Genomic DNA, 138,679 nt, shown 5'->3' with positions numbered 1-138,679 from the left:
CCAGGGTTCCAGCAGCGATTCAACCTCTGCCCACAGGTCTGGCTGGGTCTGGAATGCTGCACAGTGGATTGGGGTGAGTGCTGGGTCCCAGGACAGAGGCTCACCTCTGCCTGTGCCTGCCATCCCCAGGACCCGACCCAGACTCACCTACTGCCGCCTCCGTCATCGCTGGGCTCAGCAAGAGACCTGCAGAGACGGAAACTGTGAGGCCCCTATTCCTATCGCTCCTGCTCCCTCCCGCCCCAAGGGACCCTGGCCCCAGCAACCTCACCCCAGAGCATGAGGAAGGCCCAGAGAGTGGACATGATGGCCAGCTTTGCTCCAGCCAGTGAGTGCCTGGGGTGATAAAGCCCAAGCAAGGGGGCGGTGGCAGCAAGGGACACTGACCCTATTGTTTGTCCTTCCCAGAGGAGTGGGGTGGGGGGCCTGCATGGGGTGGAGACAAAGGACAAAAGTCCAGAGCCTTGGGAGCCTCATCAATAAGGATAATCAATAATTATACATAATTAATAAACTAATAAATAATAAAAGTGGTAATTAAATATATATAATAAAAAACATATAATTAAAAAAAAAACCCTCCCTGGGTTCCATAAGATTAAAGTCATATGGCCTGGGCCTCGCACATATGAAAAACATTAGACAAAGTCTGTAATTTTCTGGAATGTCCTCCATCATGACAATTTATAGCTGTTTATGTAAAAGACATAAAAATGTGCACCAATGTTCCTTCCTGGAGCATGCTCTTCTTTGTGAAGACTATGTACCCTGGGCACCAACTTGGGCTGCATAAAATTCTTTTCCTTTCTCTTGAAAAAAAATTTTAGGGGGTGCCTGGGTGGCTCGGTCAGTTAAGCATCCAACTTCTGCTTGGGTCACGATCTCTGGGCAGAGGGCTCAGAGCCTGGAGCCTGCTTTGGATTCTGTGTCTCCCTCTGTCTCTGCCCCTCCGCTGCTCACACTCTATGTGTCTCTCTCTCAGAAATAAAATAAACGTTAAAAAAATTTTTAATTTGTTCATTTGCATCAACCTAACAAAAAAATGTAAATGAATAAATAAATAAAATGAAAAATAAAATAAATAATAGAATGGAATAATAAAATTACTAATAATTAAAATGATTAAGGTGAAAATAATGAAATGATTTATAATAAAACAATAAGTGATAAAATAAAACTAAATAATAAAAACTGAGGTACCTATTGTTGTTCTCAGTGTTCTGTGCGCTCAGACTTAGGCAGTATTGGGATAACTATCACGCCTGTGTTCGATGTGAAGGAAAGGAGGCCAGGCAGGGTCCTGTCCTCCCGCTGACTTCCTGTCTGCACAGTCTCTCATCTCTGAACAGCTGAGGAGTACAGGGATCCTTTTCTCTGTAGGGACGCTGAGCTCTGCCCTTCAGGGCCCAGCCTAGCCCCCTCCCCATCATATTCCACCCCAGGTGTGAGGGTGAGGGTCCACATGGGGTTTGCCTGTCTCTGGGTTGTTGTTGTGTTTTTTTTTGGAGAGAGAGAGATGGCACAAGTGAGGGGCAGAGAGAGAGAGAGAGAGAGAGAGAGAGAGAGAGAGAAGCTGGGCTCACCTGAACCGGGGCCTGCGTTACTCAAAGTGGGCTCAAGCTCACCAGAGGCTGGGTTCGAACTCAAGAACTGTGACATCATGATCTGAGGCGAAGTCAGATGCTTAACCAACTGAGTCACCAAGGTGCCCCTGTGTCTGAATATTCTACAATGGAGGTTATGTGGTCTTCCTGGAGGTGCGTCCTGGCTCTTTCCAGGAGCTGTTAGTTGGTTCTCCTTTGTTGATTAATTCTGTGCTGTGTGATCCACCATGGATTTGGAGTCCGATCTGCAACAAGGACCTTGGGTTCAGATCGGTGCTTCTGCCCACCTCTCAACTCCAAACCTGTGCTCGGGTTGTGGACAGTTGTCCGAGCTGCCTGTGGTCACTTGTGTCGCTGTAGCCCACTGTCCAGAGGCCAGGCCTCCCCCTCTTTCTGTGGCCTCCCCTTCTCCCTATCTCCTCATGACCTCCCCTTCTCCCTAGGCACAGCCTGATGGGATAGAATGGGAGGAGTAAGAACATGGTGTTCTCACACTGGACCTCTGAGGAAGTCCTGCCATCCCTGGAAACCTAGTCTGCACCCTGGGTGTCCAGCCCCAGCTCTCTCCCTAGGTTGAGGGCCCACGTAAGCCTCCTAAGTCTCACATCACACCTGACCTGGCTTCCTCTGCCCTTGTTCATTCCATAAGCATTTATTGAGCATCTCCTGTGTTCCAGACACAAAAAAGACAGTGGGAAAACATCGACCCACACTCTGCCTGCATGGAGCCCAGCTGGTCAGGGAGATGGAGAATGCAGAGGGTGGGTGCTGGGAAGAACATAAACCCTGAGGATGTGGTGGAATATGGGGTGCAGAGGAGCCACGTGACATTGGAAGGTCAGGGAAGGCTTCCTGGGGAGCAGAGATCTGAACAAGGCCAGCAGGTTGAGTCCTGCAGGTAACTCCTGGGGGAGGAGTATTCTGGGCAGGGGGAACAGCCAATGTAAAGGCTGTGAGGCAGGATGAGCCATGAGGAGGCTAGGTGGTAGGGGTGGATAGGCAAAGGGCAGAGGGCTGGTGGGAGAGCTCAGAGCCCTTATGGAGACCAGCCATGCTGAGCTGTGGGAAAGAAGTTTAAAAATTCTCTATGCCTATACCAAGGGGTTAACAAAGCATAGGGCTTCCTCAGGGTGAAAGCACCCAAGGCTAGTCACTAAGTAGAACAAAGCATAGAGCTGAAAGCCCCCCACCCCCCCGCAACAGGACAAAAGTGTCCCAAGTGTCTGAGAACAGCTAATGATAATACAGGTTTTAACGGAATCTTGAGGAACTTATTATTCTCAGGATAGCATGGTCCATTTATCTTAGTCCTTAGAAAAGTTAGATAAACAGATGCGGTGCCTGCAGGAAACGGCCATCTGCTTGGTGCTGGGATGTTGACTTGTCTTTACCCTAACCTCTAATGCCTCATACCTTCGAAACCCTTTTCCTCTCATATGAGTTAACGATTACTGTTTTGTTTCTTTCTCCACATCTGCCACATATGTAAACCCTCTGATCCTAATAAATATGAAGAAGGGACCTTTACTTAGGGCTCTTGTCTCCTCATAGACATTAGTCTCTCTCGTATTCATTTCTGCATCCCTTCTCTTGCTGGACAAGGGAGAACTCCAGACTCATAGTCTGCGACACTGGGCCTGATGGGCAATGCAGGGTCTTTGGCTTCTGCTGAGTAGGAGGGGGAACAGGGAGACTCTCCATGTCTGGTTTCCCTTCCACATTTGCTGAGCATCCCCTGAACGCTCGCTGCCCTGGCTCCAAGCCCAGGCTTAGAAGGCTGCATGTTGCAGCTGGAGCAGGTGGGGGAGGCATTCCATGCAGAGGGGCCAAGGGTCATTCCACTGAGAGCCAAGACCAATAGGTGTTACCAGGCCTCTGGCACCCAGACGAGGGCCTGTGGCCAGGTAGAGCGGCAGAGCAGAAACCACCAAACACTGCCTTCAGTCCATTTGCCACAGGGCTGCGCAAAGGCAGGCAGGAGCATGATCAGGTCAAGGGTCTGTAGAGATGAAGCTGGCAGCCTGCGACAGGGGATCCTGCGAATTTCTTCTGTCGGTCCTAATACCACTTTGCTACACCTGCCTAGAAGGTCTCCATTCTCTCCAACCACCCCTTACTGTCCCCCTAGACCTCCAACTCAAGTCTAGCATGCTCTAGGTGGACAAGTGTAAAATCTGATGCCGCTTATACTTTAAAAGAATTGCAAGGCTTTGCTCATGTAATTGGCATGAACCTGGATAATAAACACGGGAACAGCATCTAAGAGTATCTGACCAAGGAGGATGGGATACAACACTGGACCAGATCAAATTTACCTATACGGGCCAATTTGCAAAGACTGGATTTAAGGTGTTAGACTGAGTAGCTTGAGGGAGATTTTATTTGGTAGGTTGACTGAGACCTGGACTCACAGTGCCCTAAATTCAGTGAGGTTCAATAGCCAGAACTCCCCTGGTATAATGTAGAGGAAGGAATCCAAAGGCTTGGGGGTATAGGAATGTGGAAATAGGTTTATCGTGTGCAATATGGTATATGAACGCACACACACTCAGAGTAAAGAGGAGGACACCCTTGTTTTAAGACATTGAGAAACAGATTACTTAGAAGGGTACCTGCATCCCTGAAAAGTGGCAGTGCCCTCTAGGCTACTACGGCATTGGGAGATGCTGCCGTCAGGTCTGATTTCAATGGAGATGAAAGACCAGCTTAACAGAGCTCAAGTGACAGGGCCCACCAGAGATGTGCACAGTACCCATCACTGGCAGCAGTGATGAGGCGGTAATCAGGATGTTTTAACCCCCAGAGGGGTTGCTTCTGCAGGGAAAGGTTTAGGATGACTTCAGGGGCTTAAAGAGTCTCACCTTCATGAATATTGGCCTTGCAAGTGCTTTTTCTCTACCAGGACTACCTCATTTTCGCGGGACAACAGCACACCTTCACGGCTTGCCTCAGGGCTGTTCACTCAACTTTCTTATTGTCTGCCACAATCTCTGTTGAGATCTGGATCAACCCAACTTCCCACAGAACATCACACCCACACGCCATTGCCACTATATGGATGACACTGGCTGACTGGACCTAATAAACATGAAGCAGCAGATCAATTAGCCCAATAAGTGAATTAAATGCACGCCAGGGTCTCACCTCCTCTGGCAAGTGCCTAGGGATCTGGAGCATGTTAGGATACCTCCTTCTAAGAAACGGGCAACTGACGTCAGTTGCTGCAACGTACACTGACCGCCACTAAAAATGAGGAATAAGGGAGGCCTCTGAATTTGGACACAACGTATACACCTCACTGTGCTGTCCCAATCTGTTTACAACTGCAGTTTTGTGTGGGGCCCCTGCGGCAGGTCCCGGATACGAAGCAGGCTGCTCTGCCACTTGGGCCCTATTACCCAGAAGATCCAATGGTGCCAATGGACGGTTTCGACGTGTCAGGCAAGTAAGGATGCTATGTCGAGCCTCTGGCAGCCCAAACAGAATACAATGCTGGTTTCAAAGAGGTCTCTCCTGCACACCCTCAAAGTTCCAGCAATAACTATGCTCCAGCCTTCTCAGAGACGCCCCCGCCCAGCCCCAGGCCGCCAGGAGCCCATCCCTTCTCTTTTGCACCACCAGCCCTGGAGGTAGTAGCTGCTCTACAGTTATGAATCTCTGGGTTCTTTCAGCCTCACAGAGCTAAATAAACAATTCCCTCAAGATACCTAGGGAGGGTGCTTTCTTTGCCTGCCTCCTCCCCGAGACAGCCCTCTCTGCCCCACATCTCACCCATCACACGGGCCAGATGCACATCCCCACCCTGTTGCAGTGAGACATTAGTGGGCAGGCTGGAGTTCCCTGCGCCAGCTCTCTCCCATCGCTCGGGGCTGGCATGAAGCCTCCCAACGCGGCAATCAGGTTGCAGGTGGAGGAGTCCCTGCAAAGTGCCGGATATGGCACAGTGGTGCTCAGCAACCCTTGTGACTAGATGCTGCTACTCTGGCAGACGGCCAAGTAGGATCCTCGTCAGCTGGGAGTCCTCAGGCCAGTCTGGGTCCTCCCTGGGGCTCCACTCTGGAGACATGAGAAGGAATTTTCCAAACTAGGAAGGTAGCCCCACACACTCCCTCTCCCTGCTTCTCTCATGAGCCTATGTTGGAGTCTGCTATCCCAGCCAAGGAGACCCAGGAGCAGGAGGAAGTACAGCACATCCAGGGGCAGCCAAGGTCAGAAAGAGGCGTCCAAAATGGTGGTGGAGGTGGCAAGACTGACAAGCACTGACTCCAGGGGAGACCCCAGTGCACACAGCCGTTCAGATCAGGGTGAATCTGGCATGGGGAGACGAGGCGGTGGTAGCTAGGCCAGAGAAGGGTGTTAGTCGTGGCTGGAAACAGTGAACGCCGCCCCCCCCCCCGTGCTTTGTGGGTGGTCTTCTCCGACCCCCCCCTCCACCCCACCCCACCAGTCTCCCACTGAGCCCAACTGCTCTGCCCTAGCACCCCACAGTGACCAGGCTGGCTTCTTCTCGCATTTCCTTTCCCTTCCCTTCCAGTGGCCTTCCTGCTCACCACCACTCCACCCCTCCCCCAGCTGGTTTTCCCTCGCTCTAGCTTCCAGAATCTGGTCAGTTGTGCCAGGAAATGGGTCTGAGACCTGCTCACTCAATGAAGGCAGGGCGTGGGGGCTGTGCCACCACCCCCGGGTGTGTGGGCCTGATACTGGGTCCATAACCAGCCAGAAGTGTTTCAAGCTGCTCAGGTTTATCTTTTTAAACTGGACTCCCAGCTTTAACCATGGAGAGAACAGGAGCAAGGGGTAGGGGTGGGAGGGAAGCAGCTGAGAGCGACCACCCCCACTCTTCCCCTTAGGTCTCCTGATGCTCACCAGGGGCTCCAGAGCAAGGCCTCTGACCTTCTGGCCCCCGGCCCTTGGGCCCTTGGCTTAAGAGAAAAAATTCTGTGCAACCTCAGATCCAGCTGAGGGGAGGGGAGGCAGGGAAGGGGGCTCATCTAACCCTTGCTCCTGGGCAGCCAACTGGGCCCTGAGTCTCAGTCCCACAGGGTTCTGAGACAAGACCACCACACCTGTGGGAGCCTCTGATTCTCACTGGCCTCTACACAGATACACCCCTCCCGGCATCAAAATCCACCGCCTGCACCTGGTGAATTACCTCCCCGCCACCTGTGTGCAGCCAGACCCCAGGGGTCACCAGTGAAACTGCCATTGTCATCGTAGGGGCTGTTTCAACGGCCTGACACTCTGCCTGCATCGTCGCCATCCCTGTGCTGCAGCACACCGAGCCCATGACGGTGGGGCACGCGGATGGCGATTTTACACACACTGTCCACGGATGGCAGCATCGGGTGCATCGCGCCCGGCCGAGTTGACTCAGACTCACTATCTAGCAGGGGCATCCCAGAGTCAGGATGTGGAGCCACCCGTGTGCTGCTCCCGGTGCTCGTTGAGGTTGGAGCGGTGGCCGAAGGACCTGCTGCGCACATGGCACGTGTAAGGCCGCTCACCTGTCTGCCTGCACCTGTGCTCGGTCAGGCTGGAGCCCACGACGAAGGCCTGGCTGCACTGGGTGCACTCAAAGGGCCTCTTGCCAATGTGTGCGCTGGTGCTGCCGCAGGCCGGCCACGTGCAGGAAGGCCTTGACCCAGTCGGGACAGGCGTGCAGCTGCGCGACCCCATGTATCTTCAGGGGCTCGGCCAGGTCGAAGTTCTGGCTGAAGGCCTTGCCCCAGGCCGGGCAGGTGTGGGGCCGTGCGCCTGCGTGCATGCTGGTGCTCCAGGAAGTTGGAGTTCCAGTTGAAGGCTCTGTGGCAGACCGGCCATTCACAGGGCCTCCCGCCCATGTGCACTCGCTGGTGCTGCAGCAGGTAGGAACTCTAGCTGAACGTCTTGTTGCACTTACTGCACCGGCAGGCAGGCTCCCTGTGGAGAGGCAAGGGGCCGGGCACCAGGCCCTCTTGGATGCTTCTGGGCCTGCCCCAGTCCCTCCTACAGTCTGCAGGCTCCAGCTTCCCTCTGGGGGCCCCCTGGTCCTTTGCCTCCACCGGAGGAGCTTCTCTGGGGTCCTCCCAGGCCCCCAGGCCTCCAGATGCAGCCCCCTCAGAGTGGCCTGGAGTGTCAGTCTTCAGCGCAATCCAGGGAATGTCACCTTTTCCTGGAGCCACCTGTTGGGCCACTGTGCTGGCGACTCCACCTTGCCTCAGTAGTCTGAAACAGGAGGAAGAGAAAGCAAATGCCTAAGAGCCCAAAGCACCCTGGGGGATGGGGCAGAGGGGCCTAGCAGATCTCAGGAACGATGTGATTGTGACAGATCTAGAGTGGGGGCAAAGCTTGGGGCTGGCTGGATCCAGCATGGCCATCACACCCACCTTTCTTGAGCTGGTGCCCCTGGCCCCTCTTCAGCCTGGAACAGGAAAACAGGGGCCGCAGATGCTGCAACTCTCCCCATAGAGACAGCATCCAAGGCCAACTCTTGGAGTCAAGCTGTTGCCCTGTTGAGTTCTGGCAGCCCTGGCTATGATGGGAGCATGCCAGGAGACCACTGTGCCTGCCTAGATGGTGTCACATCCCACATGTCCCCACACCTGCCCGGGCAGCAGGATGCTGGGGGGGGGGGGTGCTGTGGGAACCAGAATGGTGGAAAGGTTCAAAATCCACCTGTCTCACTTGCACTTGGTCTCTAACTCTGCACAAGGTAGCTCCAGGGCCTGGCTCCCATCCCCTTGCTCCACACTGGGGTCACTAAGCACCAGAGAAGTGAGGACACCTGTTTTTGAGGATAAAGATGGACCTGGTCACCTATAGAAACATTAGAAGTGAACTACCCTCATTCCAGGAGGCTTAAGGTGACTACCTGACCCAAACCCTGGCTGTGTCTGTCTTCCTTGCCCACCTCATCTCTGCCCTGACACCTCAGCAGTCCCCTCCACCCGATAGGCAGCCTGGCCAGGGATGGAGGAACTCCAGTGGCTGCCAGGCACTGTTAGATCACATCAGGCTCCTGTCTCAGCCCAACCAGACTGGTCCAGCTACCTAAACCTAGGACTTGGGGTGGCTGTGCAGCCAGATCCCTGGGGGAGAAATGCCAAAGGCAGGAGGCTTCATTGGCCCTGAGGCCACACTTGCATCTTTGGCTGCTCCTTCCTGCAGTGATGCATCCACAGCAAACAAAGCCCATCCACACTCGCCCCTGACCACCCTTACTGTCCTTTATAGAGTCCATAGCCCAGCTGATGCCCTCATTGTGCATGCACTGGAATTGTCAATGATACCAGGTGCTCCAATTCACCCACTCCAGAGTGAGGTAAACCCCAGAGGCATCTGTCATCCCCAGGCCACTAGCAAGGTGGCCCCAGGGTCAGCTGTCAGGATGAGGTAGGAGCGAGTGCATGGATAGGTGCTGTACCGGGAACTAGGGCTTGGAGAGGGGAACCTCCTGCTCATATTGCTCCTATGGCTTGGGGACCAGCACCTCTTGGGAACTGGGGGCTGGGACCTGGGGACAGGAAAGCAGGCAGGCCAGGCAGATCCAGAGAAAACAAGGGGCATGTATTGGTACGCTCCATCTTTCTTGGCGTCCCCCACGTCCCCACATTCTGAGGACACAATGCTGAGAACAATCACATGTGTGATCTTGAGGGCATCCATCTTACTCTGGGGTCTGAGCAAAGACCAAGCTCTCACCATCATTCTCCCACAGTGCCCCAACCCTACCAGCCCCAGCTGGGGACCATAAGCCAGGTTCAGAAGGAAGCAGACCCAGCCCCCACCCAGCCTGCCCTCACCTGGAGTCTTGTCCTGGCCAGCTCCTGCTGCAGCCCCTCCACCAGAGCAAAAGCCTCCCCGGGGCTGCATGGCTGCTGCCCCCCGAACGTGGGCCTGGATCTCAGGTGGCAGCACGCCCAGAAACTGCTCCAGTACCAAGAGCTCCAGCATCTGCTCCTCGGAGCATGCCTCTGGCTAAAACCACTGACGGCACAGCTCTGAGCTGGGCCAGTGCCTCATGAAGCCCCTCTTCCTCCTTGTAGCAGAACCCCAGAAGCACCTGCCATAGATTTCAGAGCTAGGCTCACCCACCATTGGGGCTGGTGTGCTCTGAAGGACCCCGGGGGCCAGGGCTGATGCCTTGTTCTTCTGGGCAGCCATCATACCCCTTCCCAGACAGGGTAGCCACAGGGCCTAGGGCGCTTCCTCTGGACCTGCAGACATAAAGGTGAGCCTGTGAGCACAGCCAGGCCGTGAAGGCCCCTCCCCAAGACCCTCTGAGAGTAACTCTGGGTGCTTGTGCCTGTTGGTAAGACAGGAAGTGAGTGTCCCTGCCTCTGTGTCCAAGTGTTTGAAGGATATACCGAGGTGCCCAGTCTGTGGTCTTCTGTACCATCCCCTCCTCTCCCTGCTTTTCTCAGGGCCCTCTGACCTGGCTTCCTCAACTCCTTGGCTCCATTGATCCCCCACACAGCATGCCAAAGGCTGCAAACTGGATAGCCAGTCTTGCTTGACTGCTCCCTTCCAAAATGTTTTGTAAAAATTTAAATTAGTTACCAATGAATGTTAAAAAGTAATCAGATACTGATGGGAATGTCAACTGGTGTGGCCTGGCGGTGGCGGGGTGGGGGTGGGGGGACACTCTGGCAGTTCCTCAAATGGTTAAACCCAGAGTTCCACGTGACTCAGCAATTCTACTAGTAGGGTATCAATGCAAGAGAAATGAAAGTGTGAGGCACCTGGGTGGCTCAGTCAGTTGAGCGTCTGACTTCGGCTCAAGTCATGATCTCGCGGTCTGTGAGTTTGAGCCTCACGTCGGGCTCTGTGCTGACAGCTCAGGGCCTGGAACCTGTTTCAGATTCTGTGTCTCCCTCTCTTTCTGACCCTCCCCTGTTCATGCTCTGTCTCTCTCTCTGTCAACAATAAATAAACATTAAAAAAAAAAATTTTTTTTTTTTTAAAGAGAAATGAAAGTGTGTCCAGGCAGCTCTTTTAAACACACACACAAAGAGCTACATGACCCACCTTGGGGCATCCTTTTTCCATTTTTTTCCTCCTTAATCTTGTGTGTGTTTTCAAATTTTTTAAAAAATAGAGATCTGTGGCAGCGCTGTGTGTGAGGAAACTGTTGCTAAGGGAATTTGAGCTTTCCCCCATTTCTTTTCCTGTCTCTTTTCCTCTTTCTTTCTCCTGGTCAAGGTTTTAAATGTAACCAAGAAGCAGAGAAGCAAAAAAAAAAAAAAAAAAAAAAAAAAAAAAGTATCCATGCAAAAGCTTGCACATGAATGTCATAGCAGTAGTACAGATAATACAGTAATACAGATAATATATAATATATATAATTACTATAGCAGCCAAAAAATGGTAACAGGCCAATGTCCATCAACTGATCAATGGATAAACAAAATGTGGCTGATACTTACAATCAAATATCATTCTGCCGTAAAAAGGAATGAAATATGGTTACATCCTATAGGATACATGAACCTTGAAAACACTATGCTAGGTGAGAGAATCCAGACACAAAAGACTTCACATTGAATAGTTCTATTTATCTGAAATGTCCAGGATAGGCAAATCTGTAAGAAACAGAAAGTAGATTAGTGACTGCCAGGAACTGGGAAGGAAGGAATGGATAATTTGATTAATTGGGTATGAAATTTATTTTAGGGTGATAAAAATGTCCTGGAATTAGATCATGGTGATGATTGCACAAAAATGTGAATATACTAAAAAACAACTGTACATATTAAAAGTGTTAATTTTTTTTAGAAAGTCATCAGCCAAGGGGCACCTGTGTGGCTCAGTTGGTTGAGCATCCAACTCTTGATTTTGGCTCAGGTCATGATCTCATGATTTGTGGGATCAAGGCCTGTGTCAGGCTCTGTGCTGGCGGCATAGAGCTTGTTTGGGATTCTCTCTCTCCCTCTCTCTCTGTCCCTCCCCCCTGCTCATGCTCTCACTCTCACTCTCTCTCTCTCTCTCTCTCAAAAATAAGTAAATAAACTTTCAAAAAAAAGACTTTCCAAAAAAAAAAGTCATCAGCCAATTTCAAAAGGTTGTTACATGATTTCATGTATATAACATTCTTGAAATGACATAATTGTAGAAATAGAAAACAGAAAGCCAAGCCTTAAGGAGGGGATGGAGGCAGGAGAGAAGTAGGTGTGGCTATAAGGGCAACTTAAAGAATCAGGTGATGGAAATATTCCTTATCCTTACTATCTATTTGATATGGTTATACTGTACTGTAGTTTTGCAAAAAGCTACCATTGGACAAAACTGGGTAAAAGCTACATAAGATCTCTGTATTATTTCTTACAGATGGGAATTTATAATTATGTCAAACAACTTTTTTTTTAATCATCAGAATTTAAAAAAAAAAAAAAAAAAAAGTCCGTTTTTGTTTCTTGAAGGACCAGAAGACCTGGCTTCAGGAGTCCCATGTTTCTGAGGATAGAGTCTGGCAGGGCTATCCCTCCAGGCAGGACTTATGCTTCAGAGCTGCCCAGCCCTCTGTCCCCTCTAACCGGGCCTTCCTGTCTGGGAGTCTGCCCATCTTGGGATAGTATCCAAATCCCTGAAGGTCGTCCCGATTGCCTTCATTGCTCCAGCCTCCCACCGTCCTCATACTCACCTTGCGTGCTCTTTTTCCACCTGAAAGCCTTTTCCTCCACTTTTCCCCCCAGAATGCCTAATCACCATGGTCTGTGGCCACCTCCCCAGTAAGGTCCCGTCTCCCACGCCAATGGGCTCTCATCCGACGGGTCTCAAGTGACTATTTGTGTCTACTCCCAACCCCCAATGCCCAGGCTCTCACCTACTGGGGACTGGGTGAAAAAATACAAAGTGGGAGAAGGGGAGGGACACTGAGCAGGAGACGTCCAAAGGGGGTTTTGGTCTCAGGAAGCTCTGGGCTTGGATCACACCGGGCAAGTGAGAGTGGAGGTTGGATGCTGGCGTGCAGAAGGCACATGCAAAGGCTCGGAAGCGGGAACCAGGAGCGCCGGGAGGAGGTCTGAACGAATGAATGAATAAACGGAGTTAGGAATGTTGGCGGGCCTAGGGAACGAGAGCAGGAGTAACGAATGGAAGGGTGAATAGACGGACAGTAAATGACCTACGTGGCTCACGGAAGAGCGAGCAGAGCCCACTGACTCTCGGGCTACCGCACTTCCGTCCCGACCCCACTTGGCCGAGCCACTTCCGGGCTGCTCTGGGCGGCGTGGAGACCTTAGTCTCAGTGGTCCCAGAGCGCGCCTGCGAGGCCAGGCCGTGGGAGCCGGGGGCGCGGGTCCGATAACACGTCCGAGCTGGGATCGTTCTTTTCTGTGTAAAAGTCTCTCAGTTGCCCCCACTCAATTTGGGTTTGGGCAAGTGTGAATGCATCCAATTCCCCTTGGCCCTCAGGATTGACTCAGGATCCACAGATGACCTACTTGGACCTATGGGTTTCACAGGGCAGGGATTCTTTCTGAACTATTAGGGCTTGTATTTCCTGTGGAACTTTAAACCCTGAATACCTGTCAGCAGGTACAGGTGCAGCCTTCGTGTCTCCATGAAGGGAGAACCTGTCAAGAGAATGGAGCCCACACAGAGAGGCAGAAATGAAGGACAGTGTATTAGTTTCCTGTGGCTGCTATAACATATTACCACAAACCTGATGGCTTAAAATACCGGAAATGCATTCTTTCACAGTTCTGGGTGCCTGAAGTCTGAAATCAGTATCACTGAGCTGAAATTGGAGTGGCAGGAAGGCTACCCTCTTTCTGGAGGTTCTAGGGGAGAAGTCATATCCTTGCCTTTTCAACATTTAAACTGCATTCCTAGTATTCCTTGCTTATGGTCCCTTCTTCCACCCTCAAAAAACTGGCTGTAACACCTTATTAAGAAACAAAATCTTTGACACATGTTCATTTTATACTTGCATGAGAGTCACAATTTTAGTTCTTTTTTTCTTAAGTAGGCTCCATGCCCAACTTAGGGCTTGAATTCATGACCCCAAGATCAAGGGTCACGTGCTCTACTGACTGAGCCAGCCAGGAGCTCTATGATTTTAGTTTTTTAAAAAGATGTATTCACTAACAGCACATAACAGTGACTACACAAACAATCCCAGGATCTCAGTAGCTCAACACAATACAGACTTCCTTTTTGCTCATGTCACAGTCTCAAGTGGGGTCAAGTGACCTTCCTAGAAGATTGTCCTTGATTTAGGTACCCAAGCTCCTTCTATCCTGGGTCTCTGCTGTTCTTTATGTCCTTCTCAGGATTTTCTGCTGAATCTCCTCTGTCCAGCTGACTGATGAAACAAGTGAAAAAGATGATGTAGGCCATTTTATGTTATCCATCACTCCTGTCCACATTCCATTAGCCAGAACTCATTCACGTGGCTCTGGGTAACTTCAGGGAGCCTGAAAAACATAGGTTTGTGGATGCAGGAAGAGAAAAGGGGATTGTTGGATATTTTAGTCCATCTGTACCATAGGACACACAATGTCTCCCAGGAAGTCCCTGGTTTTGACTGGACTCAAAGGCTACCATACTCCTAGCCATCCCAGTAGCCATTCAACTCCTTGCTCATATGGACTTTCTGATGCTTGATGAAGTTGGACTACCAGCAAAAGCTTTTCCTTATGCTTCTCACTTAGATGGTATAGTAACCAGCATTCAAGAGGACTGCCAACAATCCTCACCTTCTGATAGTCACACCTTTGTTGGTATGGTTTTCTCCTACATTGAATCAGGGATGGTCTGTGTCACCGGTAGAATATGGCATAAGTGACAGTGTGTGACTTGGACTCTTGAATCGCTTGCTCTGGGGGGCGAGGGGAGTCAACTCCCATGTCATGAGGACACTCAAGCAGCTCTACGGAGAAGCCCTTTAGACAGGAACCACTTGCCAACCATATAAGTGAGCCATCTTAGTAGTGGACCCTTGAACCCATCATGCTTCAGAGGACTACAGCCTCATGAGAGACCCTGTCATGTGATTCATTCTGGCCAATAAGCGGTGAGAAGAAGTACCCTGTAGCTGTTGGGCTACACTTTCAATTAAGAGGTGTGAGACCCCGAGAATTCCTTTTCTATCTTTCATATTAGTGTCCAGCTATGTTGGAGATAGTGGCTGTTCCGTTGTCAGGGACCCTGATGAGTGACAGTGAATGTAATGAGTAGTGCCCTAGCCAACCTGTGAAGCATGGTTTGGGCAGGAGTTAGTTTTAGTGTTTTCAGTCAGTAAGGCAGTAAGCTGAGTCACTGAAGTGGAACTGAGCCCACCTGGTCACATTCCTAGGTTCTCCCCAAAAAGAATTCTCTTGTGTTGAGGCTTGATGGGAAATTTTATTACATATATCATACCAATGGGTTTTTCTTTGGTTTGAATGTTTTCAGATCAAAACCTGTTGATGGTTACAGGTCATTCATGGCATAGTGACCAGTGGTAGAGTTTACCTCCTTCATAAATCCTCTTATGTCTACCAAGGATTGATTTTTCAATAATAGAATGTCTCTCCAGAATACATGTTCTAGGTTTCTGTAAAAGATTGAGTTGTCTTTGGGTATACCCACAAAACGGGTATGGTAAATGTAAATGCAAACAGCTGAATGGAGGGGCCCTGCTCACTCCAGCAACAACCAACTCGAAGAAGGCCTGATGCCTGCTATGACTATTTCCAAATGCCACTGTGGCTGTTAGTTTTCCATTGCTGCTATAACAAATCACCACAAATTTAGTGGCTTAAAACAATGCAAATTTATTATCTCACATAAAGCAAGGTTTCAGCAGCGTTGCTTCCTTCTGGAGGCTCAAAGGCAGGATCTGTTTGCTTGCCTTTTCTAGATTCTAGATCCCACCTACTTTCCTTGTCTTGTGGCCCTGTCTTCCATCTTCAGAGCCAGCAGTGAAACATCAGATTCTGCCCCTCCTGCCTCTTCTTATACAAAGATGTTGTGATTACATTGGGCCCATCATAAATAAGCCAGGATAATCTCCCGCATCAAGATCCATTATCACACCTTATAGTCCCTTTTGTTGTATGAAATAACATATTCATAGGTTCTAGGGACTAGGACACATACATCTTTGAGGAAGGTGGGGTGCATTATTCTCCCTACAACAGTGGCTTTTTCTGAGCTCTTCATATGGTTTACTGGGAAAACACAGTATGTGCATCAAGATGCCATTCAGATTAAACAAAACTATGAAAGTTTAGCCTGGAATCTAATACACATGCAGCTCAGAACAGTCCCATCTGGGTAGGGGTTCACTTGGCGGGCCATAACTAAAATATGCAGAGCGGGGGGAGTGAATCTGATGTGCAGCAAACATACATGGAAGGGTCAGACAGAGAAGGCCCACCTGATGGGTGGAATATGGAAAGGAGGAAGAAGAGGACTTGCATGTTGATTAGGTTGCTGATCAATGACAGTCACTAAGAGAGGATTGACCTGTTAAAGAGTTCATGGTAGGGGTACCTTGGTGGCTCAGTTGGTTAAACCTCCGACTTTGTCTCAGGTCATGATTTCCTGGTTCACAAGTCTGAGACCTGCATCAGGCTCTGTGCTGACAGCTCAGGGCCTGGAGCCTGCTTCAGATTCTGTGTCTCCTTCTTTCTCTGCCCCTCTCCCACTTACGTTCTGTCTCTCTCTCACAAAAATAAACTTGAAAAAACTTTTTATTTAAAAAAAAAAAAAAAAGAGTCCATGGTAAGAATGAGAATTCTTCCTAAGTTCTTGCTACTTCCAGAACAAATATGGACTTGCCCAGCACAGCCTCTGGAGTTTGAGTATGTAAGTGCACTAAATCAACACTTCACTGAGCACGAGAGCTCAGGCTCTTGTTCTTTCATTCTGTTCCCTTTTCTGTGGAAGGCAGATAGATATTCCTTTATCAAAAGTTCCAGAAATTTGAGTCTATTTGATGAAACTGTTTTCACCAACGCTTCCTTGACCGACTGTTGCTTTTCTGTCATTTTTGCTAATTTCTAAAAAGCAGGTGCCCAGGGGCACCAGTGACCTGAAATAAATTGGCTTGGAACTAAAAAGAATCAGGAAGCATTTAACCATATCTCTCTACACGTTTTCAGCCAAGGACACATCAGAGTAACCAGATGTGGTTCTTTTCAGGATGCTGCTCCCAACAGTCTCTGGTGGATTATTTTGCCCTTGGACATCACAACCACAATGGGAAAGATTTGTTGACAGTCAGTGATCCGGAGGAAAATGTTTTGGAGTGAAAATTATGTACATAAAAGGTGAAAATACAGAGTTTGACACGTTCCACAGATCTTGAGGGGTCATAGAAGCAGCTGGGCCATCAATGGAGCATGGGAAGTGGAAGGGCCCATATTAAGGGTGGTTTGTATGGTCACATGTTCAGCAAGTCAATGGTCTGGTGCATTCTCCAAAGAAACAAAGATGGCAATAAGGACAGTCCTCACTCGGGTCACATGTGATAACTGCCAAACCTCCTGTAGCCTCCAGGCCTGTGTGAGACTGGCCTTAGACCCAGGACAGATGAGGCTACCTTTCTCCATCTGAATCTCAAAGCCACTTAGCATCTGGGTTGACTAAGGTTTCATGGGGCCACATTCAGGCCCATAAGGATATTGATCCTTGCTGGTTCCCTCTCCCATGGGTGGTACTGATCAGGGCTAATACCTTGGAAATCCAACACCTTCCCCATTGTGTCAACTACCACTTTGTGCCTTGGTTTCTCCAACTGACAATTTAACCACCTGGAGATTGAGACCCAAGCAGAAGTGCTCAGAGCCCCAAAATGAGGGACTTCAAGCAAGTTTGAGGACCTCTGGGTGCCACTGGGCAAGCATGTTGTGCCCCAGTGCCAGACTGTCCATGGGGCCCTAACAGAGTGATCTGTCACCATGGGAGCCAGTGGGAGGCTGAGAGAGAAACATCTCTTTCCCAAGCACCTATGGATTTGAGTCCACAGATATTCTTTCCAGGTGGGAAGTGGCTGCTATCCCACCCTGTTACTGGGTTTCTGCCTGTCTGCAGCTCTCCAAGAACAGCAGTTGTGGGTTCCTTCTGCCCTCCAGTGCTGACCATCCCAACAACAGATGGATATGAATCTAACCTGCAACAGACACCATGCCCAGGGCTGATGGAGCCAGGCTCAGTGGCCATGACTCCTGCAGGGTCCTGATGGCCTGCTTGGGGAAGGTCAAGGGAGGAGCTTTCTCTAGAATGAGTGGCTTGCTGTGCAAGTAAAATAGACACATTGGGGGTCCAGGTTTCAAAAAGTATCACTTGTACACTGGGATTGACAAAACTGTTGGGTTGTGTGGACCCAGTGTGGGTGGACTGATCAGCCTCTTCCAGCTAACTCACCACACTCAGACTTTGTCCTAATGAGGACAGATAGGCAGAAAGAGCTGGAAGAAAAAAAAGGCAATTGCACAATGTACTCCCACACAGCTGGTGGGAATGGAAAATGATGGAGCTAGCTACTGTAGAAAACAGCCTGGCAATTCCCCAAAAGGTTAAACATGGAGTTAGCACATGACACAGCAATCCCACTCCTAAATATTTATCCAAGAGAAGTGAAAACCACTATTCAAGCAAAAATTTGTACACAAATGTTCACTACAGCATTTTTTATATAATAGCCCAAAGGTAGTAATAACTCAAATGTCCATCACCTGAAGAATGGATAAACAAGATGTGGTCTGTTCATACAAGGAAGTATTACTCAGCAATAAAATGGAATGAAATACTAATACGTGATTGGACCTCAGAAAACAGTAAGCTCAGTGAAAGAAGCCAGACACAAAAAGACCACACCGCACAATTCCATTTATGTGAAAAATCCAGAATAGGCAAATCCAGAGACAAAGACTGTATTGGTAATTGCCAAGGGCTGAGGGAAGGAAGTATGGGGGTAACTGCTTAATGAGTATGCAATTTCATTTTGGGGTGCTGGAAATGTTCAGGAATTAGACAATGGTGATTGTTGCACAACATAGCAAATATATTAAAAACTAAAAATTATACTAAAAACCAAAGTGAATTGTACACTTCAAAATGGTTCATTTATATTATATGAACTATACTTCAAAAACAAAACAAAACAACAGAATATACCCGAGCATAAATATTCCTGCCTTTGGTGTGCCCAGGTGTCTGCCTGGGTGAGTCCATTCTGCAGCATCCAGGATGTCATCTGAGCTCGGGCCACAGGCACAGTAATGCATGGGACAGAGGTACGTGTTTGTGTGTTTTAAACAATGCTTTTGTAATGAGAAAAGCAAGGTCTTCAAAAGTGTTAGGTAAAAATGAAATATACGGACTTCAAGCTGTATTACAAAGCTGTAGTCATCAAGACAGTATGGTACTGGCACAAAAACAGACACTCAGATCAATGGAACAGAATAGAGAACCCAGAAATGGACCCACAAACGGATGGCCAACTAATCTTTGACAAAGCAGGAAAGAATATCCAATGGAGTAAGACAGTCTCTTCAGCAAATGGCCCTGGGAAAACCGGACAGCGACATGCAGAAGAATGAACATGGACCACTTTTTTACACCATACAGACAAATAAACTCAAAATGGGTGAAAGACCTAAACATAAGACAGGAAGCCATCAAAATCCTAGAGAAGAAAACAGACAACAACCTTTGTGACCTCAGCCACAGGAACTTCTTACTGAACACATCTCCAGGGGCAAGGGAAACAAAAGCAAAAATGAATTATTGGGACCTCATCAAAATAAAAAGCTTCTGCACAATGAAGGAAAAAGAGCAAAACGAAAAGGCAACCAACAGAATGGGAGAAGATATTTGCAAATGACATCAGATAAAGGGTTAGTATCCAAAATCTATAAAGAACTTATCAAACTCAACACCCAAAAAACAAATAATCTAGTGAAGAAATGGGCAAAAGACATGAATGGACACTTCTCCAAAGAAGACCCCCAGATGGCCAACTGACACGTGAAAAAATGCTCAACATCACTCATCATCAGGGAAATACAAAGCAAAACCACAATGAGATACCATCTTACACCTGTCAGAATGGCTAGCATTAACAACTTAGGCAACAACAGATGTTGGCGAGGATGCGGAGAAAGAGGATCTCTTTTGCATTGTTGGTGGCAATGCAAGCTGGTGCAGCCACTCTGGAAAACAGTATGGAGGTCCCTCAGGAAATTGAAAATAGAACTCTCCTACAACCCAGCAATTGCACTACTATGTATTTATCCAATATATAGATGTGCTGTTTCAAAGGGGCACATGCACCCCAATGTTTATAGCAGCAATATCAACAATAGCCAAAGTATGGAAAGGGCCCAAATGTCCATCGACTGATGAATGGATAAAGATGTGGTATACATATACAATGGAGTATTATTTGGCAATCACAAAGCATGAAATTTTGCCATTTGCAACTACGTGGATTAGTCAGTCAGAGAAAGACAAATATATGACTTCACTCATATGAGGACTTTAAGACACAATACAGATGAACATAAGGGAAGGAAAGCAAAAATAATACAAAAACAGGGAGGGAGACATAACATAAGAGACTCTTAAATATGGAGAACAGAGGGTTACTGGAGAGGTTGTGGGAGGGGAGGTGGGCTAGGGGCATTAAGGAATCTACTCCTGAAATCATCGCTGCACTATATGCTAAGTAACTTGAATGTAAATTTTAAAATTAAATTAAATGGTAAAAAACATATATACAGGATGCATGGTTAAATTTGAAAATAGATAGATAGATAGATAGATAGATAGATAGATAGATAAAATAAAAACTTCTCCCACCTGGCCACGCTGACTGCACACCAAGCAGTTTTCACATCAGAGGCTGAACCTCTGCATTCTCCCCAGGCCCATACTTTTCTTCAGCCAAGGGTCTCTTAATCCACTCATTTCAAGAAAACTCTTGATGGGAAGCTAGACACATCTGCTGTACGTGATGGGCCACAAGCTGGAGCACGGGGTGATGCTTTATGGTGTCTCAAGCCCCCGGGCACTGCCAGCACTGATTTACAGGTGGGAAGCTGTGACTTGGCAAGGGCAGGACACAGGGTGTGCCCCGCTCTGTCTGACCATGGAGCCGTGTCCTCCACACTCAGTTTAACCACTGGCTCCCACTGCCACGCACAGCATTCAGCTTCTGCCTCTTACAGGCATGGGCTTCGCCCTCTGGTGGGTGAATGCCAGTCACAGAGAGCTGTGAAAAGCAGGCCCATCCCACCCACCTCCCCAGCGTCCTCTGCACCCCCTCAGCCTCTGCCTCTAGGCACCAAAAGTTCTGCAGAGTTCCCTGGTCAGCCTCCCAAAGATCAGGCTGACCTTGCAGGGGGCCAACTACAGAATTGTGGGGGAAGCCATAAGCACGGATGTGGGGACTATCACTCCTCTCTTCCTCATACAGCTGTCACTCCAGAGCGAACTCTGGCCCCTCACAGAGAGGAGGGGGGCCCCACAGTGAGCGCCATGCAGCAGGAGGGAAGGCACTCAGGTTTCTGTGTATCATCCCTGAGGAGGAACCAGGGCTTCCACAAATGTACATCCCGGAAGCCTCTTAGCCAGGATCCAGGTCTCTCTGACAGGACACCAGGTCACTGCATTCCAGGTGTGAAGGACAGTGAGTGGGACCTGGGTGCCTGCCATGCCTCTGCCCCAGGGCTTCCAGTAAATGCTTCCCTACAGGGTCATGGCTGCTGGCCTCATACCCTGGTTTGCACAATAGCTGGCAGCCAGAGCAGGTCTCCAGGCCAGCATTCTACATGACCTCCTGGAACCTTAGGGACCCAGAGGCCAAGGACCCACCAGGGTTGAAGAACACATCTGGGACAGCCTGGCCAACTGGAGACAGCCAATCACCAAGGAATCAGTGGACAGGCCACGGGATGGGTGGTCTGGAGTGCCAGGTCACTCAGGACTGAACAGATGCCACCGAAGAAAGCTGTAGTGGACTGAATGGTCCCCCCACCCCCAAAAGATACATCCATACCCTAACCCCCAGAACCTGTGAAAGTACCTTAGCTGGGAAAGGAGTTTTGCACATGTAGTTAAGGATCTTGAGATGAGATCATCCTGAACTCCCTGGGTGGGTCCTAAATCCAAAAATAAGAATCCTTATAAGAGAGAGACAGAGAGAAGAGAAGGCCAAGATTGAGTGTTGGCGCCATGACCCAAGTTACAAATGGACCCACCAGGTGCCAGGACAGTTGCATGGGATGGTTTCCACCTCAGAGCCTTAAGAGTGGAGCCCTGCTGACATCTTTATTTCAGACTTCTGGCCTCCAAAACTGAGAATAAATTTCTCTTGTTTTTGGCCACCTAACTGGTAATAATTTATTATAACAGCCACAGAATATTAATATGGAGACTGGTCCAGCACCCTTCATAGGATGAGTGGGTTATGTGTGGAAGCTCTCCTGATCCGTGGTGATGCAGAGGATCAGGTAAGACTGGGTGGTCCCAGGAAAAAGGAGCAGCTCCCACCTAGCAGGAAGGCACCCCAAACTTACAGGATGTGGGGACCGAGGGTCAACCATTAGCCATGTACCCAGGGCATCTCCAGAACTGTCCCCAGACACCCTGCTCCCATAGGTATCTTCCTCTGTTCATCTACGGTGACAGAAACCTGCCTCCCAGCACTAGACAGCAGATGGAAGCTGCAAACCAGGGAAGAGTCTCCCTGCCTCTCTTGCCCTGCTCCCAATCTACACCTTTAAACTGCCCTACTTGTCCCTGGATGACCTTCCTTCCAGTCACAGACCTGAGAACTGAGGCTGAGCTCGGCAAGGGCTCCCGGGAGCCTGTCCCCAACCCTGCACTGCAGCTGTCCCAGTGACATCCCATCTGCCCTGGATGAGCATGCCCTGCACCCTGAGTGCTCACCCAGTCTTTCTATGGGTTTCCGGGGCTGCTGGTGGATGGGACCAGGGCACAAAGCAGCCACCTTGGGGCAAACAGGGGGCTGAGAGATGAACGTGTCCCAGGCTGAGCCCTGAAGAACATGACAACAGCACACTGGAAAAAGGTTAGTGGGGCTGACCTTCCTCAGAGCTTGGGCACAGCCCACTGAGGCTGATAACCATCTGCCCTATTCTACACTGTACACGCAGTGCATGACCCCATAGGGCAGGAGTGCCCCGAGTGCGGACAAAACTCCGTTCTGTGCCTGTCCTCCCCACGGTGCCTCCATCTTCCTGGCCCTGGCCCTGGAGGACACGGAAGTTTCCGCACTCTCAGGCCATCTACTGTGTCTGGGTCGGTGGATGCGGCGGAGCCAACCGGGGGATCCTTACAGGGCGTGAATGAACAGGAGGAAAATTAAATTAGTGAGGTGAAAAAGAACAAACGCGGGGTAGCGCCAGCACGTAGGAAAGAATGGCTTCTTAGGTCTTTTTGAGGAAGGGACACTTAACTGGGACTGAAGGAGGAAGAGGAGCCGCTGTGTCTGGGGACAAGTAAAGGGAAACGGCAAGCGCAAAGGCCGGGAGGCGGGACCGGAGGCAGTCGGGAGGCCGCGTCGGCCAAGCGGAGGATATGGGCTTGATTTTGAGAGTCGCGACGACGGGTCCTGGGCCTGGTGCCTCTCACGTGGGCCTCAGTCTCCACACTCAAGATTGGGCACGCGGGAGCCAGAACTAGGGCCGCCCCGCCGCCGGAACTGACGGCCGCACCTGCAGTGGCCAGCCCGGACCCTGGGCTAGCGGACCGGAAACGCGCGGCCTCTGCCGGGAGACCTACACGCCAGGGTGTGGAGGGAGCAGGGGGCGGCGGCCGCGCTGAGCGCCTGGAGGAGCCCGCCTCGCAAGCTGGGGTCGCGGGTACGCGCCGAACGCCACGTACCAGCTTGGGGGTCGGCCCGCACGGGTGCCCCGGTCCCCGCCTCGCACGCAGCACGAAGCCTTCTTCCCTCTTCCTACGGGCCGTCGCGACACTGTGCCTCCGCCGGAGAGCCGGAGCCCTCGCGGGGGCTGTAGGGAAACGTAGTCCCGCCGCCCCGGCTGTCCAACCCCAGGACTCCCAGCTGTCATGGCAACCGCGGCCATCCACACCCAGTAGGCGAGGCGTGAACTTGCGTGGTCGCCCAGGAAACGGCGGCCCAGACAAACGAGCAGTGCCGCCTGTCCGAGCCAAGCGGGTGTTTGATAGCCCTTGCTTCCAGTCAGACTTCTGGGAGTTCGGGACCCAGAAACGATCTGCCATTTGCAGCCTCGCTAGGGGAACAAGAGTTGGGGGTGGGAGACACGTGGGTAGCTCTGAAAAGCCTGGGTGAGCGGGCTATCTCTAGACCAATGAAATCGCTGGAACCTCTGGGTTGGGGCTCGAGCATGTGTGTCAAAACTCCACAGTTGATTCTAATATGTGCCCCATTTGAGAACCCCCAGCTCCAAAAAAGGTGACGCTAACCCTGCTTGCTCAGGATGGGCTAGTGAGGCCTCCCCACCCATTTATGTCACCCTCATCTTCTGCTCGTTATCTCGTGGCTCCTGCCTCACATAAACACATCTAATTTTATTGAGCTGATTCACCTCATGTATGGCATCCAGCAACCCATCCTGACTGCCCCAACTTTCTGCTCATGCTGTGTGTGTGTGTGTCTCAGGGGGCACTGGGCCTATCCCACTCCCTTTCTTGATGCTCTGGGTATCTGGACATTGAATGCTCTGCTCAGGGTCTTCTGTCTCCCTGTCCAGGGACAAAGTCAGGGCTCGGTATGGAGTCCTGTGTGGAACCTACCATGCTGAAGGATGATGGATGGAGCAGTCACTGAGGAGCACTTGGAGGGCCGCTGCCCATGTGCCTACCCAGGTACACACGAAGGACTTGCCCACAGTTGCCGCACACAAAGGAGTGCAACTGCTGGCTATGTGGGTGCCCCAGTGAGTGAGCCATTTCCACCAATGGCCGAAGGCCCCGTGCACTCCCTGGGGCTTCTCACTGCCGGGTCCTCTGGTGCTCGATGAGGATTACAAAATTGGGACTTCTCGTGCCCATGGGTGCACTGTTGTTGAAGGAGCTTCAAGCTCCTGCAAAAAAGTTCTGCTCTGGCTCCACAGAAAGGGCCTCTCCTCAGAATGAATTATCCGGTTTCTGCCCACCACACAAAGGCCTTATTGCTGTTGAGGCAGGCATGAGTCTGCTTGCACTCAGGGGGTTGGAGCTCCAATTGAAGGTGGGTACTGGCATTGGGGGTGTGTTTAGATGGGGGCTAGCTACAGGGTCTGTGGAAGATCTGCATGCCCTCCCCGTTTTTATAGAACCCTGCTGCCTAAGTGCACTGCCCCACACACCAGGGCTAATGCTGGGAGCAGCACCAGGAAAGCACCTCACTACATTCACTGGCCACATACACAGAGCTTCAGGAGTGAGAACCCTGGTCATGCAGGTTACTAGAGAGGAAGTGGGAGTCCCACAAGAGGAACCCAACTCCCTCAAATTGTCAGGTCAGTGGACTGGGGCTTGTGCCAAAGTCACAGACCTGGGAGCCTGCATCCTAGGAAAGTTGTCTGGCCACCTGCCACGCCCTTTACACAGGCCCCTTACCTGAGAGAGGATAGCACATCTCTGTCCTCTGCCAGGAGTCTTGGCTCCACCTTGGGTCTCTCCTAAAGGCCCAATGCAGTTCACTGGAGTCAGTCTCAGGGACTCTTGTGAATTTTACCTATGCAAGGTGACCATCCCCCCTGCTATTTCCCACCCCATGGGGTTTTATGGCAAGACCTCCCTCCTGCTCTCCAATGCACAGCAGGCCACTCTTTCAAGTTCTATACAGACATCCATTATCAAGTAACCACCAGCAGCCCAGGGCACAGGATCCAAACTGGCCTTGTCTGATTCTGTTCTCATTTCTATGCTGAAGGGGGAAACTGAGGTTTAGGGGGTGGTGCCTTCTCAGCTTCTGAGGAGAAAGGGGCAGGGTTGGGAGCCTCCCTCTGGATCCTGCTGAGTGCAAGGGTAACTGGTGCCTCTGCCTCTCAGCTTCCCTGTTTTCCCCAGCTAGCACCTCCCCAGAAACCCTAACCGCAGGATGAGGTAGGGCCCCTAAGGATCACAAAGTATTCTGCCAGGACCAGGTAGGAGTTCACTTATCCCCTCCTCATCCCCCACAGACCCCAGTGGTAGGCCCAAGGCTGCTGTTTGCACGCACCAGGACAGGGAAGCGACAAGGGCCAGAGGCTGCAGGGGCTCGGGATATTGGTGCCCCCTTGCAGCCTGGGATCTAACCCCCTGCTTAGGCCACTTTCAGGGTATGTCCTTCTGAACAATGGCATGAACTGTGACTGGCAACAGTCCAAGGAGGCCCAGAGTCTCTGGTCTAAAACACTCCCGAAATTGGGGTAGGGGCAGGGGCAGAGCCCTTACAATCGGTAAACAAACAGCTACTGAGCCCATACTATAAGCTTGCTCACAGGGTGGTGGGCAAGTGGGTCACTGGAGATCTATCTATGCAGGACCCCTTCGGTCAAGTGGCTGGGCCCTTTGGGGTCTGGCTAGAGGTAACATCCCCTTGGAGGCAGAGACCTCATCAGGAGGTAAGGAGCTCCATGCTGCCCCATTATCCTCCCACCAGCCAGCTTGGGTGAGCAACCACAGTGTTCGCTGCCTCTGGCAAGCCAACCAAAACAAGTCCACGTCCCAGCTAGACTCCAGGGTCTAGGTTTAGGAGGCGACAAACAGGAGGGGGATGTGTAGGGCCGGCACAAGATCTTCGAGTTGGCCATATGGTCAAGGGTGGGGCACCCACTACCCGTGCCGACCCCCCTGCACCCGTCCATTGATCTCGCATCAACGCATGGCCGAGATGCATCAAACAGTGGGGTTTGCCCCCCAAGCCACCTGCTGGGCACTGCACCTGGTCCCACGTCCGGAGCTCCTCCCCTACCCTCAAGCTATGAAGAGGCGGCTGGAGCTGCAGGGGTCGAAGACAAATGATGGGGGTACCCTGGCATGGGGTGAAGAGAGGTCAAACCGGAAAGGGTCTCCTCTGGGAGGCTCAGGCCCGCAGCAACCCCGGGCGTGCAAGCGTGGGGGAGGCCGACCTGGGAGAGGGGCTCGCGCATGCACGTGGGGGGAGCAGGACCAGCGGAGGGCAATCGTGACCACCAGGCTCACTCTTCCTTCCCGAGCCTACAGCGAGCGCGTGCCTGTGAAGCGACTGTAACCTGGACGAGGAGCGAGAGGGGTACCGAACTGGATGCCCTACTCAAAACCGGCGACAGGTGGGGCGTGGAACCCGCGGCGGAACACAGTGGAGAGCGCGAGCCTGACTTCCGCCGTCACTAGACATGGCGGCTTGGCCTCAGAGAATTCTCTGAGCTTGTGCAAGCCCCTCCTCCCCCCGCCACCCCGCCCCAAGAGGGAAAGTACTGAAGGTTAGAACAGCCGCCAGGCACGCTTATGGGGCCGCTTCTGCAAGTGCGCGTGCGCAAAGGATTTACGGCTTTCCCTTGGCCCAGCAGGCGCCTTCACATTCTTGTTCCGGATTGGCCGTTGAACAAACCGTGTCATTTTGCGCACGCATTGTCCCCGCTGACCCGGAAGTTTTCACCTTAGTTAAAAGCGTCGGCCCGCGACTCGCGGTCTCTTCCTGTCTGTGCCAGGGCAGCGCGTGGTGCACGCCGAGCGATTGTGACTCCCCGGCTGCGCCCCCAGGTGAGGCGGCCGCGGGGTTGGGGGTCCGAGGGACGATTCAGGATCTTTTGGGGAGTCCTCATCGATCCACGAGGCCCAGGGCTTCCCTGGGGGGTGGGCTCTTTCCTTTCTCTGGAAAATGTGCTGAGAAAACGCGGAGGCGAAGGAAAGTTATTCTTTCTTTGGCGTTCCGCTACCTCCGTAGCTTACCCTGCAGCAGGGCTCGGATGTAGTGGTTTGGCCCCTGCAGGCAACAGGACGTTGCTGTTATTTTTATATGCGTGATGCACTTTGTGGCATATACACGGTTTTCTCTTCAGTAGCAGCCCCTTGGTGCTTGCCAAATGCCCCCTTGGTGTCGGACACGAGCGGTAGCCTTTGCTTTGATTATGCACGGAATTCGTGTAGTGATCTTGATGACAGATAAACGGTTCTATTTTATGGAAGAGGGAGCAGAGTCTAAATTAGTTTGACACTCCTAGCGTGGCAGAGCTCGTTAATGACGTGGCTGGGATTTGAACTTGAGCGGGTGCAATGTTACGGTATTTGGCTTCTACTGTCTCGATAGGGCCCGCGCAGCAGCTGTTGACCCAGGCCTGCCACCAGCTCTCCTTGGTGAGAGACAGCTGTTTCTTGCTGACAGCTAACTGGTTCTCCTAAGACTCAGAAAGATGGACCCGGATGTTTACAGCCTTTCTTGGTTCCACATAACTTCCCAACTTACAGGTTGTGGGTTAGTCTCACAGTGGTGGGTGTGCTTGGGCTCTGACAGTCTGTTCCTAGGATGACGGAGTGGGAGACAGCTGCACCTGCAGTGGCAGAGACCCCTGACATCAAGCTCTTTGGGAAATGGAGCACCGATGATGTGCAGATCAATGACATTTCCTTGCAGGTGAGGGGGCTGTGTGGTGGTTGTGCTACCCAGTTGGGTTTTGGGGCACACACGGATTCTTTCAGGAGGGGTCCCTCGAAACTTGTAGCTGTAAAGTTGAAAATCTGACAGGTAAAGGAGGGCTCCCTGGACCATCACACCTACATGTCCATTTTTTCCTTGTGTTCTTTTCATCTGTACACAAGATGGTTCCTTTCTCAGAGGTCACATCACATCCCACAGGGTTTTTGTGTGGGTGTTTTGGGGTTTTTTGTTGTTTGTTTTTGGATCATTATTTTGCATGTGAAAATCCAGTTGTCCCAACACTATTTGGTTTTTGTTTTTAGAGTTTTGTGCATTTTACTTAGCAAATTTAGGCTATAAGTTGTCTTAAGTTAAATCTTTTATACATTATAATAAGTTTGTCTGAATGCCACCATATGTTGAAAAGAATATTTCCCTTATTGAATGGTTTTAGTATCGTTGAAAATAAGTTGAGCCTAGCTATATATGGGTTTATTTTTGGACTCAATTCTTTTCTGTTCTGTAAATCTATCCTTAAGCCAGTACCACACTGTCTTGATCATTGTATTTTTGTAGTAGGTTTTGAAATCAGGAAATCAGTGGGAGTCCTCCCAGTTTCTTAACCCCTATATTGTTTTACGCTGGGCCTCATTAGGACTTTTGTGGGCCTTTCGCTAAAAAGAAATTATATTTTGTAATTTCATTGGTATAAAGGCAAATACGGTTTGGATTGTTTTTATTCCTTTTTCATTTTAAAAGAAACGAAAACATTTTTTGTTGTTTCTATACATCATGGGATCTAGGCACTGTGCCTCATGGAGGATTCGGTCCTGTTTTTCACCCCGGATGTTTTGTAGTTCTGTTTTCCTTCATTTCTTTGTTCTGTGAGGGCTAGATAGCAAATATTTTAGTTTTTGTGGGTCATATGTGGTAGATATGTGTTGTGAGTATAAGTGATGGAATGATCTTTGGGTGTATTTCATAGCGGAACAATTGACAATAGTCGTGTTCACGTACATGTATTTCCTCTGATTCCAACACCCCTGAACGTTTTGGTGTTTTCTAGACATTTTCTTTAGAAATGATACATGTGTATATAGGAGAGATTGACGAATAATTGTGTGTGTGTGTGTGTGTGTGTGTGTGTGTGTGTGTGTGTGTGTGTGTGTTTAGAGAGAGTGGGGAAGGTGGTAGAGAGAGGGAGACACAGAATCCAAAGCAGACTCCAGGCTCTGAGCTGTCAGCACAGAGCCCGACACGGGCTCCAACTGGTGAACCATGAGTTCGTGACCTGAGCTGGTGTCAGACGCTTAACTGACTGAGCCACCCAGGTGCCCCAAATAACTGTTTTGAAACAGTAGTTCTCTGGAGTGATTTCCCCCCACCTCCTTTAGGGGACAGATGGCAATGTTGGCTTACATTTTTGGGTGTTGAAACTGAGAAGGGTGTTACTAGCATACTGGATGCTGCTAAACATCCTGCAGTGTGTGGGGCAGCCCTTATACAAAGAATGTTCTGATTTAAAATGTCTATGCTGCAAAGTTTGCAGAGCACTTTATTTAATGTTTACTTTTATATTTGGGAGAGACAGAGTGCAAGTGGGGCAGGGGCTGAGAGAGAGGGAGACACAGAATTCGAAGTGGTCTCCAGGCTCCGAGCTGTCAGCACAGAGCCCAGCATGGGACTCAAACTCATGAACCATGAGATCATGACCTGAGCTGAAATCAGAAGCTTAACCGACCGAGTCACCCAGGCACCCCAAGGAGCACCTTAAAATGAGATCATGAGGGGCACCTGGATAGCTCAGTCTGTTAAGTGTCTGACTTCAGCTCAGGTCATGATCTCACAGTTTGTGAGTTCGAGCCCCGCATTGGGCTCTGTGCTGTCAATTCAGAGCCTGGAGCCTGCTTCAGGTTCTGTGTCTCCTTCTCTCTCTGCTCCTCCCCCACTCGTGCTCTGTCTCAAAAATTAATAAATGTAAAAAAAAATTTTTTTTTAATGTGATCATGAGCTGTAATCTTGGTTTTCCATCTTCCTTCCTCCTATTATAAGGGAAACACTCTTTTTAGTGACTTGGTAAAGTTACTTTTTGGGGATTTATTGTTTTGTGGCACACGGGCCTCACAGTCAAGCCCCCACAGGTGGACAGGGGCTATCCAGAGGTGGTGCTCAGTCCTTCTGGTTCCTGGCCATCCTGCTCCTGACCATGATCCCTCCATCCTCTCTCCCTGCTGCCCTAGGATTACATTGCGGTGAAGGAGAAGTATGCCAAGTACCTGCCCCACAGTGCAGGACGCTACGCGGCCAAGCGCTTCCGCAAGGCACAGTGCCCCATTGTGGAGCGCCTCACCAACTCAATGATGATGCATGGCCGTAACAATGGCAAGAAGCTCATGACCGTGCGCATTGTTAAGCATGCCTTCGAGATCATCCATCTGCTCACTGGTGAGGTAGGGCTCTGAGGCCTGATGAGGCAGAGAGTGCCCTTAGTACACCATAAACCCAACAGCTACCCCGTGACAAGCATGCCGGGGTCTGCCAAGTTTTAGGAGTGAGGACACCGGGGAGGGATGTAGGTTGGGTGTCAGGTTCATGGCTGCCTTCTCTTAGAACCCCCTGCAGGTCTTGGTGAATGCGATTATTAACAGCGGTCCCAGGGAGGACTCAACCCGCATTGGACGAGCTGGAACAGTGAGGCGTCAGGCTGTCGACGTGTCCCCCCTGCGCCGTGTGAATCAGGTGGGCCTGGGGCTTTAAGCACATATGGATTGACGGGAACACCACTGGGCTCCGGTGTGGTTCTGCCTGGGGCAGATTGGCAAGTGGGAAGGTTTGTCCTGCCTGTGTGTTTTACTCAAAGTGGCCTTTCCTCCAGGAAGCTTTCCTGCATTTCCATTCCTCTGATGGCAGATTCTGGCTCTGGCCCCTTCCCTGAGCAACAGTTGCCTGAGGCACAGTTTCATTTGAGTGTATTTTTACATACCATGTATGGGTATATATTTTTTCACAGACCATTTGAGAATCAGTTGCAGGCATTGTAAGCATTTTCCCCTTAACACTTCAGTGGATGTCTCCTAGGAACAAGGATATTCTGTCCCCACCATCATCCTCAAGGAGTTTAACAGTGGTAGAATTATCTGATCATCCAGTCACTGCAGCTGTCCCTAGCATATCTTACAGTTGTCTGTTTACTTTCTTTTTTTAAATGTTTATTTTAGAGCATGCACGAGTCAGCGGCGGGGGAAGGGTGGGGGGAGCAGGGGGCAGTGCAGACAGAGGAGACAGAATCTGAAGCAGGCTCCAGGCTCTGAGCTGTCAGTACAGAGCCCTTTGTGGAGCTTTAACTCACAAACTGTGAGGTCATGACCTGAGCCAAAGTCGGATGCCTGAGCCACCCAGGTGACTCTAATGTTTATTTTAGAGAGAGCTTGGGGGGGGGGGGCAGAGAGGGTACAGAGGGTTGGAAACTGGCTCTGTGCTGACAGCAGAGAGCCTGATGCAGGGCTCTAATTCACAAACTGTGACAACATAGCCTGAGCTGAAGTTGGACGCTTACCCAACTGAGCCACCCAGGTGCCTGTCTTAATGTTTCTTTGTTTTTGTGAGAGTGCATGCATGAGTGGGGGAGGAGCAGAGAAGGGGAGACAGGATCCCAAGCTGGGCTCTGCGCTGATAGCAGAAAGCCCATTGTGGGGCTTGTATTCATGAACTGTGAGCCGAAGTCAGATGCTTTTCCAGCTGAGCTACCCAGGTGCCCCTATAATAACTGTCCATTTTTAATCGGAGGTCCAGGTCAAGAGCACACACTGCATTGCATTTCCCTGGGGTGGTGGGTTTCAAATCTCCTGTAATCAGGAGCTTTTGTGTCTACGCTTGTTTTTGTGGCCCTTGGTCTGATCCCAGATAGGCAGCATGCCACCTGGGCAGCCTGTGGGCTCCTGCTGTGTCTTGACTCAGTGGGCCAGTGGATGGCAACATGGTAACTGACATTTGTTAGGATCACAGAGTACTGGAGGACAGTGGTCCTATCTGCTTTGGGGGCACCCCTGCCCCCAGGCTTAACTGACCCCTGTGCTCCCTAGGCCATCTGGCTGCTGTGCACAGGTGCCCGTGAGGCCGCCTTCCGGAACATCAAGACCATTGCTGAGTGCCTAGCAGATGAGCTCATCAATGCAGCCAAGGTGAGTGAGGACACTGGGGTGGGGGTCAGTTCAAGAAAAGGCTCTTCCAACATTCCAAACTAACCATCTACTTCCTTGCAGGGCTCTTCCAATTCCTATGCTATCAAGAAGAAGGATGAGCTGGAACGTGTGGCCAAGTCCAACCGTTGATCTCCTGGCTATGGCTCCAATAAATCTGTCTGCTCTTGGGGCAGCCTCACCCACCTGTGCCAATGTCTGTCCTTGTGTGGCTCCAGGAACTGGAGTGGGGATGGCAGTGTCCTGAGGAGCTGCCCACACTTCTGGCATGTGTTTTGGTCTGTGGGGACCTGGGATCACCAGGGAAATATTCTGTCCAGGAAGCACCACTGACTCAGGACCATGGCACCCCGGGGTGCAAGCCTGGCCACCTGGAGTGTTCCGTGGATGTTGGAAATGAGACGGGTGGGGTTGTCCTGGCAGAGATGTCACTCTAGTCTGGGGAGGGGCTTGGTGGTTGTCCATGATAGCTGGGTGGCTGCCCACCATCCTGAGAGGCATGTTCCCTGGAAGGAGCTCCAGGGAGAAGAATCCAAGGCCACAACACTTTCCAGCCCCCTGTCTGCTTGTTTGAAAGGGGCCAGCTCTGTCCAGTCCACTGTTGTGTCTGCCCACCTTCCACCCCGGGACTCCAGAGGTTCCTTGGTTCTGGCCAGGTTCCCCCAGGGGTTCCAGGCTGCCTCCCCAGTCATTTTGGGTGGTCAACACTGCAACCCAATCCTGGGCATCCTGTAGAGCCACTGCCACACTTGGCTTCTGATTGTACTAGGTGGCTGGGAAGTGGGTTCCTGAGGTGTTGAAGGCTTGGTTGCAGGGGTGTGGGATGTTAGGGGGGAGATTATTGCCCACCCACGAGGCCAGACTCTCCCTGCCCTGTCAGTCTGCCATCCCTCACCTGCCGCCCCCAACATCCGGCCAAGGTCAGGCTTGGTGTTCATGCTGGAGGGACCTGTCTGGGGGGGCGGGGCAGGCAGTCAAACAGGTCTGGTGGGTACCTTGGGAACCTGGGATCTGGAGGGAGTGGTACCAAGGCAGCACCCTCCTGCAGGGAGGGGCACCTAGTATGCAGTTGCTGGTAGGCAGAGGACTGGGGTCAGAATTGGAAGGGACGTGCCAGCCAAAGGGAGGAGGCATCCACAGGTAGGAAGAGCCCAAAGGTCAGCTGGGGTCTGTCATTGTCTAGTTGGGACCCTCTGTCACCTGTTGGGCTTCCAACATTGCTCTGTGCTGCTGGGCTCCAATCCTGAAGTTTGGGTGTCCTCTTCCCTCATCTTCCTCTCCTGGAGTCTGTGGACTCCCCAGAGTCAGTTCTTTTGGTGGGTGGGGGCATCCCCTTCTTTGCTCCTCTTGGTGTTGGATCCTCCTCATTGCCTAGGGTCCTGCCTGGTGACTCAGGTCCTCTCTGCTATCCTCTCTGGGGCCTTTTGAGTCTGTAGCTTAGGATCTACTGGGGCCCCTGAGTCCATCCCAGTGTCTGTCCCTGTCCCCAATCCTCCGTCGTCTCATCTGTCCTGCCCCCCTCCTTCCCTGGTCCTGATCTTCTACTTCTGATCTACTTCCTGCTTCGGACACCCTTTTCCTCTGCTCCAACCCAGAGAGTCGCTAACTTTTCCCATCCTCTGCTCCTTGGCTCTGGCAACCACCCTTTCTCTGAATGCCCCTGCTCTAGGTTGGGCCAGCCCCTGACCTTCGTTCTTCCACCACCTCCTTCCCTGGCTGACCGCCTCTCCCCTCAGGCCTCGTCCGGATGCCCTGCCCTCGGCCACCCTGGCTCCGCCGCCCCCGGGCCGCTCAAGGCTCAGGCCCCTGCTCTCCGGGCTCACTCTCTGTGCCACGCTCCCCGGGCAGGGGGGAGGGTGAAGACGACGGCGAGGAGGAGGAGGAGGAAGAAGGGGACGGCAGCCCGAGCTCGGGCCCCATCCTGTCCCCCGCGTCTCCCGTGGAGTGCCTCATTTGCGTGTCCCCCTTCAACGGCGAGTTCAAGCTGCCCAAGCGCCTGGACTGTGGCCACGTCTTCTGCCTCGAGTGCCTGGCCCGCTTGTCCCTGGCCACGGCGGGCGGCGGGGACGCGGTGGCGTGCCCCGTGTGCCGAGCGCCCACGCGCCTGGCCCCGCGCCGGGGGCTGCCCGCTCTGCCCACGCAGCCTGGCCTGCTGCCCCGCGAGGCGCGCGCGCCGACCCCGCGCCGGGGCTCCGTGCGCTTCGACCGCCGCCGCGGCCTGCTCTACCTGCGGCCGCCGCCGCCCCCCCCCGGGCCGCGCAAGTCCCGCGCCGCCCGCCCGCCGCCGCTGCCGCCGCCGCTGCGCCTCGGCCGCCCGCTGTCCCGCCGCCTCTCTCTGAGCAGCCCGGCCTGGGCCTTCAACGCGGCGGTGGCGCTGGCCGTGCTGGTGGCCGCGGGCCTGGTGGTGTCGGGCGTATACATCTTCTTCCTCATCCCGCACGCCGCCTCCTCCGGCCCCGCGCGGCCCCAGCTGGTGGCGCTCGCCCCCGCGCCTGGCTTCTCTTGGTTCCCGCCGCGGCCCGCGCCCGGGGCGCCCTGGACCCCCGCCTGGACGCCGCACCCCACGGGCCGTGACCTGGACACTGCTCTGCCGGAGGCTGCGGAGGACGCGCCGCAGCCCGAAGGGGGCTCCGAGGACACGGCGGAGGGCGAAGGGACGCCGGCCAGGGCCCCGAGCCGCACGTGGAGGGCAGGGGCTGGGCCCGGCTGGGCCCCGCGGGGACGGGGCGCGAGGAGGGTGTGGGGGCCGCAGTAAACGCATCTGTGCTCCGGGGCCTATCTTCAGGCCTGGGGACCTCCGTGTCACTCTGGTGGGGCCCTGCCAGGACCCCTTGCCATGATTCTCGTGGAGGCCTTGGTAAGGTGCATCCCTTACCGATTGCCCACTTCTCCAGAAGGAGGCCTGGTGGGATCATTCCAGACAGCATCACCACAAAACAGGGACCCTCTCAAGGACTACCCCCTGCCTTCATTCCCACAAGGGGCCCTCAGAGAGCACCCATGACACCAATCCCTGTGGACATCCGGCAGCTGAGGCTGCCCTGATCCCCATCTTTATAAAGGTCCTGCTGGGAGCCACTCCAAAGCCTGGTCTCCATTAGGATCCAGTGGCAAGTACCCTTGATCCTCATCCCTCGTGGCAGTCCACCTGGAGAGCCCCTCTGACCAGAATGGTGCAGGTACCCTGCTAGGGACACCATCAGCCCTGATCACAGGGCTCGACTAAGTGTACCCCCAGTCATCAGACCCCTGGGGGAGCACCTTCAGCAAGCAGCTGGGGCTGAAGGCTCTGATTTACCCACCCTTGGGACTCACTGGAGGTTGCTGGGGCCCCCCATCTTTGGAGGCAAAGCTGCTGCTGCTGTTAGTCTCTGGCCATGGTCTGGCCCAGCCCATTGTAGTCCTCCCCCTCCCCCCTCCTCCCTCCCCCACCAATCCCTACTGAGGCTGTGGAGTTTTCCACTCTGCTGCATACAGGCTGGGTCTGGGTGGCATCCAGCTGTTTCCATGCTGGTCCTGTGTTGCCTCTCTGTAGACATAGCTGGGACTTGAGCTTGGAGGGGCAGCAGGGGCCTGGCCAGGATTTAGGAGGGACAGATAGACCCTGAGCCTCAAAGACTAGCTCCCACTTAGTCCTGAGTACCAATTTGCAATGGGAGCCTCCACAACTCCAATGGGTCATGGCTTCTGGGACCCTCCTGAAATGCTGTAGGGGCAGCTCTGGTCACCTAGGCTTAAAGAGGCTAAGGTTGCCCTCTAGGTCAATGTCACATGATTTTGGGGGTGGGTGTTCCTGGATCTCCCTGGCCTGCTGGCAGGTATCCTGGCCACCTTAGGTTCTAGAACCTCCATCACCCCCATCTGCACTCAGTTATTGCACCTCTTCCTCCAGGGCTCTATCAACCTTTTTTGGCATCCTTGCCATTCCCCTAGGTGAAGCTTCAGCCCTCCCTGTGGACGGCAGCCTGCAGGGTTCCTGTCCTCCTCCTCTCAGAAACCTTCCCTGCTAATGTCACTGCAGGGTAGATGGCAGCCTCATGCTACACAAACTGAACACGGGCCTTCTGTTCCCCCGGGTCCTGGAGCCCACATCCTGTCTCACTTTGCCCAGGGTTGGGGTTCTGTGTTTTGTGGGTGGGAATCCAGCATTTTCCAGAGAGCAAAATGACTGCTACGGGGCTGGAGGCTCCTGTTTGACTTGTTTACATCTGTGTCCTCAGTGCCTGGCATACGGAGGGGGGCCAAATAGTATTCTGGGGAGTGACAGCATTGCAGGTGACAAAGAGGCAGCCCAGGAATGCCTATGGGCACTCCAGGCCCAACTGTCTCCCAGTCACCCCGATCTAGGCATGTCGGCAGAGCTCCTTTTGATACAAGCTGCTCCTTCCAGGTGGAAAGCCAGAGGGGGAACATCAGGACATTGAAGGGAGTGTCTTCCCAGACCAGTTCTTGTTGCACACCCAGGTGTCAACGTCACCCACAGGGGCTGGGGGCAGTGTGCTGGGTCACTGGGCAGTCATAGCCCAGCCCACTCAGGGAAGGAGGGGACTTGGTCAGGCAAGAACAGGTTGGTGGTCTGTATTAGTTTTCTCTGGCTGTTGCAACAAATTACCACCAACTGAGTTCCTTATAGTTCTGCAGGCCTGGAGTCTTGAAATCAATTTTGCCTCGATAAAATTAAGTGTCCTCAGGGCTAACTTCTCTGGAGGCTCCAAGAGAGAATGTCCCTAGCTTTTCCATCTTCTTGAGCTGCATTCCTTGGCTTCTTCCTCTATCTTCATATTTTATTTTATTTTATTTTATTTTTTAAGTAACTACGTCTCACGTGGGGCTTAAAATCACAAACCCAAAATCAAGAGTCCTGCGCTCTACTGACTGAACCAGCACACTCTATCTTCAAAGGCAGCAGCCTAGCAGCTTCAGATCTCTCTCTGATCTGCCTCCCTCTTTCACTTATAAGGATACTGTGATTGTATTGAGCCCACCCAGATAATCCCAATTTCCTCAGCTCAACATCCGCATCTGCAAAGTCCATTTTGCCATGTAAGTAACAGATTCACAGATTCTGGGATTAGGATGTGGCTATCTTTGGGGGACATTATTCAGCTTAGCATAGGGTCTCAGATATCCCTCTTCTCATTCCTTCCCTCCTCCACCCCAGGCTGGGAAAGTGGAGAGGGTCAGGAGTTGGGCCCAGCTGGGGGTGTCAGAAAGGGGCCCTTAGCTGGTGGTGCACAGAAGGGGGAGAGACAATGCTGTCTGCTTGGAAGGAGACCTTAGAAATGTATCTTCAAAACAGCTGGCATCGAGGTAAAGGGACCTGGAACAGGAAGGTGGTGACTGAGGGCAGTGGGCAGGGCTGGCCCCTCCCCCCTGTCCTAACTAGCTTCCTCTTAGGGGCTAGGGAGAGTAAGAGAGTGCTTCTCCACTCTCACAAATGGAAACCTGAAGCCTCAGTCTTTCTTTCCTTTAAATGAGGCTGATGACAGATTCCAGGGGTCCTGAGCATTCCTGTCCACTAATTACTACCTTGATGCCTGCCCACCTGCTGCCCACAAACAAAAGGAGCTGCCCCAAACCACACTGGGTGACTCCTTCCCATCCTTGCCTACCAGCCTATGTGGCCACCCAGAGCTGTGCTCTCCCAGCCCTCTCTCTGCCCACCGCATCCCTGCTGCATAACCACCCCTCACCAGCCCCAGGCTTGCTCCTTCTTCTAGGTCCTGGTGCCTCTGACTACCCAGAGAGGGGGCATCAACCTCAATGCCTTGCATGGTGCCAGAGATGCCAGACGTTTGTTCTTTTCTCTGGAAAATGGACAATAAACATTTTACTTGCAGGAAAATTTTGTTAATCTACAAGTATTTATTGAGCACCTGCTGTGTACCAAGGGTGCCTGGGGACACCTCAGGAACAAAGAGGGCTCTCACATGCCAGATGACATCCATAAAGCTGAGCAGAGGGGCCATCATCTTGGCCACACTCCCTTCCTTGTCAAGCTCGTGGAGCCCCCAACTCCCCAAACCTTTCCCAAGGCATCCCCCAGCTCTCCCTCCCATGCTTTCTGAAGGGCCCCCAGGTACTCCATTCTACAGGGATCCCGCCAGTCTCTTCTGATTGGAGTCAAGGAGGCTCCTGCTTACTCCAAACCCGACCCTGACCATCAGGCATCCTTTCGTGTTGAGACCAAGGGAACAAAGGCCTCAGAGGGCCCTCACTGGACCCTGAGAGCAGCAGTGTCCAGATGACATATGGGGAAACTGAGGCTGATGGGCTGGGCAGGACGTGGATTTGAACAAAGACTACAGAGCTTTCTGCAAAACACTTTCTCCCCTCAACTCCACGCCCTGGCGGGGCAGCCTTGGTTTTTTCCCTTCCCTGGAGGTGCAGTGGAAGTTCTCTCTCAGTGCTTGGAGTCTTCCCTCCTCGCTAAGACGAGCAGCAGGCCAGGGGAGCTTGGGAGAGCTTCTAGCATTCCCGGCTGGGGGGCCACAGGAAGAGGGAAAGGTGAACAACAAACAAAAGACCCAGATACCTCAAACACCTGAATGTAAGAAAAGGGGCAGATTTTGCGATCGCCTTTGTGGCGCTTCTGCTGTGTACCAGGCCCAGCGCTCTGGACACACAGGCCCATGCCCTCGCAGGGCTCACGCCAGACACAAGGTGGTGGACAGGGACTAAACTCGATTTGAACAGAGATAATACAATTATGGATAAATTTTAACACAGACAAATGTGAACGCAGGCAGATTAGATCACGAGGTTTCCAGTGGAGGTAAGTGCCAGAGGAAGACCCCAAATGTGCGCCGGGCAGGTGGACCTGCCTGACTCTGAGGCACTCTCACTAAAGCTAACCACACATTCAGATTAGACCCGGCAAGTGCTAAGATCCTCCCAACCCAGAAGGGAGACTGAGGCTGGGTCAGGGAGCATCTCCACTAGGAGCCCAACTTGGCGGTGCAATCCTAGACGTCTCCTCCAAGCTGCCACCCCCTCTGTGCTGGCAGTCTCTGCAGAGGCTTGGAGCCACAGTGGCCTGAGCGACCTGTGACCTGAGTTCTCCCTCCCTGGGGCATGGGGCATGGATGTTTCACTTTAATAGCCTGGGAAAACTTTGGGTATAGGGTATAGGACTTTTTCAAAGAAACTTCTAGAAATCTACTCTTTCCTTTTTAATTTTTTTAGAGAGAGGGAGAGAGAGTACAGGTGAGCAAGGGAGAGGGTCAGAGAGAGAGAGAAAATGGGGATCTTAAGCAGGCTCCATGCTCAGTGTAGAGCCTGATGCAGGGCTTGATCCCGCGACCCTGGGTTCATGACCTGGGCCGAAATCAAGACTGCCACTCAATAAACTGAGCCAGCCAGTCGCCCCAGCTCTGTAACTTCTTAATTAAGATCCAGCAAACTTTTGTGTAAAGGGCCAGATCATAAATATTTTTGCCTTTGTGGGCTGTGCAGTTTCTAGTCACTACTCAACTCTGTCACTGTAGCGTGAAAGGAGCCATAGACAATATGCAAATGCATGGCTACGACTGTGTTCTAATAAAACTCTATTACCACCTTATAGCACCCAGAATGGCTAGTATCAAAAGACAAGAAATAACAAGTATTGGCAAGGATGTGAAGACAAAGGAACCCTCATGCACTGTTGACAGGAATGTAAATTGGTGCATCCACTGCGGAAAACAGTATGGAGGTTCCTCAAAAAATTAAAAATAGAAGGGACACCTGGCTGGCTCAGTGGGTGGAGCATGCAACTCTTGATTTCAGGGTTGTGAGTTCAAGCCCTGTGCTGGGTGTAGAGATTACTTAAAAAATAAAAATCTTTGGGGTGCCTGGGTGGCTCAGTCAGTTAAGCCTCTGACTCTTGATCTCAACTCAAGTTTTGATCTCAAGGTCATGAGTTCAAGACCCATGTTGGGCTCTGGACTAGGCCTGGAGCCTACTTAAAAATAATAATAATAAATAAATTTTTTAAATCTTAACAAAATTAAAAATAGAGATACTTCACAATCCAGTAATTTACTGAGGAAAATGAAAACAACTTGAAAATATATGCATCCCTATGTTTTTTGCAGCATTATTTACAAAAGCCAAGATATGAAAGCAACCCTAATGTCCATCAATAGGTGCATGGGTAAAAAAGATGTGGTGTAAATATGATGAAATATTACTCAGCCATAAAAAAAGAATGAGATCTTGCCATTTGCAAAAATATGGACAGACCTACATGGTATTATGCTAAGTGAAATAAGTCAGAGAAAGACAAATACCATATGATTTCACTTGTATGTGGACTCTAAAAACAAAACAAATGAACAAACAAAAAAAGCAGAAATAAACCCGTAAATACAGAGAACAAACTAGTGGTTGCCATAGAGGAGAGGGGACAGGGGATGAGCAAAATGGGTGAAGGGGAAGGGAGGTAGAGGCTTCCAGTTATGGAATTAATAAGTCATGGCAATAAAAGGTACAACATAGGAAATATGGTCAAGGGTACAGTAATAGCGTTGTATGGTGACAGATGGTGGCTACACTTGTGGTGAGCATAACGTAATATATGACTTGCTGAATGGCTACGTTGTACATCTGAAACTAATATAACATTGTGTGTCAACTTTACTCAATAAAAACTCTATTTATGGATGCTAAAATCTGAATTTAATGTAATTTTCATATGTTACAAAATGGTGTTCTTTTGATTTTTTCAACCATAAAAAATGTAAAAACCATTCTTATCTTGGGGGTAGTACAAAAACAGGCAATGAGCTGCATTTGGACCACAAGCTATAGTCTGCTCTTGCCTGTCTTAAATTACTCATGACTCTTGATTTTGATATTCAGTGAACCACAGAAGATAGTGCCCTTCTTTGAGTGGCCGTGTGCACACGGTCTGAGGAGCTTCTTTCTCTTTGAACCAGGTTGGAGTATGGTTCTTCTGACCCAGCTGGCTCTTGTTGGTCCCTACTCCATGGGCTGCAGACTTGGTTCATGGTCACAGCTGGCCCCTCCCTTGCCAAGAGGCCAGCTCAGAGCTCATTGCATCCACCAGTTCTGGACTCCATCCCAGGCTAAGTGAAGAGCTCTGTAGTGGGTGGAATAATGCCCCCCAAAGATATTCATGTCCTCATTCCTAGAATCTGTGAGTGCTATATGGCAGAAGAAACTTTACAGATGTGATTAAGGATCTTAAAATGTGGAGATTACCCTAGATTATTTGTGTCGGGCTTCAATGCAATCACAAGTACCCTTCAAGAGGGAGGCAGAGGAGTCAGAGAAAGAGATGCGACAACAAAGACAGAGGTCAGAGTAATGGAGCCACAAGCCAAGGAATGCAAGCAACCACCAGGAAGTGGAAGAGGCAAGTAACAGATTCTCCCCTAGAGGCTCTGGAGGGTGTATGGCCCTGGTGACACCTTGATTTTGCACTTCTAGCCTCCACAACTGTCAGACAATAAATTTCTGTTGTGTTAAGCCACCCAGCTTATGGAATTTTGTTATAGCAGGCCTAGAAAATGAATACATCCATATTTCCGCTTTCAACCCTCTTGCCACTTCTGCTCTCTGTCCCTTCCTGCCCCTGCCTCTGCCCTATCTCTCTCTCCTCCACCTCTCATTCCTCTCACCGCTCCCTCTAGTAGTTTTCCAGTTTTGGTCTTCACTTAGCATATTATGAGATATGTTCATATCCTTAAACTGTTCTTGAATACTGGATACTCAGTTTCAACTGGATTTTCCTGTGCTTGAACACACCCTTCCGCACAACATTTACAAATTTCTAACAGGGCTCTGTTGAAAAACATTTATAGAGGTATGTATTGGAGAATCTGCCTTTTCTCCATGTTCTGTACTTCATTCTTGTATCCTTGTCCCTCATGAGGCCTCCTACATTCTCTGATCTTGCACATCAGCCTCTTAACCTGATTTGAACCTCCTCAATGGAGTTGTTCTTAGTGTTAGACACACATTTATGATGGAACTGCCCCATTCAACCAAAGTCACCATGGACTTTGTCAGCATTTCTTCACTGTCAGCTTGTTGGCATTGAGTGGAGGACGACGAGGCAACTTTCAAGCAGACTGTTTTTATAAAAGAAGAGTCACAAATCTTCAAGGTTGGTCCTGATACCCAGAAGATCCACCTCTGTGACATATGTAATCCAGTCTTGAAGATAATTTTACACCTAGCTGAGCACCACGGGGCAATCCTTGGATAGGAGCCATATGTATGTAGGGATGTGGGAGAAGGTTCTAGTTCAGTGCAAAACTTTCCCAGCTCTCATCCTTCAATAATAATAATAATAGGAATGTCTGAGTTGCTCAGTCGGTTAAGTGTCCAACTCTTGATTTCAGTTCAGGTCATGATATCATGATTTGTGAGTTTGAGCCCTCCATCAGGCTCTGTGCTGACAGTGGGAAACCTGCTTGGGATTCTCTCTCTGCCCCTCCACTGCTCACCCACACACTCTCTCAAAATAAATAAACTTAAAAAAATAATATTAATAACTATGACAGTAATGTAATAACACTCATTGAGAGTTTACTAAATTCCAAGCACCATGGTTTGCCTGTCATGCTTTTTTTTTTTTTTTTTTTAAAGCTCAAATAGCCCCACAGGTAAGTCCTAGAGATGGTGAAGAGGCTAATGATAAAAGACTCCAGAGCTGGACACTCTGTGCCCTTAGACAAATAATGTGATCTTTTTGTGTCTCAGTTTCCTTCATGCCAAAACAAGGGCGAAAATAGCACAAGCTTCCCTGGTGTTTGAAAGGCTCAAAGTTATATAGATAAAAGACTAGATACATAGATAAAAGACAGTGCCCAGCAGAACTCAGCATGTGCAGTGATTACTATTGTATCTGTGTTACAGATGAGGACACCAGGGCTCACAGAGGTTCATCTACTTGACCAAGGTGACCCCTGCCCCAGTATAATTATGCTTGGAGTGGGGATGTGAACTTGGGGTTATAGGACTGCCTTGTATGCAGAGGAAGACTTTACTATTCTTATTTCATGGCCAATTTAGTAACTAATAGATTTATCAAACAATTAGCATTTTTAAACATTAAACAATCAACATTCCTAAATAACTACCAGTGGGACGAATGAAAAATAAAAACTTAGGGATTTAAAAACAGTCATATCCATGTTTAAATATTGTGTCCCACTCATAGGTACTCAAGTGAAATGAAAACTATATTCACAGACCAGTATACAAATATTCATAGCAATTTTATACTTTTTTTTAAATGGAAGCAACTCTAATATCCATTACTAGGATGAGTAAATACAATGTGGTACATCCATAAAATGGAATCCCATTAACCAATCAGAAGCAAAAACTTAGGGGCTCCTGGGTGGCTCAGCTGGTTAAACTGGACTTTTTTTTTTTTTTTTTTTTTGACAGACAGAGACAGCGTGAGCGGAGGAGGGGCAGAGAGAGAAGGAAAGAGAGAATCCCAAGCAGGCTCCGAGCTGCCAGTGCCGAGCCCAACACAGGGCTCGAACTGAGGAATCGTGAAATCATGACCTGAGCTGAAACCGAGTGGGACGCTTAACCAACTGAGCCACCAAGGTGCCCCTAAACCGGACTCTTGATATCAGCTCAGGTCTTGATCTCATGGTCCTGAGTTCAAGCCCCATGTTAGGCTCTGCACTGGGCATGGAGCCTACTCAAAGGGAAAAAAAAAAAAAAAGTAATGACATATATGCAACACCATGGAGGAAAATGTCTTAAAAGTATGAAGGTAAGTGAAAGCTAGGAAAGAATGATCTTTAAGATTCCATGTATTATTTTTTTTCAAGATTTTATTTTTAAGTGATCTCTACACCCAAGATCCAGTGGGACTGGAAGTCACAACCCGTATATCGAGTTACGTGCTCTACCTACTAAGCCAGCCAGGCGCCCCTGTAAGATTCCATTTATACAAATTCTAGAAAATACAGAATTACATTTTTCCACATTGGCTCTACTCATAAGGTGAGAGTTTTCTGAGCCCAAAGAAGAAAACATATGTGGAGCATTTTTTACTTAAGTCTTTCCCCAATGGTTGCGCATGTAAAATTCTCTGATATGAACTTGCTCCAGTAGACTTCAGAGGTGGGAGATAGGACCAAGGCCCTTCGAAACTCCTTATGCACACAAGATTTTGCTCCGTGATCTCTTCAGTAGTAAAAGAGAGTTGCTTCTTCTCCAAGGACTTTCCATAAGCCACGCACTGAGAGGGCGAGTTTTCCGCGTCCACTCTCGGGATGTTCTGCATAGGGATTGTTGAGGCCTTAGCTGCCCGATAAGGGCACATACTGAGCAGTAGGAAGGCCCGTGCGGTGCACCATCTGCATCTCTGCCTACATCCAACTGTCAGTCTTCCTCCCCACACCTCCTTTTCCTCTTGCAGAGGTTCCCCAGGCATTAGTCCTTAGCTGCTCCGCGGGCACGTGCCGGCTTCTGCTGTGGCCGCGGAGGACGCCCCCTCTCTGAGCCGCTGCACAGCCCCCGGGCGGTCCCACTATGGCTGGGGACGCCGGGGATCGAGGAGGCGGGACATTCGTCGCGGTAAAGGCACGTTCATGGCGTGGTGGGACACCCCCCACCCCCACCCCTACACTCTCGTGCTGTCCCTGTTCCTGATTCTGCCCTTTGAGGGAGCCTAACAGACGCCGTCCCGGTGCTGCTACCCGATCCCTAAGCCAGAGGCTGTCGGAAGTGGAACTCTAGACAAACAACCGTCGGAGGCGGGATGCGGAAGTCCCGCCCCAGAAGCCCTCACCGAAATGCCCTCTCCTGGGTCTTCATTGGTCAGGGCCGAGAGGTCGTCGCAGTGTCTTCTGGGTAGCGTAGTTCGCGCAGCGGGGCTCTGCGCTCCCGGCTGGGTGAGTACTGTGGGTGCTCTACAGGCTGGGTGAGGGCAGCGTCCGTTGTCGTATCTTTGCGGAGCCGTGAGCCTCCAGTATTGGCTCCGTCTCCCTGAGACTCGTTGTCCCGACTATGGGATGGGCTGCCTGTCACGGAGATATCCGCCCAGGCCGCGCGCCTCCCGAGCCTCCTCACCCTGTCCTCGTCCCCGCTGCCCCGGCTAGCGGCACCCAGGGCCCTGTAGGCATTTTACGCAGGAAGGGGTGAGGATTGAGGCCCAGACTGCCACGGTCAGCCTGAGGTCTGGGCTGGGGTCGGGTCTGCCGACCCGCGGGACCCACCGGGGTATCCGCCTTTCAGTGTGCAGCTCCGCCCCCAGGGTCCCGAGGCGTTGGCGGTGATGACAGACCGGCTCAGGTGAGTTGAGGGTGCTCCCTTGGCCCTCGCTAACTCAGACCCCGATATCTGGGATGTTGGTATCCTGAGACTTTTCCTCCTCGCCGCATTTGCCTCTCTGCCCTTAATTACTTGGGCTTTGGGAGTCCCATCTGGCCCATAATTCAGCGGTTATGCAGGAGAGTTCCCATTTCTGTCAGTCAGTAGGATGTGATACAGAAAGTGTTAAAGACACAGAGACCAGCACAAATCCTTGGCAGTGAGGATGAGCAGGGAATGTTAAGAGAACCACAGGCCCCACTTAGGTCTTTTGAGAACAGTGAGCAGGGACAGGAGTCAGGCGGAGAATGGATCTAGACCTCTGTTCTGAGGATGCTGGGCGCCATGGGAGATTTAGAGCAGAGGAGGAAGATGATCTGACTCAGGTGTTGGGAGGCTCTCTCTGGCTAGAGGGGAGAACAGACTGTACTTGAAGAAGGCCCATGAAGAGGCTGCTGGTGACAGGTGGCTGCACCAGGGTGGTGGCAATGGAGATGGCAGATATGCTTGTACTCTGGATCTGTTATTTGAGTAGGACCAGCCCAACTGCCTGATGTGAGGCAGTGAAAGACACTGAGCTATCAAGGGTTAGCCTAGGTGTTTGGACTCAGTGGTTTGATGGATGGAAGATATATCAACAGATGTGGAAGTTGATGTCTAGAGCAGTTTCCAGGGACAAGATCTGGAGTGTGGTTGTGGAGATTTTAAGCATGATATATCCAAGTACTCTTGAATGGGGGCGCTGTGTAGGCTCCCGGATATGCAGCTCTGGAATTCTGCAGGATCAGGGTTGGGAACATCCAAAGGGTGGGGCTAGAGAGTGGAACTAGGAACAATGTGGGATGGGTGAAGGATGGTAAAGAATACCCCTACAGGTTGGAGAAGGGGAGGCTGAGAACCAAGGACCAGCTGTCCTGACTATGCAGTTGGAAGGTGATGGTAGGTGTCATTAAGTCACTGTGAAGGCTGGGCCAATGTTAGCAGGGGAATAAAGAGGGGGAGTGGCAGGGGGCCAAGGCACCTGAGAGACAAGTGGACCTGGGGTGGAGCCTGTGGCATGACAGTGATGGATGTTGGTGGTAAGTGGGCTGATTCTGTGGGATCGCTAGGCTTTTATGTCTGCCCCCTTTGGGGCCTGAGGCTTTTCATTCAGAGTTGCAGAGGCACTCAGTGGCAGATGGGGGGTCACCTGAGAGACAGGTAGGGTCCCAGGCCAGGTGGGCTGGACTCTGAATGTGCCTTAGGAGGGGAGAGGAGGGTCACAGCAAGTGAAAGGACAGCTTGTGCAAAGGCAGAGTTGAAGGAAGTCCGGGATCTCAGATCCAGTTGTACTTCTGCGTGGCTGAATATTGAAGCTAGGAGCAGGGCCTGGTGGGGAGTCTTTAATGCAGGGGTGGGGGATTCCTGTGGCAGTGGGCCATTGGAGGTGCAGGCGCAGACAGGCCTGAGGCAGGATAGGATTGTGGTTGCTATGCCACAGACTCTCAGGACGCCACATGGAGAGTGGCCTGTGGGGAGGCCAGGGAGTTGCCAATGGGGTGAGCTGGTGAGGTTGTGCTAGGGGTGTGGAATTATGAGCATGCCAAGAATGTTATGTTTCTGATAGGGGGGAGGGCAGACTGAAGGGCCTTGGGAGCAAGTATCTCGACCTAAGGGAGAATGGCGTGTGTAGGTTTGGTTGCATCTGAGAGGTGTGATCTGAAGGACACAGAGGGAATGGGCTGGGAGGAGAAAGGGTGAGGCCTGTGTGGCTGGACCAGAACATAGATGGCATCCATCCTGTTGTTGCTGTGGGCTGGATACAGAGTCCAATAGTAACATGAGGAGAACAGCATCAATGGTGTTGTGACCTTGGTATTCTCTCTGAGGTAGAGTTCTGGGGAAAGGGGGAGCATCAGGATGTGTTTGGGGGTGGTAGTTTGGGCCTCTGGGGAAATAGGATGTCAGTGAGAGATATATTACCCTTCCATGTCAAAGGCCTGGCTGGGTGTGTCCCTTTGTCCATATTTTGGTTGTTTTTTCTGCCTAGTCATCAACCCCTAGGATCAGTTGAACCCACCACTGCAGGGTATGGTGACATGTGAGGATGTGGCCCTGTATTTCTCCCAGAAGAAGTGGAGGCTCCTTAATGTAACCCCATGTAATCGCCATGATGTGATGTTGAACTTTGAGCTCGTCGACTCACCGGGTAAGTCCCTTATGCCCTCCTGAAGTATATGATCACCCTCTGCCTTTTCCCATGGGAAGTTCTGTCTATCCCAAAGCTGGACCAGAGGGCTGCTTCTTTCCCAGGTTCCCTATGGTGGGTGTTGTGGGTGCTGTGACTGGTCCAGGTGTACTCTCCCTGCATTTCTTTGAGCAGCCCCCTGAGTAGCCCCAATAGGTATTACCTGAAGGCTTCATAGGGTAGAGTTTGGGGGAGTCAGCTCTTTCACAGGTATCCAACTGATCCCACCAATCTCAGCTTGTCTCCACAACTGATTCCACCAATCTCAGCCTGTCTCCAGCTTGTTGACCTATGCGCAGCACATGTGTGAGAGCTTAGTTGCATCTCTAAACTTTTTTAATAGCAGAAATTACAGGAAAGCCTTCAGATATAGCTCCAACCTCATTCAGTACTGAGAAATTTATCACCCCAAAATGACTTGTAAATGCAATGAATGTAGAAAACCTTTACCCCAAAGCCCCAAATTTGTTCTACATGTTAAGTTTTCCTACCACAGAATATCCTCTTTAGCCCAACCAGTGTGGGAAAGCCTTCAGCTGCAGCTCCAACCTTATTCCACACCAGAAAGTTCACACTGAGAGCCTTAGAAGTACAATCAAAGTGGGAAAGCCTTTAGCCATGGCTATCACCTTGTTCGGCCTCATCCCAAAGAGAAGTCTTTGCGAGGGAGCCACTGCCAAAGGTTCAACCTTGTGTAATAGTTTTCTATTGCTGTGTAAGAAATCACAATTACCAAAACATCCATGTATTAATTCACAGTTCTGAGGTCAGAGTTCTAGCACAACATGGCTAAGTTTTCTGCTCCTACTAGGATGAAGGTGCTGGCTAGGCTGAGTTCTTCTCTGGAGGTTCTGCAGAAAAAATCCATTCAGTCTCATGAATTACAACAGAAAAATCTCGGGGGCTTAGAATTCTGCCCACCATGCTTTTTAAAAAGGGCAAAAGATTGGGATACCTCCACAGACAGCAAATACGCACAAGAAAATATGCTTGGGCACCTGGGTTGCTCAGTCGTTACGCATCTGACTTCAGCTGAGGTCATGATCTCACGATTTCTGAGTTCAGTTCCCACATCAGTTGATCTTGTGTGCCTCTAATGGTGAGCTTTGCTTCCCTCTGTCTCTCTGTCTCTGTCTGCCCCTCCTAGGATTCTTTCTCTCTCTCTGCCCCCTCACTCACTTGTGCTCTCAAATTAAAAAAAGAAAATAAAAAAAAGAAAAGATGTAGGGGCGCCTGGGTGGCTCAGTCGGTTGAGCGTCCGACTTCGGCTCAGGTCATGATCTCGCTGTCTGTGAGTTCAAGCCCCGCATCGGGCTCTGTGCTGACAGCTCAGAGCCTGGAGCCTGTTTCAGACTCTGTGTCTCCCTCTCGCTGACCCTCCCCGTTCATGCTCTGTCTCTCTCTGTCTCAAAAATAAATAAACGTTAAAAAAATCTTTAAAAAAAATAAAAATTAAAATTAAAAAATTAAAAAAAAAGAGAAAAGATGCTAAACATCGTATGCCATTAGGGAATTGCAAATTAAAACAATAGCATTACGTATGTATTAGAATGGCTAAAATCCAAAATACTGACAGCAGAAGGAACCAGAACTCTCATTCAATGGTACAGTCACTTTGGTAGAGTTTGACAGTTTATTGCAAAGTTAAATATAGTCCTAGCATATGGTCCAAGCAATCACCCTCCTAGGTATATACCCAAATGTGCCGAAAACTTAAGTCCACACAAAAACAGGCACATGGTTTATAGCAAGTTTATTTGTAATTTCTCAGAACTGAAATCAACTCAGATGTCTTTCAATAGGTAAATGGATAAAGAAACTATGGTGCACCCATACAATGGGATATTATTCAGCAATAAAAAAAAAAACTGAGCTATCAAGTTTTATCAAGCTTAAGACATGGAGGAATCTTAAATGCATATTGCTAAGTGAAACAGTCTGAAAAAGGCACACTGCATAATTCCAACTTTATGGCATTCTGGGAAAGGCAAAACATAGAGACAGTAAAGTAGTGGTTGACAGGGACTTGGAGGAGGGAGTGAGGGAGTGAGGAACAGATGGATCACAGGGGATTTTTCATGCAGCACAACTATTCTGTATGGTACCGGAATGACTGACACATGTGACATTATGTACTTGTCAAGAGTCAAGACCCATATTATGTACAACACAAAGGATAAACTCTAATGTAAACTGTAGACTTTAGTTAATAACGTGTCAACATGGGTTCATCAATTATAACAAACATACCACACTAAAGATGTTAACAGTCGGGGAAACTGCAGGGATACCAGGAATATGGGAAGTCTGTACTATCACCTCAATTTTCCATAAACGTAAAACTGCTCTAAAAACAATGCATATTAATAAAAACTAGAGTAATATTGGAAAACATCAGAAATTTTAAAAATGAGCCAGGGACGCCTGGGTGGCTCAGTCACTTGAGTGTCCGACTTCAGCTCAGGTCATGATCTCACGGTTCGAGAGTTCAAGCCCTGCATCAGGCTCACTGCTGTCAGCACAGAGCCCTCTTTGGATTATCTGTACCCCTCCCCTGCTCATGCTCTCTCAAAAAAGAATAAACATTACAAAGGAAAAATGAGCCAGACTAGAGACAAAGGGAAAATCATGTGATTTTCACTTGTAGTTCATAGTAGCCTACTTGGAACGCAGCTGACCAGTGTGAAGCATTGTCTACTCAAATTTAAAACAGTTCTCCCAATGACAGGCCCAAGGAGACTCATACAATGAACTTAAGAGCTGCACTGTTTTGAGGGGAAACTGCCTAACAACAGGCACTACTGGAAATGATTAGGGTATCTCCATTAAAAAATGTTGGCACCAAACATGATTGTATTTATAATCAGCAAGTATACTTCTAAACATTCTTGGACAATAAAACACATTATGCGCTTGTTAAAGAGTAGACAGAGTCCCAGCTGGTGACTTGGATGTTTTCACTCTCTCTTCCCTGCTCCTGATGAGCAGGCGCTTGGGGTTATCTCCTTGTCCATGTCAACCAACCCAGTAAGTACTAAAGCTGAAAGTATGTGACCCCAGACAATGATATGAATCCACATGAAAAAACAAAAAAGCACCAGTAATTATGTAAGTATAAGTAGAAATGCATATTTCTTAACTTATTGTTAAAAGTAACTATATAAAACCATATATACACACACACACACACACACACACACACACACACACACACTATATATCTATCTATATCTATATGTCTATATTAGTTGTATTGTTTGGCTTATAACAAATAGAAATATACTTTCCATTAGCAACACAATGGAGGTGAGTGGGACACAGCTATATTGGCTCAAGGAAATGGCTCCAGTGAGTATCTCAAATTCAACACATGGGCGTAGTTATTTGTCCAACCTCATCAAATTTTGCACTTGAAAGGAGTGTATTTTGTTGTACATAAGCTACACATTAATCAAGTTGACTTAAAAAAATTCCAGTTAGAAAATGGGCAAAAACTTAAGATATTTCACTAAAGCAGATATATGATCCATATCCATATATCCATATATATCCATATGTGCAAATACATGCGTGGAAAGATGTTCAATAGCAATTACTGGTGGGAACGTAAAATAGTACAGCTACTCTGGAAACAATTTGGCAGTTTAGTATACACTTACTGTACAACTCTACAATTGCATTCTTGGGTTTATCACCTCCCTGACACAAACAATGACAACTCATGTCCACACAAAAATGAAAACATGTTCAGAGAGAACCGAATACAAATGTTAGTGGCAGTGTTATTTGTAATAATAATAATAATAATAATAATAATAATAATGCAGACAGCCCAGATGTCCCTCAATAGGTCAATAGCTAAACAAACTGTGGTATAGCCACACTATTCAGCAATTAAAAAGGAACAAGCTAGGGGCGCCTGGGTGGCGCAGTCGGTTAAGCGTCCGACTTCAGCCAGGTCACAATCTCGTGGTCCGGGAGTTCGAGCCCCGCGTCAGGCTCTGGGCTGATGGCTCAGAGCCTGGAGCCTGTTTCCGATTCTGTGTCTCCCTCTCTCTCTGCCCCTCCCCCATTCATGCTCTGTCTCTCTCTGTCCCAAAAATAAATAAACGTTGGAAAAAAAAAAAAGGAACAAGCTACTGACACACACAACTTGGATGGATCTCAAGTGCATTATGATGAATGGTGAAAGCCCAAAGTATATCCCATCCATACTATAGGATTCCATTTACATGACATTCGTGATGTGGCACAAATATAGTGATGGGGGACAGATCAATGGTCGTCAGGATTGGGAGAAGGTGTGACCTAAGGGTTAGTTAGAAGAGCTCCCTTGTGAAATGGAACAGCTCTGTAGTGGATGGTGGTGGTGGTAGTAATATGAATTTAAACATATGATAATAACACATAAAGAGTATATGTGAAGATTGCTGTCATCTGAATAAGGTCTGTGGTTGAGTTAAAAGTACTGTATTAATACTATTTTCCTGGCTTTGACAATGTACTATGGTTACGTACATTGAGGGAAGCTGGACGAAGGGTACATGGGATCGGTTTGGCAACATCTTTCAAAGTACTTCAAAATAAAAAGTATTTAAAAAATTCCTTGAATGTATATGTCCAATTGAGTGTGGAAACAAAAAAAAAGCACTATGAAATAAGAGTACATATCTATTAGAATGGCTAGTGTAAGGTAAACACACATACTACTGTGCTTACAAAAGGGCCAGGCAAACAGTCCTTGTGGCATACATGAGGAAGCTCACTGGGATTAATATTGCTGTAAGACCCTCACAGATACTGCTGGGCTTTATATGGGAGGTAGAATAGGGGGTCAGAGCCACTTCTCCACAGGGTCACTGGTCTCATCTGTCAATCCATAAAGTACACTGACCTCTCAACCTAGCAGGAAGACTTATATGGAATGTTTGCACTTTGATAAGGGAGCACATCACAAAATACAGGCAGGACTCTTGCCCAAGGGATGTATTCTTACATGCTATATCATTCCCAACTGGAGACATGCAAGAATAATTCCCCCTAGACTATGCAGAGAGAAGGGTCTACACTGTTTCAAATTCAATGTATAAAATGTGATTCTGTATCTTATACTTTCAAATCCACACACTTCAAACTTGCATCATATGTAACCACCATGTCCTGCTACATGCAAAATGGTACACAGAGGCAAGGGGGTCAGAACTTAGGGAGTCAGGCTGAGCTGAGTTTGTACCTGGGCTCCCATGTGACTGTGGGTACAATGCCTCACCACTCTGTGTCCATTTCCTTACGTATAAAATGGGGAAATTAGGCGCCTGGGTGGCTCAGTCGGTTGAGCTTCTGACTTCGGCTCACGGTCTTTGAGTTTGAGCCCCACGTCGGGCTCTGTGCTGACAGCTCGGAGCCTGGAGCCTATTTCGGATTCTGTGTCTCCCTCCTCTCTGACCCTCCCCCGTTCATGCTCTGTCTCTCTCTGTCTCAAAAATAAACATTAAAAAATAAATAAATAAAATAAAATGGGGAAATTACAATCAGCCCATGGTGGGTGAGAATACCAACATTTGAATGCCAGCAATGGAAGCTCAGAATCACTGCTCAGTCTCTGTATGGCTGTGTGGACACTCCCACCTTCAGTCACACTCCACCTTTCACAACTGGTTGGCAGGAAGTATCTCCCAACTGCTAACAGCCTCCCATGCTGCACTGTGATTTGGATATTTCCAGGTGTCCACCTGCTGCGGCAACTCAAACTGCACCCTCCTCTTGCCATCCTTCAGGAAGCCAGTCCTAAGTAGATGTCCTACATTTAGGGGTGCCTGGGTGGCTCAGTCAGTTAAGCGTCCGACTCTTGATTTTGGCTCAGGTCATGAACTTGTGGTTGCAAGATTGAGTCCCATGTCGGGCTCCACACTGATTCTCTCTCTCTCCCTCTCTCCCTTTGTCCCTCTCCCCTGCTTGTGCTGTCTCCCCACCCCACCCCCCCAAAAAAAAGATGTCCTACATTTAGGGTCACCCTGCCACCTTCCCAGTAAGACTCCATTATCTCATTACCTGTCCTTGTGGTCCCTAAAGAAGCACTAAACCTTTAATCTGAAAAGTAAAACTACTGAGGTCCAAGAAGTCAACCTCAGGAAGTAACACAAATAAAAACCATAATGAGCTGTGAATGCAAGCCCAAGAAAGATGAGTAAAGAGAGGAAACTTCAGTCGAGAACACTTGGGTTCAAATTGTAGTGCTGTCGCCTACCAGTTGTGACCAAGTAAGCATGAGCCTCTGCCCACACCCAAGACAGGGAAGCCTGGCTCACTGAGGAATGGGCTTTCTAGAACTACTGAAGAATGTGTATCTGCCCAAGACATGTTGAAGATGACCAATGTTTTCAGCAGAAAGAAGGGAGAGGGGAGGTGAGACATGGAAGACAGAGAGGTGAGGGACAGCCAGGATAGAGGAGTCAGGGAAGTAGATGAGAGGGTAGATTGTCCATTAAATCAGGAAGATAGAAAAGTCACAAGGGTAGTGGCCATGGCACTTGGACACCAGAGGTACAGCTCAGGCTCCAGGCACAAGAATAGTCTAACTCCAGAGACACTCCCACTCCCCGGCTTGCAATCTCGATGGGTGAGCCTCTTCAGGACCTCTCATGCATCCTTGGTTTCAAGTCTACCTGGTCCATCAGTGCTCTTGACAGTACTCTAATCAGGTGACCTCATGGAGTGGAAAGGTGATAATCATGCAGGGAATACATACTGCTAGGCTCAGAGTCCAGCCTAGGCTAGAACAATCCATCCAATGACAGTAGTCTGTGGCCACTAACCACAGGCATGTACCATGTGGTGAGGGCAGTCCCACCTGTGCCTGCCTTCTTGGAGAGAATACACATGTGTAACTGAGGAACAGGGTTGTGAGGACTATCTGAAGATATCTGATCAACTCAGGACCTGTTAATAAGAGGTAAACATTGCACAGCCAGGGGGCTGGAGTCAGGATTGTAAAGAGGATGAAAAAACACTAGGGGGTCAGGGAGGCACCAAGACCTGAGATGGCATGGACCAGACGCTAGGTGTGAGAATAGCCCACCTCGGGCAGTCACCAGGGCAGGTCTCCTCATCAATTCCATTGGGATAACCACAGGGAACGTAGAAACCACCAGAGCCATGAGAGCTGATGAGGTTTGTGAGAATCCACCCCAAGAGGACCAAACCACCCCTCAACAGACCATAACCCGTGAGGATCATCTGTATATGAACAATACTGAAAATCCACAAACTGAATGTTCAGGGAAGGTCTCCAAGGCAGAGCCCAGTGGCCCCACAGACAATCACCACGTCAGTGCATGAAATGCTGGGCATCTTAGAGAAAGTGACTGAGCTGGACATGACCTGCTGCAAAGATTTAGACTTCTGACCCGATTTCAGCCACTCATGGCCCCTTGATAGAATGTGTGTGTGTGTGTGTGTGTGTGTGTGTGTGTGTGTGTGTGGCGGGGGGGTTGTTCACAGCAGTCACGGAGAGAAGGAAACATAGCCTGAGGGCCGCAGCTACAGGACCACCACAAACTTGCAAGGCGAACACAGCAAGAGCAAAGAAAACAGAGTTCTAGGTGTGGGAGTAAGGAAGCCAGTGGCCTGACCCAGAGGTCACCAGTGCAAAGTTCTCAAGCATCACCCTGGGGTAGGTTGCTCTGGGACTCGTCTAAGCGTTCCATTCTTCCTAGGAGACTCGGCACCACATCCTCTAGGATGAGTGCATCTGAATCCACTGCACGACATCCTGGAGCCGGGTCCTTCTCCTGCTGGCCTCGCATCTTGATGTGCCCAGGACCTTTCTCCCTAACATCCTCAACAACGCGCTCACCCTCCTCCACAAGGCCCCCTACCTGACTATGGCCTTACACGGGGCAGGCTATCAGCCTACTGTCCCCTGAGCATGTTCCAGACCCATCCCCGGTACCCCAGACCTGCCTGAGTCCAGTGGCCCAGGCACCACCAGACTCAACACTTGTAAAGTCCAACTGCGGATCTTCTCCAACACTTCCTCCTCCTGCCAAGGCTCCCTGGCCGCTGGTCCCCAGCTCCTCACTGAACTCAGGCTGGAGAGGCTTTTCTGAGCTCCGTCTCCTCCTCCGTGAAGCAGACACCGCGTCCGGGGCGATGACTCCTGGGCGGCGGCGGGCACGGATGGGCTTTGATGGAGGTGAGACCCGAAGGTGATGCCTCTTTACCGCCAAAAACACTTGCCGAGCTTAAGCCGCGTACAGAGCGCGCAGCCTCCTCTCAGGCCCTCTATATTCCAGTTTCCACGGTTCTGAGGAGCCTTCCAAATTCCCGCCTCCGCGCAGTTACGCAGTCCGTCTGCCGGACGTGGTTCCGAAGGAGGGCGACGCCGGAAGTCCCACCTCCACGGAACGCGGAAAAGCTCCTCTCTGGGGCCGTCATTGGCTACGTCGGTACGAACGCACAGCAGCGCCCTCTCCTGCCGCCTTGGCAACGAGCAAGCGGCACCGCGAGGGGAGCTGGGAAATGAGGCCCTAAAGTGACGCTGGAGCTAAGTTAATGAAGGCGTCTGGAGGCGGCCGGACTTCCGGCGTTGCTCTAGCTGTGCTCTTCTTGCAGCTGTGGGTGGAGACCAGCACTAGGAGAGCCGCGTTGCCGAGAAGAGGGTCGGGGACCCTCGTGGCGCCTGTGCGCGCGCCGTGACCCTCGGAAATAACCCCATTTTTCTAAGACTCGGTGTCGCCCACTGCGGAACGGGTGCCGGAGGGTCAGGGCCTCCCGCGGGCGGTTCCCTGGGCTTTGAGCACATTTTACACGGAGGAGACCTAGCTTCGAAGGTTCCGCGGTCGGCCGGAGGTTCCTGCGCCCAAGGCGGGGTGGTAGGTACGGATTTGAGCTGAGTAGACCGGAATTCGGCGCCTATCGCAGCCAAGCTCCGTCCACAGCTTCCGATGGCCGAGGAGGCGCTGGTAAGTGGAAGGTGCCAGAGGCTCTGACAGCCCTGATCCCCACCCAGTGGGTCGGGTTCTGAATGAGCTCAGGAGAAGCGGAGAAGGCTGTGCAGGTGAAGGGGCAGCCTGGTCAAAGGCAGAGGTGGAAGAGGGGTCTTGGAGATCCATGTGTGGTCTGGTCGGCTGAGAGTTGAAGCGAGGGACAGGCCTGGGTACGGAGGTCTTCAGCGCAGAGTGCGGAGGCGGGGATGCCCTTAACACTGAGCCATGGAGGAGTGGGGCTGGACTGAGTGAGGATGGTATTGTGGTTGCTCTCAGTGGTGTTACCGGAGACACTGTGTGCAGAATGGGCATGTAAGGGAAGTCCAGCGAGTTGCCAATGGGCTGAACGGGTGAGATTGTGTTGGGGTGTGGAGCTCTAACAAGTTGTGGTACAAAGAGTTCTGTGCATGTCAGACACCGGGGCAAACTGAAGGGTCTGGGACCTAAGACAGAAGGGTGAGCCTAGGTTTGCTTGTCTCTGGGAGCCGATCTCTGGGACTTAGAGGGAATTGTCAAGCAGGAGATAGGGTGAGACCTGTGTGTTTGGCTGGGAACATAGATGGCATCTATCTGGTCACCAGCCTGTTGTTGCTGTGGGCAGGATGCAGAGTCCAATAGTAACATGAGGAGAGAGGCACCAATGGAATTGGGGGCCCTGGCAATCCTCTGAGGTAAGAGTCTTAGGAGGAGGGAGGTAGAGGGTATGTGTCGAGTGGGAGTAGGGGTTTGGGGCTCAAAGGGAAAGTTGATGTCAGTGAGAGATGAGGCAGGACCTTGGGACACTGACCAAGGGCCTAGATGTGTTCCTCTGTCTGTGTTTTGGTTGGCTTGTCTGCCCACTATTGACCCCTAAGGCTCAGTTCAATCCATCATTACAGGGGCTGGTGACCTTTGAGGATGTGGCTGTGTATTTCTCCCGGGAGGAGTGGGGGCTCCTTAATCTGACTCAGAGGAGCCTTTACCGTGATGTGATGCTAGAGAACTTTGCACTTATTGGCTCGCTGGGTAAGTCTCTCACACTCTTTCCTAACAGACCGCCTCTGCCTTTTACCCATAGGAAGCTGTGTTCATCCTAAAACCCCACCACAGAGGCTGCTTCCTTCCCAGGTTCCCTGTGGTTGGTGCTGTGAGTACTGGCAATGGGCTGTGTGTTCTTCCCCTGCCTCTCTCTGAGCAGCCTTGTTAGCAGCCTCAATAGCTGTTGCCCCACTGCCTCCTGTAGTAGGACTTGGGGTTCAGAAGTTTACAGTTTGCCCAACAAATCCCACTCAGCCCTGACTGTCTCTGTGAGTCTGCTGAAGTCATGGCCTCTCTGTGCTCTGGGTTTTGCCTTCTTTCTTCAAAAGAAAATTTATAGGGTCCTCCCTGGTCCAAGCTTGAGCCATGAATTCGAATCAGTAGCTCAGTTAGGGGAGTATTGCCACTTAATATCTTTCAATTCAGAACATGAAATGTCTTTCCATTTATTTAGTCGTCTTTAACTTTTTTCAACAGTGTTTTGTAGTTTTCAGCATATAAGGCTAAAGTTATTCCTAGGTATTTTATTCCTTCTGATGATATTTTAAGTGGAATTGTTTTCTTAACTTCATCTTAGATTGTTCAGTGCTAGCGTATAGAAATATAGATTTTTGTATAGTGATTTTGTGTCTTGTGGCCTTACTAAACCCATTTATTAGTTCTAATAGTTTTTTTTTTTTTTTTTTTTTTTTTTTTTTAGTGAACTCCTTGATATTTTCCATATATGTGGTGTGATGTCATCTGCAAATAGAGATATCTTTACTTCTTCCTTTGCTTAACTGACCTGGCTAGAACCTCAAGTACTTTATTGAATAGAATTAGTGAGAGTAGATATCCTTGTCTCATTCTCAATTTTATGGGAAAAGCATTTAGTCTTTCACTAATAATCACTGTGGGTTTTTTGCAGCTCACCTTTTCAGGTGAGGAATTTCCCTTCTTTTCTCAATTTGTCGAGTGCATTTATCATGAAAGGTCATTAGATTTTGTCTAGTACTTTCCCATGTGTATGGAAATGATCATGTGCAGGGGCCTGGGAGGCTCAGTCGGTTAAGTGTCGGAGTCTTGGTTTTGGTTCAGGTCATGGTCTCACAGTTCATGAAATCAAGACCCGAGTTGGGCTCTGTGCTGTGTGTGGAGCCTGCTTGGGATTCTCTGTCTCCCTCTCTCTTTCCGTCTATCTGTCTGTCTGTCTGTCTCTGCCCCTCCCCTGCTTGCATGTGTTTTTTTTCCTCTCTCTCAAAATAAAAAAATAAATAAACATTAAAAAGAGATGATTGTGTGATTTTTATTGTCTATTCTGTTAACACAGAGTATTGCAGTAATTGATTTTCATAGTTCAACCTTGTGTTACTAGGACGTTTTTCACTCTGTCGTAGTTTATAATCCTTTTATGTATTTCTGGATTGGCTTTGCTAGTATTTTGTTGAAGAGTTTTGCATCTCTTTTGTTGAAGAGTTTTGTTGAAGAGTTTTGTTGAAGAGTTACCAGTGTGTAGTTTTCTCACAATGTCTTTTTTTTTTTTTTTAATTGAGTATGAGGGTAATTTTGGCCTCAATGGATGAGTTGGGAAATGTTCCCTTTTCTACTGTTTTCTCGAAGAGTGTGTCAAGTATTGGTGGAAATTTTTATTTCAGTGTTAATATTCATCAGTGAAGCCCTCTGGGCTGACTTTTTTTCTTACCCCCATGGGGGAAGTTTTGTTGTTGTTTAAATATAATCAGACTTTCTGTTTCTTCTTGAGTCAGTTTTGGTAGTTTGTGTCTTTTTTAGGAATTTGTCTGTTTTATCTAAGTTATCTAATTTGTGGGCATACAGTACAGTTGTTCATAGTATTTCCTTAAAACCCTTTCTAGGGGTGGGGCACCTGGTTGGCTCAGTTGGTTAAGTGTCTGACTTTGGCTCAGGTCATGATCTCACGGTTTGTGGTTTTGAGCCCCGCGTGGGGCTCTGTACTGACAGCTCGGAGCTTGAAGCCTGCTTCGGATTCTGTGTCTCCTTTTCTCTCTGCTCCTCCCCCACTTGTACTTCGTCTCTATCAAAAATAAATAAATGTAAAAAAAAAAAAAAAAAAAAAAACCCTTTCTAGGGATGCCTGGGTGGCTCAGTCAGTTAAGTGTCTGACTTCGGCTCAGGTCATGATCTCATGGTTCGTGAATTCGAGTCCCGTGTCAGGCTGTATGCTGAGAGCTCAGAGCCTGGAGCCTGCTTCAGGTTCTGTGTCTTCTCTCTCTGCCCTTCCCCATTCACACTCTGTCTCTCTTTCAAAAATAAGTAAACGTTAAAAAAAATTTTTTTTTAACTTTCTATTTTGTAATTTTGTTAGTGATGTCCCCCTTTTCATTTTTCTTTTTAATAATTTGATTCTTTTATTTTTTTCTTGTCAGTCTAGGTAGCAGTTTTTCAATTTTGCTAATCTTTTCAAAGATCCTAATTTTGGTTTCACTGATTCTCTCTTTCTAATCTCTATTTCATTTATCTCTGTTCTTTACCATTTCCTTTCTTATGTTAGCTTTGAGTTTAGTTGCTTTTCTTTTTCCTGTTCCTTGAGGACTAAAGTTAGGCTTTTGGTTTGAGATCTTTTAATTTTTTTTAATTATTTTAAAAATGTTTATTTAGGGGCGCCTGGGTGGCTCAGTCGGTTATGTGTCCGACTTCGGCTCAGGTCATGATCTCGCGGTCCATGAGTTCGAGCCCCGCATCGGGCTCCGTGCTGACAGCTCAGAACCTGGAGCCTGTTTCGGATTCTGTGTCTCCCTCTCTCTCTGACCCTCCCCCATTCGTGCTGTGTCTCTCTCTGTCTCAAAAAAAATAAATAAATAAACGTTAAAAAATTTAAAAAAAAAATGTTTATTTATTTCTTTTTGAGAGAGAGAGAGGCAGAGGGAGAGAGGGAGACAGAGAATCCCAAGCAGGCTCCACACTGTGAGCCAGGATCCCGACAAGGGGTTAGACTCATGAACCATGACATCATGACTTGAGCTGAAATCGAGAGTCATATGCTTAACTGACTGAGCCACCCAGGTGCCCCTGAGCTCTTTTTAAACACGGGTGCTGTGGGGCGCCTGGGTGGTGCAGTCGGTTAAGCGTCCGACTTCAGCCAGGTCACGATCTCGCGGTCCGTGAGTTCGAGCCCCGCGTCAGGCTCTGGGCTGATGGCTCAGAGCCTGGAGCCTGTTTCCGATTCTGTGTCTCCCTCTCTCTCTGCCCCTCCCCTGTTCATGCTCTGTCTCTCTCTGTCCCAAAAATAAATAAACGTTGAAAAAAAAAAAAATTTTAAACACGGGTGCTGTGACATAAAAAGAAATATATATTTTGTCTTTGTTCCCACTTCCTAGCACTGCTCCTAAAACTGTTGGAATCTCTGAAATGATGAGTATCTTTTGTGGGCTAATGGGATGGCTGGTGGCTGGGAGCCCCTAGATAGCTTCAGGATAGGGGGTGGCCACCAGAAAGACTAGGGCACGATTGGAAGGTTAAAAATTGAGCTGCCCCCACCCCCTATCCTCCCAGTCCCCTAACCCTACCCTCCAGGGAGATTAGAGGGCTGGAGACTGAACCAATCACCAGTGGCCCATGCTTTAATTAATTATACATCATAATGAAATTTCCATAGAAACTCCTAAACAATAGGCTTCAGAGAGCTTCTGGGTTATTGGGAAAAGTGGCACCACCAGAGGGCGTGAATGCCTCTAATCCTCTACTTCGTCAACCCCCACCCCCATCTCTACCCTGGCATACTTTGCCCTTTGCATCTCATCCATTGGGCTGTTTCTGAGTTGTATATTTTATAATAAACTGGTATAGTAAGTAAACTCTTTTCCTGAGTTCTGTGAGCCATTATAGCAAACTATTGAACCTGAGAAGGGATCAATAATTGTGGGAATCCCTGATTTATAGCCACTTGGTCAGAAGTGTGGGAGGTCTGGGACTTTCAACTGGTGTCTGAAATAGCAGCAGTCCTGTGGGACTGAGCCCTTAATCTGTGGGATCTGATGCTGACTCTGTGTAGTTAATATGAGAATTGAATGGAATCCTTGGACACCAGCTTGATGTCTGAGATTTGGAGAAGTGGTGTGGAACACCTGCCCTGTACCTACCCACTTTTGGTGTCAGATTGTTAGAAGTGAAACAGCACAGAGGTGTTTATAGCTCTAATTTCCTATTTTCTAAGCACTGCTATGTCCCATTACTTTGGGCATGTTGTATTCTCATTTTCATTCATTTCAGAGTGCTCTGTAGTTGTCTTTTGGTCATTTAGGAGTGTTGTATTTAAATTCCATAAATTTGTGAGTTTCCCAAATTTCTTTCTGTTGTTGATTTCTATTTTAATTCCTTTGTGGTCAGAGATCATACTTTGTGTGATTTCAGTCCTCGAAAGTCTATTTCCCATCAAGTGGTCTGTTCTGGAGAATGTTCCATGTGCATGTGAGCATGTGAGAATATGCATTCTGCTGCTGTATTGTGGCATGCTCTATAGATGTCTGTTAGGTCTAGTTGATTTTTAGTGTTGTTCAAGTGCTGTATACTTATTTGTTTTCTTCCTAGTGATTCTGTCCATTATTGAAAGTTCTCCAACTATTATCATTTGTCTATTTTTTTACTTAAGTTATGTCAGTTTTACTTCATGGGAGGCTCTATTAAAAGATTATGGTAAAACACAACATGGGGTCTACCTGCTTAACACATGTTTAATTGTGCAGAAGATGTTTTTTTCTTTTCTTTTTTTTTTAAAATGATTTTGATGCTTATTTATTTTTGAGAGTGGGAGAGAGAGACAGAGCATGAGAAGGGAAGGGGCAGAGAGAGAGGGAGACACAGAATCCAAAGCAGGCTCCGGGCTCTGAGCTGTCAGCACAGAGCCTGACGTGGGGCTAGAACTCAGGAACCGTGAGATCATGACCTGAGCTGAAGTCAGACGCTTAACCAACTGAGCCACCCAGGTGCCCCGAGGATGTTGTTTTTCTAATACTCTGTTTCCTTCATGGTTGCCATGGTGACATGAGCTTCCTTTGGTGGGGGATGGAGTGGGTAAGCCTTGGCTTGGGTTGGCCTCTTACTGCCGTTCTCCCTCCCAGGATTTGCATCTTCAAGGTGCCATGTGGTTGCCCAGCTGGAGAGTAAAGAAGAGTTCTGGGTTCCCAGCATGGTGGACCTGACTCTGGTCAGCAGAGTTGAGGCCACGAGGGGTCCTGGTCTTGGTGAGTAGGGCTGGGACATGTCTTGGTTTCAGTGATGGACTCACAGCATGCTGCTCATCTGTGTGCTTTGGCTTTTTGGTACTGAGGCCAGTGACCACACACTATTTCCACCTTTCCTCTCCCTTGTGGACACAATATGTGATTTCTGTCCCTACCATGACTCTCAGGACCTAGATGACCCCCCTCCCTGTTCTCCACGCCAGTGTAGAGCTACTAGTGACTTGAGATGTGCACACATCCTTAAATAATACTTCAAGACCAGCTACTCTGTTACAGCTGCCTTTTCATCTGTGCAGACACATCCTCTTCACAGTGCCCACTGTCACCAGCAGTGGAGGCCCTACTTGAAACACATTGCAAGGAGTGACCTGGTGGCCTCACCTCTTCTCCTGGCACTGCTCCCATCTTTGTGTTCTCATCCCTGCTGACGTCTTTCCTACTCTGTGATCTGGCAGAGCCCTGTTCTACTGGGCCAGCCATTTCTCACCCAGACTTCTAGCAACCTCCTGGCAATTCTGTGGACTGCTTTCTGGTATGTCTGATATGTGTTTGTGATGTAGGTACCTCCTCTCTCTAATCCAGCTCTCGGTAACTGGCTTTTATGTTTCAGGTTGTCCGTGTAGCCTGAAGGATGGGGAAACCCCTACAGAGCAGATGAAGAGTTACAGAGTCTACCTGTCAGAGAAGCCCTCTCTGCTTGGGGAGTCTGGGAAGGACATGCCTACCACCTTAGGTCTTCTCCGGCACCAGGCCACCCACAGCAAGGGGAAGCCACACAGGAGCACCGAGCATGGAGAAGCCTTCCAACCCAGCTCCAGTAGCCAACAGCAGCAGGCAGTCCACGCCACCCAGAAGGCCTTCAAGTGCAGTGACTGTGGGAAAGCCTTCCCAAAGGCCTTTGCGCTCCTTGACCACCTGGTAACCCACCCCAAAGAGAGACCCTTTAGATGTCCAAAAGGTGGAAATGCCCCCAAGGAGAAATCCACCCATGTTAATTACCAAAAAATTCACACTGGAGAAACATCCCATGTGTGTACTGAGTGCGGAAAGGCCTTTAGTTATCCCTCTAAACTGAGGAAGCACCAGAAGGTTCACACGGGCATAAAACCTTTCAAGTGTGATGAATGTGGCAAAACCTTCAACCGCAAAGATGCACTCGTTCTGCACCAGAGAATTCACACTGGAGAAAGGCCTTATGAGTGCAGCGAATGTGGGAAAGCCTTCAGCGTTCTGTCTACTCTCATTCGGCACCGGAAAGTTCACATTGGAGAAAGGCCCTATGAGTGCAGGGAATGTGGGAAGTTCTTTAAATACAACCATAGCTTCATTCTCCATCAGAGAGTTCACACTGGAGAAAGGCCTTATGAGTGCAAGCAATGTGGGAAAACTTATGTGACCCGCTCTGGCCTGTATCAGCACTGGAAAGTTCACACTGGAGAACGGCCCTATGAGTGCAGCCTGTGTGGGAAGACCTTCACCACCAGGTCCTACCGCAATCGGCACCAGCAGTTCCACACTGAAGAGAGGTCCTATGAGTGTACAGAATGTGGGAAAGCCTTCAAACATAGTTCTACCCTTCTTCAGCACAAGAAAGTCCACACTGGAGAAAGGCCATAAGAAGACAGGGGATGTTGGAAAGCCTGTAGCTAGGGCTGGCACCTTGTTCAACATGAAAAACCTCACTCCAGAAAGGAGAGGAGAGTAGCCATTTGAAAGCTAAACCTGACACACCCCAACACATGCGCTGGGGTGGCAGGTGTGTGGGAAGTTTTCAGGAGCTAGGTTGCACTTGGACCTGCCTAGGCTGTTGGCAGTGTTAAGTTGCTGCCAGTTTCCATGATACAAACCATCTCAGCTCCACCACCTGGCAGGTGCCCAAGGTGTGCATCAGGCACCGCAATGTGCTCTGGAACAGCAAGACCTCCATGGTCGCCACTCTTTAAAGGAGAGAATCATGAGTGGTGGAGTCCGTGATGGGCCTCATTTGCTCCCTCCAACTGGTTCAGGTATGCCTGTGACCAAGCTCTGGTCAAGAGTAGCTGAGCTGTGTCTACTGGGGGCTTCCAGAGAAGGTTAATCCTTTCCATGGACATCGTTTACACTACGCGTGGTACCTGTCATGGATTTATCCAACCCTGGAACTGACTGTCTCACACTTCCCTGGAATGTATGGTAATAAAAGCTTTATTGTTTAAGCCATCTTTAATATTGGGGGTTCTGATCACTGTGTGTGAAGAGATTGAGAACAAAACTGGGCTCATGAATAGAAGGACTGGCTTCTGTGGTGAGGGGTCCTTGATTTTTGTTGCCTTACTGGGGATAGCAGGATGTTCACCTCATGGCCATCACCCTGGTCCTGAGAGAAGGAAGATCCTGTTGTTCTGGGATGTGGCCAATGTTCCTAGTGTCTCTGCATACTGTGGCCTTCATTGTCTTTGCTGCCAGTGTGCCAGGGCACAGAGGAAAGAAGTGGTCGAACCAACATATGGACCCGTATCCTCTGGTTTGTGGGGTCTTTTGATTTAAAAAGTTTTGGAAACTAATTTCCCAAAGGTCAATAAAATGTCAGTTCAGTAAAACTTGTATGTTGGTTGTAGCTGTGTCCCTGTTCCAAAAGTTATGCTTCCTGTCAAGAAGAGAATGTTAGTTTGAAGCACGTTGGAGAGAGAATGGTGACCCTAGGCTTAAGGGGCTTTGAGCCACAGTGCTCAGCCATTACCATGTGTTGGGGTTGGAAATGACTGCTGCCTCCTATAACTGGAGTGATGCTTCTCCCCCACCCCTGATGGCAGGAGGACTGGGGTTAGAAACAGGGTAGAAGCCCAGGCAGGCTTATAGTCAGGGGACTTTTTGGCCAGTCTGCTCAGTTTCTTCCCAACACTGTGAAGTATATGCCCACCTCCAGGCCTACTCAGGCCCTACTCCCTGCGTATAGTAATTGTTTGCCTGCAGCATGGTGGGGGTGGGGGTGGGGGTTGGTCTGTGTTGTAGCAGAGTTAAAGTCCAGCTGAGCCAAGTAGGGCTCAGTTCTTGGGGTAGGGTAGACATCAGTCATTAGAGTTCAATCCTTTGTACCTTGTATGGGTGGCCTTGGTTAGATCAGATGGCCCTGAGCACATGGGTGAAGGGTCCTCTGAACCAGCTTTCTGGTCTCCCATTGGGGTTGCTTGTATAGCAGCCAACCTGCTGGGGAGGGGGTGAAGGGTAATGTTTTCCAGGTGATGCTGGAACATCTGAGACAAATGGTTCCTGGTGGCTCTGACCCTTTGACTTGCCCAGGGTATCAGTTTGGGTATCAGTTAGCTCAAATCTCACCTGGAAAGCCAGTGCCAGCAGCCCATCCTTGCAGCTTCTGTCTTGGCTGCCCTGAGACTGCCCTCTCCCGCAGCCAGGGGTAGCTCTCCTCTGGAGTCCACCCAGCAGTTCTGTGCCCCTGGGCATTTTTATAGGTGCCCTCAGCCTATCAGGAATGCCTCCCCAGCCTCTCTACCTCTTTCAAGAATACCCCTTCCACAGTTAAACCAAGATGGTATTTCTTCATGAGACCCCTCACTTCCTCATTTGGAGTGACCTTCTTCCTCTTTCTCTGCCCTCTCTGTGCTTTGATGTCTGGCCGGACACAAACCCAGTGCTACCCCTAAGTTTGTCCTCACGATTACATCTGCTGCACGTTTGAAATTGAGGGATACATTTGGGTTTGTTAAAGACTTAGCAACATAGAAGTCTTCACTGAGATTGGGACTAGTGTGTTTCTTGATTTTTAAGTTCATCTACAGAGGCATAGTACTTCTTTTCTCACTGTGCTATGTGACATGTTTGGTCCCTGGTCAGCAGGGCAGGTGTCTGTTTATTTTCTCACAGTCAACAAGACAGTTTGGTGATAGGAGTAAATGTGTGTGTCTCCACAGTAATTAAGCAGGAGAGCAAGGTTGAAATTCTGAATATTCTCAGTTTGATCCTTGTCTTAAAAGACTCTGTGAAGGGGCGCCTGGTGGCGCAGTCGGTTGGGCGTCCGACTTCAGCTAGGTCACGATCTCATGGTCCGTGAGTTCGAGCCCCGCGTCAGGCTCTGGGCTGATGGCTCAGAGCCTGGAGCCTGTTTCCGATTCTGTGTCTCCCTCTCTCTCTGCCCCTTCCCCGTTCATGCTCTGTCTCTCTCTGTCCCAAAAATAAATAAACGTTTGAAAAAAAAAATTAAAAAAAAAAAAAAAAAAAAAGACTCTGTGAACTGGTTCATGAGAACAGACACCATCTTGCTCTGCAGATGCCCATAAGGGGAACCTCCTTCATCTCTTGGTGAGTGTCTCAGTCTGTTCAGTTGCTATAAGAAAATACCAGAGACTGGGTGGCTTAAGCAAGAGAAATTTATTTCTCCCAGTGCTAGGGACTGGGAAGTCCCGGACCCAGGTGTGGGCCAATTTGGTTCTTTGATTAGAGCTCTTCTGGCTTGTAGATGGCCATCTTTTTGCTGTGTCCTTACATAGTAGAGAAAAAGAAAGTTCTGGTGTCTCTATGCTTCTTATAAGGATGCTGATTCTGTAACGGAGGACCCACCCTCATCTAAATCTAATTACCTCCCAAAGGCCCTATCTCCGCACCATCAGATAGTAGTTTAGGACTTCAGCACATAATTTTGGAAGACACATTCAGTTCATAACAAGTCTCCTTAATATTGGTGATTTTCATTTTTTAAGCCAAGCTCTGGAACTTAATCATTTAGCACCTCAAGCCCTAAGCAGACCAATATAGCTAACTTACTGGGAGAAATGGAGAAGAGCCTAAAGAAAAGTTGGCTTTTAACAGTGAACAAGTAAGTATGTCCAGTAATTACTTGTTCGTTCACTCATTCAAGTTTTTACTGAGTATATGCATCAGGCCTGGTCATCAGAGCATATTCAACCAAAGCTATGATGATGGGGGTCAAGGGTGGTCATGTGACCTGAGGTGCATTAATGAGAGGCATTCAAAGGACTTGCAAGGAATTGTGAGGAAAGGGGAACCCTCTTGTGGACCCTGGAGTTCATGCACCAGGATTTGGGAGTTGGGGCTGCCAGCAGCAACTTTTCCTCTTTAAAGAGATGCATGCCTGAAAACTAAGCCAAAAGAGGCAGCTGAGTGGAAATAAGAGACAAGCCCTTTTGATCTCATTGAGCCCTGCATCCAGTTGTGCCTAAAGCTGTCCTGTGAGCTTGATGAATGAATCAATAATTTTATTTTGGCAAAACCACTTATATTTGGGTTTAAGTGCCCTGGAAGGAAAAGAGTTCTGCCTAACATGTAGTCCTTCCCTGCAGTGGTTCCCCCCACTACTCCTGCCAAGGACATCACAGGGCAGAGCCTCCTGGGGTACAGTACCCATGGACAGATCAAAGCCATGTCAGACATGAGGCTCAGATTCCACCAACCTAAAGGTCTATCAAGTGTTCACTTGCCTTCTCTGAGTTGCCCTTCCCTGCTCCAGAAGCTCCCAGCAGCATGGCACCTGCACAAAGAAACTGGCCCCCTCCACCAGTATCACCACATGCAGCCCAGGCCTCCCTCAGAGCAGCATGTCCATCTGTGGTTCCCATTTGGTTTAGAACAAACCAAACTCCTCATCCCAGCTTACAGGGCCTGCATGGCCTGGTTTCCATGCCCTCCTCCTCCAGCATGGGTTAGAGTCTTCTCCTCGCTCTCAAATGCACCATCTCAGTCCTGCCTGAGGCCTCTGCCCTGAAGTTGCCTCTGTCCAGAATCCTCTTCCCCTGGAGTCACCTCCTCAGAAGTAGTGGTTGTAGCTTTCTGTCACCTCCCTATTTCATTTCCTTCGAACTCCAACCATTCTCTGCTATGGCCCTGTTCTCTGATCTGTTTGCACATTAAATCTCTGTATTGCACATCATATTGAGATAAAGTGTGTCTGCCGCAGGGCCTGACACACAGTAGGACCCCAGGAAATGGAATTTTTGTTGAGCTAGTATTTGGCTGCCCTGCAGGACTGTGCTGGGCTCAGACCACAGCCCCATCATCACAGCTGACTCTGGGGAGGGAGAGAGAAGGACACCATAGCAAAAGGTAGTAAATCCTTCTTTCTGCACTCAAGTAAGTTACCTGAGTCTGCTTACATATTTATCTCATGCTATGTGAATTGCTACTGTATGCTGAGACTGAACTTGCCCATCAGGGAAGAAACACATAAGGGCATGGAGCTGACATTTTAGTAGGGGGATATAGACTGAAGTCCCCCACCCCAAATTCATGGATTAAAAACTAATGCCCAGTGTGGTATATTTGGTGGTGGGGCCTTTGGGAGGTGCTTAGGTCCTGAGAGTGGAGCCCTCATGAATTATATTAGTGCCCTCAGAAAAGAGATCCCCTGAGAACACCTTCCTTCCTTCCTGGAGTCTCACCAGACACTGAATCTCCTGCCACCCTGATCTTGGACTTCCCAGCCCCTAGTAATGCAAGAAATAAGTTTCTGTTGTTTGTAAGCTACCTGGTCTCTGGTGGACTGAGACATGGGGAGACAGATATCCCTCAAGAAACCATACAACTGGCAACTATGACAGGGGCTATGAAAGGACATCCTTTAGGGTATCAACTGAGCCCCCTCTTGGTTCTCTGCATTTCAGGACCTCTGGGTTTGTCGTCATGTCTGTCTACTGGGAACTCAAGTGACTCTGCAATTGGCCTTTACCTTCTAGTGAAAGGAAGTTATCATGGCTTTTAGTCATCATGGCAGCTTCTTTTGTGTGGCTGTGATTTTGTTTTTATTTATTTGTTTATTTTATTTTTTTAATGTTTATTTGTTTTTGAGAGACAGAGGGGGGGGGAGGGGAAGAAAGAGAGGGAGACACAGAATCTGAAGCAGGCTCCAGGCTCTGAGCTGTCAGCACAGAGTCCAACGCGAGGCTTGAACCCACGAACTGTGAGATCATGACCTGAGCCAAAGTCCGGTGCTTAACCGTCTGAGCCACCCAGGCTCCCCTGTGACTTTGTTTTTAATCTAATATTTAATGATTCTACTTTTTTGCAGTCCACAGAGCTTATTCAAATTCCACCAGTTTGTATATGCACACAGATACGTGTGTGTGGTTCTATACAATTCTATCACGTGTAACTTCATGTAACATCACCTCAATCAAGATATGGAATTGCTGAAATACCACGACAACTTCCCTCATTCTACTCCTTTATAACAACCCCCTCATGTTTAACCCCCAGCAGCCACTAATCTGCTCACCTCTGTAGCTTTCTCATTTTTAAAAAGTGTTTTTTTATTTATTTGGGGGTGGGGGAGGGACAAAGAGGGGGGAAAGCAAGAATCCTGAGCAGGCTTCACGCTGCCAGTGCAGCCCGATGCAAGATTCGAACCCACGAACCGTGAGATCATGACCTAAGCTGAAATCAAGAGTCAGATGCTTAACTGACTGAGCCACCCAGGCACCCCTGGAATTTTCTCATTTTAAGAAAAATGACTTAATGAGGTCCAATTTGTCATTTTTTCCTTTTATGAATTGTGCTTTTAAGGTCAAGTCTAAGAACGTTTCACTTGATCCTAAGTCCCCCCAATTTTCTCCTTAAAATGTTATAGTTTTGTTTTATATTTAAATCTATGATTCCTTTTGAGTGAGTTTTTTTTACAAGGTGTGAAATTTAGGTAAGGTTTAATTTTTGTTTATTTACTTATATTTTACCTGTGGGCGTCCATTTGCTCCATTACCATTTATTTGTTAAAAGGCATATTCTTCCTCCATTTAAGTTCTTTTGCATCTTTGTCAAAAATCAGTTGGGCCTTTATGTGTGGGTTCATTTGGTTCTTTGTTTTGTTCCACTAATCTATGTATCTATCACTCTGTCAGTACTAATGATTAATTTTAATATTTCCATTTCCCCATAGTTTGCACTGGGCGGACCTGGAGTCTGAGACCTAGAAGAGCAGCTGGATTTGCTGTAGTGTAATGTCACCCTTCATGGATGCCACCACATTCAGAGGTTCATCCCCATCTCTTCTCCATGCAGCAAAGTAAAATTCCCAAAGGTAACTGCAGATCCAGCCCCCTGGTTGCCCATTTCCCACAGGACCTGACCCTTCCTGTCCAGGGGCCCATCTCTGACGAGGGATGGCCTGAGGACTTCCTTCAGAGATTTATCTTTTTTATGGACATTTGTCATGGATTTGTCCAGCCTTCAACTTACTCATCCCTGGCACATACCACCTTATACTCCTCTAGATTATATGATAACTTAGGTCTTTTTTTTTTTAATATAATTTTTTGTCAAGTTGGCAAACATACAGTGTATACAGTGTGCTCTTAGTTTTGGGGGTAGATTCCATGATTCATTGCTTACAACACTCAGTGCTCATCCCAACAAGTGCTCTCCTCAATGCCCATCACCCATTTTCCCTTCCCCCCGCCTTCCCCATCAACCCTCAATTTGTTCTCTGTATTTAAGAGTCTCTTATGGTTTGCCTCCTTCTCTGTTTGAAACTATTTTTTCCCCTTCCCTTTCCCTATGGTCTTCTGTTAAGTTTCTCAAGTTCCACATATGAGTGGAAACATATGATATCTATCTTTCTCTGCGTAACATTTCACTTAGCATAATACACTCCAGTTCCATCCACGTTGTTGCAAATGGCAGGATTTCATTCTTTCTCATTGCCAAGTCGCATTCTGTTGTATGTGAACCACATCTTCTTTATCCATTCATCAGTTGATGGACATTTAGGCTCTTTCCATAATTTGGCTATTGTTGAAAGTGTTGCTATAAACATAGGGGTACGTGTGCCCCTATGAATCAGCACTCCTGTATTCTTTGGATAAATTCCTAGTTGTGCTATTGCTGGGTCATAGGGTAGTTCTATTTTTTTTAATTTTTTAATTAATGTTTTTATTTATTTTTGAGAGAGAGAGAGAGAGAGAGAGAGCACAAGTGGGGGAAGGGCAGAGAGGGAGGGACACACAGAATCTGAAGCAGGCTCCAGGCTCTGAGCTGTCAGCACAGAACCCGACGTGGGGCTCGAACTCATGAACCGGGAGATCATGACCTGGGCCGAAGTCGGATGGTTAACTGACTGAGCCACCCAGGCGCCCTGCGTAGTTCTATTTTTAGTTTTTTGAGGAACCTCCCCACTGTTTTCCAGAGTGGCTGCACCAGTTTTCATTCCCACCAACAGTGCAAGAGGGTTCCCATTTCTCCACATCCTCCCCAACATCTGTTGTTTCCTGAGTTGTTAATTTTAGCCGCTCTGACCGGCATGAGGTGGTATCTCAGTGTGGTTTTGATTTGTATTTCCCTGATGCTGAGTGATGTTGAGCATCTTTTTAAGTGTCTGTCGGCCATCTGGATGTCTTCTTTGGAAAAATGTCTATTCATGTCTTCTGCCCATTTCTTCACTGGATTATTTGTTTTCAGATGTTGAGTTTGGTAAGTTCTTTATAGATTTTGGATACTAAGCCTTTATCTGATATGTCATCTGCAAATATCTTTTCCCATCCCGTCGGTTGCCTTTTAATTTTGTTGAATGTTTCCTTTGCAGTGCAGAAGCTTTTTATCTTGAGGTCCCAATAACTTCATTTTTGCTTTCATTTCCCTTGCCTTTGGGGATGTGTTGAGCAGGAAATTGCTGCAGCTGAGGTCAAAGAGGTTGTTGCCTGTTTTCTCCTCTAGGGTTTTCATGGTTTCCTGTCTCATATTTAGGTCATCCATTTTGAGTTTATTTTTGTGTATTTTTATGTTAATTGTGTGTATTTTGTGTACCCTTAGTCAAGGGTAAAACTGCAAACATTTATACCCATGGTCAATATTCCTTTGGGGTAACTCATGACTTTTGAATATTATGGAAACAACAATATATCCCTACTTCCAATGGGGATAAAATTAAAAATGACTCCTATGTCCAAATTTTATTAGATGCAGTACCTTTGCCAGCTGCTCTGGATATTATTAAGCTTTCCAGGCATTCCACACTCAACTCCCTGGAGGCCAAAAGAAAGCGCCTCACTAATATTTCCACCAAAAATGCTGCTTGCAAGGAGGCCAGTAGCCAAACCTCTGTCTTGGTCCAAAGAGATGTTATCCCAAGTGATAATTTGGGTGGTGAGGAATGATCAGAAACACCCAAAGGAAAAACAGTATTGAAAATCTAATAATTGTTGGTTCAATAGTAATAGAGAACTTTGGTTTGGAGCAAATAGCAATCCAGCTCTACCAGAAATTCTAAAATTCTCCCTACTTACAACTGTACATGCATCAAACCATTGGTTTACTGAGAAAATGACAACATTCATGAACCAGTTTTGGTTGGGAAATATTAATAAGGTCTCACAAAGTACCTACCTCACTCATCCCATCTGTCCAAAGTATAATCCAGGGAAACCTGTTAAAAAAATGGATTTCATACAGCTTCCCCATCTTGTGGATATAAATATATTTTAATCATGGTTTGTATGTTTTCTCACTGGATCAAAGCTTTCCCTTGTAGACAGGTCAGTCATTCTACCATGGCTAAAATTGTTTCAGAAGAGATTATCCCTACCTGGGAAAATCCCTCTCCAACTCTATAGTGCGAGGGGAACCCATTTCACTGGACAAGTGCTTTGACAACTCTGCACTGTTTAGCTGGTTTTACAAAACTTTCATTAGCATACCATCTTCAATCCTCAGGGTTAACTGAATGCACTAACAGCATGGTTAAGACTCAATTGGTAGGGAGTCTGAGTGGCTCAGTCGGTTAAACCTCTGACTTGATTTCAGCTCAGGTCATGATCTCATGATTTGTGGGTTGAGCCCCATGTTGAGCTCAGTGCAGACAATGCTCTCTCTCAAAATGAATAAATATGCTTTAAAAAAGAGTCCATTGGCAAAATTTACAGAGGTCTTCCAAATATTTTGGCTTAAAGCATAGTTGTTAGTCCTTCTAAACCTCAGATCCACCCCTTTGGGAACACAGACTCACCCTTTGAGATAGTCACAGGATGGCCAATGCATTTGGCCATGCCTCCTTTGATCCACAGTTGATAAAAGAACAAAGAACATATACTTCAATATTGTAAAAGCCTAGTTGGTTCTATTAAAAGTAACCATGCTTCGGGGCGCCTGGGTGGCGCAGTCGGTTGGGCGTCCGACTTCAGCCAGGTCACGATCTCACGGTCGGTGAGTTCGAGCCCCGCATCAGGCTCTGGGCTGACGGCTCAGAGCCTGGAGCCTGCTTCCGATTCTGTGTCTCCCTCTCTCTCTGCCCCTCCCCCGTTCATGCTCTGTCTCTCTCTGTCCCAAAAATAAATGAACGTTGAAAAAAAAAAAAAAATTTAAAAGTAACCATGCTTCGGTAGAGCCATCTTTTCACAGTGCGCTCCTGGAAGACAATGACCTTAAGCATCACACCTTACAACCAGGAAAAGACTGCTCCAGAAGACTCTACTACCTCACTGGAAAGGCCTTTATCAGGAACTTCACACCAAGTCTTGTGCCACCAAACTCCAGGCAATAGACTCTTGGATTTACATGATGGAGCTAAAGAAATAACCAAACCCGACTGGACCTGCACACCACCTATTAATCTGAAAGTAAAGATTTCCCAAAGTGAAGCAGACAACATCTGATGAGACAACTTTCCCAAGATGTTTGGATCTTGCATGCATTTTTTCTCACTGTTGCTTCTTCTCTCCCTTTTATGGGAAGATAAGACCCCTGTTTGCATTTTCTAAGCCCTCACGAAAGGGGAAACCTCTTTTTTTGACTATGGCCTTTTGGAAACAGCCTCATTGTGATCCTGTGACAAATTAAGTTTTCTCTTGCTTTTTCTGAAGGGTTAGAAGCTTCAGAATTCACAAAAATTTATATTTAATATATATATTAAAAATATATACACACACATATATATGTGTATACACACCCACCCACCCACACACACACACACATATATATATATATATGTATATATATATATATATATATATTTTTTTTTTTTTTTTTTTTTAAGTTTAGTTTTTTATTTTGAGGGAGCAAGGGGCAGAGAGAGAGGGAAACAATCCCAAGCAGGCCCTGAGCTGGCAGCATAGAGCCTGATGTGGGGCTTGGACTCATGAGCTGTAAGATCATGACCTGAAGTCTGAAGTCAGATCCTTAACTGACTGAGCCACCCAGACATCCCTTCACAAAATATTTCTTTAATATGAACTATTAACCGATATTCAGAGATTCTTACTGAAATTCATGGTTTCTGAATTTAAAGTTTATAGGCTGTATTATCAATAACATATTTGGTTCCACACAGTTCTTTTGAGATAATGATACTGTTTTAAAACATCTTTGAAACTTTGCTGTTTTGCAAAAAGTTGATCAACTATTGCTTCATGTTTATACTTGCACTGTATCTTCCCAAATTCACTTGGTTAGTTCTTTCAATGTGCTCCTGCAGTATTCACTCTTCTGTTTTCATGGCCTCTCTTAATTGGAGACTTCCAGGAGGATACACACTCCAGGTATGCCTCCATAGTGAGAGCTTTACTCCCCTGAGTCAGAAAGAGTACCAATAAATATTTCAATTGGCTACTTTCAGACCTAAGGTCCTGGTTTAAAACTATCATACAATTTGGAATTATCACGTTACTTCCTCTGTTTTGTAAACTTAATAATTTTAAGTTTTGTATATCATTGCTGGTCAAACTTTTATAAGAATGATGTACCCAATAAAGAGATGATCTCCAATATTTATGATCTTGGTAAATTTATATTAAAAATTTTTTTTCAACGTTTATTTATTTTTGGGACAGAGAGAGACAGAGCATGAATGGGGGAGGGGCAGAGAGAGAGGGAGACACAGAATCGGAAACAGGCTCCAGGCTCTGAGCCATCAGCCCAGAGCCCGACGTGGGGCTTGAACTCACGGACCGCGAGATCGTGACCTGGCTGAAGTCGGACGTTCAACCGACTGCGCCACCCAGGCGCCCCGGTAAATTTATATTATAGATGGGAAGTGTCTGGGAGTTCTCCCTCCTAACCTTCCATGTTAACTCAAATGTGGCCTTAAGTGGTTTCCAACTGGTTTCCACTTTCCCTCCAACTTAGGACATGACAACCAGGAAAGGTCCTTTTTCTGGCACTGAGTGACAAAACCACTAAAATCTGATCCTTGATCTGTGATGCTTTTAAGGAAAGATCTTGATCAAAAGGGGTAAATATGAACATTTATAAAGGAAACCTTATAAAATGGACTTGGGAGGTAGGAAGAGGACCCTCATGCCCTACCACTGTCATCAATGGCAGACCCAACAGGAAGAAACCAGTAGTTCATCATTCCAGCAGAAGAAAGGAGGATTTCCTTCCTGACATTGGCAAAAGCCCAGCCTAAGAGAGACATGAGAGACAGTCACAATCCAGTCAATGAGAAAAAAACACAATAAAACAATCCAGCCAATGAGAAGACACTACACCCTTGAGCTCCCAGTTTACCCCAATGGAATTTGGGTTTACAACAGCCCCTCCTAACTTCTCCTTTCTTATATGAAAAAGCCTCCTTTCCTTTGATCTCCAGAATTGGATAAAGTTTTGTCACAGCTTGCTCTAATCAATCGTAATTCTCTGCTATTACTGAATAAATCCATTTTTGCTGGTACTCTGCATTATAGGTAATATCATGAAACAGTTTTGCAAAAGTCCACTTTTTATTACAGCTACCTCCTTAGTTGTAGCAGAGCATCAAAAGTTCTGTAATGGTCTCTTATTTATATGGGTTCCTATAGAGGTCCATAAGTAGAGCATTTTCCAAATCATACTGAAGTCATGCCTCAAAGCATACATACTATCAGTATTACTATTTTTTCTCTTGTTATTTGTCTACTGGCAGGTGTGGATGAGGGCAATTAATTCATCAATGTGAACTGAATTTCTGGGAAAGACTTTTTTTTTTTAATGTTTGTTTTTGAGACAGAGACAGAGCACGAGTGGGGGAGGGTTGCAGAGAGAGAGGGAGACACAGAATCTGAAACAGGCTCCAGGCTCTGAGCAGTCAGCACAGAGCCTGATGCAGGGCTCGAACTCACGGACCATGAGATCATGACCTGAGCCAAAGTCAGACGCTTAACCGACTGAGCCACCCAGGCGCCCCAAGACTTATTTTCTAAAAATGAATGATCTGTGATAGCCTTCTGGGCAAACGTCGGCTTCTGTTTTAAGTATGAACAATCAAGAAAAAAATAAATGAGGTTATACAAAAGAGTCTAAAAAAGTTCTGGGGGCACCTGGGTGACTCAGTCGGTTAAGTGTCTGACTCCTGATTTCATCTCAGTTTGTGATGTCACAGTTTGGTTTGTGAGTTCCAGCCCCACATGGGGCTGGGTGCAGATGGTGCTGATGGTGTGGAGCCTACTTGGGATTCTCTCTCTCTCTCTCTCTCTCTCTCTCGCCTTTCCCCCACTTGCGTGCACTCTCTCTCTCAAAATAAATAATTAAACTTTAAAAAGGCCGATGGCGGAGGGCGGTGCCTAATGGCTCAGTCTGTTGAGCGTCAGTCCGACTTCAGCTCAGGTCATGATCTCATGGTTCACCCCACATGGGGCTCGCTGCTGTCATCACAGAGCCTGCTTGAGATTCTCTGTCTCCTCTTCTCTCTGCCCTTCTCCTAATCGCGCTCTCTCAAAAGTAAACATTAAAAAAAAAAAAAAATTCAAGGCGCCTGGGTGGCTCAGTCGGTTAAACATGCAATTTCGGCTCAGGTCATGCTCTCGCGGTTTGTGAGTTCCAGCTCTGCATCAGGCTCTGTGCTGTCAGCTCGGAGTGTAGAGCCTGCTTTGGATCTGTGTCTCCCTCTCTCTCTGCCCCTCCCCACTTGTGCTCTGTCTCTCTCTATCAAAAATAAATTAAAAATGTAAAAAAAAAAAAAAGTTGTGTACAAGATGTCAACCAACAAAAATTCACTGAAAATTTAAGAAAATAAGCATATACTTGGGCAATGAGAATTCCAATTTGGGAGACACAGACTCAGGTATAAACTTGAATTGGATCCTAAAGAAGACAAAGAAGGGGTAGAGTTATACAGGCAAAAAGCTAGGTAGGAGTGTAGTAAATGTTCAGTTCCTCTAGGCAAAACAGGGATTTAAATTAGGTTAACTGAGATTGGTAGAGTTAATATGCAAATGAGGGATTGAAACTTATTAAATTACATTGGCTTTTTTTGAAGTGAAGAATGTGGATGATTCAGGTGTCATGGTGAGGAGTAAATTAAGTCCAGGCTGAGAGCTTGCAGCTGACTAAAAAAAAAATTTTTTTTTAAGTTCATGGTTTCCCCAGTGAGGATGTGCATAAGTTTCTCCTCCCTTATGCCTGACCCTGTTTAATTTAATTTAATCAATTAATTATGTGATGTATTTTGGCAGCTTGAACCTTTATTTTTAGTATTTTTTTTAAAGCATAATTATAGAGAGGTGGGTTGGGATGGGCTAGATGGGCGATGGGCATTAAAGAGGGCACTTGTCGGGATGAGCACTGGGTGTTATGTGTAACTGAGGAATCACTAAATTCTACTCCTTAAACCATTATTACACTGTTAACTAACTTGGATTTAAATAAATTAAAAATAATTAATTAATTTTAGAAAAGCATAACTAGAAACTTTCAATACGTAAATAATCCTAGCAAACCATTTAAAAGTGTTGTTGTTCCACAGGAATTTCACATCAGGTCCACCAGGACATCCAGCTCTGTGAGTAACCCCCCCCCCCAACCCCCCACCACCTGACTCTATTTTAAAAAGAGACCTTTTAGCCAGTCTTGTTTGCTCCATTTTGAAATCTCCTTTTACAAAGATGTAGTTAATGTTCTAACAAAGGTCCAAATAGTGGAGAGGTTTCTCCCCTTCAAGTTGGGGAAGAAAGTTGCTGGATTCAAGCTGCTATAGTGAGAAAAGTGATACATAAAAGGTTAAGACACCATGGGTACCCCAATATATCACTATGTTCTTTAATTCTTCTCATAACACTTACTAGAAATTGTCTGCTTTCAGCAAGATCATTTGTTTTTTAAAAATTTTTTAAATGTTTTTATTGGGGCGCCTGGGTGGCGCAGTCGGTTAAGCGTCCGACTTCAGCCAGGTCACGATCTCGCGGTCCGCGAGTTCGAGCCCCGCGTCAGGCTCTGGGCTGATGGCTCAGAGCCTGGAGCCTGTTTCCGATTCTGTGTCTCCCTCTCTCTCTCTCCCTCCCCCGTTCATGCTCTGTCTCTCTCTGTCCCAAAAAAATAAATAAACGTTGAAAAAAAAATGTTTTTATTTATTTTTGAGACAGAGAAAGACAGAGCATTAGCAGGGGAGGGGCAGAGAAAGAGGGAGACACAGAATCCAAAACAGGCTCCAGGCCTGTGCTGTCCGCACAGAACCTGATGCAGGGCTCAAACTCATGGACCGTGAGATCATGACCTGAGCAGAAGCCGGACGCTTAACCAACTGAGCCACCCAGGCGCCCTTCAGCAAAATCATTTATATTTAGAATCCTGGCAGCCAAATATCTGTGAAGGCTGTTTTCTATATTTTGTGCTAAAAATTGAGTCTTTTTCTTGTAAATTGATAAATCATTGAAACATTTTACTTTTATAATAAAATTAAGAAGGTGGCATCTTCATTTTGTCAATTTTAACTTTTTCTTTTATCTGCAATTTGGTAGATAAAAGTGCTTTCAAATTATTAAATGTGGAGGATGCCAGACAAAAGTAATTTGTGCTATTATCCTTCCCTTCATAAAATGAAGGAGCAGGCATCCCTAGGTGGCTCAGTCGGTTAAGTGTCTGACTTCAGCTCAGGTCATGATCTCACAGCCTGTGAGTTCGAGCCCCACATTGGGCCTGGAGCCTGCTTCGGATTCTGTGTCTCCCTTTCTCTCTGCCCCTTCTCTGCTCACACTCTGTCTCTGAAAAATAAATAATAAACATTAATATTCTTGGTTTGTTTTGTTTTTGAGAGAGAGCGCGAGAGTGAGAGCAGGGGAGGGGCAGAGAGAGGAGGGAGAGAAGGATCCAAAGCGAGCTCTGCACTGACAGCAGAGATCCCGGTGCGGACCTCAAACTCATGAACCCTGATATCATGACCTGAACCGAAGTCAGATGCTCAACCGACTCAGCTACCTAGGCACACCTTGTGTTAATATTCACCACTGTCACCAACTGGTTTTATTCTATAAAACTGACACTGTGTCCTGTGACCCTGAAGACTTAGCACTTCATATACTGGTCATAAAGAATCACTTTCCTTCCATAGATGTTATGGACTGAATGTCTGCATGTCCCCAAACTTCATATGTTTAAGCCCTAATCCCAGTGATGGTATCTAGACAAGAGGGCTCTGGGACATAATTAGGTTTATTTATTTATTTTTAAATGTTTTTTATTTATTTTAATTAAAAAAAATTTTTTTAATGTTTATATATATGTGAAGGAGAGAGAGAGATGAAGTGTGAGTGAGGAGGGGCAGAGAAAGAAGGAGACACAGAATCCAAAGCAGGCTCCAGGCTCCATGCTGTCAGCACAGAGCCCGATGCAGGGCTTGAACCCACAAACCGTGAGATCATGACCTGAGCTAAAGTTGGATGCCCAACCGACTGAGCCACCCAGGCACCCCCATAATGTTTATTTATTTTTGAGAGAGAGAGAGAAACAGAGAGACAGAGCTCGAGTGGGGGAGGGGCAGAGAGAGAGAAGGAGACACAGAATCCAAAGCAGGCTTCAGGCTCTGAGCTGTCAGCATAGAGCCCAATGTGGGGCTTGAACCCACAAACCATGAGATCATGACCTAAGCCCATGACCTGAGCTGAAGTTGGGCCCTTAAGCCACTGAACCACCCAGGTGCCCCTGGGACATAATTAGTTTTAGATGAGTTCATGAGGGTGGTGCTCCATAATGGGATTGGTGCCTTTGTGAGAAGAGGAAGAAAGGTCACACTCTCCTCTCTCTCCACCATGTGAGGACACAGCAAGAAAGCAAGCCACAGAGAGGGTCATCACCGGAACCCAAACATGCTGGCACTCTGATCTCTGACTTCCAGCCTCCAGAACTATAAGAAAATAAATATCTGTTGTTTAAACCACTCAGTCTATGGTATTTTGTTATTGCAGTGCAAGCTAAGTCATGTGACCTTTAAAATGATAAGAACACCTTGTTTAGCACTAGTCTTCAAGATCAATGATTTCAGAAAGACAAATATACCCTTGAGGCTTGAAACATTTGCACCTGTGGGTACAACCATGTAAGAAAACACAAGGGTAGCAGAGGGCTGGCATCAGGCCAAAGGTTCAGGCATCAAAGAAGAGAGACGCTAACACCAAATTGGAGGAGGAAAAGTACAGCAGACTTAGAGGAGAGGAAAAGTTGGGAGAGGTTGAGAAGACTGTAGAGGGTGTCCCTCATGGGGGAGGTCACAGGCAAAGGTCCAAATTCAGGGAACTACTACTGGACAGAGCTCAGAGAAGAGCTATCACTAGTGAGGGCAGAATGTGCAGTGTCGGTGGATTGACAATGGACTGAAAGCACTGTAACTGCTAGGCCCCATATAGGCTGGTATCCAGAACAGCTATAAGGTTAGGGCCATGAGGCCTTTGCCTGGAGTGTTCTGGCATCGCTGGCAAAAATCTTCCTTCTCCAACAGACTGGCTGCTGTGTACTGAGCCCCAGTAGGAGACCAGGCTGTTCTAAGGAAGATTCTTCACCCACAGAAGAATTCTTCACCCATGAATTGGGGGCCATTTATGAAATCAAACCATGGCCATACACACAGTGTACAAAGGATTGAGATGACCAGTGTCTATCCTACCCCATTTGCTTGGAAGGCTTGATCCTCTTGTGGCTCAGTTGGCCTTTAACTCTGATCTCACATGAGTTCTCCATGTTGATTAAAGATAATTCTTACATACAGGAAGGAAGGTCTGAGCAGAGTGGGATTCCCCCAAACATCTCTGCTGGAGAGTACTTGAGCAGCCCTACTGCAAATTTTGATGACTGCAAGCCTGTTTTGGGTTCTGCCTCTGATGTGGCTCTCATTCCTTGTTTCCTTTAGGCTTTTAGGAAAAGTCACCGCGAAGAGGCGGCAGCAACAATGCCTTCTCATCCACCAAGCAGTATGGATGGATACTGCATGCTGAAGCCTCTCATGTCAGAAAACTCCAGGTCTTTCTCCCCCCAGGTCTCATGGAAGGACACAGGGGAATGTATATAGCCCACATACATGTTTTGTCAAACTGCTTTTCTACCAAAATGTTTTTTCAAATGGCTTCTAACATAAAACCAAAAGCCACATAAAAATCTGCATATCTGGCTCTTCTTGGAAAGCCAAGACATCTAAGAAACCCATATTAATTCAACCATGTTGTCTCCCCATCCCTTAAAAAGGACAGACTTCCTTGGTGGCTACCCGAAATGGGGTAATGAAGGCCATGACTATGCAATCTTCTAGAAACTCTGGTTATTCACATAAACCACTCTCCAGACCATGAGCTCTATCCTCTCAATGTCAGAGTTCTTGTGTGGTGACAGCCACGAGGTGAACAGCTCAGGAAGAATATAGGAATTCATAAAACACTTATTTGGATTTGCATTATGGGTGCTACACAGGTCTGCGGATCTTAAGAAGTTCTGCACCCTTGGGGCACCTGGGTGGCTTGGTTGGTTAAGCACCCAACTTTGGCTCAGGTCATGATCTCACGGTTTGTGGGTTTGAGCCCCTTGTTGGGCTCTGTGCTGACAGCTCACAGCTTGGAGCTTGTTTCAGATTCTGCGGCTCCCTCTCTGCCTCTCCCTGGCTTGTGCTCTCTCTCTCAAAAATGAATAAACATTAAAAGAAGAAGAAGAGGATGAGGAGGGGGAGGGGATGAGAAGAAGAAGAAGAAGAAGAAGAAGAAGAAGAAGAAGAAAGAAGAAGAAGAGGAAGAAGGAAGAGGAAGAAGAAGAAGAAGAGGAGGAAGAGGAGGAAGAAGAGGAAGAGGAGGAAGAAGAGGAAGAAGGAAGAGGAGGAAGAAGAAGGAATAAGAGGAAGAGGAGGAAGAAGAAGGAAGAAAAGGAAGAAGAGGAAGAGGAGGAAGAGGAGAAGGAAGAGGAAAAGGAGGAGGAGGAAGAGGAAGAAGAGGAAGAGGAAGAAGAGGAGGAAGAAGAGGAAGAGGAGGGAGAGGAGGAGGAAGAGGAGGAGGAAGAGGAAGAGGAAGAAGAAGAAGAAGAAGAAGAAGAAGAAGAAGAAGAAGAAGAGGAGGTAGTAGTAGTTCTGCACTCTTATCTCACTTGGCCAGTCACCTGGAATTTTCTGATGTACCTTTAGAACAGCCAAGTTCCCCCTAGTTTACTAGTCTTCTTCTCCACAGCCAGTGTTTCTGTACTAATGATGGCTTCCCAAATGGCCCCTGTGGGTCTCAGATTAAGTTATACTTGCCTCACCTGCAGAGCCACAGTTAATGGAGAACTGTGGTTACTCCTTATCCCCAATGGCATGGGCCTATAGTTTCCTAGTCTCCCCAACTCCCTATTACTTCACACCCAGTGTTTCTCTATCCACTAGGTGGATACAGTATTCACTAGGCCTCTACTGGCCTCCCAGGGTCATATCCCCTTATTAGGAACCAGAAGACAGCTTCTCCTCACATGGGGGAACCCAGAGTTCTCTCTGTGAACTAGGGACCTGCCCTCTAATCCAACAGACCATTCTAATGTTGCAGACTAACATCCTCCTTCTTCAGGGTGAGCTCTGGGCCTTCAGGTATCTCTGAAACACAGGCCACTATGTTTACTTTATGACCCCTTCAGTTTTTCCCAGTCCTTCAAATGCAATGCGAAGTGGGCCACAAAAGATCATAGAGCAATTCCCTATGTTCCTTTTATACCCTGAGGTAGATGTTGTCAGGTGCCCTGTATCAGCCTTCCCCCGCTCTACCTGCTTCTTTTTTCAACCTACCCCACCCCAACCCCCAAGATTAAGCTGGGTTGATCAATGAGGTCTTTATTATCATGCTGGATAGAGAAGACCAGGGTAAATGGTTCCAGGGAAGGGTAATGTGTGGGCTCAGTGGACACATCATTGGGATTACATGCAGACATGACAACATCCATGAGGAATGTGTGTCTTCCTGAGAAGCCCAAACTGGACATCCCTCAAGGCCCCTCAACCAGCCTGGGGTCAGTTCATTTCCTAACCCTCTCAGAGGCAGTGGGAATGAAGCCATTCCAATGGGCCCAGGATAAGTCTGTTTTCCTCCAGGAAAGTGGAAAGGAAGCACAGGGAGCTGTTTTTTCCATGCATATGTAGATGACTGTTGCAAATATTTGGATCCAGGCAGGTTCAAAACGGATTTGTGCTCCATAGGGGAGAGAGCTCAGCTCTGGGCTGCTGAGAAAGGCCAGGGTAGCTTTTGAAGACTTTTCCAAATTAGTGGTACCTGTAGGTAACTTCTCTGTGGGTATTCTCCAAGTTTGACTTGGCTGAAAATCTTCTCAGAAGGACCATTTCCATAAGACTCCACTCAGGTATGAATCCTTTTATGCTGAGCAAGATTGCAAAGACGGCTAAAAATTTTTCCACAGTGGCCACACTCATAAGTCCTTTCTCTGGTGTGTACTATCTGGTGTCGAACAAGTGTGGATCGTTCACTAAAGGCTTTCCCACATTGGCTGCACTCATAGGGCCTTTCCCGTGTGTGAACTCTCTGGTGACGAACCAGGTGAGAATTATTGCTGAAGGCTCTCCCGCACTCACTGCACTCATAAGGCCTTTCTCCAGTGTGAACTCTCCAGTGATAAATAAGGCTGGACTTTCGGCTAAAGAACTTCCCACATTCGCTGCACTGATAAGGCCTTTCTCCAGTGTGAACTTTCTGATGTTTAATGAGAATGGAGTTCTGGCTAAAGAATTTCCCACATTCACTGCACTCATAAGGCCTTTCTCTTGTGTGAACTCTCCAGTGCTCAATGAGACTGGAACTGTGAGCAAAGGCTTTCCCACATTCACTGCACTCATAAGGCCTTTCGCCGGTGTGAATTCTCCAGTGCTGAATCAGGCTGGAGCTGCGACTGAAGGCCTTTCTACATTCACTGCATTCATAAGGCCTTTGCCCGGTATGTACTTTCTGGTGCTGAATGAGAGTGGAGCTATTGCTGAAGGCTTTTCCACATTCACTGCACTCAAAAGGCCGTTCTCCAGTGTGAACTTTCTGATGTCGAAGGAGGTGGGAGCTCTGGCTGAAGTCTCTTCCACATTCACTGCACTCAAAAGGCCGTTCTCCAGTGTGAACTTTCTGGTGCTGAGCAAGGTTGGAGTTATTATTAAAAGCTCTTCCACACTCGCTGCACTCATAAGGCCTTTCTCCAGTGTGAACTCTCCAGTGTTGAATGAGAGCAGAGCTACGGCTGAAGGCTTTACCACATTGATTGCACTCATATGGTCTTACTTGGGTGTGAACTTTCTGGTGCCGAAGGAAATTAGAGCTTTGGCTGAAGGCTCTTCCACATTTGCTGCACTCAAAAGGCCTTTCTCCAGTGTGAACTTTCTCATGTCGAGTGAGGTGTGACCTGTTATTAAAGGCTTTCCCACATTCACTGCACTCATAAGGTCTTTCTCCTGTATGAATTCGCTGGTGATGAACAAGTGTGAGTTTGTGGCTGAAGGTTTTCCCGCAATCATTGCACTTATAATGTTTTACTCCAGTGTGAAATTTCTGGTGCTTCCTCAGTTTAGAAGGGTGACTGAAGGTCTTCTCACACTCTTTACATACATGACATGTCTCTTCATTATGACATTTTTGGTGATTAACAAGGGTTGATTTCTCCTCTAAGGAATTTTCAACTGTTGGGCATCTAAACAGTGTCTCTTCAGAATGAATTCTCAGGTGGTTGAGGAGGGTGGAGCTCTTCTGAAAGACTTTTCCACAGTCATTGCACTTGAAGAGCTCCTGGGTGGAATGGACTTCTAAGAGCTGCTCAAGATTAGAACTGTGTGAAAAGGCCTTCCTGCACTCTGTGCTTCTATATGGCTTCCCACTGCTCTCAATGGCTGGATGCTGGAAGAGGTCATGGCTGTCCAAGGCATCCTCACCATCTTCCCCACAAGTGAAAGGCTTCTCTGACAGATGGACTATAGAGCGTTCCACAAATGAGTCCCTGTCCTTGTCCCATCTGAAGGGCTTTTCTCTACTGTGCTTCTCCTGGTGCTGGTGAAGGTTCACACTGAACCAAAACTCTCTTCCACATGCTACACATGTATAGAGGGTACTCTCAGGATATGTTCTTTGATGTTCATCCAGGTGCAAAATGTCTTTCAAGAATGGGCCACACATATCACAGGTGTCAGCCTTCTGCGTGGAAGGATTTGCAGTGGGGATCCTGACCTGTAACATCCCTTGTATAGAAGCATTCTGCTTGGAATGGGCCCCCTCATCTTCCACTCCATGCCAACAACCTAAAAGCAGAGAAATTTCTGGTAACCTGAGTGCTCCACTTGGTGTAAAGGGTGATTTCATTAGAAATGTGTGGCTGGACATATACAGCAATGGGTCCAAGGGATGGTGACAGGTCAAGGGGGCCAGAAGAAGAGTGAAGGGCCCACTGTGTAGGACAGGGATAGCCAAGCTACAGAATAAAGGAGGCCTTACTAGAGGAAATGACAAAGGACTTGAATAGACATTTCTTAAAAGGAGATATGTATATATACATACACATAAACAAATGGCCAACAAGCACATGAAAAGTTGCTCAACATCATTAGTTATTAGAGAAATGCAAACCAAAACTACAGTGAGATACCATTTCACACCAACTAGGCTATCTATAAGAAAACAGACAATAGCAAGTGTTGATAAGGAAGTAGAAAAATTGGAACACTCATACACTGCAGTGGGAATATAAAATGGTGCCGCCAATTTGGAAAACACCTTGGCAATTCCACTATGTATCTACCCAAGAGAAATGAAAACATACTTACGTAAAAACTTGTACATGAATGTTCATAGCAACATTTTTCATAACAGCCAAAAAGTGGAAACAAGACAAATGCTCATCAACTGATGAATGAATAAACAAACCATTGTATATCTACACAATGGAATATTATTTGGCCATAAAAAAGAATGAAGTACTTGTAAATGCTACAACGTGGATTAACCTTACAAACATTACATTAACTGAAAGCCATTCACAGAGAAACATATACTGTGTGACTCCATTTATATGAAATGTTTAAATAAGCAAATCTATATAGTCATAAAGTATATTAGCAGTTGCCTAAGGCTGAGGAAGAAGAGATGAGGGAAGATGGGGAATGACTGTTAATGGGTACAATTTCTCTTTAGGTGATAAAATTGTTAGATTATGGTGATATTTATACAACTCTGCAAATACCTAAAAACCACTGAATTATACATTCTGAAGTATGAATTTTATGGTATAGCTCAACAAAGTTAAAAAAAAAAAAAGTCCCATGGGGAAGGGACAGATTCTGGGCATGGCCCCATAGTGGGTCACCGAGCCGGAAGTTGGTCTAGCTTAGTGGGATCCATCAGGCACACCATATGTCCCTGATCCCCAACCTCTGTTCCCACAAGGCCCCTGGGCAACAGCTATTAGGACTATTTATGAGGCTGCTCAGAGAAATACAAGGAGAATGCACATAGCCCAGTCCTAGCATCCACAGCATCTATAACAGGAAACCTGGGAAGAACCAGTGCCAATGGTCCAACTTTGGGATGAACGGAAAACTCTCTATGGGAAGAAGGTAAAAGGGAAGAAGCTGGTCACCATGCTGGGACAGGGCAGAAAGGCCTTACCAAGTGAGGTCATGAGCTCAAAGTTCTCCAGCATAACATTGTGGTACAGGTCCCTCTGGCCTGCATCAAGAAGCCCCCACTCCTCCTTGGAAAAGTACACAGCCACATCTTCAAAGGTCACTGGGCTTTGCAATGATGAAACAGCTAAGCTAGAAGGCCAACAGATGGGCTGAAAAGCAAACAAAAAGTCAAATGGACACATCCAGTTCCTTGACCTATGACTCAGAGTTCTGCTACATCTACCACTGGCATCTTCTCTTCTTGTGACTCCCTCAGTCCATCCTTCCCTCACCCACCCACAGCTCCTCCTCCTCCTCAGGCACCCACCTCAGAGGAGATAAGAGGCCCTGTCACCACAGATGTCCCTTTATCCTTGTAGTCTCACTAGTTACTGTAGCCAGGCCAATCCAATCCAATCTAGAGGAACAAAAAGCTGATACGGATGCTGTCTGTGCTCTGTGCTAGCCAGGAACCCACTCTTCACACTAAACAAGCTCCTTTGTGTCTCCCAGATCACACCTCCCAAGTATAAGAAAATTTGGACTCTCTTTCCTCCCTTAAGCCTCTAGTGCCAGGGCCCTGGGCCCATTGGTTCACATTCCCTTACCTTGTACATGTCACTCTTTGGACACCCACTCCCCAGCCCCCACCCTCCCTTCCTGTCCACACCACAGGCATATCCCTAGTTCCTATATCCCACTGTGCACATGGCATACCCAACATAAAATGGGCAACCAGGATCCAATACTAAGCCTGGCTTGCCCCACATCTCCAAAAATCGCCACTGCCAGAGACAATCATCACTTCTGGTTAATGCCTCCCCACTTTGCCTTGTTGCTTCAGCCTTCAGCTCCCCAAAACCATGAATAGATCTTAAACACCCCTGCTCTCTTCCACCTCCACCCTCTACATGCTTTCCCTTCAGCAGTCATAGCTGTTTTCACAGATAGACAAATCCCAGACCCTAGGCTTGGGGACTCTTAGTTTAGACTGACCCTTTCTGCCCCTGATTACTCCTCCACCCTGAAAAAAACCCCAGACCCCAAGGAGGATGGCCACAAAAACCTGGTGAGCTGTAGAGAGGTAAACCAGTCTCATCTCAGACCCCACTGTCATCCTACCTCTGTTACTTTCATGCTTCATTTTTTTCATCCCAGGTCTAGTCTCTAGGTAGAGGCTTGGTCACCATTTTGGTCAACCCCCAGCCACACATAATGTCGACACACAAGTCTCCCTTGGATGTCTCCAGCCTGGACAGGCATAAAGCATACTTGGCACTTCCATTTGGCAGTCTACAGGACACCTCAAATACAATACGGCTAAAACCTAGCTCTTCATCTTCCCTCTGAAATCTACTCCTCACGCCAACTTCCACACCTGACAAACTTGTCTGGGTCAACCCTGATATCTCACTGCCTCACAGCAGGAAATCTAGTCCACCCTACTTAAAAGGGAGATTCAGGAGCCAACAATTTCTCCTACTTCTACCTTTGGTCCAGCCACCAAAGCACACACTTGAACTGTTGCAGTCACTCAATGGAAGACTCAGTGGTCTTCCTGCCTCCAACTTCACCTCCAGAGAGAACTCTGTTCTCTCCTGGCCATCCAGAGGGAGCCTATTAAGATCCGAATCAGATCACCTCCCTCCTCTGCTCTAAACTTTCCGGGATTCACCATGCTCAGAATGGAGACCCAGCTCCTCAGCCTGCCATTCCAGGCCGAGACCTGTCCCCATGCTTTCTATGTTCACCAGATGAAATGCAGACCTGCAGTTCCTTGAACACTTCCACCTTATACTCACCTTCAAGAAATTTGCACATGCTGGTCCCTGTGCCTGGGATACCCTTCCAGACCTTATCCCATAGGATTCCAGAAATATGAACGTTGGCGGGGGGGGGGGGGGGGGGGGGGAGGTCATCAAGAGGATGTGACTGCCAGTTGACCCATGACCTGGACCTGGGCAATGGGAGGCTTGTCATCATCTCCTGTCCTTGGAATGTGTACCTTGGAATGTGTATTCTTCCCCACTCCCAGAAATTCCCCCAGGGATATAGCCTTGAGATTGTGATCTGACACTGACACCATCTGGATGGTATACTTGACTGAACCAAGTTAAAGTCTCCATATAAACTTTTAAGATTTGTTGGCCTGGTGTGGAGATCTACTCTTGTGGCTGCCCAAGGCAAGCTTCGTATGTACCTGTCCTTGCTTATTAAACCTCCACCAACCAGTCTGGAGTGACGTGCCTCTTTCTTCACTCTCTCCCTACCCTCCACCTCTGGGGTCGGTTTCAGATTACACCAGGGCAGCTCCTGAGGAGGTTGCTAACTTACAGTGAACCCATCCATATAACGTCCAGCCTGGATTCAGGATGCTAGGAAGAGTGACCCTGGCTGGGCTCCAGACTCAAGTGTAGGCGAAGAGTCCAGGACACCATCATTCTCTTGTACAGGGGCTCCAGGATCGGGAGGGCAGGGATACCAGCGGGCGAAGAACTGGGGCACCCTCCACTCACCTGCCCGGGGTCCATCAGTGAGGTTGCTGGCCTGGTCAGAGTCTGTGGAGTGGGCGGGGCCGTGCAAGGCAGCGACAGTGACAAGCACTGCGGGGTCATCCAAAACCCTACGCCTCCACTGCCCGGGATGACCGCGTGCTGACGGTCGCACTCAGGGTTTTAGTAAGTCTTCCCCCGTATAAAATGCGCCCAAGGACCTGGGAGCGGTCTCCGGGGACCGTGGGGCTAAGGCGGAGTACATTACCTCCGTTCTACATCTGGGGAAACCAAGGCTCAGGAAGGAGGAACCATTAGCCGAGGGGTAAAAGTGCATGCAGTGGTGCGGTGACAGTCCCGGGACTTCCCTATGCCCATCTCTGGTCCCAGCAGCCGACTGCCATCCAGCCCACCAACCGCGCGGCGAAGATTGCAATGGCGACGACGGAAGTCCCGCCCCGTCCTCTGCTGCTAGCGCAGAAACGCCCAGACTCTGAGCGGGCAAATGCTCTGGGCCCGCCGCTCGCAACCACGCTAGTTCCTACAACCAGTAGCTGTGCCTCCGGGTCGTTGCCTGGGTGATCAGGACACACACACACACACACACACACACACACACACACACACACACACACACACGATCAGGACACACACACACACACACACACACACACACACACACGCGCGCGCGCGTGTCGCGTCACTGCTCACGCGTCGCGAACTACATTCCCCAGAAAGCCTCTCATCAAGCGTCTTCTCAGAGCTTCCCAGGGAGAACCTGGGCGAGGGGCGTTTCCGAGGCCGCGGTCTGGGCTCTGGCCAATGATAGCCTAGGGGAGAGGCGTTTCCGGAACCGCCGCGCCAGCGCGTGGTGGCTTCTGGTTTTCGGTTGTTTCTTTGGCAGCTTGCCGTTTTATCGGTGTTGGAGGAGGAACCAAGTTGCCTGGCTGTGGATGGTGTCGGGAGGCTCACCGGGCCTGCGGGAACGGATGCAGGGAAGATTCGAGAGTCGGGGAGATTCCGTCTCCGTGCCCTGTGCACCCCTTGACCCCAGAGAATGTCCTGACTACCCAAGCCCGGATATCCTTGGCAGTAGGGGGGGCGACCTCGCGGGGATGTCTGCAAGGACCTCCTTTGGAGCCCGCCCGGGAGTCGTCGCCCTTGGCGTTGTGTCTGCTTTACAGAGCGGGGGACGGAGGCTCAAAGCCACGCGTTCCGAGGTCATGACCAGCTTGTGGCTGGACTACGGGCGTGATGAGTGAGCCGATCAACTAGTCACGGCTGAAGGATTCTTCCACCCGACCTGACTCGGAGTCCCAGTGTCCTGAGTCCCCGACTGAGCTACAGGCCTCGATGTTCTGGATGATGGAGCGTTCGCAGGTGGGGAGTCTTCATCCCAGAATTCGGTATGTTAAGATGTAGAGGGTACAGACAGAGGGATCTGTATGTGCAAAGATTCGGAGGTGAGACTGACCTGAGAACATTCAGGAAAATTCTCATTCTTCCACTGCATGAAGAGAGGAGTCCTTCCTCTATTCATTGGCTGAATGTGCTGGGAGTCGTAGAAATTTTTGAATAGAAGCGGAATATCCATTGTCTGGATTTAGGATTTTGAAAGTATTCCAATGAATACCAAGTAAACATACTGAGTGAACACACCGGTGGGAGAGGGGTTGTGGCCAGGGGTTGTGAGGATGCTGCTGCAATATTCTTCCAGACAGTTATGATGATGGCCTGTCCAGGGTAGAAGTAGGAGAGGTGAGAGAAGTGATCAGATTTCGGTTAGATTTTCAAGATGAAGTTAATGGGATTTCCTGCTACATGTGAACGTAAGTGGTGGATAAAAGACCATCCCGAGTGTTTAGGAAGAATGAGATATTGTACATGGAGATGGGAGTTTGGCAAGAGGAGGATATTTTGGGGAAGATTAGCAGTTGGATTTTGTAGATGTGGACTTCTAAGTGGAAGTGACTACGTGCCATGGACACATAGGGAGTTTTGGTTTGGCCTCCGATCTCCAGGTTGCAGTTCACTGGTGGCCTGGACCAAGGAAGGGTCTGAGAATGGCATTTTGGAAGGAGAGTCTTAGGTTGTGGTTGCAGATAAGTGGCCCTGAGGTGAGTGTGGGGTGTCCAGGATAAGGACCAGTGGCCGGGTGGAGGAGATGGGTGCAGAAAAGGAGAAGCACTGTCCAAAGATCAATGGATCCGGGGAGAGGGCACATCCAGGAGGAGGGCCCACCCTTTCAGATATGAGAGGGTAAGCAGGCATGTCAGGGGACAAGGTTGGGAGACATAAAGGGAGGTGGCCGCAGGACAGAGACTGGGGTCCCAGGTCCCATGCCCAGTGCTTAGGTTGCATCCATCTGCTCCCTGGCCTGCTATAGCAAGGCCCAGTGACTTTTAAGAAGGTCACATACTGCTTTCAGAAAAAGTGGGTCTCCTTCATGAGACACGGTAGGGCTACTACCATGACATGGTGCTGTCCTCACCAGGTTAGGCCACTGTGTTCCCCATGGGGTATGCGGCTGGTCCTGGTGCTGGCCCATGTCTTGATACATCTTCTCCCAGACTGCTGTATAAACAACTCCAGTATCTTTTAGGTCAAGGGTCAAAAGTATCACAACTTGCATAGCAGATCACATCCAGCTTGGTTATTATCTGGCCAAGTGACCCAGTTGAGGTGTGTTGCTTTTCTTTCTCCTCTGTCACACTTCCTCATTCCAGCAGGTTTTCTGCCAGCTGCCCCTTGTCAGCCCCTGTGATGGCACATGGACACAGACACGATCACTGATTGTGGGGACAATGCACCTTTCCCCTGAGATCTTTCCTGGTTGTTCATTTTGTGAGGTTCAGTTCTCCAGATGCATAAGTGATCCTTATCCACCTCAGTCTGTCATGGGTGAATCATGACAGACCTGGGGCTGGCCTCTCACAAGCCACTTGACCCCTCATGACTGCCTGCACTACCACCAATGTGGTCACCCAAGGTGAACATGGCCAGAAGACCTGGACAGGGCAGCTTGAATCAGTCCATGACCAGAGAGGCCCATGGAGGACCAGTTCTGGTCAGTGCAAGACTGGTAGGGGAGGGCCTGTGGCAGCGGGCTTGTTTCTCACCTGGTACCTGACCTGTGCCCTCTCTTACCCTGGTGCCAAAGTGAGTAGCCATGCCTCTTTTCTGTCATTCTGGAACTTCATTCTACTTTCCCTTGACTCATATTTCCTGGCTGATCGCTCTGTATCCTTTTCCTCTCAGCCTTTCGCCTTCTCCCCTTTTATGGTCAGATCCTCCACCATTGGCCTCCCCTTAACATGTTCTGAGCTGATACGTATCCTTAAGTAGTTCTTGAAAGGGTGCCTGCGTAGCTCAGTCGGTTGAATGTCCAACTCTTGATTTCAGCCCAGGTCATGATCCCAGGGTCATGGGATCAAGCCCCCATCTGGGTCCATGCTGAGTGTGGAGCCTGCTTGAGATATTCTCTCTCTCTCTCTCTCTCTCTCTCTCTCTCTCTCTCTCTCTCTCTCAAAAATTTTTTTAAGGAAAAAGAAAGTTTATCTCTTCATGGGACTGCTTGCTTCCTCTAAGGAAGGTGGATATAATGTCAGTGGCTGGACCACCCTCACTGCATAGCACCTGCCTGTCACCAGACACCGAGGCCCTTTTGCAGAACTCACAGAGAACTGACACTGAAGAGACACCCAGTAAACACATGGTATGTGGAGAGGTGTTCAATCAATAAAAAATACCAGAATGGGGGGCGCCTTGGTGGCTCAGTTGATATGGAGCAGCCGACTACAGCTCAGGTCATGATCTCGCGGTTCATGGGTTCAAGCCCCTACGTCAGGCTCTGTGCTGACAGCTCAGAGCCTGGAGCCTGCTTCAGATTCTGTGTCTCCCTCTTTTTCTGCCCCGCTCCTACTCGCACTCTGTCTCTCTCTCAAAAATAAGTAAAACATTAAAAAAAAATTTTTTTTTAATTTTCAGAATGGGAAAAAAATCCCAAGTACATTGGGAAGATGGGAAGGCCTTCACCTTTGTCTCCATTCTGAGAAAGCAGAAGTACATTCATGTCTTCAAATGTCATGATTGTTGTAATGTGAGAAAGCCTCCAGCCAGAGCTCTATTCCTTTTGAGAATGAGAATGTTTGCCCCTTAGAAAACACTCATTAAGGCAGGGAGTGTGGCCCAGCCTTGAGCAAACATTTGCATTTCCCCTTGCACCAAAGGAGTCAAGTGCCGAGAATGTGGGCATCTGCATTCAGAGCTCTATTCTTGTTAGCACCAAAAGATTCATGCCAGAGAACAGTTGTACAAATGCAGTAACCACCTGAAAGCTCTCAGGAAAATTGAACCTCTTTCACACAGTCCCCACTGGAGAAAGGCATAAGGAGTGCAGCTGGTGTTGGATAGCCTCCTTGCCCAGATTTAATCAAGTTTTGCAGCAGCAAGTTACTGCATTGTGAGTGTAGTGAGTAGGAGAGCAAAGCAGCTCCTGCTGGGTCCTGCATAGAAATATTCACACTGGAGAAAGCTCCTGTGTGTACAGCTGGTATGGGAGACTCAGCCACAGCTCCTGCCCACCAACCAGCACAAAACCTTCACTAGTGAAAAGCCATTTTAGGAGCAGTGAATTTAGTAAAGTCTTCAGCTGCCCCCGCCCCCCCCTTTTTTTTTTTAACATTTTCTTTTAAATGATGTTTTAAAAACTTCATTCAATATAAAAGAATTAACACCTGAAAAATACCATATACAAATAGCCTTCAGCCACAAGTTGTACCTTGTATAGAAATTATTTTTTTTTTAAATTTTTAACGCTTATTTATTTCTGAGAGGGGGGAGGGGCAGAGAGAGAGGGAGACAGAGGATCCAAAGCAGACTCTGCGCTGTGAGCACAGAGCCTGATGTGGGGCTCGAACCCACAACCATGAGATCATGACCTGAGCTGAAATCAAGAGTCGGCTGTTCAACCGACTGATCCACCTGGCGCCGCAGAACTTCTACCTGCAGAGATAACTCCACCAATGCCCTGTAAGGGCCCCTATAGGGGCCATACTGTACTTTGTGACCAGCTGTCACACCGCTGGGTGCTATGGAAAATGTCCTTCTGTGTTTGATGGTCATCTATTACTCAATGTAAGCAGCCCCTGTTCCCTGCTTGCCCTCCTCTGGAGGGATGGTGGTGGCCCTGCACCCATTGAAGTGATGTCCTACTGCTCACCCATGACTGAGTTTGGCACGGACATGACTCTTGCTCTGAGCAAGAGGCCTGATAAGATAGTTCCTGGAGGGCTTCTAGGGAAGTTTTCCCATTGTTTATGGACCTTGTGAAATCTGCCTTTGACATCCATGATGTCTTCATTGAGTTTCTCTAGGTACTCATAACATAGTTTATATGCGTTGCTATCATTACCCAGCTCTGGTACCATGACTTCAGACTGCTCTGCACCATTTGATACTGAATACATCACCAATTAATTCACCTTTGATATTGGAGTTCTGTTTATCGGGAGTGAATTGGAAACAGAACAGAGTTCTCAGACTGGTTATCAGGTTCCCTATAGCACCTGACAGGGCACAACAGTAAGGCATGGAGCATTTCTGACCAGATGTGACCCAATTTGCATTTCTACCCCATGTTCTCTGACAAAGAATGAAAGCCTCTGTGTTCTGAAGCTTCTCACCTGGAGTTCGCCTGGAAAAGCCAGTCAACAGTCTGGAAGAAGCAAGATAATGGTCTGTGTTTTAGGAAATGTCTCTTCCACCCAGCAGTGGTGAAAGGAAGCACTCTGAAGGCCAGACCCTGGTAATATACCATCCACTTGTGTTTGTACAAGGATGAATTGAGTACTGTAAATGGGTAAAGAATACTGAGTGTGAGGAAATAAGGTGTGGGGAGCCTGGTGAACTGTTTTGATGTCTGGGCCTTTGCAGGATTGAGGTGTGCAGGTGTTGGGGCACCTGGGTGGCTCAGTCAGTTAAGTGTCTGACTTTGGCTCAGGTCATGATATTGCGGTTTGTGGGTTTGAGCCCTGTGTCAGGCTCTGTGCTGACAGCTCAGAGCCTGGAGCTTGCTTTGGATTCTGTGTCTCCTTCTCTCTCTGCCCCTCCCCTGCTCATGCTCTGTCTCTCTCTCTCAAAAATTGATAAACATTAAAAAAAAAAAAGTGTGCAGGTGTAGATCTGTATATCTCCCACAGCTGTAGTCAACATATTTTTTATGCATTCCTGTCATCTCTTAGTGGGCTGGATACTTTTGGTCATCACCATGTGGTCAGGAACTCCAGGACTGTGAGAAAGAACAGCCCATAGCCTTTTTGTTAAATGGCTTTATTGAAGTATAATTTACATATTATAGAATACATCCATTATAATTGCATAATTAATGATTTCTAGTAAAATTATAGAGTTGTACAACCATTATTATCTCACCCCATTCCCATTGCCTCAAAATGCGCGGTTGGACACTTTTTTTTTTTAAGTTTATTTGTTTAATTTGAGAGAGGGAGAGAGAGAGCATGAGCCGAGGAAGAGCAGAGAGAGAGAGAGTATCCCAAGCAGGCTCCATGCTGTCAGCATAGAACCCCATGTGGGGCTTGAACTCACAAATCCACGAGATCATGACTCGAGCCAAAATCAAGAGTAGGGCACCTAACCAAGTGAGCCACGTAGGTGCCCCTGGACACTTATATAGCCAAAACCACTCCCATCCTCAGCCCCTGGCAACCACTAATCCATGTTATATCTCTATACTTTTGCCTTTCCTGATATTTGGTATCAGTGGAATCATATAATATATATCCCTTTGTGTGTCATTTCTATCACTCAGCATAATGTTGTTGAGGGTTTGGTTTTTTGGTTTTTTTTTGTTTTTTGTTTGTTTGTTTGTTTTTGCTTTTTAAACTTTATTCTGGGGGTGCCTAACTGGCTTAGTCTGTTCTTGAGGTTTATTCATGTTATGTTATATATCAGTATTTTATTCCATTTTATTGCTGAATAATATTCCCTTGTATGGATATACCACATTTTATTTGTCATTAATTGATAGACAACAGTTCTTGGCCATTACAAATAATGCTGCTAGGCATATTTGCTTACAAGTCTTTCTGTAGATGTATGTTTTCTTGTTACTTGGGTAGATTGTGTAGGGGCTGAGGGCAGGCTGCCCCAAGATGGGCCTCTTCAGCATAAAGATTATTTTGAGTTAGGGGCGCCTGGGTAGCTCAGTCACTTAAGCGTCCAATTTCTGCTTGGGTTGTGATCTCATAGTTGGGGAATTCAACTCCCGCATCGGGTTCTGCACTGGCAGCGCAGGGCCTGCTTGGGATTCTCTCTCAGCTTCTCTCTCTCTCTCTCTCTCTCAAAATAAATATTTTTTTTTTTTTTTAAGTAATCAAAACCCAGCAGATGCAGGAAAAGCTCTCTGCCTTTCCCACAACTGTCTAATTTACATTGGAAGGAGAGCCTGTAATAGGAAGAGAGCAATTAACAGACACTTCCCTTTGCCTAAGGAATTTATCTGCCTCATAGAGCAAACTTGTGTTTCTAAACATCTTTCACCTTCTTGCTAAAAGCTTTCTCCTTTTCATATCCTCAGACCTCTGCCCCTCTCCTCAGCTCATGTGAGCTTCATGTGCCCCATTGTCTTTGAAATTTCATGTCTGTGGATTCCCTGTATATGCACTCATTAAATATTATTTTCTTGTGTTAATCTGTCTCATGTCCATTTGGTTCTAAGTCCATTTAGAAGGATTATAGAGCAGAGGAAGGTCTTTCTGCCTGACAGTTTCTAGGAGTGGAACTGCTGAGTGAAGTTCACTTTAACTCTTTACTGCCAAATTTTTCCAAAGCGTCTCTACTATTTTATATTCCCACCAGCACTGTAGAACTGTTCCATTTTCTCCACCTTCCTGCCAATACTTGGTGTTGCCATACTAGCGTGAAGTGGTATCTCAATGGACTTTTAAAAATTGTGGTAAAATATACACAAAACTTCTATTTTTTAAGTGTTATTTATTTTGAGAGTGAGAGAAAGTGTGAGTGGGGGAGGGGCAGAGAGAGGAGAGAATCTCAAGCAGATTCTGCACTATCAGTGTGGAGCCCATTTCGGGGCTCAAACCCACAAATCTCGAGATCATGACCTGAACTGATGTTGGACACTTAACTGACTGAGCCACCCAGGTGCCCCTAAAACTTCTATTTTTAGGTGTATAGTCCAATGACATTAAGTAAACACACAGTTCTACAACTATCATTCCTAAACATCTCTACAACTTTTTCATTATTATACACTGAAACTCTGTGCCCATCAAATAATATTCTCAAGGGGATTTTAATGTATATTCTCCTAATGAATAATGATGTCAGGCATCTTTTCTTGTGCTTATTAACTGTTTATCTTCTTTGATAAAATGTCTACTCAAATCTTTTTGCTCATTTTTACTTGGGTTGTCTTTTTTTTTCTTTCATTTTTTTGATGGTTTATTCATTTTTCAGAGACAGAGCATGAGCAGGGGAGGGGCAGAGAGAGAGGGAGACACAGAATCTGAAACAGGCTCCAGGCTCTGAGCTGTCAGCACAGAGCCCGACCTGGGGCCCAGACTCACGGACGGCAAGATCATGACCTGAGCTGAAGTTGGACTCTTAACCAACTGAGCCACCCAGGTGCCCCTACTTGGGTTGTCTTCTTATTGAGTTGTTCAAATTCTTTATATATTCTGTATTAAGACTCCATATATATGTAGAGGTGTTTCATCTCGGCCTGTAGTTTGTTTTAATTTTTTTTAATGTTTATTTATTTTTGAGAGAGAGAGAAAGACAGAGCATGAGCAGGGGAGGGACAGAGAGAGAGAGGGAGACACAGAATCCAGAGCAGGCTCCAGGCTCTGAGCTATCAGCACAGAGCCTGACATGGGGCTCGAACTCATGAACCGCAAGATCATGACCTGAGCCAAAGTCAGACACTTAACCAACTGAGCCACCTAGGCGCCCCTTGTTTTAATTTTCATAATGACATCTTTTGAAGAGCAATATTTTATTTTTATTTATTTTTTAAATGTAAACTCTATGCCCAACATGGTGCTTGAAGTCACAACCCTGACATCAGGAATAGCATACTCTACTGACTGAGCCAGCCAGGTGCTCCTTGAAAAGCAATATTTTACATTGTGATGAAGTCTAATTTGTTAGTTTTTCCTTTTATGTTTTGTCTTCTGGTTCATATCTAAAAAATTCTTTGCCTAACTCAGACAAAATTTTTCTCCTATTAGCTTTATAGTTTTAGCTCTTACATTTCCATTTATGGTCCATTCTATGATAACTTTTTAAAAAAAAATTTTTTTTAACATTTATTTATTTTTGAGACAGAGAGAGACAGAGCATGAACAGGGGAGGGGCAGAGAGAGAGGAAGACACAGAATCTGAAACAGGCTCCAGGCTCTGAGTGGTCAGCACAGAGCCCGACGTGGGGCTCGAACTCATGGACGGTGAGATCATGACCTGAGCCGAAGTCAGACGCTTAACCAACCAAGCCACCCAGGCGCCCCTATGATAACTTTTTTAATATTTATTTTGAGAGAGAGAGAGAAAAAAAACTCAAGTGGGGGAGGAGCAGAAAGAGAGGAAGAGGGAGAATCCCAAGAAGGCTCCATGCTGTCAGCATGGAGCCCTACATGGGGCTTGATCCCACACCTGTGAGATCATGACCTCAGTTGAAATCAAAAGACAGACACTTAACTGAGCAACCCAGGCACCCCTCATATGTCTTCTTTAGTGAAGTGAGTGTTCAAGTCACTGACCATTTTTTTAAAAATTAGGTTGTCTTTTGTAAGTGTTCCTCATAGGTTCTAGATTCACATCCCTTGTTAGGATTTGTTTTGCAGATAGTTCTTCCAGTCTATGGCTTGCATTTTCATTTTGTTGAAGTGACTATTGAGAAGCAAAAGTTTGGGCGCCTGGATGGCTCAGTTGGTTTAAGCTTCTGACTTTGGCTCAGGTCATGATCTCACGGTCGTGGGTTTGAGCCCCATGTTGGGCTGTGTGCTGACAGCTTGGAGCCTGGAGCCTGCTTCAGATTCTGTGTCTCCCTGTCTCTGCCCCTCCCCTGCTCTCATTCTGTGTTTCTCTCTCTCTCAAAAATAAACATTTTAAAAAAAGAAAAGCAAAAGTTAAAAATTTTTATTAAGTCCAATTGATTTATCTTTTTCTTCTCATGCTTTTTGTTATACGTAAGAAATACACTAAATCTGAGGGCTGACCAGAACCTTTTAATACAAGGACTTTTGCCTATAGTTCTCGGGCATTCACTTTCGAATGTCCCCTTTCTGTAAAGAGAGCTTTCCTAGGATTCTTCCCTTCTGATCTTATCCTCTAATAAACTTTTGCCTGCTACTAAAAAAAAGAAAAGAAAAGAAATCCACCAAATCCAAGATCACTATGTTTTCTTCTAGATTTTTTATTGTTATGAGTTTTATGCTTACATCTATGATCAATTTTGAGTTAACTTTTGCATATGACTTGAGGTAAGCTTACAGGTTTGTTGTTGTTACATATGGCAATTCAGTTGTTCTAGCACTATTGGTTGAAAAGATTACCTTTTTCCTATTGAATTGTCTTGGTCTGTTTTGGTACATGGAACCCTAAAATCCACTTGGTATCTGGTTTCAGGCACTGAGTGGATCTGGGGGCTCAAATGATGTCAGAAGGTCTGCTTCTGACCATCTCTCAATACTTCCTTCTTCTGTGGCTGGTTCAAAGGACAGCCTTCATGTAGAGTTAAGATGAACATTAGTAGCCCAGTTCATAGGTGCTCAGAGCCATGAGGGCTTTGTTTTAGATGTTCCGGCACATGCACGTGCATGCACACACACAGCTCCAGACACAGACATGCATACGCATACACACACACACACACACAGTAGGCCAGCTGCCTTGCACAGAGCCCTGATGGGGAGAGCAAAAGTCAGATTCAGATTGGGACTACTTCACCAAATCAAGGACTCTTTGCCAAAATACTTCGTTTTACAAGACACACACCTAGGTGACCATTCAGGAAAAGGGATTGAGTTCTGATGACAAATGTCTGTCCTATGTTGCTTGCAGGTGTGGGCTCCACATGGCTCAGCTGAACATTAACTCTAATCCCAAGAAACCCTTCCATGTTGGCAGGAGGCAGTTGTTACACCCAGGAGGGAGAGCCTGAGCAGATCAAGGATCCCTGGGTACTTCATCACGATGGGGAGACTTTGAGCTTCACGTAAATTGGTCCTCTGGGGAGATCAAACTCTCAGAACCAACAGGCCTTTGTTTGCTATGTTCTGGCACCACCAGGGAAATATTGAGGTTTCAATAAGTTGGCTGATGTACAGAGAGCCGTGGTGAGGAGACTAGAAGGCAGGTAAAAGACTTCATTCATGCATTGGGAGCACTGTTATGAGGTCTAACCATAGCTAAAACGTGAGTTCAAGGAGTTGAGCTCTTGATGACCCACAATCCCTTTACTTGGAAGCCTGAGGCCTCAAGGTTCAAATGGGCTTTAGTTCTAACCCCAAGCCCCCATGTTAATAGAAGGCAATTATTGGGGCACCTGGGTGACTCAGTCGGTTGTGTCTGACTCTTGATTTGGGCTCAGGTCATGATCTCTGCAGTTTGTGAGATTGAGCCCCACATTTGGCTGTGCGCTAACAGCACAGAGCCTGCTTGGGATTCTCTCCCACTCTCTCTGCCCCTCCCCTGCTCGCATATGCTCTGTCTCTCAAAATAAATAAAATAAAACTTAAACAAGAAAACAGAAGGCAATTATTATACCCAGAAGGTCCAGGAGTGCCATACCTTGGGATGTGGGGAGCACTTAGGCAGACCTGCCACATGCCTGGGACCCTGCCATCCCTCATATGGTCAGCTTCAGGGAACTGGAGGATCCTAAGTGGAGTGGCAACAGCAGTACCGTTGCCCCTGCCACATGTTCTCAGGTAAACACTGCACCAAAAGCCTTCATGTCTTGGGATCCTGGGGCTCCAGACAGCCTGGTTCGTTTATTTTCTGACACTTGAAAGTATTGAACCAGGAGATATGCAGCCCATATATATCGGTTGCATATATACCTGTAAGTTTTATAAAGAAGCTTTCAACATTTATGAAATCAAAAGGCTTCACATAAACATATGGTTCCCTCACTCCTCTTGGAAAACCAGAAAATGGGGGCAAGCATATATTGATTCCATTATCTCTGACTCCTGTACCCGGGGACAGCCCTGCTTCATTGGCAGCAAAAAATAGCAGATGATGAAGATCATGGACACTACACTCACCTGGAATATTGGCTGGGCTACAAAAATCCTGAACTACAAGATCTCCCTTTTCTCAGGCCCAGGGTTCCTACCTGTGCAGTAAGGGCCTTGAAGTGACCAGTGCAGGAAGGCTACAGGAATCCACACCACCATTTGCTCAGGCAGTGAGCAACATACCACTGTTATGTCCTTTGTTCTAGAGGATAAGATGAGAATATGCAGGACTTCCTAAGACCTGCAGAGCAGAGTCTCTCCTATGGCCAAAGTCACTGTCAACAAACTTGGCAGACAATCCAAATCAGGTTTTTTTCAATTGCTTTTTGTTTGTTTGTTTTCAAAGAGCTGTTGTTTCTTCATCTTTTGTGGTATAAATTCCACCATGGCTGATTGAACTCAACTAAATGTTGAGTTGAACACAACCAGTTCTTGTGAGTGGGTGTGATGTAGCCCAGGCATAGCACCAGCCATTATCTCCTCTGTTTGCCAGTGTCCCTGACCTCAAAACCAGTGTTTCTGTGCCCACTGAAACAGGTTCTACCTGCCTCCTGAAGATCTTACGTGCAGTGATACCTACCTACAGATTTTGGACATCAGGGGCCTTACTCCTGGACAGTATCCCCTCAATTCTACTGGAGAATGTGGGACATTCCCAGGAACAAGGTACCCAACTCCTGCTGCCCAGGAAGTACTGGCGAATGTCCAAAGCTCTGGGTCTTACAGGTTGTCCTGGCATCCAGGACACAAGATTTGACCCAGAGACTTTCAGCCTGTCCTGGAAGCCCTTGGGCCTAGACTGCAATCTATTCCTTGCCATCCCACTGTTCAAGTTGAGGCCTCCCAAAAGACCTTCTCCCTTTTTATCCTGTTAGAGCCCAATTCATTCTCCATTTCCCACACACACAATGGATGGAGTCCCAGTATTAAAGATGGCTTCAATAGTAAGGCCTTTATTACCACACACTCTGGAGCCAGGCAGTTCCAGGGTTGGTTGATTTGGATACTGGACAATTCCATTGCAGGCACCATCTGTAGACTCAACAATGGCCACAATAAAAGGGAAACTTCTTCTGCAAGTCCTCACACTCCAGGTCAGATCCTCCTGGGGAGAACAAGGTCAGGACTATGCCTGAACTACTAGAGACAGGGCAAAGATGGAAAATGAGGCCACCCCCAAAGAGCTTCCATCACTCATGTCTCCCTCCAGGGAATGAGAGAGCACAAGATCAGCCTTCCCTGAGTATGTTGACATGATAGTTACACGCTGTGGGAAGATCTGCTGGCTGGCAGAAGTGAGATGGCATCTGGCAGTGACATAATCTGGCAAAGCACCTGGACAGGTTAGAAAGTGTGGTGAAGCTCCTGAAAGCTTCCATGTATCTGGCAATCTCCTGGTAGGGGTATTAGGATATTCAAGTTTCGGGGCGCCTGGGTGGCGCAGTCGGTTAAGCGTCCGACTTCAGCCAGGTCACGATCTCGTGGTCCGTGAGTTCGAGCCCCGTGTCAGGCTCTGGGCTGATGGCTCGGAGCCTGGAGCCTGTTTCCGATTCTGTCTCTCTCTCTCTCTCTCTCTGCCCCTCCCCCGTTCATGCTCTGTCTCTCTCTGTCCCAAAAATAAATAAAAATAGTTCTTTTTAAAAAAAAAAAAAGGATATTCAAGTTTCAACTTTTGGCTTATGGCTTCTTTACAAAGGTTCCTTTCACAGAAGTTTTCTTAGGAGTGAATCCTTTTAAGGTGAGCAAGGTGAAAGCCCCAGCTAGTTAGTGGTTTTCCACATTTGCCACACTCCTAAGTGTTTTCTTTGGTGTGACCTTTCTGGTACTGAGTGAGGCTAGTGCTCTGGCTGAAGGCTTTCCTATGTCCACTGCACTCCAAAGGCTCTTTTCCAATATGACCCTTCTGGTGTTTAGAGAGGTTTGAGCTGTAGCGGAAAGCTTTTTCCACATTTGTTACACTCGTAAGGCTTTTCTCCAGTGTGAACTCTCTGGTGCTGACTGAGGATGGAGCTTTCACTGAAAGCTTTCCCACACTGACTGCACTCATAAGGCCTTTTTCCAGTGTGAACTTTCTGGTGTTTAACAAGGTTAGAGCTATAGCTGAAGGCTTTTCCACATTCACTACACTTACAAGGCCTTTCTCTAGTGTGAACCTTCTCGTGCTGAATGAAGGCAGAGCTTTGACTGAAGGCTTTCCCACATTCCGAACACTCATAAGGCTTTTCTCCAGTGTGAATTTGCTGGTGTAGAACAAGGTTGGAGGGGCAACTGAAGGCTTTCCCACATTGGTTGCATTTATAAGGTCTTTCTCCATTATGACTCCTTTGGTGCAGAATAAGTTTGGAGGTTTGCCGGAAAGCGTTTCCACACTCACTGCACTCAAAAGGCGTTTCTGTGTTGTGAACTTTCTGGTGCCGAACAAGATGAGAGCTGTTAATGAGGGCTTTCCCACATTCTTTGCACTCATAAGGCCTTTCCCCCGTGTGTATTTTCTCGTGCTCAACAAAATCGGCAACACAGCTAAAGACTCACCGGCACTGTCTACACTCATAAGGTCTTTCTGTGTTGTGAACTTTCTGGTGCCGAAAAACATGGAAGCTGCGAGTGAAGGCCTTCCCGCGCTAGCCACATCCATAAGGCCGTTCTCCAGTGTGAACTCTCTGGTGCTGAACAAGTGTTTCCGGTGAAGGCTTTCCCACATTCACTGCAACTGTGATGCATTTTTCCAGTATGAACTTTCTGATGTGTCCTCAGTTTTAAGCTGGCTGAAGGCCTTCCCACATTCCTTACACACATGGGATGTTTCTCCATTGTGGTTTTTTTTGTGATGAACAAAGGTTGAGTCCTCTTTAGGGGCATTTCTTGTTGGCCATCTGAAGGGTCTTTCTTTGGAGTGAGTTATCAGGTGGTCAAGGAGCATAAACGCCTTCAGGAAGGCTCCCCCACAGTTGCTGCACTTGAAGGGCTTCTGTGTGGCATGGACTGCCTGCTGCTGCTGGCAACTGGTGCTGGGTTAGAAGGCCTCCTTGCGTGCGGGGCTCCTGTTCAGCTTCCCCTTAGTGTGAGTGGTCTGATGCTGGAGGAGGTCCTGGCTGCATGTGAAGAGTTTTTCTTCACTGTGCTCCTTCTGGTGCTGGTGAGAGTTTGTACTGAGCCAGAAGCCTCTCCCACATGTCTCACATTTGTATGGCTTCTGCCTAGGGTGTATTGCCTGATGCTTAGCCAGGTATAATACGTCTTTCAAGACCAGGCCACACATGTCACAAGTGGGTGGAAGGCCACACATGTCCTTCTGGGTGGAAGGACCTGCCTTAGGGGTTCTGAACTGAAACACTCCTGAAACACACTGTTCAAGAGGGGCTTTTTCATTCCATACCAACAACCTAAAAGCAGAGAAATGCTGGTGAAATGTATGTAGGCTTTGTTGGGAGGGGGCAGCCCCTTTACAGATGTGGATCTGACAAACTCAGGAATGAGTCTGTAGGATCAAGTCAGGATGAGGTAGAGCTTGTGGTGCAGGACTGGGCCCAGGAGGGCCACCGAAGGTGAACACTCAACACATGAGAACACAGGGGTGGGGTTCAGGCTGGGAGGAGGGGCAGAGACTGCAACTCCTCAGCTTTCATCAGGACCCAATACAGACAGGCTCCAGATCTCTAGGAAAAGGGGACACAGTGGTGAGCATAAGCCCAGGAAAATCCAGCTGCAACCAGGCATCTGGTGCTTAAAGTCTTTATGAGGATATGTGCACATCTCATAATACATTGACTGTGGGCTAATGTGGGACACCCCCATAAAGGGGGGAGTGGAGGGGAATAAGGAAGACACAGAGCAGATCAGTGGAGTCATCCACCACCCAGGGCCCAGGGACAAAGTAGAAATGGCAAGAATGTGGTGTCTAAAATGAAGAAGGAAAGTGGAATAAGGTAGGGCTACTGGCTCCGGCAACAAACACTAGTAGATACAGGGCAGGTGCCGAGTATACCCCAATGTAACCTTTGCTCCAGCTCCCACTCACTAGAGCCAGACCCCGTCCCAGCCTCTTTTGCAGTGTATGGAGATATGTCCACCCTGTCAGGCTCTCAGGGTTCTTTGCCCTGTTCCAGGTGAGCAACCACATAGGACTTGGAAGTTGCAAGTCCTGGGAAAAAGATAAGGTGGGTAAGTAGCTGGCCCAGCTAAGAGCAGCCCACCCTGAGAATGACCAAAGGGAGATCATGTCATCTTTGCAACTGGGAAGAAAACTCAATGTTACAAAATAAGTCTCTCAGGAGCATCTCACAGTGGTTCCCATAAGTAATAACCATGTCAACTGTCTATAGGCCATGACATGGCAAGGCTTCCGGAAATGTCTGATATTAAAAAAAAGGGAAGGGGCGCCTGGGTGGCTCAGTCGGTTAAGCGTCTGACTTTGGCTCAGGTCATGATCTCACGGTCCGTGAGTTTGGCCCCGCGTTGGGCTCTGTGCTGACAGCTCAGAGCCTGGAGCCCATTTCAGATTCTGTGTCTCCCTCTCTTTCTGCCCCTCCCCTGTTCATGCTCTGTCTCTCTCTGTCTGAAAAATAAATAAACGTTAAAAAAATTTTTTTTTAATAATAATAAATAAATAAATAAAATAAAAAATTTTTAAAAGGGGAAGAAGGGGTGCCTGGGTGGCTCAGTTGGTTGAGTGTCTGACTCTTGATTTTGGCTCAGATCATTATCTCTCAGTTTGTGAGATCAAGTCCCATGTCAGGCTGTACAGTGACAGTGCGGAGCTTGCTTGGGATTCTCTGTCTCCCTCTTTCTCTGCCCCTCCCTTGCACGCACACTCTCTCTCTCTTTCAAAAATAAATAAATAAACTTAAAAAAATAAAAAGAGGGAAGAACCTGGGCACAGAAGTGCCACTGATCTGGACAAACTTGGGCAGCCAGCCAGACCCTCAGTCCTGAGCCTTTCTCCAGAAAGCTTCAGAAGCAGATATTGGGGCTCCTCAGGGAAAGGAGTAGGCTGTGCTCGTGACCCAGCTCCTCACACACAGCAGATAGTCCAGAGGAAGAAGCAATACCCATGCTCAGCTGTGGGAAGACAGAGATGCTCCTGTTAGAAGGGGAAGGACAGAACCTAGAACAGGAAACTAGGAGGATGGGAGGGCCTTACCCAGTGAGGCCACAAGCGCCAAGTTCTCAAGCATTACATCGCAGTACAGATGTCTCTGAGCTTCATCAAGGATCTCCCACTCCTCCCAGGAGAAGTACATGGCCACATCCTCAAAGGTCCCCTAGCCCTGCCATGATGAGGAGGACAGCTAAGTCAACCAGACCAAAGGGCAGCAGAAAAACTAACAACAAAAACAAATACACAGACGAACCCATATAGGCCTAGGCCTGTGACCCCACATGCTGCCACCTTTCTGGTGTTTAGTCTCTGACCCCCAAATCACTCCTGCCAACACACTCCTAGGTCATCCTTCTCCCTAAGCTCCAATGCCATGGCTGCCACTGTCTCCTTGTATCCCACTGATTACGGTGTCCTCCTTCACACAGTAGGCAGGCAGATAAGTTGCCACAAGCTCTGGGCCTAGTATGTGGGGCCCAACTGCCTCCTACTAGGCAATTCCCCTGGGTTCCCAGATCCTGCCTCCCAGAACAACCAAACTGTGGCTCATCTCCCATAGGTCCCCGCTACCAGGACTCCCAGTCCATGAACTCATACCCCCTCTGCATGTACACATCCATCTTTGTATCCCACATCTCCAGACCCCACCACCATCCCATGAGCCATTCATCCTCTCAGCCACACTACATATTACTCTGCAAATGGGTGTCCAGAATGTGCCTAACTTGGTAAAGTCAACCAGGATCGCATCCTGAGCCAGACTTCCAAAAGTTCCGACTTCCGGAAGTAGCACCCAGCCTTTCCTTCAGTTTCTACCTTTAACTCTCAGCTACCCAGAGTGGGCCACACAGATCTCTGGGACCTCCAAGTCTCTGCCTTTCTCCATGCTGTCCTCTCACCAACCACAGTATTCCTCTCTCCTCCTAATGCACATTCAAAGCCCAGCTCCACCACCTCCCACCCTAGGCCTGAAACATCCCCAGCTGACTGCCACTGAGCTAATCTGCCATCCTGAATGAAACCCCCAGGTCCCAAAGAGGGTGGCCAAGGAATGTTGGTGAGCCCACAGAGAAGTGATAAACATCAGCCCTGGTCCCACTATCATGCTACTTGCATCTCCAGTATGCCTCAGCCTCTGTGCCAGGGACCTTGGTCACTACTTGGACCCTCCTCTCCCACACACACCTTCCCTCATGGCTGTTCCTCCCTTCGTCTGACTTTGTGACATCCACCAACCCTGCCCAGGTACCCAGGCCAGCCACCCAGTCCTCAGCTGCCCCAGTAGGACATCCTTCACCATAAGCTAAAGATGCCCCCTCCCAAATCTGAAACAGCTCCACCTTAGTTCACAGGCTGACTGTTGACTGGATGTCTCCAAGCTGAATTCCTCGGCATAACTTAGACCTGCATGTCCAGCTGCCCTTTCAGTACCTCCACCTGGAAGTCTGCAGGGCATTGCCAGGGTCAAAATCTGCCTCTTGATCTTCCCTGAAACCTGCTTCGCCCAGCCACCTCCCCATCTCAGTCGATGCCCTTCAATTCCATCTTCTCATAGCTGAGGCCAAACTCCATGGTGATATCCCTGGATATCCACATCATAAAACCTGGCTGACTTGAAAGATCCAAATCCAGCCGCTTCCAACTCCAGTCACCACTCAAGCCAAGACACCATCACTCACCTGATCCAGTAAAGGTGCATCCTTATGGGCCTCCCTTTCTGCCTCCTCACCTTCACTCCCTACCCCACGTCTGTTTTTCACTCTGCAGCCAAAGGGAGCCTATGAACACCTGAGTCATATCACCTTCCTCCTCTACTCCAAACCTTCCATGACTCACACCACCCTCAGATTACAGACCAAGCTGCTCAGGCTACCGTGTCAGGCCTGACTCTTGTCCACCTGACACGAAGGAAACCTTTCACATCCTGGTCCCTAACCCTGAGACAGCTTTCCACACCTTGTCCCATTGGATTCCAGAATTATGAAACTTTCCACATAACCCCTGGCCAGGACTCAGGACCTCGGGCTTGGGGTAATCCTAGGGTCCTAGCAGCAAAGGAAGAAAGGCGAAGGCGGAGGAGAAGAGTCCAGGGACCCACCACTCCCCTCGATCGTGGGCTCGTACTATGCGGATGCTGGTCCGGGTCCGCCAGCGCCCCCGCTGCCGCCATTGGACCCGGGCAGGCCCTGAGAGGTTGGCCGATGCCCACACCTCCACTGAGCCAGGTGCCCGCCCGCCGCCCGTCGCAATCGGAGCCTCAGAGGGGACGAAACGCGGCAGCCGATCCCATCTTCCTTACTGTCTTCCACGCTGGGTCCCGAGGAGGCGCCTGGAAAGCAGCCCCCGCCCAGAGCTCAGGTCCCCAAGGGCGCTATATAACGACCTGTCAAGAGCAAAATGAACGCCCACAACGGAGGCGCCGGAAGTCCCGTGAGCCGCAGGAAGTCGCTCTTCTTCTGTGATTGGCCCATAGCTCGCCGCCATTCCCCTTGGCCTTCTGGTTAGTGTAGTTTCAGCCTCGCATTGGCCTGGAGTGGGGCGCGGACAAAGTCTCCGTGGGCAACGCCCAAGTGGCAGCGGAGAGGCACTGGGAAATGGAATCCGAGATTAAGAATGGTAATGGTGTGTCATAGCTTCCTCTTAAAGAGGTCATTCTCGATTTCCTCCCTCAGAGATGTCCCGCCCGTGACCTGCATTCTGAACATGGAGGGACCAGCACTGTGAAGGGACCCCTAGGAACACATCTTCTGCATTTTCTGAGGATGTAAAATGAAGATAATACCTCCTTCATGGAGAGTTTTAGTAACATTAAATGTGTCTTTAATTCAGTGGTCCCCAGATCAGTAGCATCAGCATCACTGGGGAACTTGCTAGAAATGCAAGTTCTTGTCCCTTCTCCAACCCCTCATCAGAAATTCTGGGACAAGCCTAAACATTCTGTGCTTTGACAATCCCTCTTGGGTATCCTCACCCAGAATAAGCTCTAACTCAAAATCCAGTGGTGAAAGTTGGAAAATACTACAACTTTCCTCATGAGAAGTGACATGAAAAGTGCTTAGCACAGGGCCAGGTACTTGGTGCTGTGACACTTAGTAAAGGGAAACCTCACTAAAATGGAGTGCAAGGGAAAGCTCTCACTTGGTACCACTGGAAGTCAAGAACTGCTGACAGAAGAATCTTCAACAGGAAAGAAACATCAATTCCAGGCCCCAACAAGTAAAGATGTACATTGGATCTCCTAGTAGAAATCAACTGCCCCTGCAACTCAACCAATGAGAAACTGTCATCACCCTGAATTCTTTTCTCCAATGGACTTTCTTTCAAAACAGGCCCTCCCACCTTCCTCCTTCCTCTTATAAAATAACATTCCTCTCCTTTGTTAGACTTGCCTAAGGTTTTGCTGTAGCTTGCATGTTCAGAATTGCAATTCTCTGCTAATCCCAAATAAACCCATTTTTGCTGGCAAAGTAACTGTTTTATTTATTTATTTTTAAGTAACTTTTGTTTTTAAGATTGACACTACTAAATAAATGAGAGAGCTATTGTTGTTATTGTTCTTATCATCATCATCATCATCATCATCATCCCAAGGCTTTCATAGCACTGCCAGGGGAAGGCAAATTGGAGATGCTTCTCAAGAGAATCGTTGTTGACATCTGTCAAAATATAAAATGCACTCTTCCTTGATTTAGCAAATAGCCATATAGGCAATGTTCAAAAAATTTTTAAGTATGTTCATGTATTGTGGTAGGCAGAATATACTGACCCCAAAGATGTACAGGTCTTAATTTCCAGAACATGTAAATATGTTATATTACATGGCAAAGGGGAACTTAAATGGTATATGGAATTAAGATTAATAATCAGCTGACCTTTGGGACACCTGGTGGCTCAGTTGGTTTAATGTCCAACTCTTGATCTCGGTTCAGGTCATGTTCTCACTGTTCCTGGGATTCAGCCTGGCATCCAGCTCTGCTCTGTGCTGACAGTGTGATGCCTGCTTGAAATTCTCTCTTTCCCTTTCTCCCTGCCCCTCCCCTACTTATGCTCTGACCTTGAGATATGGAGATTATTCTGTATTATCTGAGGTGAGGGAGGGGTGGGCAGACAATATAATAACAAAGGTCTTTAAAAGTGGAATAGAGAGGCAGTAGAGATTGAGAGAGTCAAGAGTGCTGCAATGTGAGAAAGATTCAAGTTGCCACTACTGGCTTTGAAGGTGGAAAGAGCCATGAACCAACACATGCTCCTCTGAGCCTGGAATAGGCAAAGGAACAGCCACCAACCCATCACCCTTGAACACTTCCAGCCAGACCTTTCTCAAGAAAACCAGATCTCTGAGTCTTGCCCACATCACCTCTCCACTCAGATATCTTCCAGGCAACTCAGACACAATCCCAACTCCTGCTTTTCCTCTGGAATCTGCTCCTCTTTCCCCTTTCCCATTTCTATGGAGGGCAGTTCCATTCTTTCAACTGCTCAGTCTAAAAGCCTGGAGTCCTTCTGGACCTCCCATCTCCTTCTCACCACTCTTTGATCCATCAGCAAATACAGCTGACTCTGCCTGCAGAAGAGATTCAAAATCTGCACATCTTTTGCGACTACCACCCTAGTCCAGGCTGCCGCCTGGACTACCATCGCTGGCCTCCTTGGTTGCAGTTGCCTTCTTCCTGTGTCCCCAACCACCTCCACCTTCATCTGGCACCCTATCACTTCTCCACATGGAAGCTAAAGTTATACTTGCCAATTTAGATCAGGTCCCTCTTCTATTCACACATCTTCTCAGTTCCTAGGTCCCTCAGGATAAAGGCCTAGTATGAGCCCTTCTTCCCTTGGAGCTTTCTGGTAGAAGTAAAGGTCTTGAAGTTTCCCCAATGCCCTCCTCTCTGGGTCGCCTCCAAGCCTTTGCACATGCAGGTATCTCTGCTTGGAACAGCTTCCATGCTTCATTCCATGCGCACACTCTACTCTCCCAACCTGGGGGGATAAAAATGACCCCAGGCCGGACATCCTCAGTTTCGCGACTTGGACACTGGGGCTTGAGTCTGGCCAGGCGAAAGCTTAAGAAACTTTCACCTACCCGTGCAGAGTCCACCAGCGCTGCCTCGGACGGGGACCCGGACGGGGACCCGGCGCAACGGACCCAATGTGGTCTCGGCGTCAGGTCCTCTGACAGCACCGCTGACGAGCCTCAGACTCGTTGCCGCTTGGTCGTTGTCATGGTGACACGACATGGCGGGGGGGGGGGGGGACTGCGGTCCCCGCGGAAGTAGGATTTGCGATGTGAACTACACTCCCCAGAAGGCGCTGGCGCCGTGCGGGGCGTACCCGAGTGTACTGCTCTGGGCAAGGGCGGAACATCCGACGTCGCCCTGAGGTTTTTCTTTGGCTGGTTGTGCGCCTGTGCGAAAAAAGGCCTCGATCCCTGGTTTGAGGACGCGTTTAGGAAAGTCTAGGGCGCCACCGTCCAGGGTCTGGGGTGCGCCAAGTGGGGAAGGTGTGGGGCTCCTTTTTGCGCCTTTGCGCCTACGGGCGATGCCTGCGAGCGATCGTCCCCGCCTCCTCGGGCCTCGGCGTTGACGGAAATAGAATGGGCGGCCCTGTGGGGCGTCCGCCGGGATCGCCGCAAGAGCCCTCAAGACCTTCCCAGTAAGGGCCTTGAGGGTGTTTCCACCATAATGCGCGGGAGACCGAGGTTCCGAGGGCCTGCCCGCAGCCCAGGGTCCTCCAGCCGTGCCGGGGGACTGAGGGCGGAGGAGGTGCTGTTCCAGCGGGCCACTCCCAACGGGTGCGCGCGCGCCCTCTTCCTCCCCGGCCCCCCACGGGTTGGCATGGGACCAGCGCCGCTACTGATGTCTTTGGCGAGTGAAGGGTCCACTTGCCGAAGCCGGGCAGTCCTACCCCCAAGTTCCTGGAGCCCCAGCGTTAGCGGATGAGTGTGCCTTGGGATTCCTGCCGCTTTCATTTCCTTGTCTGGGATGATGGGAGTCACTTTCATTTTGCGCCTTCGTGCTCCAGATTACTGGTCAGTATGCTGGCCAAAAGGGGGGTGGGGTGGGGCCTGAAAGGGTTTTTCACGCGTGGGGACAGAGATGTGCGGAGACTTGTTTGTGTGAGCCAAGCCATCGGGAACCGCAAATCCTTCTTAAATCTTGTGCGAAAAGAGCCTCATAGGACAATTTAGGCTTCAATTTAGGCCTTCTTTAGGGAGACTAATTGCTGGCCCTTTATTCTTACTCTGCTGTTAACTGGTTTCTTTGGCTAGTGTGTGAACAGACTAGGGGGCCAGGGCAAAAGCAGGGAGGCCAGGGAGGAGCCTTCATCAACAGTCCAGGCATGTAATGATGCCCTAGGCCAGAGTGGCAGCCTTAGGTCACACTTAGGAGGTGCCAGTCCTGAGGTGGACAAATTGTGGGAGCATGTGATGGGGAAGGGCCCAGGGAAGTTCTGCACACTGCTGAGGCTCCAGAGTGAGACTGTGGGCCTTGTAGGTATGCTAGTATAGAATGATGGTTCAATCTACTGCAAGTGCAGGGGCCAGGATGCGTTATCCACAGTGACAGTGCAGCTAGAGTGGGTCTTGAAGGACTGCCTTGTGGTGGAGCAGGAAGGACACACCTGGTAAAGGATTAAGACAAAGGCAGAGGTATAAGAGGGCCAGGAGTGTTTGGGAATCCAGGTGTTTGTAGCTGAGAGATGGAGCAGAGGACAGTGACAGGCGGGAAGGCTTTGAACAAAGGGCCAAGGGCAGCCTCTAGGTCTGGGTGCCACTGGAGATTTTGTTGCAAGATGAGGTTGAAATTGGATCCTGGCTGTTATTTCCAGGGTCACTAGCTGCCATGAGCCGAATGGCCTGGGGAGCCTTGAGAGAGAGGGCGGATCCAAGGGCATAGCCCTTGGATAGAAGAGGACCTAAAGGTGTAAGAAAGGAGTGGTCACAGCTGATGAGTCTGTCTAGGGGAGGCAGAACATTGGGGAGGAGAGCTTGGTGCTGGGGTCCTAGGGGGGAGGTTGAACCTGGGGCTTATTGTGGTCATAAGTCACATTGTGGTGAATGCCCAGGGAACCATCTGGAAATAGAACAGGAACAGATTGGGTGATGTCTATCTGCCCTCCTGCTTCATGATGCAATGGCTCCAAAGCAGTGGCCAGTGGGTGTTGGGAGAAGGAGAAGGCACTGATGTTGGCAGACTAGTGTCCCGTCAGAAATGGAGGCCTGGGGAAGAGGGTAAGCTGAAGGTAGTTAGTATGTCTGGGAGGTATTATAGGGGAGAGGTTGCCAGGGAGAGGGCAAGATGCCCTGGGTTTTAGGCCCAGGGCTTGAAGATGTCCACTCATTGCCCTGCAGGATCATCTCTCTTCCTCACTGCGAGGCCTGGTGACCTTCAAGGGTGTGGCCATGTACCTCTCTTGGGAGGAGTGGAGGCTCTTCACAGGCCCAGAGAATCCTGTACTGGGACATGATATTGGGTGACGTCACACCCATGGCCTTACCAAGTAAAGCTCCTGCCTTTCTTTATGTGTTGTTTTTCAGAATTGTTGGCACCCAGGTTGGGCTGTGGGCACTTGCTTGTGCTCTCCCTGAGCCACTCCACCTTTGCTGACCCAGGCTTGTGGTGGCCTGGGGAGAAGAGTCAAAGTTCTCTCCATCTTTCCAATAAGCCCTTTGGGTTTGGCTCCATGACAAGGTCTCTCTGTGTGCCATGGATTCGCGGTCTTTCTCTAGCAGATACTTCCTTAAAACTGCCAGTGCCAGTCTCTAAGGGTCCTGTCATTGTTTACAAGGGCTACTGAGTTATTCCTGAAAAACCCTCCTGAAAATTTCATTTTTTTCTTATGTTTATTTTTGTTTTTTTTATTTTATTTTAATGTTCATTTATTTTGAGAGAGAGAGAGAGAGAGAGAGAGCGCGCGCGCGCGCGCGCGCGCGCGAGTGGGGGAGGGGCAGAGAGAGAGGGAGACAGAATCCAAAGGAGGCTCCTGGCTCTGAGCTGTCGCACAGAGCCTGATGTGGGACCAAACACACAAACTGTGAGTGAAATCATGACCTGAGCCAAAGTCGGCCACTCAACCGACTGAGCCACCCAGGCGCCCTGTGTTTGTTTATTTTTGAGAGAGAGAGAGAGAGAGAGAGAAAGCAGGGGAGGGGCAGAGAGAGAGAATGGGACAGAAGATCCAAAGCAGGCTCCGTGCTGATAGCAAGAGAGCCCGATGCAGGGCTTGAACTCACGAACCGTGAGATCATGACCTGAGCTGAAGTTGACACTTAACCGACTGAGCCACCCAGGCACCCTGTTTCTTTTTCTTTTTTACGTTTGTTTATTTTGGGAGAGAGCGTGAGCGGGGAAGGGGCAGAAAGAGAGGGAGAGAGAATCCCAAGCAGGCTCTGTGTTGTCAGGGCGGAGCCTAACGTGGGGCTCAATCCTACAAACCATGAGATCATGACCTAAGCCAAAATCAAGAGTCAGACACTTAACTGACTGAGCCACCCAGGTAGCCCTCAAAGTTTCATTTTGTGACATCTCTTCTTCCTTCCTCCTTACTAATGATAAAGACGAAGCAAGCTCCTTGACTTCCACAGAAAGGTCACACACAGGGCAGGCCCCTTACCTGCCTTGTCCTCCATAGGACTTGTGGCCACTGCATCCCACAGGGGCATTTTTGCCAGAGCATGGCAGGGAGTCCTGGGTATGTAGCTGAGAAGATGCAATTCTAGCCATTGCCAGAAAGTCCTGGAAGATGCTGGGACTTGATGAGTACAATTCGGATATGGGCTGAGGCCTAGTCTACATTGGATTGTTCCTGGCCGTGGTCTTATACCACATCACTACCCTGTGCCAAAGTTAATGTCCCAACCTCAGTCCAACTTTACACCTTTCTGAACATTCTGCCCTCGTGCCTTCTCTTCCTGATGTCTAGTCCCTATCTCCCTGACCTCAAGTTTCATCTTGTAACTACTCTCCCTATGGGTCCTCCTGTGTTAGCTTCTATTTAGCTATTAGGAGAGGTTTATGTATTGGTAAGTAATCCTGGGAAGCCTAATGCTAAGAGATGGCTGAATGTTACATCATGTGTGGGCTCTTTCTGCATAGCATTGACCTCTGCAAACATCCCTATTGCACTGAGTTTGCAGACAGTGAGCAGCAGATCCTGCCAGCCACATTGAGTCTGTGACCCTGATGAGATACTTTGCATTGGTCTGGCCAGACCCTATACCAAAAGGATTGGCCCTTTCTCCCCTGATCCTGGCCCCCTTAGTTTCTTATGAACCCAGGGAATCAATTGTTAGCTTAAGAATTATAAGCCCCACTTACTGGGGTGCCTGGGTAGCTCAGTTGGTTAAGCATTCATTTTGGCTCAGGTCTTGATCTCACAGTTCATGAGTTCGAGCCCTGCATCGGGCTCTGCACTGTCAGTGTGGAGCCTGCTTGGATTTCTCTCTCTCTTTCCCTTTCTCTCTCTCTGTCCCTCCCCTGTTCTCTCTCTCTCAAAATACTTTCAAAAAGAAAGAAAGAGAGAGAGAGAGGAAAAGAAAGAAAGAGAAAAGAGCTTTAGACACCACTTAATGATGGGTCCATCCCCACGCATCTACTATGACATATAGAAAAGGGCATTTCCCAGGGCACTTGGGTGGCTCAGTGGGTTAAGCATCCAACTATTGATTTCATCCCAGGTCACGCTCTTATGGTTTCTAAGTTTGAGCTCCACACTGTCAGTGCCGAGCCTGCTTGGGATTCTGTCTCTCTCCCTCTCTCTGTGTCCCTCCCCTGCTTGCTTGCTCACTCTCTCAAAGTAAATAAACTTTTTTTTCTTTTTTACGTGTATTTATTTTTGAGAGACAGAGAGATAGAGCTTGAGGAGGGAGGGGCAGAGAGAGAGAAAGGGAAAGAGACAGAGACAGAGAGACAGAATCCAAAGCAGGCTCCAGGCTCCAAACTGTCGGCACAGAGCCTGATGCAGGGCTCAAACCCACGAACCGTGAGATCATGACCTGAGCCAAAGTCGGACACTTAACTGACTGAGCCACCTAGGTGCCCCAATAAATAAATAAAGCTTTTAGAAAATTTAAAAAAACGGGGCATTTCCCTATTTTCAGGTAGTTCATGTGAAAAGGAAGATAAGGAGGCACTGTTGGAATCTGATGCTTCCAGAAAAATCACATCGCAGGGCTGGACTTCCAGTGCTTGTCCTTCTACTCACAAGGTCCACCCCTATAACACAGGGTTATAGTCTTCAAAGACTTTGTCCATGGAGAAACATGGGAACAGATCCTGGACAGAAACTGCACATATGTGGGGCATACAGGAAATAATTCTGGTTCCACGTAAACCTTCAACTGAAACAGTTGACTTTAATATGGAGAGAGACTTCTCCCCTGTGATGAGCACATACTGCAGAGAAGCTGTGCAGCCATGACCTAAGAGCCTGGAGAGCCATGACCTAACACCCATCCACCCACAACAATAGGAAGCCGTGTGGGAATACCAAGCTCAGGGAGGCCTTCCCACCCAGCCCCATTATTGAGCAGTTCCCAAAGTTCACAGCAGGGAAGCCCTTCAAGTGCAGCAACTGGGAGCAGCCTTTGCAAGGAGCTCCACCCTCCTTAGCCACCTGACTCACCCTGAAGAGAGACTATGTAGATGTCCAACAAATACATATGTCTGCAAAGAGAAATCAACCCTTGTTGATCACCAAAAATTCACCCCAAAAAATTCAGAGAAACATCCTATGTAAGGAGAGTAGGAAGGCCTTCAGGCACACATGTAAACTGAAAAAGGGTCAGAAAATTCACTCTGGGCAAAGACCTTACAAGTGCATGGAATATGGAAAAACTTTCCACCAAAGTTATACTCTAAATCAGCACCAGAAGGCTCACACTGGTGAAAGACCCTATGAGTGTAACTAATACGGGAAATCCTTTGGCCACAGGTCTAACCTTATGAAGTACCAGAAGGTTCATACTGGAGAAAGGCCCTATGAGTACAGCCATTGTGGGAGAGCCTTTAGTGAAACCCGAGCCTTTGTTTGGCACCAGATTGTTCACACCAAAGAAAGGGTGTGATTTGGTGTGGGCACTTGGGCTAATCCCTCTCCCTATCCTTACATGCCCAGGCTGGACACCTGAGATATCGTCAGCAGTACCAGATTCCTCATCACCACCAACTCCAGCAGTCAGCTGCCCTCAGAGATGGAAGAGAGGGCACGAGCAAGTGAGGTTCTGGTCCCCGCAGCACTCAAGAATGGAACCATGGGAACTAGCATGCAGTGAGGATGCTGGTGGCTACCTTCTGGCTCCCAGGTATGGAGGGCTGTAACACTGTTAGGGATGTGGCCCAAGACAAGGTGTGATGTTTTCCACAAGTCACGGAGGTCTCCAACATTAATGCGAGGCTGCCTGGGCCAGAAGCTGTATGTTGATACTCCGACAACTGTGAACTGGTTCTTAATCCACTTAGTGCATTCTTAGTCCACTACTTTAGATGTGAGGAAAATGTACATCATAGACAGGACCATCGAGGCCCAAGTTCCCATGGGTTATAATCAGAGGAACCTGAGCAAATGCAGGTCAGCCTGACCTATCTTGGGCCTAAGCTTTGACTCTTCTTCTTCCATGTTGCATTTTGCATCCAGCTAGACATGTGCATCTATTTTATGCAAGTTTGAAGCATGTGGGTTTGGAAACCAGATACAGAAGAATGACTAACATCTCATTTGATGCTGCCAATTTGAATCAGTGTCAATGTTTCTCTTTACATAGTTGGGAGGGAATAAGTCTTGCATCTCCCTAGTTGTGGATGGTGAGGCCTGTAAGACTGTACCCCATGGTTAGAGGCTTGCCTGTATTTCACAAAAGACCCCCCTGGACAGTTTGATTGTATACAAGTGTGCTTGTCAAAGTGTAAGGGTACACTGCTTGGGGTGCATTAAATTCAACACAACCCAAGGAAATCTTGAAGAACTTTTATTTACTTGTTAACTAACAAGTAAGGAACCAGGGAGATAGCTCTCAAAACACTGACTCCCAGTGGAGTTAGTACAGGAAGCAATTATTAAGTGTTTTAGGGGATGGAGACAGGGAGCTTGCATATACATTAAGGAACTTATTCATATCTTATTACTTAGCCAATTTGGTTCACTTTGTATCTTCGTTTGCTGTCTTGATGGGGTCAAATTACTCCATTGGGTTTGTGTCTTTTTATACACTGGACACTCCAGAATGTCTTCCCACTCTCCTTTTCTCTCCTGATTCCAGCCCCTTGCTGTGCCCACCTTCTGGGCCTCATATCTTACCCTTTGCGTTTATCCCCTCATCTCTTTCTCTCAAGTCCTCCAACACCAGTCTCCCCTTACTGTGTCCTGACTTGGTCAAGCGTGTTTAAAATGTCTTATTAACATGTTATTGGATGACAGCCACTTGTGCATTCCAAGGGATTGTGGTCCAGGCATAACTAGCGCCAAGACCTGCCACCCGACATGGTGCTCCCCTGTCACCAGAGGCCATGTCTGTACCAAATCCCCCAAACAGGTAACTGAACAGGAGACCGACCTACCATGTCTCTTTGTATTCACACCTGCTCAGAGACCCCAAACCCAAACTGTCCAGGTCTGCAGTGAACCTAATCCCTGTCCCCTTGGCAGTGACCCCATGGATTACATCCTGGGTGTGTCCAATATGCACTCAGTGAACTTGTATTTCTCTGATCTTCAGTTGTTAGTGATATGGAGAAAAAAAGGCAAAAGAAATGTAGATTAAGTTAAATTTCCTTAAGCTTACAGCCCATTGACAAATACTCGAGACAGAAAGAGTATGACATTGGTCCTGGAACTCCCAATTGTCTTAGCATTAATACCTTGCAAGAGAAAAAGAAAACAAAAAACCAGCAACAACAATCTTAGCTTGACATAAGCTAGGCTTCCAGGATCCTATAAATCTTCCTTAACCTATGAAAACAACTTTGTAAACTTCCGTTATCTCTACCCCCTCAACTTAAAAGTATAAGCCAATCACTTCACACAATCCTGGGACAGCTCTATCTGCCCAAAGGTCCTGTCCCTGTGCTTTAAGAAAACCACCTTTTTTGCACTGATAATGTCTGAAGAATTCTTTCTTGACTATGTGCTCCAGAACCCCACATCAAATCATATCAGTTAGCATGGAGCAGAGAAAGAGGAGGTGTCCTACGACCTGAAAGATAACCCTTGTGAAATATACCCAGAACCATTTCCCTACAAAAACATATACTATAGGAGTAAAGACTGCGAGAGCAATTTCCATTTGGGGTAAGGACAGTGCTCCCATTCCAGGTCCCACTAGTCTTCTTCTCTCACCTAAGTGAGAGAGGTCATAGTCAACAGGGGCCAGGGCTCCAAGGAAATACATTGAATATGCTGTAGCCAGGGAAGGCAGTTGAGGTCAAGAGAAAGAAAGAAAAGAAAACAAAGGAAGGAAGGAAGGAAGGAAGGAAGGAAGGAAGGAAGGAAGGAAGGAAGAAAAAGAAAGAAAGAAAAGAAAGAAAGAAAGAAAGAAAGAAAGAAAGAAAAGAAAGAGAAGAAAGAAAGAAAAGAAGAAAGAAAGAAAAGAAGAAAGAAAGAAGGGAAGAAAACTATAGGAGTGGAGATATACTCCTGAGGCCCAGTCCCACTAAAGACTGAGTATTCATTGGAAGATTTAGTATGCTCCTCTCCCCTGTCACCCATACACCACATCAGTGGAGTTCCAGTGTAACAACAGTGCACTATAACTAAAACAGATGCAAGACAGACTCTCTCCAAAGAAGAGTACTTACCAGAGCACAAAGTCTAGAGAAGAGACAACAACTAGGGCACTAGAGGAATTTGAAGCCTCCAGCACCCCCTGCTACAGCAAACATTAAACACAGCCCTCCTCCTATCCATATTACCATAAATCCTCATACAAACCTCCTGTCACCTTAGTTCCTCTTAACAAACATGTGTCTGGTGTTCAACAACAAATGACAAGGCATGTCAAAAGGCAAGAAAAAAGGCAGCCCAAAGACACACAAAGCAGTCATCAGAATGACACTCAGATGTGAACAGATGTTGGAATTATCAGACGGGTGTAAAATAGCAATGACTAAGATGTTAAGGGCTCTAGATGAAAACATTGACAAAATACAGGAATAGACGGATAATGTGAGCAAAGAGATGGAAACTCTTAAGAAAAGATCAAAAGTTAGGGCTAGAAATAAAAAACACTGTAATAGAAACAAAGAGTGCCTTCAATGAGCTCATCAGTAGGCTCGACCCAGCCAAGGAAAGAATCAGTGCTCTACACAATTCAGCCCAATGCGAGTGTTTACTACTATCTGTTTTGCTTTTACTGATAGGGGAACAGGAGCTCACAGATGTCCAACCAAGTGGTTAGGGTCCAAGCACCTGCCACAGACAACACCCCCCATAACCCCCCATCTCCCGTGCCATCTTGTTCAGGGTAGAATGGGAGCCAGGTATATGTATTGGAGCTATTTTGTGTACAGAGGAAGATTTGTTGCTGCTATTCATTTCCAATTCATTAAATTATGAATTTATCAAACAATGAGCATTTCTCTCAATATTAGGCATCAAGATCCCTGTAGTCTAACTAATTCCACATTATAGGGATGATTTTATATTATTTTATTTTATTTTTTCAAGATTTTATTTGTCAGTAACCTCTACACCCAACATGGGGCTCCAATTCACAACCCTGAGATCCAAAGTTGCAAGCTCTAGTGACTGAGTCGGCCAGGTGCCCCCATAGGGATACTTTTTAAATAAGAAATTAAATGTCTCCAAACATTCAAAGAGTGCTTGAAATGTTAATGCCTCTAAGCTTTGGATAAAATCACGAATTTAATACTTACATTTTCTTAAATTCTTTCAAAGGGAGCAACATTTACACACAAATATTCCAAAATTGTTGTGGTCTCTTGCATTGTGATTATCTGGAGAGCACATTTCTTTATCTCATGTGAATTTACATCAATTCTCACCTAAATACTTAGACACAAGTATGAAATGAAAGCACATAAACAGGTTTTGGTGGTTAAGAATCGGCCTTTGGTTTAGCTGCACCTTTACATCGGCTGCTGCCTTTCTATTCGTGGGAGTAATCAGATATGAACTGTGTGACCTCACTTGTAGTATAATGTGGCTCATTAATATTGCTAGATGTGTCCTATTTAAATCTATATGACCGTGCTCTCTTGCATTACGACGATTTACAAATAGTGTTAAATCTAAGGACGGGTGTTGCTGACATAGATGCATATATAAGGACGGAGGAAGGGAGGAAGGGAGGAAGGAAGGCGGCAAGAATGAACGAACTCTACAGATTAATTCCGTATTTCCTTATAACAGCTCTACGATGGGTAACGTCATTGTACCATTTTATGTACGAAGATGAAGGACCCTGACAACAAAACCTAAAACAAACCCTCACACTAGAGCAACAAAGAGGAAAGCTCTCTTCTCCAGCAGTCGTGGGCGTGTACTGAGACCGCCCTTCCTTTTGTTTTCACGTGTGGCAGAAACTCAGGTTGGTCCCCAGGAGACAGGACCAACGCATCAATATCCTGATGTGCCAGCCACACCTAGACGACCCAAAGACAGGCAAGTCTGGGAAAGTACATTTTGTGCGGTCCAGTTTAGCAGGGAAAACAGATGGCTTAGCAAAGTGTCAGAAAACAATTCACACTCCAGAAAAATTTAGCCTAGGGGCTTGCAAACCTGAGGTTAACCCCTTTACAAAACACGGAGAGGTCAATCCAGGGCACAGGCCTCCAGAGGTAGAGCCAGGCTCTGTGCCAAAGCACCGTCCCTCCTAACTCGCCCCTCTCATCAGGCTATGTCCTTTTATGTATTTGTTTATTTATTTATTTATTCATTAAAAACATTGTTTTAATGTTTATTTATTTTTGAGAGGGATATATATATTTTAAGAATATATATGTTTATATATTTTGAGAGGGAGAGAACGAGCAGGGGAGGGCAGAGAGAGAGGGAGATTCAGAATCTGAAGCCGACTCCAGGGTCTGAGCTGTCAGCAAGGAGCCGGACGAGGGACCAAACTCACAAACCCCGGTATCATGACTTGAGCCGAAGTCGGCTGCTCAACCAACTGAGCCACCCAGGGGCCCCTATCAGGCTTTGTCTTCCCCCCCCCCCTCCCCCCTTCACGCTTTGTCTTTAAAGCCCGGTGCCGGGGTCGCCTCCTGGGACCTCAGCAATTTCCGCTTCTGCGCGTCCCGCGTTAACTCTAGTCCGCCGCGTGGGCGAGTGTCTAGAGCCCAGGACCCCGAGCGCAGGACGCCGAGCCGGGCGATCGCACACTTCACTCCCCGGGATCCACGGAAGCTGGGGAGCTCCTGCGGGACTCCATTTCCCAGCGCGCCGCGCGGGGATGCCTAGACGTTGCCGCGGATATCAAGCGGGGCTCCGCCCACGCGGGACGGGAACTGCGCTTCCCAGAAGCCGCCGCGCGTGCGTCCGCAGCGTGCACTGGGCCTATGAGGACTTTCGGGGGCTGGACTTCCGGCGTCCCGGACTGTCACTTTGCTACCGGGCGTTGGGCCACACCGGTATTGGTGAACTGGAGCGCCGCGAGCCCCCAGGCCGGTTTCTTAGAAGGTTTGGAGACCCGAGGCGAGGGCTGGGAGGAAGACCCGAGCGGTGGACCGTCTCGCGCACGCCCTGGTTGCGGGCGACGGTCGCGCCCCGAGCCTAGGCTTCTCCGTGAGGAGCCTGGGCCGCTCCGCGGGGCTGTGGGGCGGCGCCCCGAGTCACGTGCTGTCCGACCCCGGGACGGCGGGGGAGGCGGCGCCCTGAGCGACCCTGCCTTAGACGGCCCGGGAGGCTGAGACCAGGAGCCGGCGAGTCCGTGTTGTCCGTCTCTTTCTGCGAGTCCCCAAGTACAGGTTCTGATGGCGACCGCGGCGCTGACAGACCGGGCCCAGGTGAGTAGAGGAAGCGTAAGGCTCCCATCCGCCCGGATCCCTCCTCGAAGGACCCGATCCTCGACGCAGGGAGAGACTTTACCTGCACGTTTTGTGTCCCCTCTCGGTTCGTCCTAGGCCCCGGCGTTCAGGCCAGTGGAGCGTGCACGTGTGAGATCCCCACTTCTGACAGCCAAGGGAGTGAGGTGTAGAAGGAAATTCCAAGCAGAGGGTCCCGCACGTGCAAAAGCTGGGAGGGGAAACTGAGCCTAGGTGGTTCCGGAGCTGAGCTTCCTGACGTGAGCACGGGAGAGAAATGGCAGGCTTGAGTTGCATCGGGGGCCATGGGATGACTCTAACAGAGCCTGGATATGCTTTAAGTTAGAGACTTTAAAGTAACCCACCGTTTGCTTGGCGGAGAAATGACGCAGAGGGGGTGGCTGTGTGCAGGGAGCAGGCAGCACCACAGTCCAGGTGGCCGAAGACGGCACCCGCTGCACACGGGGCCAGTGGAGATGGGAAAGTGGCTGGATTCTGGAACGATCTGATGTCTCAGGTGCGGCGTGTGAGCGAGTGCCCCGAGTGGAGCACAGTCCCAAGTGTTTAAGCCGAGCACCCAGGAGAATGGAGTTGCTGTAGACAGAAACAGGAATTTGAAGGGAAAACAGATTTCAGAGTAAAATCAGGGAGTCTGTGATGTCCCAGAGTGGAGGTATCATGTGGACCTGGAATTGTAGGTGTCCAAGGACAGAGTCCTGGTATTCGGAACCAAGGCAGGGCCTGGGAATCAGACTTAGGAGGAGGGAATAGCGTAGATTCAGCTAGGGATGGGTAGTGCTCCAGGGAGATGCAAAGAGGCTGGTGGCCCCTGGGGCTCTCAGGGGAGGTCTGGCAAGTGGCTGAAGGGAGGGTTTTGGCCAAGGAAATGGGGGGCGAGGAGCACATGGCTATAGAGGGAGAGGGGAACTGGCTTCCTGTGTGGCGACCAGACTCTTGGGGCCAGTCCTATAGTGACTGGAGGGGATTAGCCGGTCCTTCAGGCTGAAGGAGCAGCCTTGGAATGTCAGGCAGGTTCAGCAGAGGCAGGCATCCTTACGGGGATGGGCATGTCTCTTGGGTCCACAGCTAGGACTTGTACAGTTGCTAATTACAAGAACAGGTAAGGGCGTGGCACGTCTGGAGAGGGTCATCTTGTGCAAAGACTGGAGCATGAGTGGACACCTGGGCCTGCCTTTGGAGTGGCAGCCATCTGAAGGCCATGGGCTTGCTCTGGCTGCCTTGTATAGAGTGGCTAGTAGGGAGTCTGAGAAGACCTGTCTGCCCTAGACAGGTAGGGTGGAGGGGAGGGGAGGGAAGTTTCGTCTGCAGAGTTGCAGAGCCCTGGGGTGGGGCGGGGGGGGAAGGTAAGCATCTGAGGGACACTAGTTGGGGTAGCCATTGGGACAGGGAGGCGGGTCCTGGGTCCCACAGCCGGAGCTTAGATTGTGTCTGCCTTCCCCTGCCCACTCTTGTAGGGCCTGATGGCCTTTGAGGATGTGGCCGTGTACTTCTCCCAGGAGGAGTGGGAGCTCCTGGACGCAGCCCAGAGGGCCTTGTACTGCCATGTGATGTTAGAGAACTTCGCGCTTGTGTCCTCACTGGGTAAGGCCCTGGGTTTTCCGTGGGAAGCTCAGTCGTTGCCAGCACTAACCCCTTCTCTCCTGTTGGCCTGTGAGCAGCCTCACACCATTTGGCTGAGTGTCCCTGTGCCACTGTGGTGCCTGTGTCTAGGCTCGGCCCCTTTCATCTGGTGCTTCCAACATGGTTCTCCTCGCAGGGACCATTGAACTTTTCCTGTGAGTCCTGCCCTGCAGTGAGGCTTCAGATGACACCATCTATGTCCCACTAAGCCCCTCACCCCTGCCATCTCTTGGGCAGTAGGTTGTCCTGAGCTGGGCCTGGCCCCTCACTTGCTTGTGTTTTCTCACAGGACTCTCTGCCTCACGACCCCGGGTGGTCCTGCAGCTTGAGCGTGGCGAAGAGCCCTGGGTTCTCAGTGGGACAGTTGTGACACCAGCCAGGAATGCTCAGAGAAAGCCCAGCCCTGGTGAGTGGGGGCTCAGAGGGTGTGAGCTTGGGGCTAACCAATGGCCAGGCTTCTGTCCCCCGTTTCCCTGCTTTCCTGGACACTTTCATCTCCTGCTTCCGGCCTGACTCCCTCCTGTTTTCCTACCATCAGCCTCTCCTGGTGGCTCTGGCCTTGGCTTGCCATTCAAGGGGGAGCTCCCAGGGTACCCCATTCCAGGCACTGGGGCACAGCCTCTATCTAGCAGGTCTCTCCTGCTCCTGCCCTCATAGAGTTCACCATGCTAGGGAAGAGGCAGTGGGGAAATGGGGTTTGTGAGTAAAGCTTATAGGATTCGGTAGCCTCCAGCAAAGGCCTACCCACTAGGCCCATCCTGATCACCCCCTCTTGGCCAGGATGACCCAGGATATACCATTTCTATGCCTTCAGGTCCCTGTCATCTGGCATATGACAAGGTTGTTCCTGAAGCAGCTTTGCCAGTGACCTTCCAGAATGGCTCCCTTCCAGCACCTACCTTCACAGGCACCTGCGAACGTGGGAAAAGCTCAGTGGGTTGGCAGGGCACCTCCCTCTCTCAGGAGAAAAAGTCCACAGGCGTGTCGGTAATCTATTGGGAAAGGCTCCTGCTGGGTCCTGGCAGCGGGGAAGCCAATGTCAGTCTGCGGTTAACCTCTCCACTGAGGACTCCTGAGGATAGCCTGCCTAGGGAGAAAGCCCTCATGAACCGCCCCATGCCAGACAAGCAGCTGAGGCCATATGGGGGCCAGAAGCCATTTGGGCAGGATGGCCCTGGAAGAGGCTGCCCCAAAATTCCAGAATTTGAGGCTAGTCTCACCTCTGGGGAAAGAGAAAAGGGTAGAACTAGCCTCAAGCCTCATGGACTCCCTGCTAGCCAAGAACCCCCTACCTGGGATCAGCTGGGCAAGGCCCTCCACACAGGCCCCAGCTTCCTCTCCGGGGAGAAGCCCTTCGAATGCAGGGCGTGCACCAAAGTGTTTCTGAAGAGCTCTGACCTGCTCAAGCACCTGCGCACCCACACTGGAGAGCGGCCATACGAATGCTCTCAGTGTGGCAAGGCCTTCAGCCAGACATCACACCTGACGCAGCACCAGCGCATCCACAGCGGCGAGACACCCTATGCGTGCCCGGCCTGTGGCAAGGCCTTCAGGCATAGCTCCTCGCTGGTGCGGCACCAGCGCATACACACCGCTGAGAAGTCCTTCCGCTGCAGCGAGTGCGGCAAGGCCTTCAGCCACGGCTCCAACCTCAGCCAGCACCGCAAGATCCACGCAGGCGGGCGGCCCTACGCGTGTGCTCAGTGTGGCCGCCGTTTCTGCCGCAACTCGCACCTGATCCAGCACGAGCGCACGCACACGGGTGAGAAGCCTTACACCTGTGCCCTTTGTGGTGCCGCCTTCAGCCAGGGTTCCTCCCTCTTCAAGCACCAGCGCGTGCACACGGGTGAGAAGCCCTTCGCCTGCACACAGTGTGGCCGCGCCTTCAGCCACAGCTCTAACCTCACGCAGCACCAGCTGCTGCACACTGGGGAGCGGCCCTTCCGCTGCGGGGACTGTGGCAAGGCTTTCGCCAAGGGCGCAGTGTTGCTCAGCCACCGACGCATCCACACGGGTGAGAAGCCCTTTGTGTGCGCACACTGTGGTCGTGCCTTCCGCGAGCGCCCGGCCCTGTTCCACCACCAGAGGATCCACACGGGAGAGAAGCCCCTGCGGCGACCTCGGCGTGGGGCAGGCCAGTGCCCCCAGGCCAGGCCTTCTTCAGGGGCACCATCAGAGGGCACGCTGGGCAGAGTAGCTGGGCCCACTCCCACCTCAGGCCCACCGGCAGTTTCAAAGCCTGCTGACGCCTGAGCTCACAGCTCCAGCCTCCCCCAGGCTGTGGGAAAATGCCCTTGTTCCCTGCACATTCTGGAGAAGCCCTGTGCGTGCCCTGTGGTGCCATCTGCACATGGTGACGATATTTGCCATTTCAGCACCAGCTCACTCCAACTCTAAGAGATCCGACTACAGAAAGATCAGGGGGATGGACGTGGAGGCTGGGACTTTGGTGGGCAGAGACTGGGCAATCAGAGTGCCGCTTCATGCCTGTTATGACTGTGAGCACTCAGGTGAGGAGGGGAATGCTGGAATGTTGGGGAGGCAGTCCTAGGAATTTCTGACGCCCGCGCACATACTGGCCAACAGGCTGGCCCTCAGGATATTCTCTCAAGACCTCAGTTCATCAGAGGCTTCTGGGAGCAGGCCCAGTGGATAGTAAGTCAGATTGGGGTCTGGTGTTGGCCTTGGGCTCTGAGCCTCAGTTTCCACCTCTGGGGAAAAGAAAGGAAGAGAGAGGGAGAGAGATTCAGGCTACAGAGGGTATTTGCAGCACCGTGACAAGCAGGATCTCGATTAGGGCCAACATGTGCCAACTGCCAGCCCTGTGAGATGGCTACTATGGCTGGTATCCCCACTTCTCAGTTGAGGAAACTGAGGCAGAGAGTGGGAGTGTGCTGCTGCACAGAGCAGAGCCCAGGACTTAAATCCAGGTCACAGGCCCAGCTCATCTCTCTGCCCCCATGCTCTGGCACTCGTGCTCTAGTCTGCCAGTGTGAAGGCTGGGCGATGCCAAGCCTGGTTTCCTGCACATGGCAGTCCCACAGGACGTGGAGGAAGTAGAGGTGGAGGTCCCTGGGGTGGGAGGAGGGAGACAAACATCAATGTGTTCATTCAGGTTTCACCCAAGCCTCAGCCCTGGCCGTGCCCTGTTGTTACCAAAGTCACCATTACAGGGGTGTTTATATCCCCACTGCCCTGGTGAGAGGTGACCACGATAACAGGTTGGAGGAGACCAGATGGGACTACTTGTTTCTGCAGGGTCAGTGGGCATGTGCCCACCTGTTCTCTTCCCTCAGTTGGAGAGAGGATTTGCTGTTACCTAAGGCCGCGTGTGTGTGATGCCCTCCCATCATGGGACACCTCCACGTGGCTGGGACACGTGGTGGACTGGGGCCCAGGTTTCTCCCTGTGGCCCTCAGCAGAGCAGGCCCTGTCTTGACCTCAGGCCTCACCCCTAGGGATGTTAGTGGTCTCTTTTCTTGGGAACAAAAAAAAGACCAAAAATTATAAGTTGGAGTGGATGTACATTCTGTAAATCCCTGTGGAAATCCACAACCTCAGTCTCTCCTCCCAGCCTCCAGGTCATGGTTCAGACAGCTTTAACAACACAGTCTAGAGAGGCTTCCTGATAAAAATGTCTTTGTCAATCATGTGAGGTGTAACAGTCTGATGCCTGTTTCATCCTAGGACATTGTAGTCATGCCTTCTGTGTGTTGTCATTGAGCTGCAGGGTTGGCTTTGTTCCACATCTTTGAGAGGCCAAAGGCTACATATGTAGCCTGTCTGAGATCCACTGAGGGGCTGGAATACCTGTGCCCCTTGGCAGCCAGAATGGGTGTGCACCAGCCAGGAGGGTAGATAGCATGGGGCTGCCCCAAGCAGGAATTCTATCTGATATGAGTCTTTGTGAATCTGGTTGGGGAATCTGAGGCAGGGTTCACCAGTGGTGGCCAGAAAGATTGACTCCAGCCTGGTGGGTCTCTAGTCCCTCCACCTCCAAGATTGGCAGCCATCTGCCATGTACAATGAACACAGACCTTTCACCCTCCCATTCTCGCACCCTGCCATCAGGGCCAGACCTGTCATTTGCTTTTGGAATCTCACTTCTTGCAAGGAGAGGAGTCCTGCTGGACCCACTCCCAAAGATCCTTGGGTCCAGGTCCTCTGTGCCAGGCCTCATGGTATCCTACAGGCCCCTGAGCCACTGTCCACGCCTCCTGGACTCATTCTTTCTCCTCTGCTTTGGTACACACTTTTGCGTCACCCCCATCTTACTTTCCCCCAGAGTGGCTTCCATGAGGGTCCCTAGGTCACAGCCTCAGTTTGCCCAGATGTGCAATGCAAACAACCCCCACTCTGATAGCTCTTCTCAGGAGCCCATGGTATTCAGGAGCAAGGGCATAAGTCAAACATCTAGTGGGTACTCAGCAAGTGTTATCCAACCTTTTCTGCATCTTGGACTGAAGCTCCTGGAGTTCTCACCCCTTGAGCTGGGCCTGATGCCCTATCCCATTTCCTCCCCGGTCTCCTCCCCACTTAACCATTCTTTTCACCTGTGCGTTTGGCCCCCTGCTATCCCTCACTTCCTCCACCCTCCTCAAATCCACCCCTCCTAGTACTGAGGTCTGGTCAGTGCCCTCCACCCAGGTCCTTAAGGAGCAGCAACCATGATTACCTGCTTTCCCCCTTGTCTTGGCCTTTACATTTATCTCCCCCAAACATCTGTGGTCATGTTGGACCTTGGCCTGTCAGGCTAATCCTTCTGCTCTTTATCCCGAACAGGCTGAGTGTAAAAGTGTCCTTGAGCTCTCTGGGTCAAGATGATGAATTGAACACATACATTTCACTTGGTTCAGAAACCCACTGGAGGTACAGAGATGAGAGTGTTTAAAAACATAAACCCACAAGTATAAGGATGTGGAAGAGGTCAACAGCAATGGCATTCTGAAACTAGAAGTGGATGTGGGATCTATCTCTGATTTAGAGAAAGCTAAATACTGATTTGGTACTGGGGGAAATGGACACAGGTCCCCTAAGGCCTATACTGCAGAACTCCAGAGGGCTTGAAAACTAGCAGCCCCCTGGGAGAGGAGTCCTAAAACAGGACTAGAAAGAGAACTACTGAAGCTGTTAGAACACCAGTTCTTCCCCATAGAGTGACTGGTGGAAGAGTCGTTTCTGGGGAATCCACACAGAGAAACGATCTAAGTCCCCACAAAACAGCCCAGTCTGATGACATTACTTAGAAGAGTTGACAAGTCCCAGCCATGCACATGGGCAGAGCTTCCAATTGGTGTGTAAGACCAATGCTGTTTATTGAGTGCTTGTAGCCAGGGATTACTAGGTATCACAAGAAATCAAAACACGCATATGCAAATTAGGATTGAATAAGTCACTGTTCAACTACTTGATTCTTGGAAGCAAAACACCCCTTTCCACAGTGATTTTAACAAACTAACTTTGCCTACTGAGATTTAAACTAAAGATCATTCTTACTAGCTTTGGTACCCAAAGTAAAAAGTTAGCGTCCCAGAACTGGATAGAAATCATCCCTCACTTTGCAGTACTGGCATCTGAAGACACGTCTGAGACTCTGAGGGTATATAAATCATGGGACAGCTTCTTGATGTGTAAATGAGTGTTCCCTGTTCCTTGTTCCCGCATGTCCCTAGCAGAGGTCGGATGGAGGACCCCATCAGGGGACTCACTGGAGTCATGCTCGAGAGTTGGCAGAGGTCAACAGATCAGACTGTCTTAATGGGTCGGAGTCGGCTTTCTTCAGGGACCGCCGGGAGGCGAGTCCCTGCCAAACCATACTACCCAGGCCATCACTTCCGGCCTCCCTGGAGGACAGGGTGACGCTCTGGCCGTTGCCTTGGAAACAGATGGAGGCGGGCTGGTGTCCTCTAGCGGTTACCAAGAGGATTGCTCCGCGACAAGAACTAAGCCACAAGAGGGGGCTGGGGAGGAGCGGAGGTGGGGTGCTAGCTCTGAATGGCCATAAGGTCACGCTCCTCCCCTCCACCTCACTTGCCAATAGGAGCCGGGTCCGCTGTGCACATGCGCAGGATCCTAACGTAGCCTCCATCACGGCTGTTGGTGAGTCTAGGGCTCGGATGCAAAGGAAGAGTGGTAGCTAGTGACGGGAGGGAGCCCCCAAACTGCGATTCTTCAGATTCCTCTAAGAGGAACAGCTCTCAGTTCTGAGAGGCCTTTGGAAATGAGCATCCGCTGGCGGAGGCCGCGCCCGTCCTTGCTTGCTGGGTCTCACGGGAAACGTAGTCCGAAGTGGGCGGGGCGGGGTGGGGGGGGGGGAGGCAGTACTTGCCGAGCAGGCATGTGATTGGCCAGGGCAGAGTCGCCATGGCAGCGCGCGGCGGGGCGGGAGTGGCGGGGGCTCTTACCGGAAGTGGCCTCCCGGCCAGGACACAAAGGTTGAGGTGAGCGCGGGCCTGACCGGATTGGGCGCGGCTTTTTCCACCCCCTGGGGACCCGGCCGCTAGATGCTGTCTGCACTCCAGAGTGCCCGCCTACCTCCCGACCTGCCCGTCGCGCCCCACCTCCGAGCCTAGGCCTAGGCCTTTCCGCCCACCACAGGTTCCCCGTCCTTGGGCAGAACGTCTTCTCTCCTATCCTTTTTGGAAGATAGATTTCGGGGGGTCAGGCCTTGGTGTAGCTGGTCTGACAGGCCGCCCAGGTGGGCGTGTTTCATTTAGAACCTCTTGAGGGCCGGGACACGGTGTCCGCTCACGACTCCACGCAACTGCAACTCGTGGTTTTGTTTTGTTTTGCTTTTCACGTGCTTAGTGCAGGCGGCGTGAGTCATTCACATTTCTCTGTGGTTAGCGAGCACGGTGTCTCAGAGTCCACCCCCCGCCTCGATCCATGGCGCAGACGTGCCACTTAAGTCAACATGTCCTGATGTCCTGGAGATCGTGGGGACATACATTCCACCATAACCTAGCATGGCTCTTCCCACCTTCATTTCTCCTGCTCACCAGGGATTAAGGCCCTACCGGGACCCTCCCTGGCTGCTTGTCCCTTGGCCTCCTGCCTGACTGACCACTCCCCTTCCTCCTGTGCTGCTCACTTTCCCTGGCTCCTGAGTCAGACCCTGGAAGCCTGTGATGATCATTCATTTATCTACCTCTTAACCATCATCTCCTGCAGTTTCCTGGAAATGCCATTGGACAACTTGCCTCCAAGCATTCATCCACAAGGCTTTCTTCTGCATTCAGTTCCTTTCAGCAGCCAGCTCCCGTGACCCTTCCCTCCATGAAGTTTTCCTAGCCTCATGCTTCCCTGTGGCAAGAGTCCTCTCTGAACCAGCCCCCTGGGCTGGGCCTGTCTGCCTTACCCTAGCCATGGCCTCTTGGCCCCCACCCTGACCCCTCCTTTCCTGCAGGTCTCTTTTGTTGGCTACAAGAAGACACCCAGTACAACAATGCCATCCCCACTGGGCCCCCCACGCCTGCCCTCTGTGGACCCTGTGGCCACTCTGGAGGAGCCCGAGGCAGCACGCCTGCGTTTCCGGGGATTCTGCTACCAGGAGGTGGCAGGTCCCCGTGAGGCCCTGGCGCGGCTGCGAGAACTGTGCCGCCAGTGGCTGCGGCCGGAGGCATGCTCCAAGGAGCAGATGCTGGAGCTGCTGGTGCTGGAGCAGTTCCTGGGCACGCTGCCCCCTGAGATCCAGGCCTGGGTGCGGGGCCAGCGGCCAGGCAGCCCTGAGGAGGCTGTAGCCCTGGTCGAGGGCCTACAGCATAACCCTGGGCAGCTGCTGGGCTGGGTGAGTGTGGCCAGCATTGACTTCTTGGAGGGACAGAGCAAGACTAGAGCCTCTGTGACTTGCCTCTCCCCCTCAGATCACAGCCCATGTCCTGAAGCAAGTGGTGCTCCCAGCGGCACAGAAGATAGAGGAGTCCTTGGGGAGACCCCAGCCTTCAGGGACAGTGGAACTTCTCAGGGCAACCTCTGGGGAGGAGCCACAGGACACCCAGATGGAGGGGTCTCCCCAGCTCAGCTGCAGTGTGAAGGAGGAGCCTGATGCTGATGGGCAGGAGATGGGTGAGAGTGGGAGCCACATTAGGTCCAGGGGATTCCTGGACGATATGTGGACATCGCTAGCTAGGGTAGGGGATTCTAGGAGGGGTTGTGCTGGGGCTGGGGGTTTTCTAGGGGGAATGTGAATGTCCTCGATGGGACTCAGGAGGGACTGCAGACTTCAGAGATGGGTCCCCAGGAAGCAGGAGGAAAGGACTGGCTGGCACTGACACACAGAGTAGCCTCCTGCCTGCTGGCAGAGGAAGGCCAAAGCTGCAGCACCAATACCAGCTCACCTGCCCTGGCCCACCTGATCCTCGCCTGCCTCATTTCCTAGCACCTTCCAGCCCCCTACATCCATCCCAGTCCCGCGAGGGGTACCCAGGACACCGGGAACCAGCCGCCACCTCCTTCCACCTACCCAGGATTCAGGTGAGCAGCCCCAGGTGGGAGGTACAGGCCCCCAGTGGGAGGAGCATGTCCTTGGTGGACACTCTATTCTGTCAGTTTTTCAGGCTTCTTGGCCAGCAGCTTTTGTGCTCTTTGCTGCCCAGAAGTGGAGTTGCTGTCAGGGTCCCTCCTGTGGGTCCTGGGAGACAGAGACAGGCTGGTGGTCTCTAAAATTGGAAAGGATTTGAACCTCTGGCCATGGAATCTGGTTTAGAGTGACTGAAATTCGTAGGGGTTGGCTTCCTCACTTACAGGGAAATGGTGATTTTGATGTTTCCAGCAGTCTTAAACTGGCCCCTGGAGATTTGAACCCTCATATGCAGGTGGTGAGGGGTCAAGATGAGGAACCCTGGCAGGAAAGCCTGAGCTTCACACAGCAGTCTGGCCTCCCCTGCACACCTGAGATCAGAATGGAGATACCTAGGAAATAACCTGCAGCCACTTCTTTCCTGGGGCTTTTCTAAAAGGCCAACCAGCCCTGGGCTGTGGCCAGCTGGGCACAGAAACTCCACTGAGGCCCCTGCTACCTGGAACGCTTGGTTCCTGAGTGTGGACAGCAGGGGTCCTGTCCTCTCCTGGCAACTTTGCTCCTAAGCCATTCCATTGGGGACCGTCCCCAAGGGAAGAGCTAGTTGAGATGTGCTTCAAGGCTAAAAAGTTCCTCCAGGCCCTCCACAGCCTGATGGACAGTGGGAAACAACTGGGTGGGAAGGCCACTCTCTCCAAAGCCTCTTGACTTCCGGTAGCATTCCAGCAGTGGCTGCCACCTTCTTGTCCCTGGAGCTGCAGTGGCTTGTCTGTCAGGCTTGTTTCCCACCCCAGCAAAGCCCCAGATGATGGGATTTGGGGAGGCAAGGAGAGCAGACCTGGGAACAGAGAGTGCATCACCTGGTAAAGCCCACAAGGGTCCAGCTTCAACTACCAGAGTTCACCCTCTGGCAACAGGCAGGAGCCAGCCCACCACCTGTCCCACATACGTCATCTGAGCCTGAGATGCTTGGCTGCACCTCCTAATGTGAGTCCTCCTGCCCTCGACCTCTCCACAGCCAGGTCGACACATCTAGGAATGCTGACAGCCCTCAGCAGCTCCCCCAGGGAGGATCTCTGTTACTTTTGTAACCAGAGGCTTGGTGAGAGGTGGCTGGGTCCTCTTGGGTCCCCAGGCCTTTTGGTCTCAGTGCATCACACACTGTTCAAGGCAAGAGGGTGAGGCCAGCCACATCTGTCCCCACCTAGGCTTCCCCCAAAACCCATCCAGGGGTCCTCAGCTTCAAAGTGTCTGACTAGAATATGGCGTGGGGCTTCTGAGGGGGACAAGTGCTAGTAGCATCCCCACCCCACCCTCCAGTGAGCTGAAGGACAACTCCTCTCTGCCTTATTTCCCAACCTTCATACACCTTTCTCAGCTTCATCCTTAAGAAGCAAAAGAGCCTTAGGTAACCTGGCCGCTTCCCCAGGTAACTAGTAAGGTTGTGGCCAGGGAACATGGGTAGGGTAGGGCACTGCAGAGCAGGGAAGAGGATGGGGGGTGGACAGGCACCAAGGGTGATGGGCTGCATCCTGGCAGGAGGAGTGGGGGCTACTGGACCGGTCACAGAAGGAACTGTACTGGGACGCGATGCTGGAGAAGTATGGCACGGTGGTCTCCCTGGGTGAGGACCAACCACAGCCCCTCCTTTGGTGCCTGTGTACCACCTTGGCTATAGGGCTCCCTGCCCGACCCTTTCCTGTGCACGCTTCCCAGCTTTTACTCATGTTTTCCCTCCTTACCTAGGGGCACCCTGTCATTTGCCAGGATCCCCACCCCTGTCCCTAATGTATGAGAACCCCTCACCGGCCCCCATGCCAGGACTGCTACCTGACTGTCCCTCACCCCAGCAGGGTTACCGGCCCCCTTGCCAGAGGCACGGGTTGAGTCGGAGCCAGGGGTACTGCGCTCGGGGACAGAGGGTCAAAGAAGCCTCCACCCGGGTGAGTGCTTCTCCATGCGATCTGAACCGCCTGTTGCCTGGTGGAGTGGGAGCTTGTCTGCCCCCACACACCTGGTGGGAGGGATGGGAATGTCAAGGACGCTGGGCTACCTGGGACTGCCAACTCTCCTTCCCCAGGAGATGAGAGTGAGAGTCACTGTGAGGGTCCACCCCGCTGCCCAGAGGCCCAGCCACCCCAGGGCCCCAGGCCTGTCACCTGGGAGGGCCCATCTGGGGCCTCCGTCTCCACCAGGGCTACACCGGGAGCAGGGCTGGAGACCGGCGCCCCGCGGAGGAAGCCTTACACCTGTGAGTTGTGCGGCCGAGGCTTTGATTGGAAATCGGTGTTTGTCATCCACCACCGGACGCATGCGGATGGGCAGGCCACGCGGGCCCCGGTGCTGGCTGTTGGGGGTGCTCAGAAGCTGCCACCAGGTTCCCGGGAGCTGGGCACACCACGCCACCCCCGGCGTGCACTCCCAGGCCCCCGGAGCTATGCGTGTGAGGAATGTGGGCGCAGCTTCAGCTGGAAGTCTCAATTGGTCATCCACCGCAAGAGCCACGCAGGCCAGCGGCGCCACTTCTGTGGCGACTGTGGCCGCAGCTTCGACTGGAAGTCCCAGCTGGTCATCCACAGGAAGAGCCACCGGCCGGAGGCCCCATGAGTGGCTCCAGAAGGCAGCCTCGTCTTGGGAGCCTTGCAGCCTCCAGGTCCTGGACACAGTTCCTGGCAATCTGGTTCCAGCCTTCCTTGGGCTGCTTGGTCTCTGTGTGAGATATGTGGAGGCAACAGAGGACATTCGTGAATCAGAGTTCCCAGGAGAGTCCCCTGACCCCAGTTCAGTCTCCCCAAAACAGCCACCTGGGTGTAAGTAAAAGAAGCCACTGCTCCCTCAATAGCCTAGTGAGGCCTGGGCTGCAATAAACTGCCTAAGCTGAGTGACTTCCAAGCTCCAAGGTCCCCAGCTGTGACCTGATGCAGATGGACAGGTTAAGGACTCTCCTTACCCCTGGGACCTTGTTGGCCCCAGGTGGCTGATCAAAAACTGCCCTTTCTACCCCTTCTGAAGCTGCTGGGCCTGATGTCTTGGCGTAGACAGTCCAGAAAGCTCAGGAAAGCATGCCTTGCTTTGTTTGCAGACAGATGGAAAACTCATGGCCCTCTACATTTTAGATTTGTAACAAGTTGCATTTTTTTTTTTTAATTTTTTTTTCAACGTTTATTTATTTTTGGGACAGAGAGAGACAGAGCATGAACGGGGGAGAGGCAGAGAGAGAGAGGGAGACACAGAATGGGAAACAGGCTCCAGGCTCTGAGCCATCAGCCCAGAGCCCGACGTGGGGCTCGAACTCACGGACCGCGAGATCGTGACCTGGCTGAAGTCGGACGCTTAACCGACTGCGCCACCCAGGCGCCCCTCAAGTTGCATTTTTATAATGGGGAGTTTCTACATAAGAATCCCGATCTCTGCTTTCTTGCTGGCCATAATATCAGCAATGGCACTTCTCCCGCCTGGCAGCTGGAGCCACAGAGCAGGCTGTACTCACCAGAAGGGCCAGCAGTCCTGGTATCCTGCCCCACCTTGTTCCTGAGCCACCCACATCACTCCCTGGCCTCCTTGTCCTTGTCCTTTGAGCCCTTGAGTCCCAGCTTGAGTGGACATTAAGGGGACCTCCTTTGCAAGTATGGATGGACAAGGAGGGTGGTCTCTGAGAAAAGGGTCCACAAACAGATGTCCCATAGGCCATGTGATTTTAAAGTAGTTGGTGTTCACTTAGAAAAATTGGAAATCTATAAGAGGGCAAAGATGATGAAAATGATCCCCAATTCCACTGTCTGATAGCAGTGCTTATTCCAGGTGTTTGCAGGAGTGTTTTTGTTAATGTTTATTTATATTGAGAGAGAGCAAGTGAGCAGGGGAGGAGCAGAGAGAGGGAGAGAGCAGATCCCA

At 49.1% G+C, this 138,679-nt stretch overlaps 7 protein-coding genes, 2 long non-coding RNA genes and 1 pseudogene across 36 annotated transcripts in view; 7 read left to right on the top strand and 3 right to left on the bottom strand.

Moving 5' to 3' along the window:
• Positions 1 to 23,560, bottom strand: part of A1BG (alpha-1-B glycoprotein) — a 27,304-nt gene extending 3,744 nt beyond the window's left edge. For 2 of the 14 annotated variants that reach the window (XR_007147183.1, XR_007147184.1), the window contains exons 1-8: positions 23,424 to 23,560; positions 21,601 to 21,676; positions 12,406 to 13,999; positions 11,009 to 11,164; positions 9,678 to 9,799; positions 7,109 to 7,808; positions 148 to 186; positions 1 to 56 (exon numbers count right to left, since the gene is read on the bottom strand). The exon at positions 1 to 56 is cut by the window's left edge and continues 223 nt beyond it. Coding sequence is in view for 12 of the 14 variants with exons in the window: in XM_047834325.1 (XP_047690281.1) it covers positions 1 to 56; positions 148 to 186; positions 7,109 to 7,280 (267 nt within the window). In the remaining 2 variants the exon portion in view is untranslated. Of the gene's footprint in view, positions 57 to 147; positions 187 to 1,583; positions 1,850 to 4,465; positions 5,989 to 6,756; positions 7,809 to 9,677; positions 9,800 to 10,324; positions 10,386 to 10,610; positions 11,165 to 12,405; positions 14,000 to 21,600; positions 21,677 to 23,423 lie in introns of those variants that run through there. The other 12 variants (XM_047834325.1, XM_047834323.1, XM_047834327.1 and 9 more) reach the window with 12 other exon arrangements.
• A 3,538-nt stretch (positions 23,561 to 27,098) lies between these two features.
• Positions 27,099 to 32,491, top strand: RPS5 (ribosomal protein S5). Its single transcript, XM_047834396.1, has 6 exons — positions 27,099 to 27,233; positions 27,996 to 28,104; positions 30,348 to 30,557; positions 30,718 to 30,846; positions 32,190 to 32,288; positions 32,370 to 32,491. Exons 2-6 carry the CDS (start codon positions 27,997 to 27,999, stop codon positions 32,436 to 32,438), a joined length of 615 nt encoding a protein of 204 aa, XP_047690352.1. The 5' UTR covers positions 27,099 to 27,233; position 27,996; the 3' UTR covers positions 32,439 to 32,491.
• Positions 32,492 to 33,318: 827 nt separating this feature from the next.
• Positions 33,319 to 38,476, top strand: RNF225 (ring finger protein 225). 2 transcript variants are annotated; one of them, XM_047834382.1, is made up of 2 exons: positions 33,319 to 33,446; positions 34,043 to 38,475. In XM_047834382.1, the coding sequence occupies exon 2, from the start codon at positions 34,054 to 34,056 to the stop codon at positions 35,059 to 35,061; it is 1,008 nt and encodes a 335-aa protein (XP_047690338.1). In that variant the 5' UTR covers positions 33,319 to 33,446; positions 34,043 to 34,053; the 3' UTR covers positions 35,062 to 38,475. The 2 variants fall into 2 exon arrangements, with proteins under 2 accessions (XP_047690338.1, XP_047690339.1); XM_047834383.1 differs by having other exon boundaries at positions 33,411 to 33,463; positions 34,043 to 38,476.
• A 17,883-nt stretch (positions 38,477 to 56,359) lies between these two features.
• Positions 56,360 to 82,728, top strand: ZNF584 (zinc finger protein 584). 4 transcript variants are annotated; one of them, XM_047834378.1, is made up of 7 exons: positions 56,360 to 56,783; positions 57,686 to 57,812; positions 62,900 to 63,022; positions 63,633 to 65,194; positions 70,902 to 71,042; positions 78,672 to 78,707; positions 82,044 to 82,728. In XM_047834378.1, the coding sequence occupies exons 1-4, from the start codon at positions 56,766 to 56,768 to the stop codon at positions 64,637 to 64,639; spliced, it is 1,275 nt and encodes a 424-aa protein (XP_047690334.1). In that variant the 5' UTR covers positions 56,360 to 56,765; the 3' UTR covers positions 64,640 to 65,194; positions 70,902 to 71,042; positions 78,672 to 78,707; positions 82,044 to 82,728. The 4 variants fall into 4 exon arrangements, with proteins under 4 accessions (XP_047690334.1, XP_047690336.1, XP_047690335.1 ...); XM_047834380.1 differs by lacking the exon at positions 82,044 to 82,728 and adding an exon at positions 80,964 to 81,081; XM_047834379.1 differs by lacking the exon at positions 82,044 to 82,728 and adding an exon at positions 80,957 to 81,081.
• Positions 82,729 to 83,953: 1,225 nt separating this feature from the next.
• Positions 83,954 to 91,005, bottom strand: ZNF132 (zinc finger protein 132). Its single transcript, XM_047834251.1, has 3 exons — positions 90,299 to 91,005; positions 87,784 to 87,952; positions 83,954 to 86,420 (listed from the first exon to the last, which is right to left on the bottom strand). Exons 1-3 carry the CDS (start codon positions 90,395 to 90,397, stop codon positions 84,490 to 84,492), a joined length of 2,199 nt encoding a protein of 732 aa, XP_047690207.1. The 5' UTR covers positions 90,398 to 91,005; the 3' UTR covers positions 83,954 to 84,489.
• A 681-nt stretch (positions 91,006 to 91,686) lies between these two features.
• LOC125152455 (uncharacterized) lies at positions 91,687 to 95,027 on the top strand. The gene is made up of 2 exons (XR_007147201.1): positions 91,687 to 93,989; positions 94,262 to 95,027. It is a non-coding gene; the product is annotated as an uncharacterized LOC125152455 (long non-coding RNA).
• Positions 95,028 to 104,092: 9,065 nt separating this feature from the next.
• Positions 104,093 to 105,728, bottom strand: LOC125153154 (zinc finger protein 501-like; annotated as a pseudogene).
• A 7,214-nt stretch (positions 105,729 to 112,942) lies between these two features.
• On the top strand, positions 112,943 to 123,563 carry LOC125152454 (uncharacterized). The gene is made up of 3 exons (XR_007147200.1): positions 112,943 to 113,678; positions 118,766 to 118,952; positions 123,014 to 123,563. It is a non-coding gene; the product is annotated as an uncharacterized LOC125152454 (long non-coding RNA).
• A 180-nt stretch (positions 123,564 to 123,743) lies between these two features.
• LOC125152415 (zinc finger protein 324A-like) lies at positions 123,744 to 128,777 on the top strand. Of its 3 annotated transcripts, XM_047834295.1 has the most exons (5): positions 123,744 to 124,608; positions 124,726 to 124,886; positions 126,102 to 126,228; positions 126,557 to 126,673; positions 127,082 to 128,777. In XM_047834295.1, exons 3-5 carry the CDS (start codon positions 126,108 to 126,110, stop codon positions 128,518 to 128,520), a joined length of 1,677 nt encoding a protein of 558 aa, XP_047690251.1. In that variant the 5' UTR covers positions 123,744 to 124,608; positions 124,726 to 124,886; positions 126,102 to 126,107; the 3' UTR covers positions 128,521 to 128,777. The 3 variants fall into 3 exon arrangements, with proteins under 3 accessions (XP_047690251.1, XP_047690249.1, XP_047690250.1); XM_047834293.1 differs by lacking the exon at positions 124,726 to 124,886; XM_047834294.1 differs by having other exon boundaries at positions 123,744 to 124,886.
• Positions 128,778 to 130,011: 1,234 nt separating this feature from the next.
• On the top strand, positions 130,012 to 138,036 carry ZNF446 (zinc finger protein 446). 9 transcript variants are annotated; one of them, XM_047834298.1, is made up of 6 exons: positions 130,012 to 132,366; positions 133,673 to 134,053; positions 134,130 to 134,331; positions 134,645 to 134,739; positions 136,325 to 136,409; positions 136,636 to 138,036. In XM_047834298.1, exons 2-6 carry the CDS (start codon positions 133,712 to 133,714, stop codon positions 137,601 to 137,603), a joined length of 1,692 nt encoding a protein of 563 aa, XP_047690254.1. In that variant the 5' UTR covers positions 130,012 to 132,366; positions 133,673 to 133,711; the 3' UTR covers positions 137,604 to 138,036. The 9 variants fall into 9 exon arrangements, with proteins under 9 accessions (XP_047690254.1, XP_047690255.1, XP_047690258.1 ...); XM_047834299.1 differs by lacking the exon at positions 130,012 to 132,366 and adding an exon at positions 132,648 to 132,707; XM_047834302.1 differs by lacking the exon at positions 130,012 to 132,366 and having other exon boundaries at positions 132,714 to 134,053; positions 136,532 to 136,728; positions 136,866 to 138,036.
• The last annotated feature ends 643 nt before the right edge of the window (positions 138,037 to 138,679 follow it).

This window comes from Prionailurus viverrinus, chromosome E2 (genome assembly GCF_022837055.1).
Source record: "Prionailurus viverrinus isolate Anna chromosome E2, UM_Priviv_1.0, whole genome shotgun sequence".
NCBI lineage: Eukaryota > Metazoa > Chordata > Mammalia > Carnivora > Felidae > Prionailurus > Prionailurus viverrinus.
The sequence above is the reverse complement of the archived record's forward strand: the minus strand, read 5'-3'. Positions and strand labels throughout refer to the sequence as shown.

Coding starts and splice junctions, on each gene's coding strand:
- RPS5 (XM_047834396.1), top strand. CDS start 27,997: ATGACGGAGTGGGAGACAGCTGCACCTGCAGTGGCAGAGACCCCTGAC. Junction 28,105..30,347: donor TCAATGACATTTCCTTGCAG/GTGAGGGGGCTG, acceptor CTGCTGCCCTAG/GATTACATTGCGGTGAAGGA. Junction 30,558..30,717: donor TCCATCTGCTCACTGGTGAG/GTAGGGCTCTGA, acceptor GCCTTCTCTTAG/AACCCCCTGCAGGTCTTGGT.
- ZNF132 (XM_047834251.1), bottom strand. CDS start 90,397: ATGACCCCGCAGTGCTTGTCACTGTCGCTGCCTTGCACGGCCCCGCCC. Junction 87,953..90,298: donor CACTGATGGACCCCGGGCAG/GTGAGTGGAGGG, acceptor TTTGCTTTTCAG/CCCATCTGTTGGCCTTCTAG. Junction 86,421..87,783: donor TGAGCTCATGACCTCACTTG/GTAAGGCCTTTC, acceptor CTCTGCTTTTAG/GTTGTTGGCATGGAGTGGAA.
- ZNF584 (XM_047834378.1), top strand. Junction 57,813..62,899: donor TGCACTTATTGGCTCGCTGG/GTAAGTCTCTCA, acceptor TCTCCCTCCCAG/GATTTGCATCTTCAAGGTGC. Junction 63,023..63,632: donor CACGAGGGGTCCTGGTCTTG/GTGAGTAGGGCT, acceptor TTTATGTTTCAG/GTTGTCCGTGTAGCCTGAAG.
- LOC125152415 (XM_047834293.1), top strand. CDS start 124,576: ATGGCGACCGCGGCGCTGACAGACCGGGCCCAG. Junction 126,229..126,556: donor CGCGCTTGTGTCCTCACTGG/GTAAGGCCCTGG, acceptor GTTTTCTCACAG/GACTCTCTGCCTCACGACCC. Junction 126,674..127,081: donor TCAGAGAAAGCCCAGCCCTG/GTGAGTGGGGGC, acceptor CTATGCCTTCAG/GTCCCTGTCATCTGGCATAT.
- ZNF446 (XM_047834298.1), top strand. CDS start 133,712: ATGCCATCCCCACTGGGCCCCCCACGCCTGCCCTCTGTGGACCCTGTG. Junction 134,054..134,129: donor CTGGGCAGCTGCTGGGCTGG/GTGAGTGTGGCC, acceptor TCTCCCCCTCAG/ATCACAGCCCATGTCCTGAA. Junction 136,410..136,635: donor TGGCACGGTGGTCTCCCTGG/GTGAGGACCAAC, acceptor CCCTCACCCCAG/CAGGGTTACCGGCCCCCTTG.
- RNF225 (XM_047834383.1), top strand. CDS start 34,054: ATGCCCTGCCCTCGGCCACCCTGGCTCCGCCGCCCCCGGGCCGCTCAA.